Source organism: Ambystoma mexicanum, chromosome 1p, assembly GCF_040938575.1.
Source record: "Ambystoma mexicanum isolate Mex_15411 chromosome 1p, UKY_AmexF1_1, whole genome shotgun sequence".
Classification (NCBI taxonomy): Eukaryota; Metazoa; Chordata; class Amphibia; order Caudata; family Ambystomatidae; genus Ambystoma; species Ambystoma mexicanum.
Genome location: NC_090921.1, coordinates 42,101,354 through 42,245,532, shown reverse-complemented (window position 1 = coordinate 42,245,532; position 144,179 = coordinate 42,101,354). Strand labels below are relative to the sequence as shown.

Here is a 144,179-nt window from a genome sequence, read left to right as displayed (position 1 = left end):
ATCAACAAACTTCTTAAGCCTCTCCTGAAACCCCTGCAGGGCGTCTCGGACCGATTTATGGCCTTGTTCGATGTTATCAATCAGCATGTCAACATCGGGAAATGATGTAGCCGGGGGAACCAAAGTAGGGAAGGATGTTGGATGGTAACCAAAGGTACAGAAGAATGAACTGGTCTTGATGGAAGAATGGTATGAGTTGTAAGCATACTCAGCTATTGGCAAAAGGTCTTTTTAGTCCTCCTGAGCAGCTGAAACATAATAGCAGAGGTAACCTTCCAGCGTCTGGTTCAGTTGCTGAATCTGCCCATTAGACTGCGGGTGGTACCCGGTGCTGAAGGCGCGTGAGATGCCAAGAAGGGAGCAAACTAGTTTCCGGTAGCGCATGGTGGATTGTGATCCGCGGTCCGATATGATGACTTCCCGCAGACCATGAAGAGAGAAAATTTGTTCTATAAAAATCTGTGCCATACGTGCTGCGAGAGAGTGCCGGCAATGGTATGAAATGAGCCATATTGGAAAAAGATTCTATGGTAACCATGGTCATAGAGCAACTCCCTGACGGCGGTAGTTCCACAATAAAATTGGTGGAGATGATCTGCCAGGGGTTGGTCAGAATCGGCATCTTGACTAGTTCTCTGAGATGAGATGTACGTGGTGTCTTGGACTGAAGGCAAATGGCACATGAGGCTATATAGTCTTACATCCTTGCTCAAAGAAGGCCACCAGAAATGCCTCTGAGCCAACTCCCTGGTATTGGCAAAAACCCTGTGTCCTGCGGTGTGAGAGTCTTTTTGTAAAGTCCTCATAGGGACGTACACTATTTGGCCCTGAAAGAAACATCCTCCTCCTTTTGTAAGCTGGTGATGCTTGAGGAAGGAGGCTTGTTGGGTTTCCAAGTCACCTGAGTGTTTCTTGATCTGGGACCACTTGAACTAAGATGGTCATTGGGTAAATGGTGAGGGGGTCCTTCCGAGACAATGCGTCCACCCGTAGGTTAGTTCTTCCTGGAATAAATGAGAAAGTGATCCTATAAGGAGAGAAGAAATGGGCCCAGTGGGCCTGTCTGCTGTTGTGTGTCTGGGCGTATTGCAGGGCTCGAAGATTATGATGGTCGGTTCTCACCTCGAATGGACATTTGGCTCCAAGTAACAGGTGAAGCCACTCCTCAAAGGCTTTGTTAATAGCTAAAAGTTCCTTTTCTAGAACAGTGTAATTCAATTTCGCTGGTGATAATGTCTTGGAGAGATATGCCTCTGGACGTTCCTGACCATGCGCATCTATTTGTAGGAGAACTGCCCCTAAGGCGTGTTGGGAGGCGTCTGATTCCACAATGATTTTGTGGTTCTGGTCAGGAGTAATGAGAATCAGAGCACTTGTAAATAATTTCTTTAGCCTTTCAAAGGCCTGCTGAGTATTCACTGACCAAATGGAAGGGAACCCCTTTCTTCAGTAGAGTCGTCATGGGCTGGGTAAGGGTGGAGAATTGTGGAATGAAACGTCTATAGAAGTTGGTGATTCCCATGAAACGCTGAATGTCCTTGACCGAAGAAGGCGTAGGCCAATTCAGAATGGCTGAAATCTTTTCTGGATCCATTGCAATGCTCTCTGTGGACAAGACATAACCTAAATAGACAACATGAGGTTGATCAAACACACACTTCTCCAGTTTACAGAACAGGTGATTTTGCTGTAACTGACGAAGAACTTCTCTCACATGCCGCACATGCTTTTGGACGAGTAGGAATAAACCAGGATGTCATCAAGGTAAATTATTATATAGTGTAACAAGATATCTGCAAATAGATGGTCCATAAAATGCTGAAAGACAGCAGAGGCGTTTGATAAACCAAAAGGCATGACTTGATACTGGTAATGCCCAAAAGGGAGGCGGAAAGCCGTTTTCCATTCATCCCCCTACTTAATCCGTATTAAATGGTAGGCCCCAGAGAGATCCAGTTTGGTGTATATTTTAGCCCCGTTCACTGCCTCTAAGATGTCCGGGATGAGAGGCATAGGATACCGTTCGGGAACCGTGATCTTATTCAACCCACGGAAATCTATGCACGGACGGTGCTCTGAGGTGTTTTTCTTAGGTATGAAAAACAGTGAGGACGCTGCTGGGGATGTTGACTCCGAGATCAGGCCATTCTTAAGATTTATCTGAAGGTAGTCCTTAAGAACCTCCTTTTCCTTCGCTGACAGAATATACATTCGCCCAAAAGGCAATGAATGGTCTGGGATTCGATCGATTGCACAGTCGTCCTGTCTATGGGGTGGCAACTCAGAATATTCGGTGGTGGAGAAGACTTCCTGAAGCTGCTGGTAGGGCTCGGGAAGCCCAGCTATCAGATTAAGGGCCTCATCACGAGTTGGGCGGTAACCCTTAAAATCAGCGTTAATGCTATCAGCGCCGATTTTAAGGGTCCGTCGGATCACGAGTCCAAATACCGCCGGCGCCATTACTGCCGGCGCAAGTACAGCCGGCTGTACAAGCGTCGGCTGTAAAAGCGCCAGTAACCATTCGCGCTAAAACATTGCAATCACAAGTCTGGCGTAGGCGCAATTAGTGCCAGAAAAGCGGTGGACAATCCGCCGAAAATCCCCCCAGCAAAAAGCTGGAGGTAAAAGAACACAGGCCACAGCAATAAGGGCCCAGGTGAAACCTATGCAAATCAGAGGCCTACAAAGGACCCACACATGCACAACACACCCTCCCCAACACCATGCTGCCATTTGGAGCAGGGAGCCTTGATGTGGATTTCTACCTGCTGTGCCTGGAGCTACAGAGGCCAGCCAACCAGGCTAGGGCCCTGGGAGCGCAGGGAGTGATGAGGATGAGGAGAAGGAGGAGGAGAGCAGCACCAGCAAGGCGGCCAGCCATCCCTAGGGTCAGGCCAACACCCTGGGCCCTGACTGATGGCCAGTTGGTGACTGAATATCGGCTGGACAGGGCAACCATCACCCAGTTGCTGGACACAATCCAGGCTGAAATCGGCAGCCGTATGGCCATCAGCACAGCAGTACCTCCGCTAGTGAAGCTCGTGTCTGTGCTACAATTCCTTGGGACTGGAAGCTACCAACACACTGTTGCCATGATGCAAGGCATGGCCCAGTCCACATTCACTGCCATGCTGGGACAGGTGCTGGATGCACTGTTGAATCATGTCATTGAGCACATTGCATTGCCAGCCACACAGGCACAGGTGAACCATCTGAAGGGTCAATTCCATGCCATTGCCCAAGTTCTGAACGTAATAGCAACCCTGGACTGCCACATATGCAGCACTCGTACCACCCCAGGCACAGGAGGCAGCCTACAGAAACAGGAAACAGTACCATTCCCTGAATGTGCAGATGACATGTGGCCCTGACCTCACCTTCAGCCACTGCTGTGCCCGCTACCCAGGATCCACCCACGACTCCATGGTCCTGCGCAACAGTACCCTGCTAGCGTACATGGAAAGGCACCGAGGGCAAAACACATGGCTGCTGGGTGAGTACAAATGTAGTCCTTAATGCATGTTAATCCACAACTGATGTGCCTGGTCACACACAATGAAATCCCTGAATGTCAATAGGCAGCACCATTACTGCAGCATTCCCAATCAAGCATCTTGCACGAGAAACCTTGGACGTGTCTAACACAGTAGAACACACCCATTCAGGATGTAAAAGACATGTGGCAGCACAGTGACATATGGAAGGCCCACCACCATAAAGCCTCCTGTGTGAGTAGCACTATGGCTCCCAACACTGACACAGTACAGACATCCCACCCTGCTCACCCGACAGTCATGCAAATGTAACACAAAAGTCTCCACATCCACAAATGCACCACACACAAGCAGACTGAGTAATGGCAATGTACATCCCACAAACCCTGTCCCCTGAATGGACAATGAAATGCCTGGAGAACAGTACACACTAGTGACAACCAGCAAATGCAACAGCAGCCAAAGGAAATGGCATTGACAGATGAAGTAGCCACTTCTCGCATGCACAATCAGATTGAAGGCCCCCCTTCCCCAGTGACAAGTGAATGAGTATCTGTTACATACTGAAACAGAGGCGTACCAAGTTGTGAGTGCCTCATGGAATCATTGCTGCTCGTAGCACAGCACACTCCACAATGTTAGTGACCAATGACAAGTATGGCAAAATGACACTGATGACTGAGCCCTGTAGACCCACTGAACTTACCTTGTCCCCAAACCTGCTTTCTCTCCCCTGCAGGTGATTCTGGATATCTCCAGTACACGTGGCTCATGACCCCTGTGCGTCATCCACACACGGCAGCGGAGCGGGCATACAACATTGGCCATGCAGGTATACAGATCTGCGTGGAGAGGGCATTTGGACTACTGAAGGCACGCTTCCGGTGCCTAGACCGTACGGGGGGGGCATTGATGTATGCACCCGAAAAAGTTGGCAAAATTGTACTGACATGTGCCATGCTGCACAACATCTCCTGTCGGAGGAATGTGCCACTGCCCCCTGATGCTCATGTGCAGCCACCTGAGGATGGAAGTGAAGATGATGACGTGCCTGAAGGTGTTGCACGTGCACAAAGGGTTGGGCTGAGGGAGGGGAGGTTGGCCAGACAGGGATTGATTGATGTTTTTTTTGGTACGGGTGAAGGCTACATTTAACACTTGTCACTTCAACATTAAAGAACACTTTATCACAATCACTGCTGTCCATGCTTCGTGATTTTTGAAACGTGATTTATTCTCAGTTTAACAATCCCCCTCCCCACAGTGAACACCCATCACACAATCCCCCCTCTCCCCAGTGAACACCCAGCACACAATTCCCCCTCCCCCCAGTGAACACCCAGCACACAATCCCCCCTCCCACCAGTGAACTCCCCACAACAGTGCAGGTAGGTGCATGTTTGTTATTAGGGCACCCACAACGATGCCATGTCCGACTAAGATGTTTGTGGGCGCTTTCCTTGTCCAGGCCCCTCTGGTGTGTGTGACCTCAGGTGGCGCATAGAATGGTGCCTAGGAGACGTCTCAAGGGATCCCTCCGTGGGTGTAGTGGAGGTTGATTGGACTGAGCCGGCTGCTTGCATGTGCTGTCGGAGAAGGTTGTTCCCCTCCCTTGTCTGCTCAGCAAGTGCTGATACTGCCTCGCATAACTCCCTCACCCTTTGTCCAAACCCTGTCAGGGCTGCGGTGCATTGCTCCACCACTCTGCGTGTGCGCACATTGTCACGCGCTATGTACTTGCATCCATGGCGTATGGATGCACTGATGGCCTTGATGTGCCGGCTGTGCACCTTGGCCATGGATTCAACTTTGGCCTGTTTGACCTCGATCACGTCCAGTCGGCCCATCACTGCTGCCCCCGTAATGAAGGTTACCCATGGTGTGGCATGTGCCGGCCTGCCACTTGTGCGCTGTTGGGGGGGGGGTGCTGCATGGGGACATGTTGCTGGGTGGGATTGGACTGCCGGGCTCTGAGTGCCGGTCTTCAGAGATGCCATAAAATGGCGTGTATTCGTCTGGCTGTGGTGTGCAGACACAACGCACATGCACAGGTGGGGTTTGTGCTAGCTGTGTGCCTGGCCCTGGGGTCCCCTGTGGTGTCAACATCCCTTCAGCGTCACTGCTTCCGGGTGAATGCAGACGTCTTGTCTGATGCACACGTGGAGGAGTCACTCCCACGTCGGGCTCCGATCCACAGGTGGGTCCCTCTGCATCGGGGCTATGCCTGGTGGATTGGGGCGAGCTGGCCGTGTACTCCCTGCGGGCATGTGTGTGATACAGCGGTCTGGTAGGGCTGCGTTGTGGTTAAGTGGGAGGTGGCTTGCGTCGGTTCCCTTCCGTGCAGCCCCTTTGTTGGGTGGTGGTGCTGGTGGAGGCTTGCTGCCTCAGGCGCTGTGATGGTGTGGCCTCCTCCCCATCATCTTCATCCCGTGGGGTTTGCCGTGTGCCTGTGGGGTACATAGGGTGTGGTTTGATTTCAGGACAACCTACATTAGTATCAAGCAGTTCATGCCATCAAGTGGGATTGAAGACAGTATCAATCATGCAGTCAACTTGCATTTTGTTCAGTCGCCATGTGGTGCTTGATGTGAGTGTGGAGGTACACTGCATGGGAATTTTTGTGTGACAAGATTACATGCGGGGTTGTGGTGCACTGTGCTCAGGGTCCTGGGGGTATATTCTTGCACACTCACACTCTACGGAGCTGTCCCATGGCTATGGATGTCTGTCCCCTGCCCCTTCTATTGATGCACTGCACGTGCAGGGTAGTCTAGGCAGCACTACGGTTCAATGGATCAAGGGGTCACTTATGGGTGTCTGCAGTGCCTCACACGCATTTCTTCACATTCATTCACTCAGGGTCTGCATGTGTGATACTTTCAGTTGTATGCATTTGGGGTGGGACTCACCTGTAGTCGGATCAATGGCAGAGCCTGCCTCCGCTCCACCAATTCTCTCGATGGTGCCGATGTCAATCAGGGAACTCATCTTTTCCTCCCAAGGTCGGAGTTCGGGTGGGGGTGGTGGTGGCCCTCCTCCAGGGCCCCTGCTTGCACTCCTGTGCTGTGAGAGGATGCCGCGGACTCTCACACGCAGGTCGCTGAGGCGCTTGCGGCAATCCTCCCCATCCCGGGGCACGCGCCCCACTGCAGTGACCCTTTGGCTGATGTTGCGCCAAATCTGTGTTCTGCGCTGGCCACTGGTTTTGCGCTGCTGCAGCTCTTCATGATGGATCTCAGCCTCCTCCACCAGCACAGCCAACTCCTGGTCACTAAATTTGGGCTTTCTCACCCTGTCCAGGGCAGACTTGCCCCTAATGCGCTCCTGTGACATGATTCGGTGTTAAATGGGGTGGATGGCTTCCAGGGGCTGTGATATCCGTCGGATTGTGATTTCCAAGATGGCCGCCGCTTTGTTTCCCATTCTGGCGGTGACGCGTTTCCCAGGCGCTAATAGCGCGCGCTCATGGCACGCGCTATTAGCGCATTATGGCGGTAGCGCACGGTGCGCCAGATTTACGGGTTAAACCCGTTGCTCGCTATTTGTGCTACCGCCATGTCCCTGTGCGCGTGTACGAAAACACGTGATCTGGCGGATTATCCACCGGGGGCTTGACGTTAGCGCTATTTACGTTCGACGGGAAAACCGCCGCATTACCTCCGAACTCGTGATGAGGCTCTAAGTGTGGTAATCCCTTTGGAGTTGGAGTCCTTGTTAGACAAAGGTACTTGTTCACCGGTCCCTGCTCCTATGCAGTGCTTTAGACAGTGCTCAGAACCTAGAAAGAATTACCCTGCGGACCAGTTGATGTAAGGATTATGTTCCCTCAAACAGGGTAGGCCTAGAATGACTGGATAGGGAGCGGCCTTGATAATGGTCAATATCAGGGGGGGTCATTCCGAGGTTGGAGGTAAGGGAAAAACGATACCGGTAAAGGATTACCGGCATCGCTTACCGCTCCAGGCTATTCCGACCTGCCAAACTGCTATTAGCGGCACCGTAAATAACGGTGCTTCGAATAGCGGCATGGGTGTGGGCACGCATCCCATCAAACCGGCAATAACAGCATGCCGCTAAAAGGAGTAAATCACAAGTCAGGCGGAAAAGCAAATACCGGTATCATGAAGGCGCAAATAGTGGATACCGGCATGCCGTTAATACCGACATCACAGACCAACCGTAAAATGCTATGTACAGTGTTCCCAACTGCCACAGGTGCACACTATCAGCACAGGTGGAGGCAATGGAGTCTGGGCCTGTACAAAAGGAGCACACCCACACACCACACCCCTTCCCACACCAAGATAATTCTAATAGTAGTATCAATACTTGAGCTGGAGGACATGCTTGCATTGCAACACCAGCAACAACAACAGCAACAGCGGGCACCACAGAGGAGACACAGCAGGAGAAGGAGGGTGAGACAGGCCCAGCATGCCCCACCAATGCAGCCAGCGTAACCACGCAGCCATCCCCCAATTCCAAACATCAGAGCCAGTCCTTTCAACCCAACCCCGGAGCAGAACCACACCCTGTACCGTCTGGACCGGGACACCATCAACACCATCATGGACATGATACACAACGACATTGTCAGCCTCATTGAAATACGAATCGCCATCCCCCCTCTGCTGAGGCAGTGTCTGTGCTCCACTTCCTTTCCACAGGCACCTATCAGCACACAGTGGGGCTCATGCATAGCATATCTCCACCCTTATTTTCTCGCATTCTGAAGCAAGTGCTGGATGCCCTCCTCAAGCACACAACATAATACATATCCCTACCATGGACTCCCCAGGAGAATCCTGAAACAAAGGTTGGCCTCCATGCACTGGCAGGCATGCCAAATTGTATAGGTGTCCTTGACTGCACCCACGAGGAGTTGGTGGCCCTGCATGCCATGGAGGTGGTGTACCGCAACTGCAAGCAATACCACTCCATCAAGGTGCAGATGGTATTCAGCGCCAGCAAGATCATCACACATTGTTGTGCCCGATATCCCGGATCAACCACGGGAATGCTGCATGTCACCATTGTAAAAATCAATGCTGAATGCCTAACATTGCAGAGCTTACTGCTAACGCTCCCCATCAGAAAATCCTACAGAACGCTACACATCACTAAATGGATCCGGACACAGCTGTATGCATACACAATGCATGAGCAACAAGACGGCAGAGCACACTGTGTATCATCTTGAAGATGCAACCCACACCATTATTCCATGGCACAGGACACATTGAAATGGCTTACATACAACCAGGGACATGTGCATTTGACCAATGATAATCTGCTGGCATGTGTGACTAGTACAGTTGTCCATCATGAATCGACTGACATATACCTTTTTTTTGCCTCTCATGCAGGTGACAGTGGCTATCCCTTGATGACGTGGCTCCTCACCCCTGCCCGATAACCCACAGAACAGGCACGAGGAGGACTACTATCGATCCCACACCCGTACCCATGTGGTTATTGGGCAGACCTTTGGCCTGTTGAGTGCATGGTTTCGCTGCCTTAGCCCGTAGGGTGGGGCACTCCTCTACAGACATGAGAAGGTGGCCAAAATGATCATGGCATGTGTCATGCTGCACGACATGTGTATCCGACGCAACATACCCCTGCTCCCTGACATTGAACTGCAACCACCTGGTGATGATGAAGGGGATGAAAAAGAAGTGGCTGCACATCACTGCGGTGCCGGTGCACAGTAGGGACGTGCTGTGGGTCAGTCAGTGATTGCACAATATTACGGACTCACATGGCTGCAGAGGGTGACATGATAGTTGGACAGAGGGCACTGGGTGTGGGGGTACATGCACACTATGCACTGTATATGAATAAATTAAACATGTGCAATGATAAACACTCCCACCACAACTCCCCCACACACCCCCGCCCCCCTTCTCCTCAACTCCCCCACACACCCTCACCCCCCCTCTCCTGCCACAACTCCCCCACACATGTCCCAACAAGTGTCTAATGCCTTCATCAGGCTGGCCAGTCTATTTTATTGCACTCCCTGGACCTGGTGGTGGCATGTCCGGCCAGCGCAGGGTGTGCGACGACCTGTGGAGTGGGCTGGTCTGGGTTGAGCTTGATGACGATGGTGTGCCGCCTGCTCAAACTGGGGTGCCAGACGTTCTGACTCCATGGCATCGGCGATGCGGCTGAGTACCTGCCACAGGGCGGATACCTGCTCACACAGCCGGCTAGTATTGGCTGCAAATATCTTGCCCATGGAGGTGGTGTTGTCAGTAATTGTCTTGCCTAGAGAGGCAATGTTTTCCCACCACTCCGGCCTTGCCTGCTCATTGTCATCCACGAACTGCTGCACAAGGGTAGTCAGCTCCTCATAACACTGCGGCCCTGCCGTTGCACCTGTGGAGGTGGACGGTGCTTGGGTCTCATGTTCGGCCTCTCTGTACTCCACTATGGGACTCATGGCCCCTTGATTTAACTCTCCCCCCAGACTGCTCCGGGGTTGTGGTGCCGTGGTCTGACTCCAAAGATGTGATTTGGGGGGATGGCAGTAGACTGGGTGTGCGGGGCAGTTCGCAGGAATCGTCCACCACGGGGACCCACACCTCTTCCTGTGCCTCCTCCTCAGCCTGGGATGCTGTGGCTGCCACCTCCCCAACCGAACTGGACTCTGCAGAGTGTGGAGCCTCAGCTGTTTCCTGTGGCAGTGCGACAGATGTTGGTGCTTCCGCCTCAACGGCCCTTGGCAACACCAGTGCCCTGGCAACTTGAGGTGGTTTCAATGGTGGTGCACGGCGGGCCTTGGGTTGGCCCTTAGAGGTGGAAGGCCTGTTGGCCTCATCCCGGGCCCTCTTCCGAGGTGTGGTTTGCTCTGGGGGTGAGCCCTGCGCATCGCTGTCATGGTCTGAGCCTTTGGGGGTCAAAGAGAGGGACGGCATGAGTGATGGTTTGATAGGCATCATACTTACATTTGTACAATTGATTATCTACACAATTGAGGGTAATAGGCATTTGGCTTTGGATGATCACGTTGTTTGCTACATGGGTGGGTGATGCAGGCATACGTCGGGGTCACTCATGTTGGGGAAGACGTATGGTATGTGACATGCATATTTGTTGGGACCTGCATGCAGTGTGACTTATGCCATTTACATCTTTGTGTGGTATGTGTCAGGTACGGCATTGCCTTGCTGCAGGCAACTGCATGTGTCTGTGATGCGTCCGACAACTTTGCTGGGAATGTGTGTGTGTTTGGCCATGGCTTGCCTCATTGGACAGACATATTGGTGGACTTTCATCAGACTCTGCATTACAGTGTTTTCTTAGGACACTCACCTCCATCAGCCGATGTTGTGGTGCCACACTCCATGTCTCTGACTCCTTCTCTGCCCTCCATGTCGATCAGGCTAGCACAGATATCCTCCCATCGGACCAACTTAATGGGGGTGCTTGCTCCTCCGCCAGTTGCCATTGCCTGGCTCCTGTTGGCAGAGAGTATGTTGCGGACTCGCAGCCGCAAGTCGTTCCACCGCTTCCTGCAGTCCTTGATAGTGCGTGGGTGTTACCCACCGCGCTTACTTTCTGCACCACAAGTGCCCAGATCTCCTTTTTGCATATGATGGCCTCCCTCTTCATGCTCTGGGCGAAAACGATGTCAGCATGTTCTTGCAGGGTCTCAGCTAGCATGGCCAACCCATCTTCATTGAAGTGCTCCTTGCCCTGCCGGGAGGCCCCCTTCTTAACAGCCTTGGGCACTGTGGTATGGTAGAGTATGATATTTCACCAACAGCAGTATCATACAGGTCTTGGCTGCTGAGGATGGCAATGGATTGTGTTTTTAAAGATGGCCGCCGTGCTCCTTCCCATTCCTGTGCGATGACGCTACTTCCGGTTCCGCTTATTTACGGTGGCCACTAATGCCGCATTGGTTCATGCCGGTAGTGTAATCTGTGCGATACATGATGCCGCTAAGGCCCTTTTTCGGGCCTTTTATGGCATGGCAGCAATGCCCTTACTGACATGGTGCAAAGCTCGTGCCCGAAAGTCGTAATAGCCCTCTATTAGCGGGCTCATGACTACACGGACACGCTATTTGCTCCATGCCGGTAAGGACTGTTACTTAACTCCAACCTCGGAATGACCCCCAGGGTCTCTTGGTGTGAGGCTATCCTCATCTCCAATTAGCAAGTTTGGTCACTTATGGAGCCAGACATCAGTGAGCTTCCATCAACACTTGCGACTGGGATAGAAATAGACTTCACGGACCGGGAAATCCCGTGTGAGCAGGCCCATTGATCATCAATGAAGTTCCCAGCCGCTCCGCTATCGAGCGGCTGGGATGTTTTGTATATGGGTGTGACCAACAACAAACGATACGTGGAGTACCAACATAGTCGTGTCTGAAGGACCAGTGCTCTGAAAAGATTGTGAAATTGTTGGGGAACCATTGACCTGGATGCAGACCCGAACCAGGGTTCTCCCTACGGTCGGGCACTAGCGTTTCCTGACCTCCGTGGGGGAGCGATGGGACATTCCCTTACAGTATGAGTGTTCGCACCACAATACATACAAAGCCCTAATGTCCTTCTTCTTGTACGCTCTTCCGGGGACAAAGGGCCTCAGGTGGATCCCAACTGCATAGGCTCTTCTGTTGTTGCGGCTCAACCCACAGCAGGTGTTGTTTCAGGAGGAGGTCTAGGTTTTCTACTTTTCTTTCTTTCCACTTCTCTGGCCCGCAATCTATAGTCCAATTGCCTCACAAAGGCAATGAATTCAGCCAGATTATGGGGGTGAGGCACCCGAGAGACCTCGTCCTGAAGGTCTTCGGATAATCCTCTCCTGAAGATCGTGGTTCAGGCATCATCAGGGCAAGCAGTGTCGCTAGCCATCTGTTTGAATCGGGTTACATAAGTAAGGATATCTTGGTTTCCTTGTTTTAGATCCAAGAGATGCTCCTGGGAGGATACCGTGAGCTCCTGTCTACCAAACATAGTCCTTATACTATTACAAAAGGCTGGATGTGAATCAAGGATGGGATTGTTGGCCGTGACTAGGGGTGTAGCCCATGCAAGGGCTGGTCCCATCATTTGTGAGATCATATATCCTACCCGGTCTCTATCCGTATGAAAATATGACCCCTTAAATGCAAATTGTATCGTGCAGGAATCCAAGCATTTCCTTACTTTGTGGGAATTTCCATTGAAGCGACCCCCGGGTAAGGGCCCCGGAGAGACTTCTGAACATTGAGGCGAACGTCCCACCTGCTGTCTCAGTGCAGCATTCTCCTGTTTGAGATGCTGCACCTCCACAGTCAGAGACTGCACCACTGAGACTAGCTGATGTACCCGACGATCCATCCCAGTGACCGCCAACACCCGAAAGATGTTACACAGGCGTTGCTAACTGTTATGCGTGGATTGGATTTATCCAATCTTTCAAGCAGGATATCAAAATAAACAGCAATCTGGATGATGGATGCCACTAACCTGGTCCAGATGGTACGGCTACAAGAAATGGGAATTCACTTGGTCACCTCTCTGCACTCCTGTATGTGACTGGAACAGAGAGAGGTTTCCAGGGAAACCCTTGTGGGGAAGAAAACCATTGGCTGGGCTGCGAGGGAACGAAGGATCTGGGCATCTGGTGAAGCCTCTGAGTTCTGAAACAGAGTTTCCTTTCCAGCGTTACCCAATAGCCAGCTACAAGTTAAGACAGGTTTTATAGGCAACTCCCACTTAGAAACCTTGATTCTTCTAGTCACGCACAGGAAGGAGTATCTTACCGAGACTACAAAGCTCTTGCCGGTTTCTCTGGAGAAGGAGCAGGAGTTGAAGCCTTGTTCCGCACAGAACGAACAAAGAGTGCCCTTAAATGTTAAGGATAGATCATCCTAGAGGTAAGACAGAGATAGAGTAGTGGGTGGTGTGAAAAGACTTTCAACCGGCCACCCACCCCCCTGTGTTCGGTCTACGTACCGTGTTTGAGGCAAGTAAGCAAGTTGAGGAACGTCGGGATAGCACTGCTGAAGCTTTCTGGGAGATGCATACCAGAGAGAGAGAGAGGCGTTTTTTTTGTGCACAACGCCCACTGGCTTGGGCGCACTGCCTGCAGGTGAGAGCGGGACATCCTCGATAGCATGTTCCGTACTGTCAGCAGTGTTGTGAGAAACAGCAAGGATGCACGGGCAAACTCAGAGAGTAGCAACGCAAAGCTGCATTGTTGTTCAGGACAGAAATACCCTCTCCAGTGTTGGGGCATGGCCTGACGAATAGGTACCGGCTGCACAGCTGGAATGTTACAAGGAAAACGTGGCACCATTTTGGGAGAACTTCTGACCAGCCCAGCACACTGATGACGCCGCAGGCATCCTGGTACCTGGTGACGGCGTTGAAGCTGACACTGAAGCTGTTGCACCATCAAAGAGGTGAAGGAAGATGCAGGTACACACTGAATGCAAAGCACACTGACGCAGCCAGCAAAGCAGAGGAGGCTGTTGGGAGTGGGAGAGTGTAATAAGGTAGGTCCATGGCTAGGTAAGTTGCTTTATAAGTCTTTATTGTCTCCACGTGCAAGTTTGTTCATAGGAGATAGGACACTGGCTTCTCTAATCCGGCAGGTATTCACCAACTGACAACTGCCGAACACACACGTATGTCACTAAATCACATCAATACATTCCAACACGCGTGTGCATTCCATTCATCTGCCAGCACTGAATACAACACTTCTCCCTCAGAATAATCAAGAATCCAAGAAGGACAAAAGCAAAAACCCCAGAATGCACAACATGTGGCCACCATGCCATGCATCCCGTCGCCATCCCTGCTAATTGCATGCCACCACAAACTGAAAGCTGCAAGCAGAAATACTCACTATGTGAAAAGAAGAAGAAACCCTGTGCCACGACATGTATGACCATTAGAAGATCGTAACTCATACATAACCCATACCAGATCATCAGCTTCCAGCTATCACCAATCCAATACCCAGCTAAGACACCAACACAAACCCTACCTCATGAACACCCGTTCAACACCACCCATTGTTCCTACTACTCCAACTAAGGACCAACCCACGAGGACACCAACCCTAACACCAAGTCCACCCCGAGCTGCCCCTCGGAGCACAGGCCTGCCACACCTGACACCCTAAAACCGAACTCACACATACCACCAACAGTGCACTAATCACCTTCCGCCCCGGGCTACCACCCCAGGGCCTCCAGCCTGCCACACCAGAGCACCACCCAACGGATTAGGATCCAACCGGCCATCCAAAACCCAACAACAAGCACTACACCCAGTCCCGTCAGCCACAAGGAAAAAACAACAACCAAAGAGCCCACAGGACAACAAACCAGCTGCATCACACATTACCCTCCAGCAGAAGAACATAAAAGTGCAACCAGCACCAAGCAACTGCTCGCTCTCAGCCCATACGACCTACACCTTACTCTGTTGTTGCCAAACAACGCCCGTAACTGAAACATGCATAAATAATAAGCATAAATTCCAACTCCATTGTATAGCATCCAGGGCCCGGCCGGTACCCCAGAGGCATGGAGAACCGCCATCACCACCACAATCAAATAGACCCACCCGGCATCTATAAGATAAACAACATAAGGTGGAATTGCTGGAAACCCAGCAGAAATCACAACACACCAAGGTGAACTTACTACTACACGCCACCTACTAGATCCACCCGGCCATATATGGCATAAATTAACATCAGTCAAAAATGTTGCTAATCCTACAGTTGAAACACATACTGCAGAATACTCTAATATGAACAACAATCCCGTGCGGCAAACACAGACGCAACCTGCACTGACCCAAAATTTGAATTTGATGCCCACTACACTCTGAACACCAAGAACCATGAACCCGGCCGGCGCTCATGTGAGCGGCGCCCCGATCAGAAACATACACAAACCGCACAAATCACGAAGGGGACACATCCGTCCACACACTTGGAAACTAGGCCACTCAGCATACCACACTGACATGACCCATATGACCCATCATTCTGCAAATAGTCCAAGCCTCAGTCCACGGGCCTGACGGAACCGTTACCGAAAAAAAACAACGGTAACACATTGAAAAGGGTCTAAACCAAAAATCCTTGTTGCCCCGGACTCCCTGTTGCCCACGAGTCCGGCCCTTCTCAAAACTTTGAGGAAAATCACATTTACAACTACCTGTAAAAAAACATTTTCCTTATTTACTAGTTTCGTTTCTGCAGGTTCATGTAATCCTAACCACAGTTCCATAGAGGGAAGGACAACCAATTTCGAAAACAACAACGGCATCCCCCCCTGCAAAGAAAACACTTCAATTACATTAGCATTTCGTTTAATAAACGATATCCACAAACAGGGCCACTACACCTAACAACACGCACACACATACATCCATTGCATGCACACCAAAAGGCCCATACAAAGACAAACGGAGGCCAAGAACGCTTCCACACTTACCCAATCACACTGGCCTCTACATCACAAATAACTCAATGTTCAGTCAAAGTGAGATCCTTCAATCTCACGTAAAAATCGTGCAGATCGGGATCAAAACTTTCCAGGATGTTGAGAAAAGAACAACATCTGTCACGACACGCCCCATCGGCGCACTCTTCCGATCCACACAAAACACATCCATGCTCACAAGTCTTCTTCGGAGGCACAAGGAATTCGTCGCCACTGTCCCGCTCGGTGCGCCTCTTACAAGAGGCGTGGTGGAAAATCAGGGCCTCCTCCACAACGATACCAAATGGAGGGTCCACCCGATCATTAAAAAACCCCGAACGCTCCATATCCTCTCCTTCGCAAACTCCAGAGGAAAGTGACGCACCAACAACACTGTGCTCCTTCGACGAGGCTATAACTTCCAAGTGTTTCCTCATCCCCTCAGCCACGAAACTCCCAGGAAGAGAGAACACACTCAGCGCCAGGAAACGAAAGTCCTTGAAACAAACAGGAGGATTACTAGCACTGCTCAGCTCCTCCTGAGAGACGCGCACGACAGCGCCCCCACAGGCTGCAGGGGGCAACCAAAATTCTAACAGAAAGTTCCACTGCTGGCAACTCCGTGAGTGGACGCTGGAACAGGGGTGCCACAGCGGAATGCGTAGGGGCCGGAATTCACCAAACAGCCGCCGCAGATGAAACCTTGTGGTCACCAGCACACTGTACTCTCCAGCCACACCAGCTCGCCGGCTTCGGACCCAGGGGCACCGGACACTCCTGCTACGAAACACCGGGATAAACTGGACCAATCGGACATCCAGCTGCGGACCCCGGGGCACCCACACTCTCCCCGCTATGGAACACCAGACCCTGCAACTTCACCCAAAGGCGTCACGCCTGGCACTCTGGCGCACCTCGGCCTCGCAAGTGTAATAAGGTAGGTCCATGGCCAGGTAAATTGCTTTATAAGTCTTTATTGTCTCCACATACAAGTTTGTTCATAGGAGATAAGATACCGGCTTCTCCCACCAGGCAGGTATTCACCAACTGACAACTGCATGTCACTAAATCACATCAATACATTACAACACGCGTGTGCATTCCATTCATCTGCGAGCACTGAATACAACAGAGAGCCATGCTGCGAGTGAGCCAGAAGGGTCGTGGAGAAGTCAGGAGGTGTACAGAAGCGCCTGGAGGTTCAGTCACTTGATGAGGCAGCAGACTTCACCCTGGGCTGAGAAGAAGAGCTGGTGTGTGATCCACACTCCTACCTGGAAGACTGAGAAAGAAGCCACATAGCACAGGTGTGAGCAGCGTCAGGGACACTGGAAAAGACTGGTGAGTCTGCCTAGAGCAGCTGGGGACACCGGGGCATTCCGAAAACCATGCAAAGAAGTGATTGATTGGTACAAGTTTGCTAATGCAGGAAATAATCAAAGGCAAAGTGGAGTTTAATGAAGTCAAGGCAAAGTATAAATTCCACACTCAATGAGACAAATGTTTGATGTAGAAAATATAAAAAGGCAACGTTTATTTGAATGCAGCCTAGGCCAAGTGCTAAGACAAGATTCAATGGGAAGAATGGCAACATTTGTTTAAATGCTGGCAAGGAAAAGCGCTAAGGCATAAATTAGTCTTGCAACATTGATTAGTCGAGACTGCTAAGTAAAAATATTTTGATTAGCCATTCAACTTATATGATTAGCAAATATGTATATCCTTACTATCAATCAATTACTTGCCAAATAAAGTCCTCTCTTCGGAAGGGCGACTGGCTCAGTATCATGGACCTTCAGGACCCATACATGCACATCTGATATGGAGGCCGCATCAGAAATATCTGCGGTTCTCCCTGGGAGAGGAACATTTCCAGTTCTGTGTGTCTCAGCTCGGTGCTGCATGTCTTACGAAGATGATGTCGGTCATTGCAGCTTTCCTCAGGCTGCAGGGCGTTCATGTATACCCATATTTGGACGATAGGCTCCTACGCAGTCCTTGCCCACAGACCGCAATGATCAATTTCCAGTCTCTCCTCCAGCCCCTGTTCCACCTTGGGCTGTCTGTGAACTGGCGGAAATCTTCCATGACGGTCTCTCAAGACATGATTTTCCTTGTTTCCATTGGAATACGGTCAGTACCAAGGTGTTCCTAATGGGGGACAGGATTGCAGACCTATCAGCCACGTGTCAGCTCTTCCTCCAGTCTTCGCACATGTCAGCTTGGTGGTTCCATAGACTTCTGGGCTTCATGGCTTCTTGCGTGCTAGCCCTTCCTCTTGCACGTCTGAATATGAGGTGTACTCAGCTGGCTCTTCGGAGCTCTTGGTCTCAGGCTTCGGACCCGGATTCCAAGATAATCCCTGTTCCATCCTGCATGACGGTGGATCTACAAGGATAGTCTTCGATCAACAACCTTTCAGTGGGGGCCTCCATCCAGGAGCCCTGCCCATAAGTGACGGTTACCACGGACGCCTCCATTCTGGGGTGGGGAGCGACGCGGTGTCATCTTGAGGTATTCAACCTTTGGACACTTCAGGACAGGCAGTTTCATATCAATTATCTGGAACTCCTGGCTGTATTTCTGGCGCTCAAAGCCTTTCAACCGTCCATCACGAACAAGGTAGTCCGTATTTGCACTGACAATTCTGTGGCGATATTTTACATCAACAAGCAAGGTGGCACCAAGTCACCTCTCCTCGTGGACCTAGCCATACAGATCTGGGAATGTGCCATCCAGCACAAGGTTTGGCTCCTAGCTGTAGAGATTCTGGGTCACATCATTGTAACTGCAGACTCAGTCAGCCGCCAGTTACGAGTAGGACTTGAACACAGATGATCTCTCCACCATTTTTCACCAATGGGGCACTCCAGAAGTGGACCTCTTTGCGACTTCTACAAACAGGAAACTTCCTCTGTAGGCATCCAGAGACGGTCTCGGGGTGTCCTCTCTGGGAGACACTCTCGAGCTTCCATGGCACAACATGAAGGCTTTTGCCTTTCCTCCATTGCCTCTGATTCATCAGTCACTGATGAATGCATCGAATTGCACTCTCCTCATGGCTCCTTGGTGGCCAGCCAGATTCTGGTTTTCAGAACTTCAGCATCTGTCGATTCTTCCTCCCATCAGATTGCCGTTGATTCCCGACCTGCTTCACCAGTGTGATTACCAGATGTGGCACCCTTCACCACAATCGTTCAGCTTGGCGCCCTGTCTGTGTATAGAACGGACTTGAAAGACTCCCCAAGGGTAAACTTGAAGGGCAGGGCTCGATGGGAGGAAGATGCTGGTTCCTCATTTACAGACAGTGGGCGAGGCTCTGTGAGAGCACCCATAGTGGGGCAATGAATACTAGACAAACTGATTCAGCTTAAGACTCTTCATTGGGTGTATTTGGCCCCCTTCCATATTTGCCTTTTTGATCTCATTAAGGACGATAGATGCCAGAGATGCCGTGGGGAGGCTGCTGGCTCTCTCGATATGCTGTGGTCCTGCCCTGGAGTGCAGGACTTCTGAAAAGGGGGGGGGGGGTTGAGATCTTTTCAGGAGGTCCCCTGTGAGGTGCTATGTTGTATGTTTGGGTGGCTACCGGAGGTACTAAAACCCTCTCTGAAACGGTTGGCTATGGGCATGACTGTGACATGCAGGTGCATCTTGATGCGTTGGACTAGTTCTGCTCCTCCTGTTGTCACGGTTTGGTTGGAGGACTAGATTCGGTTAAGTGATATTTATAGGGTATATGGTGGATTTTGTAGGGGGCAAAGGGAAACTTTGGGCATCCTGGTGGCATACCTTGCAGGCCAACGACCAGTTGATGACGGGGAGGGGGATTCCACTGATTGAGGTGCATCGAATTCTGGTTGAAAGTGAAGTATGCAGGGGCCATAATCTGCAGCAAGGGTTTCCTTCCTGTGATCCCCCGTTATGTGCAGCTGAATATTATGATTGCGTGTACTCGTATGAGAGGTGAACCTTTATAAATAAGGTTTAAAAAAAAAATATTCAGCAAAGCCCATTCAACCTGTTCATTTAAACTAGTTAGGTGGACTTGAATTTGATTCATAGCTTTGTTGTCTCTCTTGATCAGTTCTAGAATGATCCATTCTATTTCATCATCTGTATATCCTTGCTCCACAGAGTGTAGAAGCAGTAGTGCCTATACATTGGCCATCCTGATTCTGCCATGACCATGCGATCCAATGTTGCGGACTAGCTGCTGCTGGCTCTATATCCATCTTTATCTCTAGCTTTACATTCCTTCTGGAAGGCTACAGAACGTCCTGCTTACGTTGCATAAAATACATTTCCCATTGGGCACCTTTAGGCAGTTCAGGAAGCCGGGCTCTTCCAATGCGGTTTATGAGAACTACAATCCCCAGAAGCCTTAGAGCCCTGCATGGTTTCCCCTTTCCCAGGTCCAGAGTGCAGGGAGGGGGGATTAACTTCAGGTGTGGTGCTCCAGGTGCTGCTGGTGAGCATGCTTCAGCCCAGTGTGTCTAAGCATTTAAACATATGCCGGCAGGAGCACTTAGTTATTGTATTGCATTGGTCCATAACTCCTTGGTTTTCTGCTGTGTCCTGTTGGCTCAGTTTCCAGAATCCTCTCCCGGTTAAGTGTCTGTGCTCGATGTCCTGTACCGCAGCGACACTGCCTGCTATCATGTGGCTTTTTCCCTGCAGTCCGGCTTCTTCGTCTGCAGCACTGTGCCCACTGCCTTGCAACCCTCAAGCATGTGCTCTCTGCCTGCAGTTCACTTGCTTCTCTGCCTACAGTCCTCAATACTCTGCATGCCATCCCTTGCTTTCTGCCATCAGTTCTCTTGTTCCCTACCAGCAGTTACATGCTCTGTGCCAGCAGTCCGTATATTTCTTGATTGCAGGCCCGAATTTCCTCCTTACCAGTGTTGAGTTCAGTCCCTTTTATTCAAGTCCAGGGTTTCAATTTCCAAGTTTCCATGTTGGCAGTCTGCAGTTCAGTCCTCGTTATTCTAGTCCAGAGTTTCTTTATTCCTAGACTGTAGTACAGTTCCACCATTCCAGCCCATAGTTTCCAGTCTGCATTTCCAGTCCACAGTACCCTGAAACTTACTTTCAAGTTATCCTGCTTATGCTTTTACTCCACATTAGTTGTCTTGAACCTTGTTTACTTCAACTTCCTGTGGAGATTTGCCTGTTTTTTTCCTCACTTGTGCTTACGTCATTATTTTATCCAGAGTTTGGCAGCTTGGTTTTCCAGCAGGCAATCTCTGTCTCTTTCCCTTGTTGTGCCTCTGTAGAGTGCATTTTGCCATTTGATTAACAGTGTGTTGGCTCCCAGACACTGCTCCAGTATTGCTGGACATCTATAAGCTTCGGTCTTGTGAGCAAACATGTTTGTCTTCCTCAGCTAGACTTCCTGCCCTTTTATGTTCACTGTCATTGTTGCTATTCCAGGCTTATAGACAATGATTTCATGTCGCTTGTATATCATTCTTTATTCGACTTTAGGGGTACTGGTTGCCATTCAGGCCCCAGACAAATTCAGAACCTATGTTCTGGAATCTCAGTGCTCCTATTCCTTGCAGTTAAGCCAAAATAATATTTTTGGCACAGGCATTTCATTCCATAAAATACATTTGCTGTTTTGTAGTTTGAAAGGTTTTCATTTTCCATTTGTGTCTGAAATCTGGGCTTTATTGGAGAATTTGCAGGAGGTGCATTGGCCTTTATACCTGGTAGTTCACAGCTTCTAACAATTGAACTAACTAGTGTTTGTTCTGTTTGAGGAGTGTCACATATGGCATCAATAACACACTAACTCCCAGAGACAGTTCAAGGGTCTTTTATATGTAGTAAAGAGCTCCAACAGCCTCCCAACTCTTTTTTTTCACTCTGTCGCTCACTCTGCATCTTTCCACTATCTCCTTCTCTCCTCCCGTCTCTTCTTCTCCCTAAATCTCTTCTGTCCCTCTGCTGTTTCTCTATACCTACCACCACCCACCAACTTTACTCCCTACTGCTTCCTCTTTTTCTCCTATTAGTACTCCCTCTCTACTCTACTACCCCTCTCTCCATTCTACTACTCTCTGACCATCACTTTCAAGGTTACTGGCTTATCGCAGCTGGTAATTGTAGTTTCCTGATGAAAGCAGAGAGAAATTGGCAGGCATCTTGTAATTCGGGTGCTCAAGAGTTACACTCTTCATGCTGGCATATAAGGAAGGGACTGTGGTGCTCCCAACTGGCAAATGGCTCTGGCTTCGACCTTAATAGGCCTTCCACCCCAGGCTGAGAGGGGTTCCCATTCCCTCTTGGTGGGGTCAGCTTACTGGCAGGACAGCTTTGTCCTGCCCTGAGGCAGTCCAGCAACGAAATGCTAGGCAATTCTCCTCTGAACAAGAGTACCAACAGCAACCCCAGACACGTGTTTCGGCCTGGTTGGATCTCATCAGTAGGGTGGAGCTGTGCCTCTGGGGACTGGGGTTGCTGTTGGTACATTTGTTCAGAGGAGAACTGGCTAGCATTTTGGTGCTGGACTGCACCTGGGCAGGACAAAGACTGATATGTTTGGGATATTTCTCCTCTGTGAAAGATAGTGAGCTAAAGAATCTGTGCAAGGCTCTCCGAACCGGCACTAATGTCCGGCAGAGAGACTCCCAGGACCCCCCATGTTTTTTTTGCATATTTAAGTAACTTTGGGTCTCACCCTAAGTTACTAGGGGAATCCAGACGTGGGCCCCTTGCTCACCTATTCTTTGAGAGGCACAGCTCCAACCTACTGATGAGGTCCAACCAGACCGAAATACGTGTCTGGGGTTGCTGTTGGTACTCTTGTTCAGAGGAGAATTGGCTAGCATTTCAGTTCTGGACTGCCCCTGGGCAGGACAAAGACTGATATGTTTGGGATATTTCTCCTCTGTGAAAGATAGTGAGCTAAAGAATCTGGGCAAGGCTCTCGGAACCGGGACTAATGTCTGGCCGAGAGACTCCCAGGACCCCCTTTGTTTTAAGCCATCTATATAATCAACAAACAAAACCAAAAACCAGAAGAAGGGAAATGTCTAATTATTTGTGTGTGAAATGAGGATTTGCAGTGTAAAAACATGTTTTCTTTTACAAAATAGTGAACCCTGCAAAATAAACTCACCTGATACAAGTAGAAGTAAACGGTATATTTCAGAACAATACAATAAAAAGCCATCCAATTAAAATTATGATTTAGCCAAATGCATACATAAACACTTTTTTAAATTAATGTGCTATAGTCGACAGAAAAAATGACTTTCCACCTATAAATACAAAATTAAAAAAATAAATCGACATCACATCCATCAGAATAAAAATGTAGTAAAGTAACAAAGGCAAAAACCTTGAAAAGTACTACAAACAAAAAACAAATTAGTCACACATTATTACATACATTATTTCGAAATTAAATCCCTCAGAACTTTCAAGACTTATTTTGACAAGTGTGCTTCATGTCCTGACAGCCTCTCCCAAAAAGAAGCGGAGGATAACCATTTATCCTGATGCACAAAACGCGACAGATATTTAACTCACAAATCCAATGTCCCCGTACATTTAAGCATTATATGCTCAAGAGTATGAATCTTATGATCTAAGCATAAGGGACACAAATCATCTTTTATAAATATCCTTAAACCTAGTACATTGAATTTGTCTCGTTGGAAGTAAATTGAGACGGAATCGTAAAAGTTCCGAACGCCATCTAGAGCGTGGAACGCGTCTTAGAGAGGCTGGTAGAAACCCTCCAGCTTATCATATTGAGACAGCAGTTTTGCCAACACCTAATCGTGCACAACATAAATCGTGTGAATCCAATCACATCTTTTCATCGATTCTTTGACACTTAATGGATTAAAAATTAAATTATCTTCAGAACGGTAACAAATATGTAAGGTTTTCAAAGCTTCTCTCCTAAATTCCACCAAAAACGGATTGCTTGCCGCAGTCATTATTGACCAAATGTCTTGATACAGAGATTTCCCCTGTGGTACCAGCAAAAGTCTATATAAAGAAGACACTCCAGTCCTTATACGCTCTCACCGATTGCAATCATATCTCATATCTTAGACTTGCAATGGACAGACATTTTGGCAGATTTAATACACCTTGCCACAGCGTTCCTTCCAAACAAGACCACTCTATTAGACTTACTAGGGGATTGCCATCCCGACCATACACTAAAGTCAGGATGGCATTACCCATGTAAAATCTAACTAAAGGCACAATAGAGCATTTACAATATGTATACAGTATCTTCATCTGCGATGGGAGCAGAATCAGTTTCACTTCCAAGTCATGGATTCATTTAGACATTGCTGTGAAAGATCGCAGTTTGAAACCTAAATATAAGACTTTGTTCGCAACTGGAACATCATACTTGTTCATAGACCATCTATAAAATGTTTTCTTTAATGGCCTCCTGAACTTAATTTTAGATTTAGCTGTGGTAATCTGTAGTCTATTTTGTACAGCATAATCCCCCATTGCTCCCAGACAACGCTGCAGGCCCTTGGGTGTGTAATTGAGTAGCACTATGTTGTCAGCGTAGGCTATCCAATTCAGACTTTCCGAGCCTATCCTAGGACTAGCCAACGCTCCCTGATCTAATGATTCTGCAAGATCGAGGTTGAAGAGACAGGGTGCAAGTATGCACTTGTGCGTTTTCAATGTCACTGGGCCTAGTAAGATAGTTTTTTTTGTTCTCCCTTGTTCCCCTCCCTTGCCTTGTCGCGCTCTGGAACACTTGTGTACGAGTGCGATACAAATAAAATTCATATCATATCATGCCTCACTCCTCTATCTACCATGATGGGAGGAGACAGATAGCCCTGCATGTCTAATCTGACCAACATTTGCGAACGGTCAAGTCAATTCGCAATAATTGATAGCAATTCAGGACCAAGCCTCCATTTCAGTAATTTGGACCAAACGCGACCCCCATCCACAGTATCGAATGGCTTTGTGAGATCTACCAAAGCACAGAACAAAGTTGGGCCACCCTTAATAACTGATCTGGCAGTCACTATACTCATGACTATACCATTTAAATAGGTAGACGGACCCCTTCGAAATCCAACCTGATGTTTAGACAAAATTGCTCCAGCCCAAGACTCCAAATCCCTCAATAAAGCACTAGCAAAAATGTTGCTGTCAGTGTCCAGAAGGGCGGTACAACGGTAGTTGGAAGGGTCCGCCTGATCGTCCGTCTTGTAGATTGGAATTACAATTGCCAATCGCCAGGAAACAGGCAGACATTTTTCTTTCAAGATCTCTTGAAACAATGTCAACAGGAGTCTCGCCCAAAGTTCAATATCGGATTTTATAATCTGATTTGTTAAACCATTCGGGCCGGGCACCCTGGAAGAAGATGAATTCATAATCAGATCAATAAATACATCTTCGGATTGATTTAATTGCCAAGGAAGATCGACCAGCAAATCAATCTCCAAACCAGAATATCGTAAAAAAAATTCCTCCGGGAGGCTTCCGTCACTCCTATACTCTGCATAGTACTTTGGGGAGACTGAAGATGATCAACAATAGACCAAAAAGTTCGTGAATTTGACGTGTTCACTGCCCTCAACATCAGTACCCCATCGTTTTGCCGGCACAGGTATCTATTTGATCTAGACCAATTTCTATACTTACTATGCAGGATCCTTACTTCCGTTAACTTGTCAGAGCGACTTAATGAAGTATTTTGCAAAGCTCTAATTGCAAGTTTCAACTCTTTTTTCTGCAACCGTGTTGCATCGTCAAAAGGTATGAGAGTGATTTAACATCGGAAACCACTGTACTCGGCAGATCCAAATTCCAAAGGAAATCCACAAAATTTGTGAGGTTACACAAGGTTCTCAACTCAGAAGTGGACAAAACAGAGGCGTACAGAGAAAGATTTAACCTTCGATGACACCCCCCTCAAACCTCACTTCTCTATTCCTACCATAATTGACATACACAGCCCCAATCTGGCATTCTGATGGATTTAAGGCTGTGCAAAAGATCCAATCAACATATTATGGTCACTGGCATCTGAGACTCTAACATGAAAGTTCGTACAATTCCTAAACCAATCTCTGGATAAAAAGAGATAGTCAATAGTCAAACCCTGAAGACCTCACTTCCACGTGAAGGCGGGAGGCACATCCCACTCTATGTTCCCATTCACCATCAACAACTCCCGCTCTACTAAGAAAGAGTACCATTGGCTGCCAGTTACTGTAGGGTCTTTAATATGGGGAATCGCCCCTCTACAAGATCGAATACATTGAGAATTAAGATCATTAATTAGGGTTATACCCACAGAGCTATACATAGTATTGATTCATATTAGCAAATCAGCCAAGGAGGACGGAAACAATGACAGAGGGAGCTCAAAGTATTGCAATATATGTTTATCGCCAATCTGGGCATCAAAGCGGTGCTGCCTCTTAAATCAAATTTTACTGCTTAGATGCCTTGGACTTCACAGCTAACTAGTTCAATATTCAAAATTCAGATCAGTAAATATACAATAATAGGTAAAAGTGTCTGCTTTATGATTACAAGGTAAGTACAGGTAAAAGGTTTCCTCGCATATGAAGCTTCCTGATTTGCAGGGTTTCCTCGCATATGAAGCTTCCTGATTTGCAGGGTTTCCTTGCATAGGAACCTTCCTGATTAGCAGGGTTCCTCGCATATGAAGCTTCTTGATTTGCAGGGTTTCCTTGCATAGGAAGCTTCCTGATTAGCAGGGATTCCTCGCATATGAAGCTTCTTGATTTGCAGGGTTTCCTTGCATATGAAGCGTCTTGATTTGCAGGGTTTCCTTGCATATGAAGCTTCTTGATTTGCAGGGTTTCCTTGCATATGAAGTTTCTTGATTTGCAGGTTTTCCATGAATATGAAGCATCTTGATTTGCAAGGCTTCCTTGCATATGAAGCTTCTTGATTTGCAGCATTTCCCTGCATATGAAGCGTCTTGATTTGCAGGGTTTCCTTGCACAGGAAGCTTCTTGATGATTTACAGGGCTTCCTTGCATATGAAGCGTCTTGATTTGCAGGGCTTCCTCGCGTATGAAGCTTCTTGATTTGCAGCATTTCCCTGCATATGAAGCGTCTTGATTTGCAGGGTTTCCTTGCATAGGAAGCTTCTTGATTTGCAGGGCTTCCTCGCATATGAACCTTCTTGATTTGCAGGGTTTCCTTGCATATGAAGTTTCTTGATTTGCAGGGTTTCCTTGCATAGGAAGCTTCTTGATTTGCAGGGTTTCCTTGAATATGAAGCGTCTTCATTTGCAAGGTTCCTTGCATAGGAAGCTTCCTGATTTGCAGCGTTTCCCTGAATATGAAGTGTCTTCATTTGCAGGGTTTCCTTGCATATGAAGCGTCTTGATTTGCAGGGTTCCTTGCACATGAAGATTCCTGATTTGCAGCGTTTCCCTGAATATGAAGTGTCTTCATTTGCAGGGCTTCCTCGCATATGAAGCGTCTTGATTTGCAAGGCTTCCTTGCATATGAAGCTTCTTGATTTAAAGGGTTTCCTTGCATATGAAGCTTCTTGATTTGCAGGGTTCCTTGCATACGAAGATCCTGATTTGCAGGGCTTCCTCGCATATGAAGCTTCTTGATTTGCAGGGTTTCCTTGCATATGAAGCGTCTTGATTTGCAGGGTTCCTTGCATATGAAGCTTCTTGATTTGCCAGGCTCCTTGCCTATGAAGCTTCTTGATTTGCAGGGTTTCCTTGCATATGAAGCATCTTGATTTGCATTGTTCCTTGCATATGTAGCTTCTTGATTTGCAGGGCTTCCTCGCATATGAAGCTTCTTGATTTGCAGGGTTTTCTTGCATATGAAGCGTCTTGATTTGCAGGGTTCCTTGCATATGAAGCTTCTTGATTTGCAGGGTTCCTTGCATATGAAGATCCTGATTGGGAGGGCTCCTTGCATATGAAGCTTCTTGATTTGCAGGGTTTCCTCTCATATGAAGCTTCTTGATTTGCAGGGTTTCCTCGCGTATGAAGCTTCTTGATTTGCAGGGCTTCCTCGCATATGAAGCGTCTTGATTTGCAGGTTTCCTTGCATATGAAGCTTCTTCATTTGCAGGGTTTCCTCTCATATGAAGCTTCTTGATTTGCAGGGTTTCCTCTCATATGAAGCTTCTTGATTTGCAGGGTTTCCTCGCGTATGAAGCTTCTTGATTTGCAGGGTTTCCTCGCATATGAAGCTTCCTGATTTCCAGGGCTTCCTCGCATATGAAGCATCTTGATTTGCAGGTTTCCTTGCATATGAAGCATCTTGGATTTGCAGGGTTTTCTTGCATATGAAGCGTCTTGATTTGCAGGGTTCCTTGCATATGAAGCTTCTTGGATTTGCAGGGCTTCCTTGCATATGAAGCTTCTTGATTTGCAGGGTTTCCTCTCATATGAAGCATCTTGGATTTGCAGGGTTTCCTCTCATATGAAGCTTCTTGATTTGCAGGGTTTCCTCGCGTATGAAGCTTCTTGATTTGCAGGTTTCCTCGCATATGAAGCGTCTTGATTTGCAGGTTTCCTTGCATATGAAGCATCTTGGATTTGCAGGGTTTCCTCGCATATGAAGCTTCCTGATTTCCAGGGCTTCCTCGCATATGAAGCGTCTTGATTTGCAGGTTTCCTTGCATATGAAGCATCTTGGATTTGCAGGGTGTCCCCGCATAGGAAGCTTCCTGATTTGCAGGGCTTCCTCGCATATGAAGCTTCCTGATTTCCAGGGCTTCCTCGCATATGAAGCGTCTTGATTTGCAGGTTTCCTTGCATATGAAGCATCTTGGATTTGCAGGGTGTCCCCGCATAGGAAGCTTCCTGATTTTCAGGGCTTCCTCGCATATGAAGCTTCCTGATTTCCAGGGCTTCCTCGCATATGAAGCTTCTTGATTTGCAGGGTTTCCTCACATATGTGGGGGTTATCACTATATTATCTCAGGAAATATTTCTAGGCTTATAGACCACTTTCTGTCAGCCATGCCTCAAGAATCCGTCTTGGGCCACTGTGGGCAGGGAGCATGAATACCTCTGGAGGCTTGCTGTGGTCTAGTAGGCTGTTTTGTGTATCTCAAGGAGTACTGTCCTGTCGGAATAGAGACATAAAAGCGTAGCTCATAAGTTAAGGATTGCATCACCCTGCATGTGCCTCCCTCTGGAACAGCCTACTTGCCTCTCTCCGTCTTGAGCCGGACCTCCTTAAGTTCCAGAAACTCCTCAAGACTTTCCTCTTCTCTACCTCTTTCTCCCTCACTAACCTTCTTTTCTCTCCTGCTCCCCTCCCTTGTTCTCTTCCCCTGACTGGTCCCCTGGTGCACCTCCAGAGCCTCACAGGTCCCAGGCTCCCCACCAGTCCGTACTTGCCTCCAGGCCTACGCACTCTACCTTGCATTACTGCACTCAGAATACTTTCCATGAGAGTGGCACCCACTCTGCACTTTGGCTCCTGCTGGACTGGGCTCCAAGCCCGCCCCCACTTCTGTCTGCGCACTTGCACGACCTTGAATGTCCTAGGGCTTAGCATGTTTGTCTGTCCTGTCCTCCTCCATCGCCCCACCCTAGCTGGTTATGCCTGCATGCAAAGGCGCACTGATGACCAACCTTTTTTGTCTTGCATGTTCCTCTCCCGCCTCCCACTCCCTCTTTGTCACGCACTTATACTAGTAGAAATGCCCTGGCCTAGTATGCTAGTTATTACTGTTAGATCATTCAGAATCTTCAAGGCTGAAGAATGAAGATGATATCCCCTTGTTCCATTCCCACCTTGAAGCGCTTTGAAGAACTTCACTTGTGTACAAGCGCTTTACAAATAAACAATTACAATTACCCTTCTCACACTATAGGCAGAAGGCCCCAGTCAGGATCCCCAAGTAGAGACCCCAATCTTTGGCTGGCTCATTATTAGATGCCCAACAACTCTATTCAGTTTTTATCTTTCTTCTGCAGCCTGGGTTTGCACCTTCAAACCAGTTTGTGGACTACGATTCCCCCACTTGCTCGCCAAGGGCTATGCTAGGTAAGGCTGATGATAGTTCGAATTCAAAACATCTACAGAGCCACAGGTTGCAGACTCCCAGTCTGTAGCTTCTCTGTATCTGCACTCTCAGATGTACACATTTTAACCCTGTGCTCTGGTCTATAAATCCCTCAGGGTAACATATAGTCCCACCTTAAGGCACTGTCTGTGAGTGGATGTCATCAATTGCAGCGCAAGACACACTACAACTCCACTGTGGCTGATGGAATCACAGGACCTCATTGATCACCTTGAGTCAGAAGGCAGATGCCGTTCACAACATGTCTACACAGCAGTTCATATATTAACTTCTGATCAATAGGCTGTCGTCTAGGGTAGATCTATGTACCCCCCCATGTTTCCTCTAGTCATATTTTCCTGTATCCATGCTCTTATATCTTTTTTTGGTTCTGTTGCTTCTACGTACTATGTTTGTTACACGTAATTACTTTAAGTTGGGTAGAGTTATACAATAATTGTGAATGTAAATGGGACATACTCCTCTAGAATAATTTTCTCCACTGTATGCAACAGCACATCTGTTATTTTCCTTATTCCTGTGCCAAATGTGACATTTTTAATATACCAAATTGAACCCCTTCAGTTGTTGAACTCTGAATAGGGTTTACTATGGAACATCAAAACAAAAGGCTGTCGTTTTAAAAAAGCTCTGTGTTTTTGGAACCTCCACTGGCTAACGCCTGCATTTGGGCTCTCTCATGAGTCATTAGAATTGATGGGTCAGTAACGTGCTCATCACATTCTGCTCACATGACCGGCTTCTCCCTCAGATGGGTTCTCTGATGTAGCTTCAGGGTAGACATCCGAATGAAGTGCTCGCCACACTCTGTGCACTTGTAGGGCTTCTCCCCAGAGTGGATCATGAGGTGATTCTTCAGAAGTGATGTCCATCGAAAGTGCCTGCCACACACTGTGCACTTGAAGGGCTTCTCACCAGAATGGATCCTCTGATGGTTGCACAGATCGGACTTCTGAATGAATGTTTTATCACACTCAGTACACTTGTATGGTCTCTCCCGAGTATGGATCATCTGATGTTTGTACAGATTTGCCCTCTGACTGAAGCTTTTCGCACACACAGTACACTGGTATGGTCTCTCCCCTGTATGGACTCTCTGATGTTTTTCCAGTTGCACCCGCTGGGCGAAGCTTTTCTCACACTCTGTGCACTTGAAGCGTCTCTCGCCCTTGTGGGATCTCTTGTGTACAATTAAACTCAGCTGGTTAATAAAGCTCTTTCTACAGATATTGCAAGCAAATGATTTTTCCCCCATGTGGCTCCTCAGATGTTCCTTAAGTTGAGAGTGATGGATAAATGTCATTTCACAATAGATGCATTTCTGGGGTGTATCTTCAACATTACAACTCTGATGCCTTAGGAAGCTGGATGGGTCTGTGAAGCTTTCGCCACATTCAGTACATGTGCAGGGTGTTTGGCTCTCCCGTGAGTGTGTTGATGTCTTTTCAAGGTCCATGGACTGACTTTGTCCATCTTCTGTAATATTGATCTTACTCTTCTGAGTGATACTTCCCGGGTTTAATTGCAGCCACTTGGTTTTAATGATGGATACGTTTCCTGATAAAAAAAAAAGAGATTTATTACAATGCTTCTACATATCCCAGGAGAAGTTCCCAATACTGATTTTAAAATGGCCACAGTTAGCTCTGGACTTCAAACAGATGTTCATACGCTACAACATTGACCTTAGATTAAAGGAGTAAAGAATTCATTTAATTAAACAGCTGAGGTCATAAAAGCCTCATGTATGGTTTATTGTAGAAAAATGAAACGAGAACATGGCGCTGATAAGGTGGACAAGTTAACTTTGAGGTCACTATTCCTGAATGTGGATAGTCAAGCTAGTGATTGTAATTAGATTGTGAATCAGACATGTGTCCCCTTTTTATTTATTTATATTTGTATAGTGCCAAAAACAAGCCTGTAAACATAAGGGCGCACTTAGACTATTGCTATGATGTTAAGGAAACTATAGCTCAACAAGGAACCGCCTAGTGTGGGATATTGGTAGTCTGATTTAGAGGATGCGGAAGTGATTAAACATAAGTCCATCGCACAGTGAAACATTTCTTGAGGCCCACTGATTTAGGTGATACCAGACCACCTAGTCAGTGGGGAAAAAATGAAAGGAGAACATTTCATTAAAGGCAAAATTCTTTCATTTTTCAAACTTATTAGGAAGATTAATGTAAACTAAAGGAACATAGTAAGTTCACAACCTCCCCCACACAATAAGTACAGATTTGGTAACAGAGGTTACTTACAATAGCCAATTTGATTGCACTTGATTGATCGTAGACCCATCGTTGGGCCTTGAAACACTTGTGTATAGGCGCGTTATAAATGCCATATCATATATCATTATCCCCCCCAGTGAGATGTACTGTGCGATCCAGACCAATCCCATTTAAAAAGGAAATGTGGCTTACAAGCGATCTAAAATAAAAATAGACCACATAACATACACACATCTACTATTCATAGTTTATTTACATAAGGAAACAAATACTGACATTAGCTGCATGGTAACTAATGTACACGATAATACACTACAGATCTCAAAATGTACACTGGCTAGCGATAGTTGACTCAGTGCGTAAGACATGGTTTGCTTGTGTATGTGAATAACTGAGGGGGCAAGTTACTTTTTAGTCCTGGCTAGCAGCTTTCAACTTGACATTTGTCTCCCTTATATACAAAACAGGCTTAATAAATGGGTACATAACATACACAGAACTCCCAAATTAAAATAAACGTCAATAGAATAATCTAGTTTTTCTTTAATGTATATTGATCACTGTGTCTGTGTGTCTCTCTAGCACTGTACCTATGTCACTATATCACTCTGCTTGTCTGTTTTTCTTTCTTTTTCTTTCTCTCTCTCTCTGTCTGTCTGTCTCTCTCTCTCTCTCTCCCTCTCTCTCTCTCTCTCTCTCTCTGTCTGTCTGTCTCTCTCTCTCTCCCTCCCTCCCAATCCCCTTGTCCTTGCCTAACACTCCCTTTGTGTCTTAAGTCTCTCTCACTCTCCAGTTCTCATTCCCCCGGTCAATGTTTGTTTCTCTGTCTTCCTCTCTCTATATCTATGTGTCTCTGTCTTGTCTGTGTGTCTGTCTCCATCCCCTTCCTTTTCCTCTTGCCCTCTCTGCTTCAATCAGTAAAAGGTTCTGGAAACAGATTAGGGATGACGAAGGATGAATGAAAAAGCCTAATTTTGGAAAAAATGTGAAGTAATGTCACAAAGACAATATTTAAAGGTAGCTTGAAAGTAGTAACTTGTCTTTGCAATGAGTTGGCCCACATGGTCACAGACTTAGTTTCATGTACACTCATACTATGAACTTTTCAGCTATTGAAAATGGTTTTGAATGGAGCCGTCCAGTTGAGGATGGAAGGATGGTAATTTGATGATGTCAGATCTTTCATTTCTCAGGTATTCCATGAATAGGTTCTACTTCACATACTTGGGATCTTATTACTCCATTCCTAATTGCCAACTACTTAACTAATGTTTTTTTCATGGACCAATTACTAAGATGATCTGCGAGCCCGGCTTGATGTAAGGTAGAACAAATGTATGGAAGATGTTCAGACCAGGCATTGCTCTGGATGGGTGTTAGGCGGAAACCTGTGCAGTTCCCTCTGGGACCACTGCAAAAGATTTAGGACTACAGGTGTTTGGCAGTGAACCCACTTGGGTAGCAGTCTGCCCCACCCAGATTTACCTGGTAGCTGTGGCTGAGCAGTCAGACTTCCCTCAAGAAGAGTTAGGCAGCATACAGAGTATTCACAATAGGTCAAGAGCACACAATAGAACAAGTAAACACTGACCAGGGCTTGGTGTAAAAGAGATATAAATATTTATTTAAAACCACATCTAGAAAAACACACAGGCACTAACAGTAAGCAATTCAAAAACACGGTCACTAAAAGATATACACTCCCTTAAAAGAATATTAGACAAGTCTTAAGTAAAGCCCCACTTATTTTCAGACAGCGGTGAGCGCTTAACGTAGATGGCACTCTAATAGTTCGTTTTTAAAAAGGGAGAGAAAAGCAGAGAACAAATTGAAACAGATCCCAACACTTTTACAAGAACATAGCAAGAGAGGAAGGCAAAGTAAAACCGTGAATTCAGAGTTAGTAGGCCGGATCCGCTTTAAGAGGATCCAAACGAAATGTGTCCACGGTCACACGGTTGCAGTGCACAAAAGTCTTGTAATGGTTCAAAAAGAAGTTGGATCAAAGAAAAGGGACCAGGTAGAGGGTCAAGGCAGCCAACCTAGTCCAGAAGGTTAAGGAGTTATTATTACCTTGTTGCAATCTTTAGAAAGGGAGGCCTGGCGGACACGGTACCTTAAAGTGGTGAGAACGCTCCAGCGGGGGCAGTTGTTCCTGGCAGCGGGTGCAAGTCGGTGCTTCGTCCGGGGGAAGAGAGGATCTCGTCGTGGAGGAAGACAGGGGACAGTTGCACTGCCAGGGAAGAAACCAGCCGCAGAGTTTCTCAGGTACAAGGAGCGGTCCGTTGATTCGCGGTTCAGTGGCGAGTGGCTATCCGGCCCCGGGGTGCTTGGCACGGGCAGTTCGACCACAAACCGGGCTGTGGTGCGAAGAAAGAAAGGTAAACTGGTTGTGCCCACCAGTCAGGGGAAGAAGCCTCTCCAGCCGGGAGATCTTCTCTGTCGTCGGGAAGTGGTGAGTCGGTTCCGCAGGGCTCCACCAGTGGTGTTGTTGTGGTAGGTCGGCTCAGCTTCTCCCTCGTCGGATTCTCAGGTCCTGTGGCGACTTCTGAAGTTCCAGTCCCCAAAGCCCTGCTTTTATGCAGCAAACCCCCATTCACACAGCCTAGCTGTCACTCAAACATGCTAAGTGGTGTTGGGCCAATCACACAAGAGTGCGACTTGAGTTACCACGGTAACTCAGTCCAGGGTGCCTAAACCCCCTCCCGCACCCCCTGTGGAACCCAGACAGAGTGGCACCACTTTTGGAGGCTTCTGTGGAGAAGCCCGCCAAAAAGTGGAACAAAGGGCTCGACTTGGGTTGGAGTCACAGAAGAGAACACAAACGCCATTTTTGAATCGAGTCTTGGCAAAAAATACCAACCGGAGAATTAATATTAATTAAATAAACCGGCGGTATGTTCGAGGCTATAAGAATTAAATAATTAAAGTTGGTAGCCTCGAACAATGGGAAAATCCCGTAGGAAAATATTCGCGGTTGAATATAAAAAGTAGTTTCCACTGCCACCAGCCAAAACTCGATCAGGGGGGACGGAGACGTGCCCCCTCGACTAACAGACCCCGGGCAATCGAATTGCCCCAACCAGTACGTCCACAATATGATGGTTTGTACTGGTTTCTGTTAATAATTTGGGAATAGTAAAGCCAATGGTGACTTTACATGCCCTGGGAGACAGTAGTCAGTCCCAGGATATGGAGTCTATGGTGGGGTGTCGTTATGACACCCCTGTGTTACTGCACGGAGGGTGCTGTGTAACACACATAGGAAAAATGCATGAGACCCTATGAAGTAAAGGACCCCATAGCCCATAAAACACATTACCAGTCAAAGGAATACCATAAATCATGTCCAAGAGTGGGAAAAAAAAGAGTCTCACTCTTGGCAGGAGGATAAAAACAAACTCCAGAAATCCAGCAAAGCTGCTGGGGGACTCACTAGGTTAGGCAATTCAGCCCAAAGAGAGAATTCTCCCTAACAATGGGTCCATCAATCTCTGAAATGTATGGGAGGGGGTAATAAACCTTGTGGGATAGAAAATGCAGTTCTCCCTTTACCACCATATTAAGTGGTCTGTGAATATAATTTTGTTATGTTGACATGTACATGGATTTTCCTACTCATTTAAGTTAATCAATGTAAGCAATTAGAGAACCACCAAACTGACAATGCATTCACCTTCTGGAATACTTGTAGAGCAACCATCGCGCATTATCTGGTTTTAACTAAAATGGGTGAGACTACTCATGAAATGATTTTTCTATCCCTCGGATCTTCAGCATTTTCTAGGATGCTTTTTTGATGATCTTTCTCATTGATTCAGGGGGCAGTAGAACTATGCGGACGGTACCATGCGCGGTCTACATTTGCTGTGTAATCATTTTGACTTGGCAAATTATGGGTTGAAATATAGTCATGGAATTCGGTCAAGAAGTCCTGGATTTCTATAGTTGATTTTCAATAAAAATGCTGGGCATGATATAGAGTCCTGTTTGATGTGATCGTCGGGTCGTGGGTTTTATAATATACGTTTCCAATAATCTTAGTAACTCTGTATGTTCAGCACTTGTATTCACGGTTGGGGAGCAATTAAACTGATCTCCCACTTGAAACATCCTTAGTTTATCTCCGTGTTGTACAATTACATTTGTTTTGCTTGACCCTTCTCTCTTCCTTTAAGATTTTCATGTGTCTTTGGGTATTTGTTAAGAACTTTGCTAGGTTGGCATGGTTGTTCCCTTGCTTTTCCCGCTGCTCTTATTACGTGCAACCCGTTGGGGATTTACACCCATATACCAATTAAAAGGATGAGAATCCAGAATCAGACTTTGGTTGTTTTATCCATGGAAATAAGACCATGGATAGCAAATTGTAAATTATTCCCATCTTTATCAACTACCTTCTGTGCCAGAGATTTCACAATCTTGGAGCGTAAAATATACAAGGTTCATAAGGTTTGTCATGTAATTCCTAATGTTTTGCATGAAAGATGTTCTTGATCAGTAAAGAGTCCCTGATGGAAATCTACTCAGGATGTCTCGAATTGTGACATTTCATAATGGAATATCCTCAGGATATTGAGTGGCTTAATCAAGGATGGTCAGGATGTATCTTATCGACAGCCATTCTGATCTTGGTTCGAGGGGCCGAATAATGTCCATAGCGATCAAAAATAACAAGATCATAAAAAAAGTGACTTGGGGAATATTTTTGCTGCTGGTCTTACATAATTTGGAGAAGTCAGGTAGTATTGTTTGTTTGGTACAAGACATTCCCTCTGTGGCTGGCCACACCTTGATGGGCTGCCATCAGATGACTGTGAGCCAAATGCATATTGGCTTTTTGAAGAGTAGGTACTGTGAGAAACCCACCTACTCCCCCAGGATCTTCCAGTCCGGTGGCTCTGGAATGGCCATCGCTTTTGGATCCCAACCTTGGGAGTGGACAACTGAGGGAGGATCACAGGAGATTGAAAGGAGAATACCTAAGAGCGAACATGGTATTCCCCCTTCCCAAGTATGCAAAAACCCACTCTCCCTCAGCCTTAATGGGGTAATTCCAGTCACATCCCATCTCCCCTCCCCATTTCCAGTAAGTACGGGGACGAGGAAGAGGCGATCAGGAGCAATGACGATTACCCATAGAAACAACATAGGCATTCGAAGTGAGGCTTACCATCTAACACCCTTGAATTGTTCCACTAATAGAGTTGGCAAGGTCAGGCACTTTTCCCCAACTGTGCACACCTGACTTTACTTGACCCATCTGCAGTATAAAAAAGGGTGGTTCTGCCAGAATCATGGAGCGAGCTGGGAATGCTGATAGGACCAGAAGAGCGAAGGAGTAGGGAGCTGCAGGAAAAGAAGCCTAGAGGATCCGGACGAGAATGGCGTGCCCAGACGCTGGCCTGGTGCTCATGGGGGGCTGCAGCGTGGCTAGGGAGCTGTGTCTCCAGGGAGCCGGAGCGAGGCCGCCTGTATCCTGCTGGCGGTGTTCAGGTGTTGGGACGTTTGCCGGTACTAAGGGTGTCTAAGGGGCAGGTGGCGAGATCCTGACCTCGACCCAATGCATCCAGGAAAGACTGCTCGCCCGCAATATGCTACCCCGTGAGTTTCGAACAAGTGAGAAAGAGAAACTTAGGCGCATGCGGTTGGCTGGAGTGGAAAGGGAGAAAGACGAGATTTTGTAACGCGGCACAGAGCGGAAATCAAGAGTGATAAAAAGGACAGAAAGAAAGAAAGGAGGAATGAGGAAAGTGAAAGAAGTGTGCAAGAGGCACGATAAGGAAATGAAAGGTTCTTGTGTGAACGATAGAAAGAAGGAAGTGTGCAAGAGGCATAACAGAGAAAGCTAAGCAAAAGAAGATGCAAGGGTGCACAACAAAGTGAATGAACCAGAGATAAAAGGGGTGCAGGAAGCACCTGAAGATAAAAGGTTAAAAGGAAAATGAGTGGAGACCACCAGGGGGCGCAGGCTACATGGAAGCCTGAGAGTTCAGCTCCTGAGGAACCGATGGTACGGAGCAAATCTTAGAAGTTTGCCCTGCCCGCAAACTACAGTCTACCGACATCTCTGTAGAGGAAGGGATCCTGCATTGCTTGCCGGTGTCCTGAGTAAAATCGGGCAGTTCTTCCCGGAGAACACTGATGGCGAAGTTGACTCTCAAGCCCGCGCGTGGAGGCCCTCTGGTGTGGAGTGTGGTGTGCTCGCTGGGTCGCCTGAGGGCGCCGGACATCGCGGTGACAAGCAGACAATTCAGCCGTGGGCTACCGGGGGCGGGGAAGACTCCTTGCGGCATCTACAGGGAGCCCCAAGACCAAGCTTCGGCCTTGAGGAGACTCCAGCAGCAGCGCACATTGTTGGAGTGCTGGGAGGAGAGCTGGGACGGCTTGCCCATGGCCTTCCCTGGTCCCCCAAGAGTTGAGCGGCACGCTCTGCAAGAGAGTTGAGCACTGCCCCCCCGACCCGGCATGTCTCCGCTTGTGCTCCCCTGCGCCAGACTGGCCCCCTTGGAGTGAAGAGCGGAGCGGGTGCAGCCGGGTGGTGGGGAGCGGCGTGCCTGTAGCCCCAATGCACGCTAGGCGAACCAGCAGAGGAAACCTCTGGGGCGAACATTATTAAGCCCGGCCACGAGGTAAGGAGAGCGGGCGGGCCGGGGAAGCTCCGGACTCCGTAGGCACCGCAGGAGTCCGTGAGGAGGCGGGGTATAGCTGTCCATCCGCCTTCCCCTCCACTTGATCTATATCCCAAGGTCTGGAGGGGCAATGCACGGCAAGGAGACCCAATTAAGAAGAGGCCCTACACTCAGAGGACAGTGGCGGCAGGCTGGGGCTGAGTCCACAACCGGGAGTGGGCAACACAAAGACTTTCAACCATTCACGCAGCACAAAAACTGCACACCGGGGAATTGAGCTCAACTGCAAGATCTGCCTAGAGGAGGACCCTCTTTCTCCCTTCGCAGGGGAGACTAGCTTCATCCCGCAGCTTCCCCTCAGAGTCTTATTGCGTTTTTGTCAGCCGGCAGACAATAGCCATGGGAGTGGATTGTGAGTCCTGTGATATTCGATAAGTGGGGGCCCACTCCGGGCTGCGAGCGTACGGATACGTAGGGAGCAGTAGGTTGTTCCCCGGTGAAGGAGTGCTCTGTATTGGGGCTGGAGGACAACAGCGCAGCTTGGGACGAGTGACGATCGCATAGACCCCTCCCGTGGCGCATGGTGAACAAGAAAGCTGGGGTGCGGAAGGAAAAGGTCGTGTGACAGCCAGGAACAGTTGCAAGACCAAAATCACACTGGCCGCTCCAAAACTCTGCCCGCAATTTCAAAGGCTTATTCCCGTGGGAGAAGCAGCCTACAGGGATACGCCCCCTTTTGTAAGGAGCATCGCAAAGACCCTGCAGCGACACATAACACACACTCTTTATGCAGCAGGACATGGGCCCCTCTACAGTTCAGAAGGTGCAGAAATTCCACAGGGAGTCCACGAACATGGCCTCTTCTGTGCCTCAAGATGACACTGCAATCCCAGGAGGTGACCAGGAACTATCAACTAAAGTTGACATTCGCCTCCTGCTGAGAGAAATGTGTGCGTTTAGGACCAGCACGACCACGACAGTTAGCATGCTACAGGACAAGATTCATAAGACAGAGGATTAGGTTTAGGCCCTGGAGAACTACCAGCAGTCGGCATATATAAGTGAAATGAGGACGGTGGGCCGTTTACAAGAGCTTGAGCAGAAGAACTGGGATCTAGAAGCAAAAGTTGACGATTTGTTGAATTGATAAAAAAGGGTGAATATAAGGGTACAATGCCTCAAGGAAGCCCCAAATGAGACCCCTGCTTCCCTAGAAAGAAGAATCAAAGCTCTCATAACTTCCGTAGTTCCCTCTCCAATCTCCCCACAACTGGAATTTGAGAGAGTCCATCGGGCAGAGGGCCCCCCCCCTGGCAGACCGAGATCAGTTCTGGCGAGGTGTCACCATTACAAGCATAAAGTAGATATCCTCCAGAAGGCGCAAGAGTTGGAAACAATTGACTTTGAGGACTCCAAAATAAGGATTTACCAGGATCTCTCAGCCGGTACCCTGGCGCAGAGAAGATTGTGCCGTCCCCCAACCCTATGGCTGCGAGAAAGGAGAACGAGATATTGGTGGAATCATCCGTTCGCCTTGATATTCTCGTATGGAAATGAAGAATATAGGGTCACCTCAAGGGATGAAGCAGAGAGAGTTCTTTGTAGCCTACAAGCGGGCCAAGCGCAACTGAAAGGGAAGAAGCCCCTTCATCATCGGAGCATGCAAGAACTCTCTCTGGCCCATGGCGACAAAAAAGCAAGTCCAGAGGGGGCAAGAAGTTTCAACGGTTAAACACCCCCTGATGGTATCGAGATGGGCAGATCGTGCAATCTAGATTCAACTCAAACTGAAGCCGGGCTGGGCATCATTGATCGTTGATACAGAGCGACCGCTTAAGACTTGTGTTTCAAAATGAGGGGAAGACGGACGTTCCTGGGGACAACACCCGTTGTGTGGCCCTATATTAACACCCGGGGCGTCTCCGCAGTTGAAGAGAACACAGCTGAATGTTTTCTTTCTTTCTTTTCTACATTTTCATGGGGGGTTGGGGGTGGGGGGCTTGACTGTAGCTGGCAGTCCATGAGAGAATCATTAAGGAAAGTGAAAATGCTGAGGGCACGACCACCAATGAAGCAAGCCAGGAAGCCGGTAACAAGACTGTTTCAGAGAGATGATGGGGGTTAACCGAATTAGAATAGGTTCTCTCAATGTAAAAGGATTAAACTCACGGCAAATAAGGGCCATGCTTAGACACACTTTCAGATTAGCTAACCTCGACATACTATTTGTCCAAGAAACAAAATACAAGCAGTTAGGAGAATTGAAGTTGAAGTGAGAGGGGGATGCATAGGGATGCATAGGGGGATCAATATGGGCATCTGGGCCTCAGAAGAAAGGAGGGGTGGGCATGCTATACCGGGCCTCCCTGCGGCTCCAAATGACATGTGTGCGCAGAGATCCCAAGGGTGCATTTCTCATTGTGCAAGGGTCCACTGGCTCCACAGCAGTCACACTGTGTTCAGTGTATGCCCCCAATCATATGCAGCTATTGTTTTGCAAAGATATTCTGATGACCCTAGATGGAGGGGGGGCCTGTTATCTGTGGCAGAGATTTTAATCAAATCACAAACCCGCACATAGATTGGCAGTCTTATCGTGTGGGAGCTTTACCCATCCAGACAATGGGGCCTTTCAGCAGCTAGTTGCAGCACATCACCTCGTAGATGCATGGAGGATCACACACCCACAGAATAAGGCCTATACATTTTATTCACCACCCCACCAAACCTTCACTCGCATTGATTATATATTCTTAGAAGGGTGCCTAGAACATTAGATCACAGATGCGACAATTGAAGTGTTGGCATGGTCGGACATTGACATGGTCGCTGTTGGCTTAGACCTGGGTCGAACATATAGAGGGATAAAAGATGGATATGCAATGATACATTATTTAAAGATAAGCTCTTCCGGGAGACCCTAGACGTAGAAATACATAGCTTCTTTGAGAGAAATAACACGGGTGAGACCTCCATCCATACTGTTTGGGAGGCTGCGAAAGCCACAATAAGAGGCTTAATTATGGCACAGGGCTCCTCAGTCAAAAGATTGAAACTGCTAAGAGACCCGAGTCAAAAGATTAATTACAGAAAAAGAAATAGCCCTTGCTGGGGAGGAAGGTGACCTTGCTGAGACGAGGGTCGAGATTAGTGCCCTTAGGAAGGAACTAAAAGAGATTTGAGAGAGCAAGGCGTTGTCTAGCCTGCGGTTTGTCAAGCAAAAATATTTTTGAGAAAGTGGATAAGGCACACACACACTCCTAGCAGCTAGGCTCAGAAGGGAGAGAGCAGACAGAGCGGTCCTGAAGGTCAAGACTTCCTCGGGTTCGATACTGACAAACCCGGTAGACATCACAGGCAGATTTTCCCAATTTTATGAGCAGCTTTACACATCTGACACAGTCTCCACCCCTGGAAGCAGTGAGGAATACCTGTCCAAAGTAGTTATCCCCGCACTGATCGATGAGGACCGAGATAAGCTGAATGGTCCAATTACCACAGAAGAAGTTGTAACAGTTATAACTCCGTTGAGGTTAATACCTCTCGGTATTGTGTAACCAAATCCCAAAAAGGATATTTTAGGAGTACAAACACTAACCTGATCGGATGTCAACGTGTTCGGAGCAGCAACAGCAGAGGAGAAGAATCATCCCGGAATCCCTGTTCCCCCTTAGAACCGAACTTAAAAGAATCAGTGAGGGGAAACACGAACCCCAGGGAAACCCTCTGGGGAATAAAACCCTGGAGATCGTGAATCAGCCTTCTTGTAAGGAAGGACTCCGGACGTCAGAACTGGTTGTCTCTCAGGATGGCCCTTGTTAGGGAGAATTTAGGCTGAATTTCCTAACCTAGTGAGTCCCCCAGCAGCTTTGCTGGATTTCTGGAGTTTGTTTTTTTCTCCTGCCAAAAGTGAGACACTTTTTCTCCCACTCTTGGACATGATTTATGGTGTTCCTTTGACTGTTAACGTGTTTTATGGGCTATGGGGTCCTTTACTCCACAGGGTCTCATGTGTTTTTACTATGTGTGTTACACAGCACCCTCCGTGCAGTAACACAGGGGTGTCATAGTGACCCCCCCCACCATAGACTCCATACCCTGGGACTGACTACTGTCTCCCAGGGCATGTAAAGTCACCATTGGCTTTACTAGTCCCAAATTATTAACAGAAACCAGTACAAACCATCATATTGTGGACGTACTGGTCGGGGCAATTCGATTGCCCCGGGGTCTGTTAGTCGAGGGGGCACGTCTCCATACCCCCTGATCGAGTTTTGGCTGGTGGCAGTGGAAACTACTTTTTATATTCGACCGCAAATATTTTCGGATGGGATTTTCCCATTGTTCGAGGCTACCAACTTTAATTATTTAATTCTCATAGCCTCGAACATACCGCCGGTTTATTTAATTAATATTAATTCGCCGGTTGGTATTTTTTGCACGGACTCTATTCTAAAATGGCGTTTGTGTTCTCTTCTGTGACTCCAACCCAAGTCGAGCCCTTTGTTTCACTTTTTGGTGGGCTTCTCCACATAAGCCTCCAAAAGTGGTGCCACTCTGTCTGGGTACCACAGGGGGTGTGGGAGGGGGTTTAGGCACCCTGGACTGAGTTACCTTGGTAACTCAAGAAGCATTCTTGTGTGATTGGCCCAAGTAGTGAGCCGGCCGGCGCACCACTTAGCATGTTTGATTGACAGCTAGGCTGAGTGAATGGGGGTATGCTGCATAAAAGCAGGGCTTTGGGGACTGGAACTTCAGAAGTCACCACAGGACCTGAGAATCCGACGAGGGAGAAGCTGAGCCGACCTACCATGATGACACCACCGGTGGAGCCCTGCGGAACCGACTCACCACTTCCCGACGACAGAGAAGATCTCCCGGCTGGAGAGGCTTCTTCCCCCGACTGGTGGGCACAACCAGTTTAACTTCTTCTCTTCGCACCCCAGACCGGTTTGTGGTCGAATTGCCCGTGCCAAGCACCCCGGCAGCCGGATAGCCACTTACCACTGGACCACAAATCCACAGACCGCTCCTTGTACCCGAGAAACTCCGCAGCTGGTTTCTTCCCTGGCAGTGCAACGGACTCCTGTCTTCCTCACCGACGAGATCTTCTCTTCCCCCGGACGAAGCACTGACTTGCATCCGCTTCCAGGAACAACTGCCCCCGCTGCAGTATTCTCACCACTTTAAGGTACTGTGTCCGCTAGGCCTCCCTTTCTAAAGATTGCTACAAGGTAATAATAACCCCTTAACCTTCTGGACTGGGCTGGCCGCCTTGACCCTCTAACTCGTCCCTTTCTTTGGTCCAACTCCTTTTTGAACTGTTACAAGACTTTTGTGCACTGCAACAGTGTGACCTTGGACACATTTCGTTTTGATCCTCTTAAAGCGGATCCGGCCTACTGACTCTGAATTCACAGTGTTACTTTGCCTTCCTCTCTTGCGCTCGTGAAAAAGTGTTGGGATCTGTTTCAATTTATTCTCTGCTTTTCTCTCCCTTTTTAAAACAAATTATTAGAGTGTCATCTACGTTAAGCGCTCACCGCTGTCTGAAAATAAGTGGGGCTTTACTTAAGACTTGTCTAATATTCTTTTAAGGGAGTGTATATCTTTTAGTGACCGTGTTTTTGAATTGCTTACTATTAGTGCCTGTGTGTTTTTCTAGATGTGGTTTTAAATAAATAATTATATCTCTTTTACACCAAGCACTGGTCAGTGTTTACTTGTTCTATTGTGTTCTCTTGACCTATTGTGAACAATCTGTATACTGCCTAACTCTTCTTGAGGGAAGTCCGACTGCTCAACCACAGCTACAAAGTGAATCTGTGTGGTACAGATTGCTACCAAGTGGGTTTACTGCCAAACACCTGTAGTCCTAAATCTTTTGCAGTGGTCCCAGAGGGAACTGCACAGGTTTCTGCCTAACAGCCCTTCTCTATGTGGCGAAGTGGAAAGAGATCTACAGAACGAGAATAACAGGCAAGTATAAGAAGAGCAGAATGAAGGGGTAATAGATGAGGAAAGAGTGAAACTAACTTTGGATATGGCTGGAGTTACATCCTTCGAATGGGTCTTCCCGGGCAGTTGAAGGAGCGGTAGCCCAAAGAGGAGGGTAACAACTGACAAAAGAAGAATTGTAAGTGTGGTTCTAAGCAAAGAAAAGATAGACCAACTGTAGGAATTGGACTTACTTCAGCTAGGCGGACCTGCTGACTAGAACGGAATATCAAATGGAGGGCCACGCTTCAAGAGACAAGGGAATTCCCTGGACTGATCGAAGGAGAGGAAGAGAGCAGGCCGAGACAAGATACAATTCTATAACAAAAAGGAATGTTAGTGAGAAAAAAGAGAGTTGAATAGCTGTCAATAGAATAGGGTTTGGGGTTCTGAATCTTAGCGAACTTAAGGAGCATCACATTCAGCAGAAGCGATGCGTTGGAGCAGAGTTCCGGGTTCCTTAAGAGGGATCAGATGACTGATCACGTGTTCCTGACGGCAACGTGAAACAACTAGACTGCTGGCATAGGATTCTCTTGCTGTATCAGAGTTTCCTCGAATCATAGCTCCATACAGGGACCAATGACGCCTACGCTGCCATCGGCGAAATGGTGTAACAGAAGTTGAACATGCCATCTCTGCCCTTAAGGCAGGTTCGGCACAGGGATCAGATGGATTTACCCCAGCCTATTATAAGAGATTTAAGGGCACTCTGACACTGTTTCTCGCCTTGCTCTTTAACAGCATCTTAGAGTCCGGCCTAGCCCCCCCCCTTCCTTCACAGAGGCTAGAATTATTGTGATACCCAAGGAGGGGAAAGACAGGATGGACTGTAGGTCCTATAGGCCTATCTACCTGTTAAATGTGGATGCAAAGGTCTACGCTAGCATCCTGGCTAAAAGGTTAGGCACTGTTCTCCCCGGCTGATACACAACGATCAGGCTGGCTATGTCGCCGGTAGGCAAGGCTCAGACAATGGGCCTCATTACAAGTACATCGGTCCGGACTTTACGCTGCCGGTATAACCATACCGGCACCGTTTCCGCGTCCGCCCAATCATGACCTGCGGCCCCGGAAATAGCACCACCCCCAACCGCCACCGCGGAGTTAAGGGTCCCGTAAAGTCCGCCTGCACGGAAACCCCTCAGTTACCGGCTATACGAAACACCGCGAGCATCACAACTAGCGCGGACAGTGAAACACCGCCTGAAAAATGGCATTAAAACCGTGATCATGGTGGCGGTACCGCCGCCACCGAGAACATGACGTTAAACAGTGCCTGCTGAACTGAATCAGGGCACAGGTGCACAAAATCAGCCCAGCTGGACCCAGCAGCCAACTGGGAGCCTACAAAAGGGCCACACCCAGCCCAACACAATACAGAACCATGCAGGCAGCAGTTCTAGTAGCATTGGGACTGGGCCTACTCAACCAACAGGCAGCACTGCACATGATGGCAATAATGGTGCAGAGGAGAAGGCGTAGGAGGTGCAGGCGGCAACCAGCCAACCCTGCACCAGTGGCAAACCCCATTGACCAGCCGGCACAACCCTGCAGGCAGCCTGCAATACCACGCATCAGGGCCTCACCCTGGAACCTTACCCCAGGACAGATCCACACACTATACCGGCTGGACCGTCCAACAATCCTGCACATCACCGCCATGATTGAGGACGACATTAGCAGCCACATAGACACCCCCACCGCCACCCCCCCTCCTGAAGGTTGTGTCTGTACTGCATTTCCTTGTCACTGGCACCTATCAACACACAGTTGGTGAGCTGCATGGCATAGCACAACCCTGTTTCTCAAAAATCCTGGTACAGGTACTGGATGCCCTGTTGCACCATGTGTCGGAACAGATAGCCCTACCCCGTACCCTCCCCGAGGTCATTGCCACCAAGTTGGCCTTCCATGCCAAAGCAGGCATGCCAAATTGCATAGGTGCAGTTGATTGCAACCACATTGAGCTGACAGTACCACGTGCAATTGAGATGGTGTTTCGCAATAGGAAACAGTATCACTTGCTGAATGTACAGATGGTATGTGATGCCACGTAACTGATAACACACTGCTGCGCACGTTTCCCAGGCTCAACCCATGACTCTATGGTACTGCGGAATTCCACGTTGCCATGGTACATGGAACGCTATGCCGGACAAAGCACATGGCTATTGGCTGAGTACAGCTGCCAATGCACCGGCCCTGTGGAAGGGGGGTGTGTGTGTCCAGGGCAATGAGCAACGTGAGTGTGCCGCTGTGACTGCACATGCATCACCCCCCCGGTCATCACCTGTTAGACTGCGGAACCCAAACATCACAAAGCAACACATGACAGGTAACCACAGTGTACCCGTACACACCCTGCCACATGACACACACAGCCGATACTATCACTGTCCCATACACCTTGTGCCACTGCAAACACCCACCCACAATATGCAACACTGCCCTCCCAATGCACATGATGCCTGTACATGAGATGTCCTGCATCGACTACTTCATCACAGTGGAGTGACTCTGCCATGTGTGCACATCACTGCACAATGCCATACTCACAATCAAATGTCACCCGCAGGGCAGAGTACACATGCACGTCAATGCGTAGGTCAATGTGCAGTTGGCAACATCCTCTGTGATGGCCAAAGAACACAACCAACCACTGCATGGCACATATGCATGAATGAACAATGACACAAGGTAGTACAGCATCAGATGAAGACACGATACCACAAACACTGACATGCCCCCCCCCCATCTACATCCCATGTAGGTGATGCTGGATATGCACTCACGCCATTGATGATGACACATGTACGGAGGCCAAGGAACGGGCATGAAGAGGCGTACAATAGGGCACACGTCCGCACACGTAGCATGATTGAGAGGACATTTGGACTGCTGAAGGCCCGGTTCCACTGTTTGAGCAGATCTGGCGGATCACTGCTGTACAGCCCAGTGAAGACGGGTAAAATCACGCTTGTATGTGCCATGCTGCACAATCTCTGCCTGCGCAGGAACATCCCAATGCCCCCAGATGCAGATGAAGAAGATGGGGATCGAGATGGGGACGGGGATGGAGATGGGGATGGGATTGCACCACCTCCTCCTGGGGGTCCACTAGATGGACAAAGAGCACGGGATGAGCTGATTCGCATTTACTTTTGAGACACAGCACATTCACAGCAATGCATGGATATGGTGATGCCAATAAATTAATTGTTGTACTGCAAATGAAATGATAGATGTCCACTCATGTATGTTTTTTTTAAATGATGATATATTGATAAATTAACAACAGGGAAGGAGGTGCAATGGTTAGGGTAGCTGTACACCCGTGCCCACCCACCACCCAAACGTACCCACCCCCAACCAGGCCCCAATGTTCAAACCCCCCAAACGACCTCCCCCACCACCCAAACGTACCCACCCTCAACCAGGCCCCAATGTTCAAAGCCCCCAAACAACCACCCCCACTACCCAAACGTACCCACCCCCAACCAGGCCCCAATGTTCAAACCCCCCAAACGACCTCCCCCACACCCTTCAAGTCCACGTGTGTCCTGCAGTGCCCCACACACATGCCATCACTTCCGTGTGCGCTTCTGTGCTTGTGCATCCTTGCCCGAGAGCCCTGTTAGCCGAGTCGAGCGCCTCCTTGGACTGGCAGTAGTGGAGCTGGATGGGGTGGTGGTATTGGATGGCACAGAATCAGGTATAGATGGCATACGTGCAATATCTGCCTGTTGCCCAATCAACATGGACTCTATGAGCCTGGAGGTGTGGTCATTACCCTCCCACACATGGCGTGCCAGGGTGACTATAGTGCTGGCAAAGTGTCCAATGGACCTTGAGAGGCGACGTACTGACGTGCTGTAGCACTCCCTCTGCAGCCTAGATTCATCGAGCTGCCTCTCCACCAGCTGGGTGAGGGTAGCCTGCTGCTCCTCCATCCGCTGCATGCAGGAATTTAGCTCTGACATTGATGGGGTGGGTGACCTCATGGGACTTCGCAGTGATGTGGGGCTGAACTCCAGCTGATGGAAGGATTCAAAGTCATCCAATGTGGGCATCTCCCCCTGTGGCCCAGTATCAGACTGCTCTGCCGGGGCACTGTTGTCACTACATGCCGCCTCCTCTGCAGTGCAGCTGCTTTCTGTGGTGGGTTGGGTGGGCATGATGGGTGCCCGCGGCACCTGTATTGCGCCAGGCAGCGTGGAGACGGTGGGGATGTCGGTGATGGTGCCCGGCACATCTGTTGCAGTTGCTACTGGGGGCAGAGATGCCAAACTACTGACAGCATCCTCCTGTGCAGGGGCGGTGGCTTGGACACGTGCCGATTGCCTGGGCTGTTGTGCAGGATCACTGTCACTTGATACGGCTGTGGGGACACAGAGGACATGCAATTAGTTATGTGGTGGTGCCTGATGGGTGCATCACATGCATCATACAGGTTGATCATTTAATAGTAGCAGCTACATGCATCTGCTTGTTGGGGGTATGCATTTTAGTGATATTGGTTGCTATATGGATCATGATGGGTCCTTTGGCCCAGTCATGCACTGCCTCAGGGGTGGGGGGTTGTTAATGGGTCCTTTGACCCAGTCATGCACTGCCTGGGGGGAGGGGTTCTTAATGGGTCCTTTGGCCTAGTCATGCACTGCCGGGGGGTGGGGGTTGTTAATGGGTCCTTTGGCCCTGTCATGCACTGCCTGGGGGGTTGTTAATGGGTCCTTTGGCCCAGTCATGCACTGCCTGGGGGGGGGGGTTGTTAATAGGTCCTTTGGCCCAGTCATGCACTGCCTGGGGGAGGTTGTTAATGGGTCCTTTGGCCCAGTCATGCACTGCTTGGGGGGGGGGGGGGGGTTGTTAATGGGTCCTTTGGCCCAGTCATGCCATCAACATATACTCATATGGCATTCATGTTTGACCACTTACCAGCATCTGCAGGTGGGCTCACTCCTGCCTCAGCCTCCCCGATCCCATGGATGCCCTCAAGGTGGAGGACACTGCTGCAACGCTCCTCCCATGCTTGCAGCCTCAGTGGGGAAGGGGGTCCTTCACCTGTCCCACTGCTGCGTTGGCGCTGTGTGGAGATCAGGTTCCGAACCCTCAGCCTGAGGTCATCCCACCGCTTGTGGCAGTCCTTTACACTCCTCACAGTCACGCCCACAGCGGTGCACTTGCGTGCTGCTTCCGCCCACACTTACTTCCTCCGCTGCTGTGTGGCACGCCGTTGATCGGCACTGAACAGCATCTCTGCATGCTCCACTATGTGCTCCACGAGAACGGTTAGCTCCGCCTCACTAAAGCGCTGTTTGCGCTACCTCTGGGCTGGAATCCTGGCAGCCATGCTGGTGGTCCCTTTTGGCTTCTCACAGTGTGGATTCTGCTTGTGCTGACTCTGGATGCCAATGGATTGTGCTTTATATGATGGCCACCTCTGTTTCCTGTTTTGGCGATCATGGTATTTCTGGTTCTGTGTGCGTGGCGACGGTGGCGGACTCGGGTTTTGCGCTACTTGTGGCAGCGCTATGTCCATTTCCGTGGTTTTTTCCGTGATGGCGGTAACAACGTTTCCGCGTCCGTGTGGTGCGCGCGACCGACAGCACGTAATTGGACGGTCTTTCCGCAACCTTGCGGACGCGGTAACTTTGTTACCGCCGTCACGGAATCACTGCGGTCCAGACCTGAAAGGTTGTAATGAGGCCCAATGACTGCAAAACTCTAGACCTCATGTCTTCCATCCCAGAGGCGGAAGAAGGACCCACATTAATATCAATCGATGCCGAAAAAGCCTTCGACTGAGTGCAGTGGAGGTTCATATCGGAGGTCCTTTGCAGAGCTGGTCTGGGCCCAAACTGGGTCAGGGGAGCACAGGCTTTATATCAGAATACTAGGTAGTGGTAAATGGAATCGATCAAAACAGTTTATGTTAACCAGGGGTACTAGGCAGGGGTGTTCCCTTTTCCTGCTTGTATACATTCTAATCATGGAGCCGCTGGCTCAAAACATTAGGCGAAACAGTTAGAGGGCACCTCAGATATGACGTAGAATACATACTGGCGTTTGCGGACGACGTTCTGGCCTATGTCGCTCATCCCGAACACTTGATTCCAGCACTCCTGCAGGACATAGAGGAATATGGGGCGCAATCAGGGTTCCACATAAACAGGAATAAAACAATGATCCTCCCTCTCAGAGATCCTGACCCATCACGTGCGCAACACCCACAGACATGAGGCCTCCGAGCTGCGCAAAAAAGCATCAGATACTTAGGTACACTGATTACGAGGAACCCCCAAGAGTTATATCAGTCTAACTATAAAACACTGGGGTCAGTGATGCAACAAGACCTGGACAGATGGGGTAAACTCAACCTCACCTGGGCAGGTAAACTCGCAGCAATTAAAATTAACATCTTGCCACAACGATTTTCCTTTTCCAATCTCTTCCTATTGTACTCCACAGGGCCTTCCTGAGCATGGTTAAAAAAACTGCTGGCTTTTCTTTGGGATAATAAAAGACCGCGTATTGCATGTAACGCTCTGATCCTAACAAAGGAAAAGGGAGGCCTCGCATACCCGGGCATCACACATACTATGCAGCCACTCAGCTTCATGTACTTGTAGACCACATTTCGCGAATCCAAAAGCAAACAATGGGTCTCTTTGTAAAATGGTCTCTTTGCCCCAGTCACTCTTGGGGAATGGTTATGGGCTCCTTGGGATGCCATTCCACGCAGGGCAAGGGAGCATCCCGTCCTACGGGCACTCTGGGCACTATGGGATAGAAGAAACCCGGGTATGGAGGGGGTAACAACGTGGCCGTCCCCACTTAGCTGCATCTGGGCCCCACCAATTAGGGGTGTTATTCAGGAGCCTCTCCGGTTTCAGCCCCAATATGAACAGGGATTGGTCAGGGCAGGGCAAATGTGGAGGGAAGGCTCATTCCTGTTTAAGGGAGAGCTCGAAGAGGCGCAACAGGGCCTGACTAGTAACCCTCTGCCATACCTGCAATTGAAGGGAGTCCTCACGGACCGTAAGTGGATAGGCATGCTAAAGCACCCCCTAACGGCATTCGAAAACATATTAAACACGCACTCTGGTTCCAAAGGGGTCATAGCCTCCATGTACAGGGCGCTCATGGACAAGGGTCACCTCTCTCCTCCAAACACTAAAGCCAAGTGGGATCAAGAATTGGGCTGGAAAGAGAATCAAGCAGGCTTGGATGCTATATACAAGGCGGTCTGGAAGTCCTCGATCTCGGTGCAATATTAGATGCACAAATGCAGAATCCTGACTCAATGGCACCTAACCCTGCAACGCTTAGCAGAAATGTACATGGGCATCTCCCCTTACTGCTGGAGAGAGTGTACTCAGGTGTGCACATATTGGCATCAATGGTGGAGATGTCCACAGATTCGGCTGTTCTGGAAGGAGATACTGGAGTGGATCTATGAGATCGAAGGAATGCATAGAGCCTTAACTCCTCTATTGGTCCTCTTCGGAATTGAAAAGATTGAAGACAGATATCTGCTTCTCCCACACATGCCAAGATACTTGCTATTGGCTGCCCGTGCCCGTGTTACGATCAAGTGGAAAGCACCCCCCCTTCCTACAAAATCAGACTGGCTGAACAAAGCGAAAGAAATATATGGCATGGAAAGCCTAACAGCCCTCATGATGGAGTCTCACACACATATAGACCAGCAATGGCTATCATTCTTGGAGTATCACAATGAGGGTCAAGCAGCCCAGACCTAATGTGGCACCACTGTCGGGGGAATGGTGAAGCAAATGTTTTAGTCCAGGTGCCTAAAGCACTTTTGAAGCTCAACACAGGCATGTTCACAGGGAATTTGCTACCTTGATGGATCCTTATCTATCCCGTAACCCAGCCATTGAGCTTGGACTCTGCTACAAAGCTAGCTGTAAGCCCCTGGTGGACAATATGTGCTCTTGAGACACACTGGATAATAGTCTGCTATGGCGGTCTAACCCGTAGGGGGGATGGACGATGGTGGGTGGGGGAGACGTGGGCTGATCTCTATCCTGTTGTTCTTCTCTTCTTTCGTACTCTAAAGTTATAAAATTGGTGATCAGATTGTCATATTTGTTGCTTGTTCTCCAAGCCGTTTGGCGGATGCTTTTTGTGATCACAATAAAGATATATTTTTTTTTAAAAAAAAGGTAATTGAATACACAAAATAAAGAGAGGGGCGAAAGATCAGAGTCGTCGCGTTAAGGAGCAGCAAAGGAACCTGGCGTTTTTTCGAAAGTCTCCGATTCTACCCCATGAAAGGCTTGTATGTGAAATGAACGGTATATAAAGGAAAAGGTACATCCTGACAAGCTGAACTTGTGTTGGACACTAAAGGGTCCTAAAGCTTGGGGAAGGGAACCCTGAGAGGCCTAACAGGAACTGTTTCTTTTTGTTTGGAACAGGGAAGATCGAAGCTTGGGGAAAGGAACCCCAAGAGACCCAGATACATTGTAAACTCCATTGACTTACTGCAAGAGCCCTACGTGGACGGTTCCAAGGGCAACCCTTGTGAGTTGAACTATTTTGAACGGGCAGAACGACACCTATTGGTAAAACTACCTGAAACCAGCTGTGGGTTACATTTCCTTTTGTTGTTGAACCACTATTTTTCTTTAAGAAGACTTCCTTTCACATTTTGTCAAAAAGTGAGGTTTAGACACAGACAAATTTTGGTTTTGGACTTCGGACATCGACGCCCTGAGAAACATCAGTTGAGGGAACAATCTCTTTAGAGTTAGGGCCATTTAGGTATTACACCAACCCCGGAACTTTATCAAATAAAGGTGTTGAAACTGTTACCTTTTAGACTGTCTCTCTGGATGCCATGCCTGTCTCACAGTACTAAGACTTTGAACGGGCTGTGTGGTCTCCTTTATATACCGTTCATTTCAATCCACTCAATACAACAAACCACCTTTTTCACTCTCATGTGTCCCTTTTTCATCCATATATAACAAGTTGGTGTCTGATGAAATGCATTTTCAAGAGACGCTCTTCTTGGGGAATGACCATTTGTTTATCAGACGGTCTAAATGAGGATACCGTCTCTGGGCGGAATCTGGCTGCTGTACAGTACAAAGCTTTCCCGGCTGATCCTTCAGTTTCTAAGGAGGGCTGAAGGCCTGGGTTCGCATTTTCCCTAAACAAAAAGGGGGCTTGATTCTCGCTGAGATTTTGGATGGCATATTTATGGCACTTTATGCAAGTAGGACATCCAATTCTGACACTGTTTGGTAAGAGATTATAATGTCACAAATCAAACTAGTGAACTAAAAAGAGAAGGAGCATTTGCCATTTATTTCGTTCTCTCTTTAGGTCAAATAATCCTCTGGATTTCTTAGTCTGGTCTGTATCAGGGATTAAGCAATCTATTATTACAAATCAGGCAGTGTTGTTTTATTGCAAATGCACCAAATGATGCGACCCTGGTTCTCTGCCGGACTTGTTGGCTCCTGCACTCTGGCTCGGTGGAGGTTTGAGAACTGCAACACCCATTAATCAGTGCACTTGGGTCATCGGTCCAGCACACATTGTTCTCTTGGTTCTGGTTTGGGCTTTGTAACCCCTTCAATCATTGGATAGTGATAGGACCACAACCCAGCACACTGGATTCTTTGTTCTTGGCATCTTGGTTCTCATTGCGTCCATTTCACACATTGTGGAATGGTAGAATCACAACTCCCAGTTCAGTAGTCAGCATCAACACTCCACACTCGAGTCTCTTGGTTTCTCTTGGACTCAGCAAATACTATGCTGAGGAGTGACAAATGACAACTTGATTCTAGTTGTGACTTCATCCTTGTACGATCCATCTTGTTAGATATTACTCACTAGAGTCCCATGCTTTGTACATTTCTTAGCCACTGTCTCAGGCTTAGGGGCCTCAGCTGTTGGGAGTACTCCTACCTCGCTGGTTTCTATCTCTGCTCATTAGTGATGGTTTCTCTGTCCTCATTCAGTGATTCACTTTATCCGCAGCTTCAGGTGACTGAACTAAGAGGCTTCCTGTTTGCATGAACACTCCGTCGGCACCACCAGCCTCTCTCACCTTCGTTTTACACTTCCTATTGGCTCATGACTTTCTCTCTTCTTTGGGTTGGTCATCGCTTCAATCCCTACAGAGGTAAATCTTTTCCCATGTGACTGGTCAAAGAGTAAAAGGATTCAGCCATTTGGGCCCCATTGCAACACTGACCGCCACATACCATATGCCTCCTGGAGAAGATGATGTTCTGTACTCAATGGGTTCCCCACATTTTTAATAGCAATTGTTTAGCTTTGTCCAAGAATAGACACACTTAGTCCAAAGGCCTCTATCAGAGACCAGGAAGAGAATCGCCCTTAGCAGAAAAATTGACAATTGGTACTGACAGACACCCTATTGGAGTCCACAGACAATAGGATATGCTGTGAATAATAGAAAACTCTCTTTAAGCAGCAGCGATTAAAATCACTTCCTGGAGAACGAGGCGCTAAGATGAAGTGGAAGAAATACCAGTTAAGAACATGTATCCAACTCTCTAGAGAAACACAGGTGCCAGAACACAAATAGAAAAGGATCTTAAGATTCCTAGAAAATGACAACTTTGGACGGTCCTGATGCGTCTGAATAGGAATGGGTGCGCGTATGTAGGGGATTTCACCTAGCTAGAAAGCAAAGAGGAAAACCTGGAAATATAAAAAATGAAACATGGCTAGAGGGCTGTGGAGAAAAAATACGCCTGTGCTCAATATATAGGACTTAGAAGACTGGGCGAACATGCACGTTGTTGCTCAGTACTCAGTTTCAATTACTGTGAGAAGTACACAAGGAGTTGAAATGCAGGGATGAATTTGCAAGGAGTTGGACTTGTGCAAAAGACCCTAAAGGCATACAAGCCATGTATTAGGGACAAAATGTTACAGTTTGCATCTCATTTGAAAGTTAGATTTGTAGCACACTATGTACTAACTCCTTGCCCCAAGAGGTGTCTGTTGCTTACTGGGCAGGGTGCAAAATGTCAAGATGCACGCTGCTAGCCAGCCATAAATAGTAACTTGCACCCCAATTCTACACATAGGGAAATCCAACCTCCCCATTCCCATTCAACCCTATGAGGCCGAATGGGAATGGGGAGCATCTTTTTTCCGGCGCCTGCAAATGTGCAATTACCGGATCCGGCAAGGCCATAATGACCTGGTAATTGCCCATTAGCGGGCGCCAGAAAAAAAAAATGACACCGGCGGCAGCCGTGCCTGTATTACAGGCACGGCTACCACCGATGTCGTAATGAGGCCCAATGACTCTAGAAGCCAGAGTGGGTTCTGCTTGGGGTATACTGATTAGCCTAGGGGAAAAGTATATGTTTGCACATAAAACATTAATTATATTTGTGACCGGGGGCATTGGGCAAAGACATTAATCCCTCTTGCATACTGTGCAGAATGCAAGCGTTATTTATTTTATTTATTCATGCATTTGTTATACGCCCACACCCTGGGGGGTCATGGCGTAGTTACTGATAGCTTATTTATATTGAGTGAGATTCAAATTACATCAATTGTTCACATTACAGTGAGATCCACACTGCAATTAAATTTGTACATGGCAGAGGTTGGCATTACATTGTACACGTCACAGGGTACCAGTACATTTCATCCTTTCAGTGGTAGATGTATGGGAGGTGAGAGGTAGCGGACTAGAATTGGTTGAATAACCAAGTTTTTAGTGACTTCTTAAAGCACTGGTGTGAGGCCTCATTTTAGATTTGTAGTGGCAGTGTGTTCCATAGCTTTGGTGCCACGAATGAGACGCTACTTACCCCGGCTCTGGAGTTTTTGTAGCGTGGGACAAATAAGAGTGCATGCGTTTGCTTTTAGTGCTCTAGTGGTCTTGTTCAGGGAGAGCGTGTGATTAATATTTGTGGGTGCCTTCTTGGCGAGATACGTGTGGGTAACGCAAAGTGTTCTGACTAGGATTCCGGCTTGATGAGTAGCCAGTGGGTATCCCTCCTGATATTTGAAATGTGGTCTGATTTGTTTAGTCCAAAGGCTGCTCGTAATGCTTTGGAGCAGTTGCAGTTTGGCTAAGTTAGCGTCAGAGGTGCTTAGCAAAAGTACATTACAATAATCTAACTTTTAGAAGATCAGGGCCCTGGCTAAAGTGGTGCAATTATTTGGTGTGAGGAATTGCGACTTAAGGCAACCAATTTAGATGTGTAGGATGTGGCTGATGATAGTGCGTCCACGTTTTTCGTCATGGTTAGGTTAGCATCTAGGTGAACACCTAGGGTTTTAACCTATTTGAGGACTAGAATGGGAGTTCCATCAATGGTGATTGATGAGTAGTCAGAGTGGAGGGCATCGATTTTGGCCGGGGAACCCACGATGAGTATCTCCGTTTTCTCATCATTGAGGCAGAGGCTATTAATAGCCATCCAATTTTGGATTAATGCATACATTTTATTAATCCTGCTTGTGTTCTGGTCATAATTCACAGTGATTGGTATGAGGATCTGGGTGTCGTCTGTGAAGTTGGTGTAGATGACACCCATGGCATCCAGGGCAGCGAATAGTAGCTTTGTGTAAGCGTTATAGAGGGTAGGCAACAAACAGGATCCTTGCGGTACTCCAAGGGGTAATGGAATGGTGTCTGCAGCTTCCTTACCAATGGTAACTCAGGCAGTGCGATCAAAGAGGAAAGATTAGACCCAGAGAGTGGCTTCTTGCAAGAAATTGAAATCATTAGCTAGTGTAGCGCAAAGTTTGTCGTGATCCACTAGATCGAATGCGGCGGACATATCAAGTAACAATAGAATGCAGAGTTTGCCGGCGTCTCTTATGGTGTCCATCTGGATTTTAAGGTCCAGAAGTGCCTTTTCGGTACTGTGATTGGGCCGAAACCCGGATTGTCTAGCTCCTAGGAGATGGTTTTGTTTGAGGTGAGATTGTATTTAAAAATAGGGGATTTTATCAATTATTGTAAGTAAGAAAGGGACCGTGGTTATTGGGCGGTAGATAGTGGGGACTGTCGAATCCAGGGAAGGTATTTTTTCTTTTTTTTTTTAGAAGAGGAGTCACCCAGGCTTCCTTTATGCTGGCCGGATACAGTGTTCGAACGGAAGGAGGCATTAACAAATTTAGTGATGATGGGTGTAAGCGTGGGGGCACATAATTTAACTAGGTGAGCTGGGAAATTATCTCCTTTACAGAGAGTTTTAATTTAGAGATGGTGTCTAGCACTTGGTCTTGGGTTACTGGAGTGAATTGGAATTGGGTGTTTACGTTATCATTGATTGTGCCTATGGTTGGTGGAGGTGTTTTTGTTGGCCAGGAGCTTTCTTTTGGCGGTGATTTTGCTTTGAATCATTTTTATTTTGTAAGATAATGCATTCTGTATAGTGGTACACCATGCTTTGCTGGAATTAACCGGCGTGGAGGATGGGATGGGATTTTCCATTTCTCTGAGTATTGTGAAGAGCTCTTTGGAATTTGAGGAGGCATTGCTACTGCGGGTGTTCAGTGCTTTCGCTTTGTTTGCTATAATGGCTGCTTTGTATGTTTCGTTTGCTGCTAGGAATGCTTTGGCAGAGTCGCTGGTGAGTTTTATTTGTGAGTGGGTTCCAGGGATCTTTTATTACGCCTGAGTAGCACAAGTTCTTCATTAAACCAAAAACTTGTACGTTTGTCTGGGCGTCGTATTTTAGTTGTGATGTCTGCTGGTCTCAAAGATTAACTCATTGTGTGCCTCAGTGGAAACTGAACAAGGTGCGAGATGCCACATGTGGAATTTTTCCACTATTGCACAGTCTCGCTGCCCTCTTCTCCGTATGGAGCTATGATGAGACATACCTGGGGAAGCTCGAAACTCTGGCTGTGCCTTTATTCGCAGAAACAGGTCTCTGGAGGCAGCTTCATCTGCAGGTAGAGTATCTGATGCCAATGAGGGTGGGGTATCGGGTAGACCCTGCCCATCGGGACACACCTCTGTTAGACTGCAATCCTGGTCTGCATTATTCCCATCTGAAAACACTGCTTCTCGCTTCAAGTTCTGTCCATCCATGCACAATGGTTCTAGGCTGTAGTGCTGTTCTCTACGCTGGTCGTCAAAGGACATGTGTTGCAGTAATGGCCCCCCTTCTTGCACCATTTCATCAGGACAGAGTGCTTCTATCTTTAGGCTCTGGACTAGATGTTGTTTAACCGTTAGCTTGGTGCTCTGGTTGGGCTCTGTACCTTCTCCACCAGATACGACTGGCTGTAGATGCTGGCTCTGCAGTCGGTCCTGCCGACCAGTAAACACTGGTTGTACGATTTGCCCCGGTCCATTAATAAACAATGGTTGTACACACTGGTTCTCGTGACGCTGGCCATCAGTAAGCAACGCTTGTGGAGAGTAGTTCTGTTGTTGATCTGGTTCATGAGAAAACAAAGGTTTCAAACGCATGTTAGACTTGCCAGGAAAGTCACAGACCATACAGTCTCTGCGTGTGGATGGGCTGATCGCCACAGATGTTTCATCCTTTTTAAAGTACTCCGGAGCCATTGCTAGCCAGATTTGCTTCATAATCTCAGCAGCCTTAATGGGCATGTCTTCCATGGTATGCTGCAAGTGATCCATTTTTGCCTCAAGGCACTGCAGTGTGGCCAGGATTACCATGGTGGGGACTTCCTCTGCAGCAGTCCTGGGCAAAGGCTTATGGATGCGCTGAGCACAAGAGCTGCTTTCTGCACTGATACGGATCCCACTCTGGCAAGTACTGTCTGTCTCATGCTCCTGATCGTTTTCGGGAGGATGTCCTAGATAAGACTTTTCAAACATGATGTGTGACATTGTTAGATTTCCAGCCTCTTCACCTATTGATCCTGTCCTGGGAGAGCTGCCCGGGCTTCCAGGGGCTCCAAGCTGAGAGCGCCGCTCAGACTTCCAGAGGTTCCAGGCTGGAAGAGCTGCTCAGCATTCCAGAGGCTGCAGGATGGGTGTGTGGCACAGGCTTCCAGAGGTTCCAGGTTTGGCGCACTGCACAGTTTCCAGCGGTTGTAGGCTGGGTGCACTGCACAGGCTTCTTAGAAGCTCCAGGCTTCCAGGAAGTCAACAAGCACAGAATTGTATCACAGAACTCTCAGAGATGGCCGTTATCTCAAACCTAAGGTCAAAGGAAAGCACTTTGGTTTTCTCCCTCTACATTTATTTCTTCCAATTTAGATGTTTGCTCGGTCCCAATCACAGGCCTCTGGGGAGAAAAAAAGATAACACAATTACAATACATTTGGCATGGAACAAAGGTCAATATTAGAAAGCAGCCCTTTTCTCAGTATGCAACCTTTATCTGGAACAAGTTACTCATACAAGTAAAACTCACCACCTCCACCCTCTTTAGGAAGGACCCTACTCTTCAAAAAACATACTCAACCATACATCTCCCCTAGCCCATTGCAACTACCTCTGCTACAATCTCATCCCACCTGTAATTCACACGGGTGCGCCCCCAATGTACAATGCTCCATTGCTTCGCAGGTATATGTGCCATAGATTACTTACATAACACTGATCTCTTTTTCAATATACTTCTTCACACCTAATTTTAAGTAATTTCAAAGATCAGGAAGAAATGACAGGAGCAGCCAAGAGGTGATGGAAATACTTCGGGTGGAAGGCCAAGCAGGGAGCAATCCAGAACCATTCTGTCCCCTCAAGACGATGGCAGTTGACAAGGTCCCAGCAGCCTGACAGACCGCAGTAGCAATAAACACTCAAGATGCTGCAGCAACTGTCCAGTGCGCAACAAGCGAGGTGAGCCTCCCAGAGTAGCGTAGAGAGAAAAGGAGAGGAGCAGAAGAAAGAAACGAAGAAAAGAGCTAAAAGAGAGTGAAAAGAGCGAGCGAGGAGAGAAAAGAGAAAGGAAATCGAGAAAGAGAGAAAGAGGAAACAGATGCGCTGGGGAGCCAGAGCTCAATCAACTATGGAGAAAGGACCAGTCTGCGCAGAAACACCGGTGAGTGCAGGGCTGGCAGAGGACCAAACCCTAGACTACCATGGAATTGGGAAAGGTTCAGAGACCCTAAGTGTTAGGAAAGATTTCATTTTATATGTAATTTTCCCTCCAGTTGTACACCCCCAAAATGCTTGCTGCTGTTTAAACACCATAGTCTGACTTTGCCTGGGGAGCACAGCCTTCTGCTGCACTCCTCTGGTCTTTCGCTCACTTTTTATGGGGAAGCCGACATGCCCTTAAGACAGTCAGTACTGGGAGACTTTCTTTCCCTTAGTCCTTTTCCAATGTGGCAACTTTTCTGCAACATGTCACAAGTGCCAAAAGTACTTTACAGTACAGTGCACTTGGGTCTCATAGTCTTTTCCAAAGACCCTAGATACTCTCGTAGGACTTTTTGGGAGATGTGCAGATGTGTCATAGGCAGGGCTGGTGGCAGCTCATCTTGTCATATAATTTTAACCCTTTCCTGCCATTTAAACCGCGTTTGGCATGAATAGGTGGCCTGGCTCCAAAATGGCCATGCCACAACGTTCATTGTCCTGTCCTTTGGCCATCTTGCCCCTTTGCCTTCCCCAGGTAGAGCCGACCCAGGTCAGTCCTTATTTGGTCATGCAGTTTCCCGTGAAAAAGCCAAGCTTTCGTGGGCTTCTGCATGCCTTGTGTGTGTGCCTCCAGGATGGGGGCTGAGGTGTCTGTCCCCAATCCACATCCAGGGTGCCAGAGAGTCTGGAGTGCTGTGAATGCCTGGGACCAGCGTGGTCCGTGATTGGTCCACGTATGGAGTGTGTGTTTGTGAGCAGATCTCCCATTGGGTCCTCTCCATTTTGGCGCAAAGGGCACTGTGGATAGGAGGAGGCCGAAAACACCCATAACATGTCGATCTCTGGAGTTCTCACTGAACAAAGGATAGGATCCAAGTATCCGGATATCCTGAAACTAAGAAGCCGAGTCGGGGAACCGCTGGTGAACCGCTGGAAGGTTTGGCACCCTGAGCCGGCTGTCGTCCCGTGGGACCCCTCTGCATCTGGTCTCCCTAGAAGGTCTGCGAAGACGCTTCGACCCATTAGAATAGTGGGACCAACTATTCTCGGCCCTTCAACAAAACCTGCAAGTAAGCCTTCTCGGAAGTGTCCCTGGGCCAACCAGTGGGCTGACCAGCTTACCCAGGACCTTTGCTCTGTCTCTGCCATCGTTTTGAGGAGGCCCTCGAAACCTGGTGTACTGCGAGCTCCGTGTCCCCGGCATCCTCACACCGAATTCCGAACACTTGGCATTCCGAGTTCTGAATTGAGACGAGTGCGCCAGGACGGAGTAAACACAGTTACCCTGTGGCCCAGCCGCGGCAACCATCTTTGCAGGTGCGCTGCCTTTGTGACCCTCTTGCCCCTGAAGCCTGCTGCAGTGACACTGGCCTGATCCATCCATCAGGAGTGGAGAAATTGCCACTGTCCCTTTTGGAAAGCATCACTGTATCACCGGAACTGAAAGCCGCAGAGATTACCTTTTTGTCGCATTTGAACCTGCAGCCGCAGTGTACTCAACTGGCGAAGCTTGGTCCAGAGTGCGCCTGGGGCCAGTGAGAAACCCTAACCTTAACCGGTGGCCCCTAACGCATCCATCTGTTTTTACGCACGAGTGGCCCCTTGGGGTCCCTCTCCTTTCCACTGCGAACTAGCGACCTATTCCTGAACCTTGGCATCACCTCTGCCTTCAAGTGGAGGCCCTCCTCGAATAGTGGGAATCTATTCTTCATTGCCTCACCCACCTTCCTGAGCTGCTAGAGACCCCTGAAGAGACCCCGTTTTCCCACTGGAACAACCGCTTGCGCCTGCACTACATGTACTATTGAGCATAAGGCTCCTCTCTTCGTAGGGTTTGGACTGCCTCTTAGTTTGGTGTGTGTTTGATGTTGAAGGTGACTAAAGACTATCTGCACTTCCTATTTTCCTTCTCCCCCTAGGTTGTGAACATATTTCGTGCCTTTAACCCTTTAGACCCCAATGGTCTTGTATATATCTTGTATTGATTGTGTTGGTTTAGTAAGATTGCTGTGATTCTTTTACTGCGTGTTGAGTTAAAAAGGCCTTGTAATAAATGTGTTTATATTTTTGATATATAGACCTCTCTGGGAGTAACTTGTAAGTGTCCTTGCTATGTGTGCTCATTGAGGTCCTTCAGTCACCCTCACCCCTCCTGAGACTTAGTCTTGACCGCCTGCCAAGCTTTCTTGATTGGTCTGGTTTGTCCAGAGGTTACCCTGTTCCAAGAAACTATGCTGGCCGTCTGAACCTCTTCCCACCAGGTCAAAGTTCAGAAATCCGTCTTAACACTAAGCAGAGACTTACCAACATGGGGGATCCCTAACACAAAGATGGGAAAAAATGGCTGCCATTGCTGAGTCAAACTGCAGACCCTCATGGAGAAAAGGGGTGAGGCTAAAACCATAATTTATCAAGGTTTCTCTGTATAACACCTCTGGAGAGAGGAAAGCAGGGATAGATTGGCGAGGGCTAGACACTCAATGGGAACAGGAAGGGAAGTATAAAAAGGGCAACAGGAAGAAGGATGTTGTGGGTTGCTCAGGTTATGTCAGAGGAGATGGAGTTGGCAGACCAAAAAGATCAGCATGACAAAGGGCATGGATGCAATTTCTAAATCAGGTGACATATTGGTTAGTGAGTGCAAATGGCACTGCAGTGTGAGTGAGCATGATAGAATAATAATAGGTGAGGAAGTGTTGGGAGTGGTTGTGAATCGTGTGCGAGTGAGGGTATAAGTAGAAGGTAAGGCAGAGTAGTAGTGAGGTGGAGTAGCAGTGTGCAGGAGGGTAACAGTGTGGAGGAGGGAGGAGTAGTGGAGAAGATGGGGTGGTAACAGCAAAAGGTGGAGGCGGTGTGTCCAAGGATTGAGAAGTATCAGAGGAACAGAACAGGACAAACAAGGGAGTAGAAAAGAGTTCGGTGGGTAATCCTGAGATAGAGTAGTGCGGAAAGACCATCATAAAGTATGAGGGAAAGGAAAAGGTGGGAGGGAAAGGACAGAGATTGAGTCGAGCAGATGGTCTGCTCGGTATATCCCAGTCATTCCTTTAGAGGACTAACTCTTGGATAGAGGAGTAGTGAGAGAGCTGGGAAGTCCCTGAGTGTGTGTGCTGTTAGAGAAGGCAAACAGCCTTTAGGTCTCCACAATAGGATGGGCCGTGCTATCTAGAAGAGAGGGTGGGACTGCAAAAGGTCCTTTCAAGAATTACATTTAAAAAACCGTGGCCCATCTCAGAACGCTGGACCATTATTTAAGCCATCAATGACATGTGCCACTGCTCTGTTGGTACTACTGATCTGAACATATCTAGAGATCTCTTGGGGTGGATGCAGGAGGGGTGTGGGGAGCACCCATTTGCAGATTGTTTCCTTTTCTGCTTTGGGAGTATTTTTATGACCTGTTTAATTTATTTGGGGTGGGGGATTTGCTTGTTACAGGGATTTAAAGTGACTGATACGCCACTTATCGGTAGGGCTGTTTAAGTCAATGTTAGCCATCCTCAGCCCTAAAACTAAGTTGTGTACCAGCCATTTAATGTGGAATAAAAACGCTCCCAACGAAATACAAGAAACAGACACAAAGGATCCGGCTACCTGCTTCCACCCACATAGATCCAGGTACATATTTATAACATTGACACCAGCAACGTACAGTGGCCTATGATCATCCCAGCTATTGGTAATGCCTGATCTTAGGAGGGACATGCCTCTCTTAGGAGCATTTTAAAGAGTATGATACAAAAATGTCCCTGCACATGCTGGAACTGAAAGAAATTACATTATTTCATGATTAGGCAGAATGCAATGCTTTCTTATATAAGACAACACTTGCTGGCACTGATTTACTATTCTTTTATTTATTTATTTATTTTTACGTTTTCAATTTAAAACCTTTCACAAACTCAAACTTAAACACACCCAAACATATTAAAGTATCACACACGGAAATTGTTATTATTGCAAACCACAATGAAACAGATGCAACAGCGCTCACCTACTTATAAATTCACACAAATTCATAATGAATAACATCAGAAAGATGCCCAGCTGATGATTTAACCGCTTGCTCAGTCCTGTAAACTCAGCACAAGATTAGCTAATGCAGAAATATTTCCTAACAACTTAAAAGTCTCCTTTAAAAACGCAAGTAAGGCAATTATAAGGGATAATTGATCTCTTCTCATTAGACGCCCCCACAAGATATTAACTATCACTACTGAGGGCAAATGAACAAATCTTTCTAGGTGAAACAATCTTCTCTGTGAGGGAGCCGGACAGTCCGAGATTAGGGGTCAGAGACTAATTTACATAAGACTGCATGTCCAGCTATCTCGGGCAGGCCTATTCTAGGGTCCACTACATCCAAACTCTCCAAGCAATTACACTGAAATCTAAAGAACAACATTGTAAAAACTCAAGATGGGGACTTAATGTACATCACAGGATTTTTTGGAGCTGGGAGAATTAATATATTCTTTATAGCATTTTAAATCAGTTAGACTCTTTAGTTTGAGCATCATCCCACTCCCTTAACTTTTTCTTTATTCTAATCCTACAGGAGACCACTTCAATTCCTTACTTTTCCACAAAGCTTTCACATGTCTGCATAAACTCCTTTATGGGTGGGTCAGAGTTTGTCCACTCAACTAGTGCCAGACTCGCAAAGAGAGAATTCCCACTGGCTTCTTTAATCTTAAAATATAATCCCATTTATACAAAAACCACAAAGAATTTAAACACAACTGTAAACGCATAATCGCCAATGGCACAGAAAGAGGAAGCTACAGAACCAACCACCAGATGCTTCCTTTGCTTTGTTTAAACATCTGCAAATCTTAACAGGTAGCAGTTCCAAACCATAGAGGACAGATGGAATAACTTGCTCTATAAAATTCTATTACTGGCTTTAAATAATACAACAAGATTTCTTTAGGATAACCTTCATTTGAAGTTTAAAAGCAACAATACTAATAGCCAATTTGTCTTTTATTAAAGATGGATGGTTTTTATTAGCAAAAATAAAACCAAGATATACCAAGTTATCCACTTCTTCGATCTTATCACCATTAATGCACCCATTTAAAATGTTTGTGCTTTTTGTTCTTATTATAAGTCGTGACTTTGTTGGATTTATTATTAAGTGGTTGGCGCATGAAGAACTTACATCCAGGTCAAGACTTTGTCGTAGGCCGATAGGGTTGTGTAAAGACTGGAGGGGGGGAGTCTGTACTTCCGCTCTCTATATGGTAGAGGAGAGGCACAGAGGACCCCAGCCAAGATTCTCTATTACGGTAGCAATGGACGAGCAATCAAGGCCTAGCTTCTCAGGAGGTGATGCAGGCTGGTTCTTAAGTACAGTGTAGTCCCCGAACCCCCACAAAGGAATGTCCACACACTGTATTACTGAAAACACAGTCTTTATATAATTAATATTCAAGGTTATGTACACTATCACAATAACTCACGTTGTGCTCAGAAAATCAACAATGGTAAATATATACAGTTTTAAAGTGGTACCACAATTATTATCAGATCTCATTAAAATGCATCAACTATACTCTGATCAAATGTCACACAAATCAATTAATAGAGGTAACCAACAATAGACATAGGAGGAAAGCAGTTGGTTAGAACAATTGGCAGAATACTGACCCCATTACCTAGACACAGTTCTGTGTGGAGATCCCCCCCCCCCACCTGGGAAACCTGTAAAGTAAAGATAGAGTACAAGCCCAGTCCATATATTGTTCTAGAAGTCTTATTTCATTCCAAGATAGTTCTACAACCCCAATGTGCCTGGAATAACAGAGTTCGTCATCGGGTCGTCGACGGATCCTTCTTTAGCGGCTCCCTTTAAGGCAGGCGCCACGGATCGCCGAGATCCCACGAGCAAAAAGGGTTGAACGACAACGGTGAGGTGGCAGCTTTGTTCCTAGCGGTGCTCGTCGACGACAGAGCGTTGGCGTCCTGCAAGGAAGAGACGTGCGGGGCACCTCAGCGACGATAGCTCAGGACCACAAAGAGAGTGTGAAGAACTGTGGCCCAGCAAGGGTGTAGCGTTGTCCGCCGTCTCTACGGTCGTCAGGTGGTGGGAAACCTCATGGCGGAAGCTCCTCAGCGCTTTGGCGGCCTTGACTTTCTCCGGCGAGGCAAAGCGGTCGATGGTGCAGGCGAGTGCATCCTTGGATCAAATGTTGCTTAGGCAAATGGAGCATGGCGGCTCAGGTCGGCAACGGCGGTCGTCAACGGTGATGGACAACAGTGTTCGGGCGCTTCTCCTTGTGATTCCGCAGAAGTCCCTGTCTCCGGTCGGCAGCCTGTCCTAGGTCTGTCTACCACGGTGCGCTGGCAAAGATTAGCAGTGCACGATGGTCCCTCGTAGCTCGGGAAGAGGGTGCCTAAACAGGCCCTCTCTGGGTCAGTCCTTGGAGACACAGCAGCTTTCAGATTGGTGAAGTAGAGCAGCAGCAAGACTTCTCTTCCAGCAGGGCTTCAAGGTTAAGTTTCAGTTTCAACTCCAGTTTCTCTTCAGCTTCTGAACATGAATTCTAGCAGAGAGGCCCCCAGATATACTAGTCGATATCCCATTCATTCTTCTGGGTCACACTCAGGCAACCAATCGGTCAGAAGGGCATTCATGCAGGCAGGCAGCCAATCAGGTGCATAGTGCATTCAGGCCATTATGAACTTCTCTCCAGACACTCACAACAAGTTATGTGTATTGGGACAAGTACCCTGCCATTCAACACTAGGGCTGTCTCAGTCATTGTGTCAAACACCAGAAACTAGACATCCACAACAAAAAGTGCATATTCGTCACACACTCCATTCACCCAGGTCCCACCCACAGGGCATAACCACAACATACAGTCACTGGGAAGGTTCCAGCCAGTCTGGCCTGGACTTCACAACAACACCATGGGCCTCATTACGAGTCAGGCGGAATGTGTTAACGGGGTCCGCTAATGGATGCAGACCCGTTATTCCCATTCCACCTGATTACGAGGTCCCCTCGCGGGACCCGGGAAGGACGCCTGGTAAAACCAGGCGTTGTTACCGGGTCCCGCGAGGGGACCAAGGAGCTAACAACGGGCCGGTCGTAATCGGCCCTTTGTTAGCTCCCTCTCCCATTCCCATTGAGCCCTATGGGGGCTCGAATGGGAATGGGGAAGGTCTGGGCCCGGGTTCCCTAAGGGAGGAATTACCGGGCCCTCCGAACTCGGAATGGCCCGGTAATTCCCCATTCAGGGAACCCAGACCCGGTTTTGGAGGCAGCCATGCCGCCAATTGCGGCATGGCTATCGCCAAACCCGTAATGAGGCCCCATATATGGAACTTCCACCCAAAAGCCATTCAGAGTGTAACGGACAGAGTCAGGGTTTCCCAGGACTTTGGGAAAACAAGGTAACAGGCGATAGAAAGCAAGAGGCCTCAGGGGCCATCTTGTTTCCTATCAGGAATCAACTGATTCCAATGCCAGGGCCTGGATATACCAAATGGAGGATACTGTCAAATTCAGCATGGAGCTGCCACCAGCCAGTACCCTGCTCTGTGGGCCACACACAGGTGCCCAAAAACATACACTAGGGGCACAGGGTTGTAGCCCCATCCATGGGTGCCATAAGGGTATCCCATGGGTCTGTACACCAAACCAAGAGAAGGCTGCACCGCCAGGAGTCCCACATGAACTCCTGCGCGGAAAACACGACAGAAAACATGATAAAAAAACAGTAAATGACAAGGATACAGAGGCCCTGTCCCTCCGATGCATTTCCAGCATCACAGTCGCCCCCCCCCCAGACTGAGGTTAGGGTGCCTAATCTCCCACGAGATAGACACCCTCATCCAGACGGTCAACATACCTTCTGGAAAGGCAATCTGCATTATCGTGACTCTTCCCTGGTCTGTGCTCTATGGTGAAGTCTAGCCCTTGCAGGCTTACGGGCCACCTGAGCAGTTTCAGGTTTTCACCCTTCATCTGCATAAGACACTTCAGGGGCTTATGATCTGTTTGGACCTTGAAGGTAGACCCCGTAAGGTAGGGCCTAAAACGCCTAAGGCTCCAAACTATACTGAAACATTCTGTTTCAACAGTAGCCCACCTACGTTCTCTACCATTGAGTTGTCTACTGTTGAATATCATAGGATGTTCCCTCCCGTTTTCATCTAACTGGGACAATGCAGCTCCAATTCCGGTGTCGCAGGCATCCGCCTGGAAGGTAAAGGGTCGGCTGTAGTCAGGTGCACACAAAACAGGTGACCTACACAGACTTTCTTTGAAGCCATCAAAGGCCCTCTGACAGTCTTCAGTCCAATTAACCTTCCTAGGCTGTTTGGGTGAAGTCAGAGCTCTCAGGAGGTGCAGCTATGGTTCCATAGTCCACCATGAAATTGCGATAGTACCGAGTGAGGCCCCAAAAAGGCTCTCACCTGGGTTTGAGTAGTGGGAGTCTCCCAGTCATGTACATCCTTTACTTTACTGGGGAGAGGCTAGATTTGACCCCCTCCTACCTCATGACCAAGATACCTGACTTTCCCCTGAGCTATCTGGCACTTTTGTGGCCTTGATAGTGAGGTTAGCCCTTTTCAAGGCCTGCAATACCTTGTCCAGATGTGTCAAATGCTCTTCCCAGGTGTAACTGTGGATGGCAATGTCGTCTAAGTAGGCCACACAAAAGGCCTCCAGCCCACTGAGTGCATGATTGAGCAATCTGTGGAAGGTGGCAGGGACATTCTTCAACCCAAAAGGCATGACCCTAAACTGGTAGGTTCCCTCGGGTGTTGAGAACGCCGTCTTTTCCTTGGCATGGTCCGTCAGAGGTATTTGCCAATAGCCTGAGGTAAGGTCAAAGGTGCTCACAAATTTGGCAGCACCTATGGTGTCCACGAGCTCATCAGCCTTGGCCATGGGTGCGTGTCAGCTTTGGTGACGACATTGACTCCTCTGTAGTCCACACAGAACCTCCAATCCTTGGTACCAGCCTGGGAACTTGCCTTGGGGACAAGGACCACTGGACTGGACCAGGGACTGGTTGAGGGTTCAATAACACCCAGATCCAAAATCTTGGCGACCTCAGCCTGGATGTGGTTCTTAACTGTATCCGACATACGGTAGCACCTGCTTTTGACAGGCACACTGTCACCAGTGTCAATTTCGTGCCTACACCACGGTGTAAGGCCTGGTGTCAGTGAAAACATACTGCTGGAGCAAAGCCCTGCAGGCCCTCTACTGCTCTGTCGTCAGATCTGGAGAGAGATGTACTCCCACCACTGAGCCATCCTGAGGGTTGCTATGCAGAAAATCAGGAAGGGGCTCACTCTCATCCTCTTCTTGCTCTGAAGCCAGCAAGAGACATGAGACTTCAACTCGCCTGTGGAAAGGCTTCAGCCTGTTAACTTGGAATACCTGAGGGGCTACTCCAGGAACTCCCATGTCAACCAGATAATGGACTTCCCCCATCTTGTAGATGATCCTGAAGGGTCCAGTCCACTTGTCTGCCAAAGCTCTAGGCTTGGTAGGCTCCATCACAAGGATTTCCTGTCAAGGAGTCCAATCCACTTGCAGGGCTTTAAGGCAGAGGTCTTCTAACTGTGGGGCCTCCTAAGAGGGGGTGGGGGGCAGAGCCCAGCATGAAATGTAAAAAAAAAAAAAAAGAAATTTCAAAAAAACTTTTTATTTTTTTTTAAAGATTAGAGGACATGAGAAGGGGCAGCTCACATGGTCAGACTGGACCATAAAACGGTCTTAGGCACCAGTGAAAAAAATGCCCAGCAGTTGCAAATGGATATGCAGTCCTTTATTCACAGACTGTTTGAATAGTACCCAAGGGGTTGGTTTTTGTTCAAATGTAAACAAATTGTGATATTTAAAGAATATTTATTCAGCAACAATGTTCAAAACTACTAGCTGCATATTGAATTAACTCTTCAAACTGGCCCACATTTGCCAAAATAGTGGCCCATTTTGACTGGCCTACACTAGCATTTTGCATTTTTGGTACAGTCATCGCCCTACTGCCCTATAGGCCAGTCCAAGCCTGCCGGCTCATCCATAATGGGTGCGGGGGCGTCCACCCACTGGCCACCTCACCCATTATGGAGAAGCCGAGGAGCCAGCCCAGTGAAACACTGAGCACTCCCTCAGCTGCTTTTTCCAGCTGAGGGAGTGGTCCTGGGCCGGCTGAACTGTCAAAGGGAAACACTGTTTGCCTTTGACAGTTCAGTTCCCCAGCCACACATGATCACTGAGCCATGCAACACTGGGGGTGTTTTGCTTCGCCAGCCTTGCATAGCTCATTGGAAATGCTGGCTGGGGCACTGCATGTATGTATGTGCGAGGGGGCCAAGCAACCTGGAGCGTGGCATTTTAGCAACCACGCGCAGGCCCCTGCAGAAGGTACGTTTAATGGCGATTTATTTTTTATTTAATTGTGTATGGATGTGTATATGCTTGTGTTATGGGACTGTGGTGGGAGCAGGATGGGCGGGAGCACTGGGATAGTGGTGGGAGTAGGGTGGGGAGAGCCCAGGGTCTGTACTGGGAGTAGGGTGTGGTGACGGCACACATGTTCATAGCGATTTCTACATACTGTCCATCTGGCACTTTTGGGGGGCCCGGCCTGCCCAAACTTTGCTCAGGGGGGCCCAGGCCAAAAAAGTTTGAAGACCACTACTTTAAGGTATGCCAGTACTTGTTCAATTCCTGGCTGGCCTTGAGATTTGCTGTCACTTGACCAACATCTGTGTCATCCTCCGTCTGAGGCCTAACACGTAGTCCCCCACTTGCTTGGCAGGACATGGAGGGGTGGCCTCCAAACCTTCTCTGATCAAGGCAAGGGGCCCCCTCACGGGATGTCCAAAGAGTAACTCAAAGGGCCTGAAACCGACACCCTCTTGAGGTACCTCTCCGTAAGCGAACAGCAGGCATGGCAGGAGGAGATCCCATTTCCTCCTTAGGGGCTCTTCCAAAGCACCTAGCATGCCCTTGAGAGTTTTATTAAATCTCTCAACCAGACCATTGGTCTGGGGATGGTAAGAGGTGGAGAACTTGTAGTTTACCCCACACTCTTTCCACATGGTTTTCATGTAACTAGACATGAAGTTGGATCCTCTGTCAGAGACAACCTCTTTAGGGAATCCAACACGGGTAAAAATGCCCAGGAGAGCCCTGGCAACCACCTTGGCCGTAACGGTCCGAAGGGGTATAGCTTCAGGGTAGCTGGTGGCATGATCAACCAAGCCCATGATGAACCGATGTCCACCTTAAATGGGAGGGTCAAGGGGACCGACAATGTCGATGCTCACCCTCTCAAATGGTGTGCCAACCACTGGCGATGGTTGCAGTGGGGCAATGACACTGCCTCCAGTCTTGCCAGATAACTGTCAAGTTGGGTAGGTCCTGCAGTGGAACTCCACTTCTACTCCCATCCGAGGCCAGTAGAAATGGGCAGAGAGCCTCTGCTTAGTCTTCTTGGTACCAAGATGACCAGCTAAGGGCACCTCATGCGCCAACTGCAGCAGGAAGGGCCTGTAAACCTGGGGTACCGCCAACCTCTTGAGGGCACCAGGTTCAGGCTTAGTGGGCTCACTAACAAGGAGCTCACCCTCGCAATAGATCCGGAATGTCCTAGGCACTTCTCCTTGTGCCTGGGACAGGTCCTGTTTCCTCAGACTCTCGAGAGAGTGACACTCTACCCGTCCCTTACAGAAGTCTGCCCGGGAGGGTCCCCCTTCAGCCAACAGGCATTGAAGGTCGGGGTGGTCCTCTGGGTTGAGAACCTCTCCCACAGAAGAGTCTTCTGCCTCTTCCCCCTCGGGAATCGAGTTTGGTTTTTCCACTGGACCCAGCCCATCCAGAGTATGGATCCCAATGGGTGGTGTAGGAACAGCAGGAAGAGAAGGAGCCCCATTCATAGAGGTGGCCTTCTTGTTCTTCCGTCTTCTTGTCTTAGGCCTCGCCTTTGGCTCGGGTACCTGACTCACAGCCAGTCCCTGTGTCACCTGTGACCTAGTGACTGCAGCAGCAGTTAGGGGGAGACCATCCGAGATCAACCCCAACTCTACTAGATCATTACCTAACAGAATGTTAGCAGGGACATTGTCCTGAACCAGGACGTGAAGCTTTGCGGTTTTGTCTACAATCATGAGTGTGACTAAGGCTACAGGCGATAATTTGGGAGGCGCATCAGCTAACCTGCTGGTTCTCAGAGGAGCACCTACATAGTCCTCTAGCTTGAGCAGGGTCCGGTCCACCAATGTCATGCTTGCCCCAGTGTCTCCCAAGCCAGTAAAAGGCTGCCCATTCAAGAGGACACTTCTCAAAGACCTACGGGTGTTCTGTGGGATAGTCGCCAGTACTTCTGCGTACTGGTCCCAGGCCCCAAGGGACACTAAGGAAATCTATACAAGAGCACCGAAGGTGATCCCTGTAGAGGAGGGGAGGACAGTGGCCTCCACCTCAGACATGGGGGTAAGGGTAGCTCAGGCTGACAGCCTGTACTCCAAGTGCCTTACCTTTACACTTGGAGTCACCCTTCTTGTGATCCAGAGCCCCACATTCCCAACAGGTGCCAGGAATGCGGGGTACGGTACTGGAACCACTGAGAGCCTGCTTTGCAGCAGGTGGACCACTACTCTTATTCCCACCCACAGATGACCTATCCCCACTAGATTTTTGGGTCTTAGGAGAGGAAGGTTTTGGTTTACCCGACTCCTCAGCTTTCTGAGGTCCCCTTTTCTTTGTCCTTGTCCTTCCCACTGGAGTCCTTAGGGGACACCTGGTGGGAGACCCACTTGTCAGCCAACCTAGCCAGCTTAAAGGGATCCAAAATGTTCTGGTCAGCAACATTCTGACGAAGCTCTGGTCAACAGGCTTCAGAAAAATGCTCAAAAATCAATAGGTGGGACAATTCAACAAACGTTTTCACTTTGTAACCATCAATCCACCCCATCATGTTCATGTGCGCAGCACTCACCCAGTCAACCCAAGAAACATTCTCTCTTTTCTTAAAAATCCCTGAACCTTTTAAGGTATTGGGTAGGTGTCTTGCCAAACTTGGCAATCAAAGCAGACTTCATGCATTCATACTGACCCCTTTCTTCCACACTCAGTTTCAGAATACAGTCATATCAAGTCTGAGGCACTCGGCTTAACAAACACTTAGCCCAATCTCTCTTATCAATATCATGAATGGCACAAGCCATTTCAAACACGTCAATCCACTCCACAAACACACCAACCAAATCTTTCATAAACTTGGTGGCTGGGGACCTGCCACTCTCAACTGGTTTAGCTGAAGTCTCCACTCTAGCTTTCTCTAGCTGGAGTCGCTGGTGCTCAGTGTCCCTATCTTTGAGTATCACTTGCTGTGTCAACTCCTCTTCAACTCAGCTTCTGTTGCCAACTTTTTGTATTGAAAGGCTAACTGTTCCTGTTGTAGCTCCAATTTTAAAAGTTCAATTTTCAGGGCTTTCCCCTGAGGAGCAGTGCTGGGGTTTGGAACAGGTGGCATTCCCAGAATCAGATTCAGCAACAACCCCAGGGCCAGAGTCCTCATTGGTTGCATCCCCCCTTTAAGAGTTTCACATCGGTCTGGTAGTCCACCAGGGCAGCTAACAGCTCGGCCCTAGACTTATCCACAAAGTCTAACTCCCTGGCTTCACAAGCACTCTGGAGAGCCTCTAAGCTCATCCGAGTCAATTTACCATTTGCAATAGACTCCATTGCTTGTAATGCCGTTATCATGTACACAACTAAACCTCAATTTAACAAAGTGCAGATATTTTGTAAGTGGCACGGTTATACACCGATTCTTAAAACCATAAACATCCCACCGTTGCCACCAGTGTAAAGACTGGAGGGGGGTGTCTGTAGTTCTGCTCTCTATATTGTAGAGGAGAGGCACAGAGGACCCCAGCCAAGATTCTCTATTGTGGTAGCAATGGTAGAGCAATCAGGGCCTAGCTTCTAAGGAGGTGATGCAGGCTGGTTCTTACGTACAGTACAGTGTAGTCCCCAAGCACCCACAAAGGAATGTCCACACACTTTATTAATTAAAACACAGTCTTTATATAATTAATGTTCACGGTTATGTACACGATCACAATAACTTACTTCGTACTCGGTTATCTACAATGGCAAATGGTACCACAATCACTACTCGATCTCTTTAAAGTGCATCAACTGGACGGTTAGATGTCACACAAATCAGCTTGTAAAGGAAACCAACAATAGATAAGAGGAAAGCAGTTGGTTAGAACAATTGGCAGAATACTGGCCCCTACCACTAGACACAGTTCTGTATGGAGATCTCCCCCACCTGGGCAACCTGTGCCCAGTCCATATATTGTTCACAAGAGTCTTTCCAATAGTTCAGCAACCCCAAAAGTACCTGGTGTTGTAGAGTTCCTCATCGGGAAATCGACGGCCCTTCTTATGATATGATATGATATGGTATTTGTAACGCGCCTATACACAAGTGTTTCAAGGCGCGACGAGGCAGGGAGGGAGGGAAACAAGGGGAAGACAGACAAACGATCCTACTAGGCCAGGTGTCATTCAGATCGCGCAAGTGCAGAGGTAAGGGGAAAAGGAGAAAGTGCAGGGGGAGGAGGTGGGGGGGAAGTGCAGTACAAGGTAAGTAGCGTAATAAAATAATAAATAATAAATAAAAGGGCCAGCTGGTGGCAAGTGCGAGGTAAGTGCAGAGCAAGTGCTGGGAAGGGGGCTGTAGGGATACAGTGACAGTCCCACAGTGCAGGGGGAGCCAGGGAGGCAGTGCAAGTGGAGAGTGGCTGGGCCCTGGACCGAGGTCACTGAGAGTGGCCCAGATGCAGGTTTAGTGCAGAATTCAGTGGGGAGTTAAGCAGGTTTAGCAGGGGAGAGGGAGAGAGAAGGCAGAAGCGAAGAGGAAGGTTTTGAGGTGCTTCCGGAACCGGAGATGGTTCTCCTCGAGTTTCAGGGAGGCAGGAAGGCTGTTCCAGAGGGAGGACCCTGCTGCGGAGAGAGATCTACCCCCAGCTTGTTGCTTAGAGAAGCGGCTGACCATGAGGGAGTTGGAGACGGATGAGCGAAGGGCTCGTGAAGGAAGATATTTAGGAAGAGAGAGTTGAAGGTATTTAGGCCCCAAGCCCCAGAAGGCCTTGTGGACAATGCAGAGGGTTTTGAACTTAATCCTCGCAGCCACTGGGAGCCAGTGAAGAGATTTCAGTCCTGGCGAGATACGGTCCCTGGGCTTGAGGCCAAGGACAAGTCTCGCAGTTCTGTTCTTGAGTGCGCTCCCTTTAAGGCAGGAGCCACGGGTCAAACGTCCGGCGATTAACAGGTTGAACTACGGCGGTCAAGTGGCAGCTTCATTCCTAGCGGTGCTAGTCGACGACAGAGTGAAGACATCCTGCAAGGAAGAGGCGTGGGGGCACCTCGATGTCGATAGTTCAGGACTGCAAAGAGTTTGAAGAACTGTGGCCCAGCAAGGGCGTCGAGTCGTCGGCGTCTCTGTGGTCTTTAGGTGGCGGGAAACCCACCGGTGGATGCTCCTCAGCGCGTCGGCGGTCTGGCCTTCTCTGGCGGGATAAGGCGGTCGGGGGTGCAGATGAGAGCGTCCTTGGATCAAATGTTCTTAGGCAGCGGAAGCACTGCGGCTCTGGTCGGCGACGGCGGTCATCGCTGGTGACGGACAACAGTCCGGGTGCTTCTCCTTGGGATTCCGTGGCAGTCCCCATCTCTGGTCGGCAGCCTTTCGTAGGTCGGTCTACCAGGGAGCTTTGGCAAAGATCAGCTGGTGCACGATGGTCCCTCGTAGCTTGGGAAGCGGGCGCCTTACCAGGTCCTCTCTAGGTCAGTCCGTGGAGACACAGCAGCTTTCAGATCGATGAAGTAGCACAACAGCACTACTACTCTTCGAGCAGGGCTTCAAGGTCAAGCTTCAGTTTCAACTCCAGTTTCTCCTCAGCTTCTGAACGATTTCTAGCAGTGAGAGGCCCCCAGATATACTAGTTGATCTGCCATTCATTCTTCTGGGTCACACTCAGGCAACCAATCACTCCGAAGGGCATTCAGCAGTCAGTCAGCCAATCAGGTGCACGGTGCATTCCGGCTATTCTTCTCCATCCAGACACTCACAACACAGAATGTGGATTCGTACAAGTACCAAGCCATTCAACACTACAGACTGCATTCATACCACTTTCGGGCAGGGCTGTCTCAGTCATTGTGTCAAACACCAGATAACAGACATCCACAACAAGAAGTATATATTCGTCACACACTCCATTCACACAGGTCCCACCCACAGGTGTACCCATAACATACAGTCCTTGGGAAGGCTCCAGCCAGTCTGGTCCGCACTTCGTCAAACTACCATATATGGAACTTCCACCCAACAGCCATTCAGGGAGAAGGGACAGAGTCGGGGCTTCCCAGGACTTCGGGAAGATCAAGGTAACAGGCGATGGAAGGCAAGAGGCCATGGGAGCCATCTTGTTTCCATCAGGAATCTACTGATTCCAGTGACAGGGCCTGGGCATCCCAAAATGGAGGACGCTCAGGGCACCGGTCATTTCAGCTCAGAGCTGCCACCAGCCCATACCCTGCTCTGTGGGCCACACACAGGTGCCCAAAAACATACACTAGGGGCACATGGTTGTACCCTTATGACACCCATGGGTGGGGGTATCTCATGGGTCTGTACACCAAACCAAAAGAGAGAGCTGCACCGCCTGGAGTCCCACACAAACTCCTGCACGGTGAACACAACAGAACACACAATAAAAAGCAGTAAAGAACAAGGATACGGAGGCCCTGTCCCTCCGATGCATTTCCGGCATCACAGGCAGCCTTGACTTTCTCCAGCAGATGGTCGGCGGTGATGAGCAAGGGAGTCTTTGGATCAAATGTCTTAGGCAAAGGAGCACTGAGACTCCGGTCGGCGGCAACGGTCGTCGACAGTGATGGACTTCAATGTCCAGGTGCTTTGCTTCGCGATTCCACGGCGGGTCCCTTCTCCGGTCGGCAGCCTTTCGAGGATCTGACGTCCAGGGAGCTTTGGCAAAGATCAGCTGGTGCACAATGGTCTCTCGTAGCTGGGGAAGAGGTCTCCTAGCTAGGTCCTCTCTTGGATCAGTTCCTTGACAGTCACGCAGCTTTCAGATTAGCGAAGGACAGCAGCAGCAATTCCTCTTCTTCCAGCGGACTTCAAGGTTAAGCATCAAGTATCAACTTCGGCTTCTGAACGATTTCCATCAGTGTGAGGCCGCCAGATATACTGTTGATCTCCCATTCACTCTGCTGGGTCACACTCAGGCAACCAATCCTTCAGAAGGGCATTCAGGCAGTCAGGCAGCCCATCAGGCTCACAGTGCATTCAGGCCATTCTTCTCCATCGAGACACTCACAACACAGAATATGGATTTGGACAAGCACTCTGCCATTCAGCACTCCACACTGCATTCATACCAGTTTTGGGCAGGGCTGTCTCAGTCATTGTGTCAACCACCAGATACTAGACACCCATAACACAAAATGTGTATTCGTCACACACTCCATTCACCCAGGTCCCACCCCACGGGCGTACCCACAACATACTGTCATTGGGAAAGCTCCAGCTGGTCTGGCCTGGACTTCCCCACACTACCATATATGGAACTTCCACCCAACAGCTAGTCAGGTGGAAGGGACAGAGTCAGGGCTTCCCAGGACTTCAGGAATACACGGTAACAGGCGATGGAAGGCAAGAGGCCATGGGGGTCATCTTGTTTGCTATCAGGAATCACTGATTCCAATGGCAGGGCCTGGGTATCCGAAAATGGAGGATACTCAGAGCACCCGTCAAATTCAGCATGGAGCTGCCACCAGCCCATACCCTGCTCTGTGTGCCACACACAGGTGCCCAAAAGCATACACTAGGAGTACAGGGTCATACTCCCACACATGGGTGCCATAAGGTTATCCCAAGGGTCTGTTCACCAAAACAAAAAGAGAAAGAGCCGCACCACCAGGAGTCCCATGTGAACTCCTTCGCGGAAAACAAGACAGAACATGCATGTTAAGGCAATAAAGGACAAGGATACGAAGACTCTGACCCTCCAATACATTTCCAGCATCACAATGGTTCCCTTTCCCTTCCTAAAACCAGTATTGATAGATACTCAGTCTCTTCATGGATCCCATCCGTTTCCCTAAACCCGTAATCACAAAACCTACTAATACTTGCTCAAGGTGCGTGACTTGTTTTTGCGTCTAAGGTTAAATCTGTTACCAACGAGAAAGGTGCTGGTACTTGCAAAACAACGCACAGACTTGCCTAATACCTGCCGCTTCTGTAAAAATAGTCTACATCAAGAATCTATAATCCAGACTTAGGTATAGGAAAAAATGAAGATAGGCAGGAAGTTGGTTTAATGCACGTGCCTCCATCGGGCAATTTATACTGTGCTTTCAAGTCCTGAGTCTATCCAGTCATTCCACTGGATTTTCTTTTTGATTGCAAGTGGATTGGACTTCAAGATTTCAGTCGAAGCATCCAAAGCCTCTATACCATCAATGTACTTTGCCATCCATTTATTCAAGAGTACTGTTGGTCGTTCTTATTCTCAGGATGTCAACTGGAGGCACGGTGTCGTCGACAATCATTTTTCGATAGAAATCATGGGATTTCCACAATACTAAGGAGTGCATAGATTGTAGAGCAATATCATATCTTGTTTAGACCGGGAATGAGTGCGGCAGAGAAAGCACTTTCCTCCAAAAGAGTCCTTCCTGCCGGTCCCAAAGATGCCATGATAGGTTTAATGTAGCTTCCGCCCCATAGGTTAGGATGGGTACCACTTTGTCGGTAGAAGGTTTGGATTGGACGCAGCAAGAATTTATCATACTTTTTATGCAGAACGAGGCCTTGACGCGCTAAGAATTCAGCTTTCGCTCTCAACACTATCTCCCATTCAGACTCACTAATACTCTAGTTCAACCACACTCCTGGGTATTTAAGTGAGTAGACCTAAGCAAATTTGCTTGAATTTAGGAATGGGGAGAAAGTTTGCTTTTTAGCTCCTTGCCGACAGGCAAAGGTCATGGTTTGGTTCTTTGCTGCAAATTTTGGAAGGCCATTTCTTTCAACATAAGATGCTATTCCATCCAGTCTTCACTGTAGACCAATCTGTGTTTTATCTAGAAGCACCAGATCATCTGCGTAGATCAACCATGGCACCACTGTCCCATTCAATATTGGCGGATAAGCTCCGATTCCTTCCTGAGATGTCGCCATGTCTGAAATATAAAGATTAAATAACGTTGCCGCAAAGGTGCAACCTTGTTTCAAACCACTCCAGGTGTCGATTTTCTTAGTAGTGGCCCCCCTGGTAAATAATCTCACTTGTTTTGAGGTATTAGAGTACAGAGCTCGAATGGCCTCTAGTACGTCAGAAGGGCAATTCCACATCTGTAATTTTTCCCACAAGTTTTCCTGGTCCACACTGTCGAACGCCTGCTTAAGATCAATGAACACAACTTAAAGCTTGGTCTGAGCCCTCTTTGCCTCAAGCTTTAATATGTTTAATATCATCAAGTTGAAATTCATGCTGACAAGACAAATCCTGTCTGTCATGGATCCATTCTGTTGTTCAGTTTCGAACAGATGGTTAGACGTTGCAGCAATATTTTAGCCAACAGTTTCCCCAATGGGTCCAATAATGCTATTGGACGATAGTTCGTGGGCATCGACCTGTCTTCTTGCTTGTAAATTGTAATCAATGTCGCATTTTTCCACATATCGTGGATCTGTTTGGTTTCCAAGATCACTTTAAAGAGAGACTGCCAGAGATCCGGCCAGGCCTACGGATTGGTTTTAAGGATCATATTGGACAAACCATTTGGGCCTGGGGCAAGTGAAGAGTTTAGTTGTTTGATTTGCGTCAAGATCTCATCACAGTCCCACTTGAGTTCTAATTCGGATTGAGCAGGGTTTTCAAGCTGAACTTCGCACTTGGTTCTCTTTGCAAAAAGTGTTGTAAAATGGGTGATCCACATAGATTCCGAGACATCCAGAATTAGGAGAGCCACCTGGTTGTCCTGGCCATTAAGAAGGGACCAAGGAGCTCGGGTGTTACGGTTTGCTAATACTTTAAGCATGCATTCAGCATCCCATTGGCTTAGGCAGGCTCTTGACATGAGGAGCCAGTTCATATATCTTTGTTTCATTTTCTTCAATCGAGTCAGACGTTCCTCTGGTGGAAAAACTTCACTTTCCTTAATTACAAACGCTACTGTTTTCTTTTATCGACGAGCTCTAGATAATAGGCATGGTTGTATTTAGAAGCAGTGGTTCTATATGGGGATACTAGGCAATCGTAGTCAACTCTCTGAGTGCCGATTCTTGAACCGTTAAGGAATTTTCTAGTTAGAATTGTGACATCTTCTGAGTTAATACGAAGCCTGTTATTTCCATTGTTCAAGAGTAGGACTGCCACGATGGTATGATATGGCATTTATAACAAGCCTATACACAAGTGTTTCAAGGTGTGAAACTTGGGGGGGGGGGGGGGGCTTTCCACGCCAGTATCAGCATCCTATGATCGATCTTGTTGGAGCAGACGATCTTCAAGGAGTCGAGTTCAGAGATCAAAGGAAAGCGAGATGAAGATGTAATCCAGATATGCTAGGGACTTCCTTTTGCCAGGTCGGATCCTGGGGGGATATCACCCTTCATCTGGCCATTGATTAACAGACTAGATCTTGCCTTCAATTCCTGTATCCATAATTTGGCCTTTAATGGAAGATTTCCCTCAGGAACAAGGTACCTGGAATCTTGAATAAGTGAATATTCAGATCCCCACACGCGATGAAATTCAGAGTAGTAGAACGTAATTGTAACTCATCAATGGCCCGGAGTACAGTATCGATAAAAATATTATCGTTCCTACCCGCTGGGTTCCAATACAGGTTACATATGGCTAAGGACTTTGAAGCTTCCTAACAGTCGGAGAGTACTCTAATGATGGTAATCTGGATGAATTGATTTGGAGTTCGTTTCTCTTCAACTCTTGAGTTGAAACCAGACTTCACTTGGTTCAGCAGCCCAGAGGAAGGTCGACTTGAGGATCTCGCAATCGCCGGATTCAGAAACGTAAGATAGCCATCACAAAGTGGTTGCTGTTGTAACCACATTTCCTGGAGGCAGATTTCTAAGTTTCCACGAGCAAAGCTTACACGAAGATAAATCGACGGATTGTGGTTGCTAGTTATTTTGTGTCGCTTGTGAGGTATTGTGCGTAGTAATGATTGGATTCCTCCGATGAATAAGGCCAATGGTAACAATGTAAATATAAAAGTCCCCGTCTCCTGGTACTCATAAGGTGAGGAAGGATTCTGGCCAGGCGACCTGTAGACAAGCAACCCTGCAGCTGGAAAAACATCAAGTGTTAGTAGAAACCAGACAAGCAAGAGAAAAGTTATGTATGACTGTCTGCTTTTTCCATGTAACTAAGCTGTGTATCACTCGTAACAAGTGCCACGATGCTTTCGGGCTGCTGCTCGCACTACAAATGTAAATAAAATACATAAATAAGATGTAGGTTATAACACGGAGAGCAAAAATCCAGTAGCAGGTGGCTTGTTCTCCCGCAAGACAATGAAAGTGAAGAGGAGGTCCATGGAAAAAGAAAACAAGGGATTATTTTCTAGATGCATCTCTTGGCAAATGTTCTTAAATTCACCATGCAGTATCCCAAAAGGAGTTGCCAGAAACTGAGTCTCAACAACAGGTCTCACTCCAAGGTCAGGATACTGGACTTGACACACACCACATTGCAGCTCATGACCAGAACAACGATTGAATATAGCAGACTCTTTACCAGGATAAAGGGTACATATCTCATGTTCTTTACTGTATACCAACTGTGAGCAAAAGGTAGTGGGACTGTGGGAGAGAAGAGGCAGCCACTGGGGAACATGCAAAACTACAGTGATGCAACTCCTGGAACTGGTAGATCAGAGACCCCCCCATACTCTACCTAATCTCCCTAAACCACGCCAAAAAAGGGTCTCAAACTCTCTCTATTGGGAACATCACTTTCGGATCACCACAAATATGCTATGAAGGTGAAGATGCAAACCACCAGGCTTACAGCAACCAATCACTAAGCACGCTTGGAGAGCAGGAAAAACTCTCACCAAGCAACTTCAAGGCTGGAGAGCAATCAAAGACAGAGAGTCAGATGTGAGTGTCAGTTCACATACACTAGGGAGTGAGCAGGCTGCTTGCGGTCAACACATAAGACACAGAAGCAGGAGCCAGAATTCACCCTGAGGTAGCCAGTCTGTGAAGCTGCCAAACTACAGTAACTGATCTACCATTCTCATGGAGTGAGGAACGGGTAGCACTGACAAATCAAGTGACCTGTAAGTCAAAAGAGGCCATGTTAATCCTAGACAATACTGGGGCGAGAGAGGAAGAGAGAATACGTTTGTTGAACTGACCGGTTGCATCAATCTGCTAGGGCCATATGGCAAGACCCTGGGGAGAATCCAGACCCTAAGGATGAGTAACCACAGGCCTTGTCTGGGCTACAGCTGTAGAGAGAGGACCAATACCCCACAGTGTGCTTATGCTCAGGAGGGTGACCATTGGCGGATGGATGAAAAGCACCTGAACAGGAGGGCAGAAGCTCCTGCTGGCAATTGCTGTAGATATAATCCCTAAATCAAGGGGAGAATGCGAGAATCAGAGGTTCCGGCTGGTAGGTGTGTGCTGTGCCCAATTCTACAATGCACAAGAGGGGGACCCAAAATCCAGGGAAAAGTAATCCTGTAACAGGAGAAATCATCAATGCCAAGAAAGAAGCATCCTAGGATGCAAGCCTACAGGATGTGCAACCTAGGGTTCCTGTGATTTATAATACACACACAAACTTGTACTAAAAACACTGAGTCCTCTTACTGAAGAACCTTACACTTGTTGACTCTCCATCTTTCCGCTGTTAACCATAATCACTTCCTTTTGTTTTAGGTATCTTTCCCATGTACCCTGCGGGAGTACCACCAACCCACATCCCAGAAGCCCACGATCTGGGATTGAGGTTTAATCCAGGAAGAGACCTTGGAGATCTTTGCCAGAGAGGGCGATGGTACATATAACCTTAGAAACAGACCCTCACATCACTGCTTGGTTTATTCCCTACCTAGGCACGATTCACAGTGTCCAGCCAGGTAGGACATCCTCACTTGTAGCTTGCCTGTGTTTTTAGACAAATATCCAGCCTGCCTTTACTGTAAGAACAGCCATCTAACTCCAACTTTCTATGTGTGTTTGGTGTTCCGTTCATCCTGCACCATGACACAGTCAAAGTGTAAAAAGTGCACATTATGTACCATTTGCCAGGACCCCATTGAGGCCGCCATGTGAGTGTCTTAGATGGGAGCTAGTCAGCAGTAATAATTGATAATAATTGATAAAGAAATAGTGCAGTTTAATAACTACTATTCCAAGATAATTGGTAAATAGCACATACACTCTGCTATTTACCAGGACAAGGGATAAATAGTGCAGATGTTCTACCATTTTTTGCATGAAAAGCAAACAGTACACGTTCATTAGTATTTACTAGGATGCCATAAAAACACACAAGAGAGAATGTCTTACAGGGGAGTTAGTCAGCAGCACACATTGTCCTGTAAACAGTGCACTTTTGCTACAATTTAGAAGGACAAAGGCTAAATAGTGCAGAATCACTACTGTTTACCAGTATAAAGTGTAAGTAACGTACACTCTATAATTTACCAGGAGGCAGTGAAAGCAGACCAGGGAGTATCTTAGAGGGACCTAGTCGGCAGTAACAAGTGCAGTTTTGGTACAATCTATCAGTACGACTTCTAAACAGTGAAGAAAATCTATTGTTAACAGGGTGAAGGCTACCAGGAAAAGGAGTACATAGTGAAATCTCTCTACAAAGCTCACAGAAGATACTCGCCCACTCGCATTGCTGGTGAGATTTTATGAAGGGCGAGTACCATTTCAATGGTACTCGACCTTTCTCCTAAGTGTGGAGAATGTTTTCAACTTTTTTTTACATTTATTGTAATCAAACTTTGTTTTCAGTAAATGGAAAATAAACAGTTCACTGTGGATGGCTGGCTTCACTTATGGTGAGCTGAACCAGTTTACAGAAAGCACTGGTAAATATTTTGTCACCTGTTACCAAGGGGCAAGTGAATTTCTCGGTTGAGTATGTAAACTACGGATCTCTCCCTGCAGGTCCAGTGGGATTTTTAAGAATTTGCAAGACTTGATTTACCAGGACACCGATGCAACGGGCCCAAATGGGATCTGAACCACCCTAGACCCCCCCTAAAGTTTTTCTGGCATTTGAATTTGCTGGCTCAACCACTGAAGAGCACTCAGTCCTGTTTGGACTTGATTGGCGCAGAGGGGCCGGAGCTTGCAGGATGAATCTCCATTCCAGTGTTTGTCACTGTCCGCGCATTGAAGAGGAGCTTCACGTGGGATACGTGACCTCAGCTGTGTGCAGGCCGCAGAGCGGGATCCCCCACCACACAACAGCGTCCCCCGGCACTGGAGATGCCCCAGGCGGGGATCGGACCCAAGCAGTCGCCATAGATCGTGTTCAGGGTAGCCGCAGGTTCCTGAAGAGACTTGCTGGCGTTAATGAAAGCAAGCCTTGCTGCTCTAGCCCATGGCGCAACACTGACCTGCAGCTTCGGTTTGGCAGGGGGAGAGATGGACCCCCTTTTGGAGTGGAGCTAGGTGGGGCCGAGTCAGGTGCAGCACCAGATGAGCAGTGGGGAGCAAGCTGCAGTCATCTTGCACCCATGGAATGAGTGTTAGGGGCAGCTGCCGCTGGGTGACTGGTGCAGTGTTCGGGCGACAGAGCGGTTGTCTCACCAAAGGACTTGCCGGGATGTGAAGTGCCACCTTACCGTGGCTGGTGAGGTGAGAGCTGTGACCCGGGATGTCTCTGGGCAGTGTTGTGTCTGGTGGCCCCACTCCCTTCGTGCCAATAGCACCCTGTTCACCGTGGTCTCTGCCTGGGAGCCTGGAACCAGCTTTCTCACCCTCATTGGCTGTTCCTGGATGGCCGGGTACCCGCTGTCTGCAGAGCTTGTCTTTTTTTCTTGAGTCCCTCTTTGCTGGTTCGAGATAACGCTTGCTGTGGGCACCATGGAGTGGAAAATTGTCATGCATTCACTCCTCTGGGTTCACAAACGTCCAAGTTGATTCTGTAGGAACGTGGGATATCCTGCATAGTGGAAGGGGCTAACCGGGTAACCCCCCCCATTTCGGATTAAGAGAGACAATTTTGGGGTCCGGTGGATTACAGTAGTCTTCATGTAGAGATCTGCAACCAAGTGAAAATTATAACACAGTGTTGGAAGGGGAAGGTACAAAGAGACGAGGGAGAGGAAAGCCCCCCTTCACCTGCTCCTGGGAGAGCCTGGAGGTTTCCCTTGAGCCCTTTGCTATCCCTTTCCAAGGCCTTGCTCTGATTGACTTTGGCCTGGGTCAAGGCCATTATTCTGACTGAAAGCACTTGCCAAATGCAACTGATTCAAGTGCACTTGTCCCTGCTGCTAGATTACCTGGATCAGCCTGAAGTCCCTGCAGCCTCGGACACTGGACAACTCACATCTCCTTCACCATCAAGAGTCACCGTGGATCACTCCACCCTCGTGCTTGGACCTGGGCCTCCCCCCCTCTGGCTGATGGAGCAGCGCAATTACGTGTTTTCCGCTACCTGGGACGTCTAGTGCACCTGACCCATCTGCACCCGTCTTGCTGCTAGGCCGCCTGGTAAGTTTGTTGCGCATTGTGCAGTTTCTCCATCTCTGTATCTCCCCCTTTCCATCTCTCCGCTCTCTCCTTCCATGGTGCTCTTCATCAGCTCTATTTACTCTAACTACTTTATCACCTATCCTACCTTTCTTTCGAAGCCTGGAAGGAAGAAAAGTTCAAAAAACATCTCCTGGTTTCCAATCCAGGCCTGCCCATCACTGACACCTACGTTAACGCTTCTTCCAGGTAGACTGTCACTGACAACCTCTGTGTCGTTCCCTATCAAGATCTATGGACTCCCCACTTGTTCTCAGTCCTCATCCCTTTCTCTTTGAAACCCATTAATGGTGGAACCCAATGGAAAGTACTCTTAGCATACTTTCTATCCTCTAGGTTCGTCATTAATGTCTACCAGAATAGCACTGTCATGGTCCAGGGCTCTCAGCCCAACCTCCTCCTTCTTGATAGGCGTCTTCCATCTCATTAACTGCCTTCCCTCTCTGGCCACTCCTGTGTCTGCCACCCCTCTTGCCACTTCTCCACCACTGACTGGTGTACCACATCCCTGTGCCCCTCCTGGGTAGACCTCCAAAAGGTGGCAACCAGCTTCATCTAGCTACCCTTAACTCTTGCTCGGCCCCGTTAAACACACCTCTAAGATCTGTCTCCTTCTTGAAGACTTTGACCATGACATTCTCGCTTTCACTTAGACGTTATTCACTGCCAGCTTTGTCAATGCTTTTGACACTTCTCCCAGAGGGCTATATGTTCCTATCTACGCCCAGGCCTAACCAGTCTGGAGGCAGTGTCCTTGATCTTCCCTGAATGGGTCCCTGCTACTATCATTCCCACTCAGACCTACTCTTCCTTTGAATGCCAGGTCTGCAGGTTTGGTGTCTCTTCAACCCTCTCATTGATTCTCGCCACCATCTACAGGACCCCTGGTTCTGGTTTCCTTCCTTCCTCTCGGAGTGGTCTGACCTGCCATCTTCTCTTCTTGCCTCCACCTCCAAGCTTTGCTTCCTCAGAGACTTCAATATTCACTTCACTTTCCTGACTAAGCTTCTGCCTGCACTGTAAGTCTCCTCCTCCATCATTCAACCAATGAAGCAGATGTCAGTCGCTGCTTTCGCCACCACTTTCATTCCCCCTGCCACTCCGGCCATTGACTCCCACACGGACTCTTCCCTTGCTAATCTTCACCTCTCGATCACCAACACCCTGGACATCCTTGCCCCCGTCATGAGGATCTGTATGAAGCCTGCCTAAAAGCACAACATCTGGTATGACTCCGACCTAGCCCCTCCGAAATGCAAATGCAGAGTTGCTGAACGGAAGTGGCAGGTTTTAGGGGTATCCCTACATATTATCCCCACCAAAAATATTGCAGTACATATGGTCGTTTGCCTCCGCATAGGCGATATTTTTTGGGGGGATAATTTGTGGGAGCACGGGTTCCGGGGGGTGTCCCCCGCACTTTTTAAAATAATGCAGGAGTTGCGGGGGGTGTCTCTGGGGCCACTAAAACAGGCAAACTGTTTAAAATCTGCAAGGAACTCAACAATCTTACTGTAGCCTCCACTTCTCCCTGCAATCCCTTACTCTCTGTACTTCACTGGCCTACCACTTCTTAACCAAAACTCAAGACATCCTGTCATCAGTCTCCTCTATACCCCTCTCTCCTCCTCCCACAGCTCTCAGGTTTCCCTTGGCCCCCTTCCCCTCCTACTCTCCTCTTTCTCATCCATAGCACTGGATGAGGTCTCTGAACAAGTCCTCTCTATGAAAGTCTCCTTCAAACAGGTGCTCCCCTGCTCTTTCAGAACTACCAAGGGCAAAATTGCCTCACTTGCGCCAGCCTTTGAAGATTTCTGTAATCACTCCTTTGCTATATTTCCCGGTGGCCCTCAAGTACTCCCTTGTACATCCTCTCCTCAAAAAGCCTTCTGACGACCCCTCCTGCCCAGCTAACTACCACCCTATCTCTATTACCTCTTTCCTGGGCAAGCTCCTGGAGAAACTGGTCATCTTCCAACTGATTCAACACAGTGAATCTGTTGGTTGTCTCCATGACCACCAGTCTGGCTTCAGAGCAACCAGAGGCACAGATCCTTTTGGAACTTTCCTCTGCCTTCGACACGGTCAATCATGCCACCCTGACAAATTGGCTCTGCAACACCCTTGGCATCACAGGCCTGGCACTGGACTGGATGATCTCATTTCTCTCCGACCAACCTTCCCGGGTCCAATTGGGCCCTTTTCTCTCCCCCATCACACTCCCCACGTGCGGCATCCCCACGTGCGGCATCCCTCAGGGCTCTAGCCCCTCGCTGTAGCTCTTCACCATCTACCTTGCCCCTCTTGCTCACTTGATCTCCTCCTTCTCTCTACACTTAAAGTGTTATGCAGATGGCACACGGCTCTCCAAGCTTCTCTCCACTACCCCCTCTTCCTCCTCCTCACTGATCCCAGACTGTCTGGCTGCTATCCAGGCATGGTGTGCTGCCTCATCTACCTCCTCTCTGCTATCCAGGCATGGTGTGCTGCCTCATCTACCTCCTCTCTGCTATCCAGGCATGGTGTGCTGCCTCATCTACCCTCTCTCTCATCCCAGACTGTCTGACTGCAATTCAGGCATGGTGTGCTGCCTCACCTACCTCCTCTCTCATCCCAGACTGTCTGACTGCTATTCAGGCATGGTGTGCTGCCTCCGCTACCTCCTCCCTCATGTCAGACTGTCTGGCTGCTATCCAGGCATGGTGTGCTGCCTCCTCTACCTCCTCTCTCATCCCAGACTGTCTGCTATTCAGGAGTGGTGTGCTGCCTCTTCTACCTCCTCTCTCATGCCAGACTGTCTGACTGCTATCCAGGCATGGTGTGCTGCCTCCTCTCTCCTTCCTGTCTGGCTGCTATCCAGGCATGGTGTGCTGCCTCATATACCTCCTCTCTCATGCCAGACTGTCTGGCTGCTATCCAGGCATGGTGTGCTGCCTCATCTACCTCCTCTCTCATGCCAGACTGTCTGGCTGCTATCCAGGCATGGTGTGCTGCCTCATCTACCTCCTCTCTCATCCCAGACTGTCTGGCTGCTATCCAGGCATGGTGTGCTGCCTCATCTACCTCCTCTCTCATCCCAGACTGTCTGGCTGCTATTCAGGTATGGCATGCTGCCTCATCTACCTCCTCTCTCATCCCAGACTGTCTGGCTGCTATTCAGGCATGGCGTGCTGCCTCATCTACCTCCTCTCTCATGCCAGACTGTCTGACTGCTATTCAGGCATGGTGTGCTGCTTCATCTACCTCCTCTCTCATGCCAGACTGGCTGTCTGCTATCCAGGCATGGTGTGCTGCCTCCCCTACCTCCTCTCACATCCCTGGCTGTCTGACTGCTATTCAGGCATGGTGTGCTGCCTTATCTACATCCTCTCTCATCCCAGACTGTCTGACTGCTATCCAGGCATGGTGTGCTGTCTCCCCTACCTCCTCTCTCCTTCCTGTCTGACTGCTATCCTGGCATGGTGTGCTGCCTCATCTACCTCATCTCTCATGCCAGACTGTCTGACTGCTATCCAGGCATGGTGTGCTGCCTCCCCTACCTCCTCTCTCCTTCCTGTCTGACTGCTATCCGGGCATGGTGTGCTGCCTCATCTACCTCCTCTCTCATCCCAGACTGTCTGGCTGCTATCCAGGCCTGGTGTGCTGCCTCATCTACCTCCTCTCTCATCCCAGACTGTCTGTCTGCTATTCAGGAGTGGTGTGCTGTCTCCCCTACCTCCTCTCTCCTTCCTGTCTGACTGCTATCCAGGCATGGTGTTGTGTCTCCCCTACCTCCTCTCTCCTTCCTGTCTGACTGCTATCCAGGCATGGTGTGCTGCCTCATCTGCCTCCTCTCTCATGCCAGACTGTCTGACTGCTATCCAGGCATGGTGTGCTGTCTCCCCTACCTCCTCTCTCCTTCCTGTCTGACTGCTATCCAGGCATGGTGTGCTGCCTCATCTACCTCCTCTCTCATGCCAGACTGTCTGACTGCTATCCAGGCATGGTGTGCTGTCTCCCCTACCTCCTCTCTCCTTCCTGTCTGTCTGCTATCCAGGCATGGTGTGCTGCCTCATCTACCTCCTCTCTCATGCCAGACTGTCTGACTGCTATCCAGGCACGTTGTGCTGCCTCATCTACCTCCTCTCTCGTGCCAGACTGTCTGACTGCTATCCAGGCATGGTGTGCTGTCTCCCCTACCTCCTCTCTCCTTCCTGTATGACTGCTATCCAGGCATGGTGTGCTGCCTCATCTACCTCATCTCTCATGCCCGACTGTCTGACTGCTATCCAGGCATGGTGTGCTGCCTCATCTACCTCCTCTCTCATGCCAGACTGTCTGTCTGCTATCCAGGCATGGTGTGCTGCCTCCCCTTCCTCCTCTCTTTTTCCTGTCTGACTGCTATCCAGGCATGGTGTGCTGCCTCATCTACCTCCTCTCTCACCCCAGACTGTCTGTCTGCTATTCAGGAGTGGTGTGCTGCCTCTTCTACCTCCTCTCTCATGCCGGACTGTCTGACTGCTATCCAGGCATGGTGTGCTGCCTCCTCTACCTCCTCTCTCCTTCCTGTCTGGCTGCTATCCAGGCATGGTGTGCTGCCTCCTCTATCCTACCTGTCTGGCTGCTACCCAGGCATGGTGTGCTGCCTCATCTACCTCCTCTCTCATGCCAGACTGTCTGGCTGCTATTCAGGAGTGGTGTGCTGCCTCATCTACCTCCCCTCTCATGCCAGACTGCCTGACTGCTATCCAGGCATGGCGTGCTGCCTCATCTACCTCCGCTCTCATCCCAGACTGTCTGACTGCTATTCAGGCATGGTGTGCTGCCTCATCTACCTCCTCTCTCATCCCAGACTGTCTGTCTGCTATTCAGGAGTGGTGTGCTGCCACTTCTACCTCCTCTCTCATGCCAAACTGTCTGACTGCTATCCAGGCATGGTGTGCTGCCTCCTCTACCTCCTCTCTCCTTCCTGTCTGGCTGCTATCCAGGCATGGTGTGCTGCCTCATCTACCTCCTCTCTCATCCCAGACTGTCTGGCTGCTATTCAGGCGTGGTGTGCTGCCTCATCTACCTCCTCTCTCATCCCAGACTGTCTGGCTGCTATTCAGGAGTGGTGTGCTGCCTCATCTACCTCCTCTCTCATGCCAGACTGCCTGACTGCTATTCAGGCATGGTTTGCTGCATCCTCTACCTCCTCTCTCATCCCAGACTGTCTGGCTGCTATTCAGGCATGGTGTGCTGCCTCCTCTACCTCCTCTCTCATCCCAGACTGTCTGACTGCTATCCAGGCATGGTGTGCTGTCTCCCCTACCTCCTCTCTCCTTCCTGTCTGACTGCTATCCAGGCATGGTGTGCTGCCTCATCTACCTCCTCTCTCATGCCAGACTGTCTGACTGCTATCCAGGCATGGTGTGCTGCCTTCTCTACCTCCTCTCTCATCCCAGACTATCTGACTGCTACCCAGGCATGGTGTGCTGTCTCCCCTACCTCCTCTCTCCTTCCTGTCTAACTGCTATTCAGGCATGGTGTGCTGCCTCATCTACCTCCTCTCTCATCCCAGAATGTCTGACTGCTATTCAGGCATGGCGTGCTGCCTCATCTACCTCCTCTCTCATCCCTGGCTGTCTGGCTGCTATTCAGGCATGGTGTGCTGCCTCATCTACCTCTTCTCTCATGCCAGACTGTCTGACTGTTATTCAGGAGTGGTGTGCTGCCTCTTCTACCTCCTCTCTCATGCCAGACTGTCTGACTGTTATCCAGGCATGGTGTGCTGCCTCATCTACCTCCTCTCTCGTGCCAGACTGTCTGACTGCTATCCAGGCATGGTGTGCTGTCTCCCCTACCTCCTCTCTCCTTCCTGTCTGACTGCTATCCAGGCATGGTGTGCTGCCTCATCTACATCCTCTCTCATCCCAGACTGTCTGGCTGCTAACCAGACATGGTATGCTGCCTCATCTACCTCCTCTCTCGTGCCAGACTGTCTGACTACTATTCAGGCATGGCGTGCTGCCTGCCCTACCTCCTCTCTCATGCCAGACTGTCCGACTGCTATCCAGGCATGGTGTGCTGCCTCATCTACCTCCTCTCTCATCCCAGACTGTCTGCTATTCAGGAGTGGTGTGCTGCCTCTTCTACCTCCTCTCTCATGCCAGACTGTCCGACTGCTATCCAGGCATGGTGTGCTGCCTCATCTACCTCCTCTCTCATCCCAGACTGTCCTGCTGCTATCCAGGCATGGTGTGCTGCCTCATCTACCTCCTCTCTCATTCCAGACTGTCTGACTGCTATCCAGGCATGGTGTGCTGCCTCGTCTACCTCCTCTCTCATGCCAGACTGTCTGCTATTCAGGAGTGGTGTGCTGCCTCTTCTACCTCCTCTCTCATCCCTGACTGTCCGGCTGCTATCCAGCCATGGTGTGCTGCCTCATCTACCTCCTCTCTCATTCCAGACTGTCTGACTGCTATACAGGCATGGTGTGCTGCCTCCCCTATCTCCTCTCTCATGCCAGACTGTCTGACTGCTATTCAGGCATGATGTGCTGCCTCATCTACCTCCTCTCTCATGCCAGACTGTCTGACTGCTATACAGGCATGGTGTGCTGCCTCCTCTACCTCCTCTCTCATGCCAGACTTTCTGCTATTCAGGAGTGGTGGGCCGCCTCTTCTACCTCCTCTCTCATGCCAGACTGTCTGACTGCAATCCAGGCATGGTGTGCTGCCTCCTCTACCTCCTCTCTCCTTCCTGTCTGGCTGCTATCCAGGCATGGTGTGCTGCCTCATCTACCTCCTCTCTCATGCCAGACTGTCTGGCTGCTATCCTGGCATGGTGTGCTGCCTCATCTACCTCCTCTCTCATCCCAGACTGACTGGCTGCTATCCAGGCATGGTGTGCTGCCTCATCTACCTCCTCTCTCACCCCAGACTGTCTGACTGCTATCCAGGCATGGTGTGCTGTCTCCCCTACCTCCTCTCTCCTTCCTGTCTGACTGTTATCCAGGCATGGTGTGCTGCCTCATCTACCTCCTCGCTCATGCCAGACTTTCTGACTGCTATCCAGGCATGGTGTGCTGCCTCATCTACCTCCTCTCTCGTGCCAGACTGTCTGACTGCTATTCAGGCATGGTGTGCTGCCTCCTCTACCTCCTCTCTCATCCCAGACTGTCTGACTGCTATCCAGGCATGGTGTGCTGTCTCCCCTACCTCCTCTCTCCTTCCTGTCTGACTGCTATCCAGGCATGGTGTGCTGCCTCATCTACCTCCTCTCTCATGCCAGACTGTCTGACTGCTATTCAGGCATGGTGTGCTGCCTTCTCTACCTCCTCTCTCATCCCAGACTATCTGACTGCTACCCAGGCATGGTGTGCTGTCTCTCCTACCTCCTCTCTCCTTCCTGTCTAACTGCTATTCAGGCATGGTGTGCTGCCTCATCTACCTCCTCTCTCATCCCAGAATGTCTGACTGCTATTCAGGCATGGCGTGCTGCCTCATCTACCTCCTCTCTCATCCCTGGCTGTCTGGCTGCTATTCAGGCATGGTGTGCTGCCTCATCTACCTCCTCTCTCATCCCAGACTGTCTGTCTGCTATTCAGGAGTGGTGTGCTGCCTCTTCTACCTCCTCTCTCATGCCAGACTGTCTGACTGTTATCCAGGCATGGTGTGCTGCCTCATCTACCTCCTCTCTCGTGCCAGACTGTCTGACTGCTATCCAGGCATGGTGTGCTGCCTCATCTACCTCCTCTCTCATGCCAGACTGTTTGACTGCTATCCAGGCATGGTGTGCTGTCTCCCCTACCTCCTCTCTCCTTCCTGTCTGACTGCTATCCAGGCATGGTGTGCTGCCTCCTCTACCTACTCTCTCCTTCCTGTCCGACTGATATCCAGGCATGGTGTGCTGCCTCATCTACCTCCTCTCTCATCCCAGACTGTCTGGCTGCTAACCAGACATGGTATGCTGCCTCATCTACCTCCTCTCTCGTGCCAGACTGTCTGACTACTATTCAGGCATGGCGTGCTGCCTGCCCTACCTCCTCTCTCATGCCAGACTGTCCGACTGCTATCCAGGCATGGTGTGCTGCCTCATCTACCTCCTCTCTCATCCCAGACTGTCTGCTATTCAGGAGTGGTGTGCTGCCTCTTCTACCTCCTCTCTCATGCCAGACTGTCCGACTGCTATCCAGGCATGGTGTGCTGCCTCATCTACCTCCTCTACCATGCCAGACTGTCTGACTGCTATCCAGGCATGGTGTGCTGCCACATCTACCTCCTCTCTCATTCCAGACTGTCTGACTGCTATCCAGGCATGGTGTGCTGCCTCGTCTACCTCCTCTCTCATGCCAGACTGTCTGCTATTCAGGAGTGGTGTGCTGCCTCTTCTACCTCCTCTCTCATCCCTGACTGTCCGGCTGCTATCCAGCCATGGTGTGTTGCCTCATCTACCTCCTCTCTCATGCCAGACTGTCTGACTGCTATTCAGGCATGGTGTGCTGCCTCATCTACCTCCTCTCTCATTCCAGACTATCTGACTGCTATACAGGCATGGTGTGCTGCCTCCCCTATCTCCTCTCTCATGCCAGACTGTCTGACTGCTATTTAGGCATGATGTGCTGCCTCATCTACCTCCTCTCTCATGCCAGACTGTCTGACTGCTATACAGGCATGGTGTGCTGCCTCCTCTACCTCCTCTCTCATGCCAGACTGTCTGCTATTCAGGAGTGATGTGCCGCCTCTTCTACCTCCTCTCTCATGCCAGACTGTCTGACTGCAATCCAGGCATGGTGTGCTGCCTCCTCTACCTCCTCTCTCCTTCCTGTCTGGCTGCTATCCAGGCATGGTGTGCTGCCTCATCTACCTCCTCTCTCATGCCAGACTGTCTGGCTGCTATCCTGGCATGGTGTGCTGCCTCATCTACCTCCTCTCTCATCCCAGACTGACTGGCTGCTATCCAGGCATGGTGTGCTGCCTCATCTACCTCCTCTCTCACCCCAGACTGTCTGACTGCTATTCAGGCATGGCGTGCTGCCTCATCTACCTCCTCTCTCATCCCTGGCTGTCTGGCTGCTATTCAGGCATGGTGTGCTGCCTCATCTACCTCCTCTCTCATCCCAGACTGTCCGGCTGCTATCCAGGCATGGTGTGCTGCCTCATCTACCTCCTCTCTCATCCCAGACTGTCTGGCTGCTATTCAGGAGTGGTGTGCTGCCTCATCTACCTCCCCTCTCATGCCAGACTGCCTGACTGCTATTCAGGCATGGTGTGCTGCCTCATCTACCTCCTCTCTCATCCCAGACTGTCTGTCTGCTATTCAGGAGTGGTGTGCTGCCTCTTCTACCTCCTCTCTCATGCCAAACGGTCTGACTGCTATCCAGGCATGGTGTGCTGCCTCCTCTACCTCCTCTCTCCTTCCTGTCTGGCTGCTATCCAGGCATGGTGTGCTGCCTCATCTACCTCCTCTCTCATCCCAGACTGTCTGGCTGCTATTCAGGCGTGGTGTGCTGCCTCATCTACCTCCTCTCTCATCCCAGACTGTCTGGCTGCTATTCAGGAGTGGTGTGCTGCCTCATCTACCTCCTCTCTCATGCCAGACTGCCTGACTGCTATTCAGGCATGGCGTGTTGCCTCTTCTACCTCCTCTCTCATGCCAGACTGTCTGTCTGCTATTCAGGCATGGTTTGCTGCCTCATCTACCTCCTCTCTCATCCCAGACTGTCCGACTGCTATCCAGGCATGGTGTGCTGTCTCCCCTACCTCCTCTCTCCTTCCTGTCTGACTGCTATCCAGGCATGGTGTGCTGCCTCCGCTACCTCCTCCCTCATGCCAGACTGTCTGGCTGCTATCCAGGCATGGTGTGCTGCCTCATCTACCTCCTCTCTCATGCCAGACTGTCTGACTGCTATTCAGGCATGGTGTGCTGCCTCCTCTACCTCCTCTCTCATCCCAGACTGTCTGGCTGCTATTCGGGCATGGTGTGCTGCCTCATCTACCTCCTCTCTCATCCCAGACTGTCTGGCTGCTATCCAGGCATGGTGGGCTGCCTCTTCTACCTCCTCTCTCATGCCAGACTGTCTGGCTGCTATCCAGGCAGGGTGTGCTGCCTCATCTACCTCCTCTCTCATCCCAGACTGTCTGGCTGCTATCCAGGCATGGTGTGCTGCCTCATCTACCTCCTCTCTAATGCCAGACTGTCTGACTGCTATTCAGGCATGGTGTGCTGCCTCATCTACCTCCTCTCTCATGCCAGAACTGTCTGGCTGCTATCCAGGCATGGTGTGCTGCCTCATCTACCTCCTCTCTCATCCCAGACTGTCTGGCTTCTATCCAGGCATGGTGTGCTGCCTCATCTACCTCCTCTCTCATCACAGACTGTCTGACTGCTATTCAGGCATGGCGTGCTGCCTCATCTACCTCCTCTCTCATCCCTGGCTGTCTGGCTGCTATTCGGGCATGGTGTGCTGCCTCATCTACCTCCTCTCTCATCCCAGACTGTCTGTCTGCTATTCAGGAGTGGTGTGCTGCCTCTTCTACCTCCTCTCTCATGCCAGACTGTCCGGCTGCTATCCAGGCATGGTGTGCTGCCTCATATACCTCCTCTCTCATCCCAGACTGTCCGGCTGCTATCCAGGCATGGTGTGCTGCCTCATCTACCTCCTCTCTCATGCCAGACTATCTGACTGCTATTCAGGCATGGTGTGCTGCCTCATCTACCTCCTCTCTCATTCCAGACTGTCTGACTGCTATTCTTGCATGGTGTGCTGCCCCCTCTATCTCCTCTCTCATGCCAGACTGTCTGACTGCTATACAGGCATGGTATGCTGCCTCCCCTACCTCCTCTCTCATGCCAGACTGTCTGACTGCTATCCAGGCATGGTGTGCTGCCTCGTCTACCTCCTCTCTCATCCCAGACTGTCTGCTATTCAGGAGTGGTGTGCTGCCTCTTCTACCTCCTCTCTCATGCCAGACTGTCTGACTGCTATCCAGGCATGGTGTGCTGCCTCCTCTCTCCTTCCTGTCTGGCTGCTATCCAGGCATGGTGTGCTGCCTCATCTACCTCCTCTCTCATGCCAGACTGTCTGGCTGCTATCCAGGCATGGTGTGCTGCCTCATCTACCTCCTCTCTCATGCCAGACTGTCTGGCTGCTATCCAGGCATGGTGTGCTGCCTCATCTACCTCCTCTCTCATCCCAGACTGTCTGGCTGCTATCCAGGCATGGTGTGCTGCCTCATCTACCTCCTCTCTCATCCCAGACTGTCTGGCTGCTATTCAGGTATGGCGTGCTGCCTCATCTACCTCCTCTCTCATCCCAGACTGTCTGGCTGCTATTCAGGCATGGCGTGCTGCCTCATCTACCTCCTCTCTCATGCCAGACTGTCTGACTGCTATTCAGGCATGGTGTGCTGCTTCATCTACCTCCTCTCTCATGCCAGACTGGCTGTCTGCTATCCAGGCATGGTGTGCTGCCTCCCCTACCTCCTCTCACATCCCTGGCTGTCTGACTGCTATTCAGGCATGGTGTGCTGCCTTATCTACCTCCTCTCTCATGCCAGACTGTCTGACTGCTATTCAGGCATGGTGTGCTGCTTCATCTACCTCCTCTCTCATGCCAGACTGGCTGTCTGCTATCCAGGCATGGTGTGCTGCCTCCCCTACCTCCTCTCACATCCCTGGCTGTCTGACTGCTATCCAGGCATGGTGTGCTGTCTCCCCTACCTCCTCTCTCCTTCCTGTCTGACTGCTATCCTGGCATGGTGTGCTGCCTCATCTACCTCATCTCTCATGCCAGACTGTCTGACTGCTATCCAGGCATGGTGTGCTGCCTCATCTACCTCCTCTCTCATGCCAGACTGTCTGTCTGCTATCCAGGCATGGTGTGCTGCCTCCCCTACCTCCTCTCTCCTTCCTGTCTGACTGCTATCCAGGCATGGTGTGCTGCCTCATCTACCTCCTCTCTCATGCCAGACTGTCTGACTGCTATCCAGGCATGGTGTGCTGTCTCCCCTACCTCCTCTCTCCTTCCTGTCTGTCTGCTATCCAGGCATGGTGTGCTGCCTCATCTACCTCCTCTCTCATGCCAGACTGTCTGACTGCTATCCAGGCACGTTGTGCTGCCTCATCTACCTCCTCTCTCGTGCCAGACTGTCTGACTGCTATCCAGGCATGGTGTGCTGTCTCCCCTACCTCCTCTCTCCTTCCTGTATGACTGCTATCCAGGCATGGTGTGCTGCCTCATCTACCTCATCTCTCATGCCCGACTGTCTGCTATCCAGGCATGGTGTGCTGCCTCATCTACCTCCTCTCTCATCCCAGACTGTCTGCTATTCAGGAGTGGTGTGCTGCCTCTTCTACCTCCTCTCTCATGCCAGACTGTACGACTGCTATCCAGGCATGGTGTGCTGCCTCATCTACCTCCTCTATCATGCCAGACTGTCTGACTGCTATCCAGGCATGGTGTGCTACCTAATCTACCTCCTCTCTCATCCCAGACTGTCCGGCTGCTATCCAGGCATGGTGTGCTGCCTCATCTACCTCCTCTCTCATTCCAGACTGTCTGACTGCTATCCAGGCATGGTGTGCTGCCTCGTCTACCTCCTCTCTCATGCCAGACTGTCTGCTATTCAGGAGTGGTGTGCTGCCTCTTCTACCTCCTCTCTCATCCCTGACTGTCCGGCTGCTATCCAGCCATGGTGTGCTGCCTCATCTACCTCCTCTCTCATGCCAGACTGTCTGACTGCTATTCAGGCATGGTGTGCTGCCTCATCTACCTCCTCTCTCATTCCAGACTGTCTGACTGCTATACAGGCATGGTGTGCTGCCTCCCCTATCTCCTCTCTCATGCCAGACTGTCTGACTGCTATTCAGGCATGATGTGCTGCCTCATCTACCTCCTCTCTCATGCCAGACTGTCTGACTGCTATACAGGCATGGTGTGCTGCCTCCTCTACCTCCTCTCTCATGCCAGACTGTCTGCTATTCAGGAGTGGTGTGCCGCCTCTTCTACCTCCTCTCTCATGCCAGACTGTCTGACTGCAATCCAGGCATGGTGTGCTGCCTCCTCTACCTCCTCTCTCCTTCCTGTCTGGCTGCTATCCAGGCATGGTGTGCTGCCTCATCTACCTCCTCTCTCATGCCAGACTGTCTGGCTGCTATCCTGGCATGGTGTGCTGCCTCATCTACCTCCTCTCTCATCCCAGACTGACTGGCTGCTATCCAGGCATGGTGTGCTGCCTCATCTACCTCCTCTCTCACCCCAGACTGTCTGACTGCTATTCAGGCATGGCGTGCTGCCTCATCTACCTCCTCTCTCATCCCTGGCTGTCTGGCTGCTATTCAGGCATGGTGTGCTGCCTCATCTACCTCCTCTCTCATCCCAGACTGTCCGGCTGCTATCCAGGCATGGTGTGCTGCCTCATCTACCTCCTCTCTCATCCCAGACTGTCTGGCTGCTATTCAGGCATGGTGTGCTGCCTCATCTACCTCCTCTCTCATGCCAGACTGTCTGACTGCTATTCAGGCATGGTGCGCTGCCTCATCTACCTCCTCTCTCATGCCAGACTGTCTGCTATTCAGGAGTGGTGTGCTGCCTCTTCTACCTCCTCTCTCATCCCTGACTGTCCGGCTGCTATCCAGCCATGGTGTGCTGCCTCATCTACCTCCTCTCTCATGCCAGACTGTCTGACTGCTATTCAGGCATGATGTGCTGCCTCATCTACCTCCTCTCTCATGCCAGACTGTCTGAATGCTATACAGGCATGGTGTGCTGCCTCCTCTACCTCCTCTCTCATGCCAGACTGTCTGCTATTCAGGAGTGGTGTGCCGCCTCTTCTACCTCCTCTCTCATGCCAGACTGTCTGACTGCAATCCAGGCATGGTGTGCTGCCTCCTCTACCTCCTCTCTCCTTCCCGTCTGGCTGCTATCCAGGCATGGTGTGCTGCCTCATCTACCTCCTCTCTCATGCCAGACTGTCTAGCTGCTATCCTGGCATGGTGTGCTGCCTCATCTACCTCCTCTCTCATCCCAGACTGACTGGCTGCTATCCAGGCATGGTGTGCTGCCTCATCTACCTCCTCTCTCACCCCAGACTGTCTGACTGCTATTCAGGCATGGCGTGCTGCCTCACCTACCTCCTCTCTCCTTCCTGTCTGACTGCTATCCAGGCATGGTGTGCTGCCTCATCTACCTCCTCTCTCATGCCAGACTGTCTGACTGCTATCCAGGCATGGTGTGCTGTCTCCCCTACCTCCTCTCTCCTTCCTGTCTGACTGCTATCCAGGCATGGTGTGCTGCCTCATCTACCTCCTCTCTCATGCCAGACTGTCTGACTGCTATTCAGGCATGGTGTGCTGCCTTCTCTACCTCCTCTCTCATCCCAGACTATCTGACTGCTACCCAGGCATGGTGTGCTGTCTCTCCTACCTCCTCTCTCCTTCCTGTCTAACTGCTATTCAGGCATGGTGTGCTGCCTCATCTACCTCCTCTCTCATCCCAGAATGTCTGACTGCTATTCAGGCATGGCGTGCTGCCTCATCTACCTCCTCTCTCATCCCTGGCTGTCTGGCTGCTATTCAGGCATGGTGTGCTGCCTCATCTACCTCCTCTCTCATCCCAGACTGTCTGTCTGCTATTCAGGAGTGGTGTGCTGCCTCTTCTACCTCCTCTCTCATGCCAGACTGTCTGACTGTTATCCAGGCATGGTGTGCTGCCTCATCTACCTCCTCTCTCGTGCCAGACTGTCTGACTGCTATCCAGGCATGGTGTGCTGCCTCATCTATCTCCTCTCTCGTGCCAGACTGTCTGACTGCTATTCAGGCCTGGTGTGCTGCCTCCTCTACCTCCTCCCTCATCCCAGACTGTCTGACTGCTATTCAGGCATGGTGTGCTGCCTCATCTACCTCCTCTCTCATGCCAGACTGTCTGACTGCTATCCAGGCATGGTGTGCTGTCTCCCCTACCTCCTCTCTCCTTCCTGTCTGACTGCTATCCAGGCATGGTGTGCTGCCTAATCTACCTCCTCTCTCATCCCAGACTGTCTGGCTGCTAACCAGACATGGTATGCTGCCTCATCTACCTCCTCTCTCGTGCCAGACTGTCTGACTACTATTCAGGCATGGCGTGCTGCCTGCCCTACCTCCTCTCTCATGCCAGACTGTCCGACTGCTATCCAGGCATGGTGTGCTGCCTCATCTACCTCCTCTCTCATCCCAGACTGTCTGCTATTCAGGAGTGGTGTGCTGCCTCTTCTACCTCCTCTCTCATGCCAGACTGTCCGACTGCTATCCAGGCATGGTGTGCTGCCTCATCTACCTCCTCTATCATGCCAGACTGTCTGACTGCTATCCAGGCATGGTGTGCTACCTAATCTACCTCCTCTCTCATCCCAGACTGTCCGGCTGCTATCCAGGCATGGTGTGCTGCCTCATCTACCTCCTCTCTCATTCCAGACTGTCTGACTGCTATCCAGGCATGGTGTGCTGCCTCGTCTACCTCCTCTCTCATGCCAGACTGTCTGCTATTCAGGAGTGGTGTGCTGCCTCTTCTACCTCCTCTCTCATCCCTGACTGTCCGGCTGCTATCCAGCCATGGTGTGCTGCCTCATCTACCTCCTCTCTCATGCCAGACTGTCTGACTGCTATTCAGGCATGGTGTGCTGCCTCATCTACCTCCTCTCTCATTCCAGACTGTCTGACTGCTATACAGGCATGGTGTGCTGCCTCCCCTATCTCCTCTCTCATGCCAGACTGTCTGACTGCTATTCAGGCATGATGTGCTGCCTCATCTACCTCCTCTCTCATGCCAGACTGTCTGACTGGTATGCAGGCATGGTGTGCTGCCTCCTCTACCTCCTCTCTCATGCCAGACTGTCTGCTATTCAGGAGTGGTGTGCCGCCTCTTCTACCTCCTCTCTCATGCCAGACTGTCTGACTGCAATCCAGGCATGGTGTGCTGCCTCCTCTACCTCCTCTCTCCTTCCTGTCTGGCTGCTATCCAGGCATGGTGTGCTGCCTCATCTACCTCCTCTCTCATGCCAGACTGTCTGGCTGCTATCCTGGCATGGTGTGCTGCCTCATCTACCTCCTCTCTCATCCCAGACTGACTGGCTGCTATCCAGGCATGGTGTGCTGCCTCATCTACCTCCTCTCTCACCCCAGACTGTCTGACTGCTATCCAGGCATGGTGTGCTGTCTCCCCTACCTCCTCTCTCCTTCCTGTCTGACTGTTATCCAGGCATGGTGTGCTGCCTCATCTACCTCCTCGCTCATGCCAGACTTTCTGACTGCTATCCAGGCATGGTGTGCTGCCTCATCTACCTCCTCTCTCGTGCCAGACTGTCTGACTGCTATTCAGGCATGGTGTGCTGCCTCCTCTACCTCCTCTCTCATCCCAGACTGTCTGACTGCTATCCAGGCATGGTGTGCTGTCTCCCCTACCTCCTCTCTCCTTCCTGTCTGACTGCTATCCAGGCATGGTGTGCTGCCTCATCTACCTCCTCTCTCATGCCAGACTGTCTGACTGCTATTCAGGCATGGTGTGCTGCCTTCTCTACCTCCTCTCTCATCCCAGACTATCTGACTGCTACCCAGGCATGGTGTGCTGTCTCTCCTACCTCCTCTCTCCTTCCTGTCTAACTGCTATTCAGGCATGGTGTGCTGCCTCATCTACCTCCTCTCTCATCCCAGAATGTCTGACTGCTATTCAGGCATGGCGTGCTGCCTCATCTACCTCCTCTCTCATCCCTGGCTGTCTGGCTGCTATTCAGGCATGGTGTGCTGCCTCATCTACCTCCTCTCTCATCCCAGACTGTCTGTCTGCTATTCAGGAGTGGTGTGCTGCCTCTTCTACCTCCTCTCTCATGCCAGACTGTCTGACTGTTATCCAGGCATGGTGTGCTGCCTCATCTACCTCCTCTCTCGTGCCAGACTGTCTGACTGCTATCCAGGCATGGTGTGCTGCCTCATCTATCTCCTCTCTCGTGCCAGACTGTCTGACTGCTATTCAGGCATGGTGTGCTGCCTCATCTACCTCCTCTCTCATGCCAGACTGTCTGACTGCTATCCAGGCATGGTGTGCTGTCTCCCCTACCTCCTCTCTCCTTCCTGTCTGACTGCTATCCAGGCATGGTGTGCTGCCTCCTCTACCTCCTCTCTCCTTCCTGTCCGACTGATATCCAGGCATGGTGTGCTGCCTCATCTACCTCCTCTCTCATCCCAGACTGTCTGGCTGCTAACCAGACATGGTATGCTGCCTCATCTACCTCCTCTCTCGTGCCAGACTGTCTGACTACTATTCAGGCATGGCGTGCTGCCTGCCCTACCTCCTCTCTCATGCCAGACTGTCCGACTGCTATCCAGGCATGGTGTGCTGCCTCATCTACCTCCTCTCTCATCCCAGACTGTCTGCTATTCAGGAGTGGTGTGCTGCCTCTTCTACCTCCTCTCTCATGCCAGACTGTCCGACTGCTATCCAGGCATGGTGTGCTGCCTCATCTACCTCCTCTACCATGCCAGACTGTCTGACTGCTATCCAGGCATGGTGTGCTGCCACATCTACCTCCTCTCTCATTCCAGACTGTCTGACTGCTATCCAGGCATGGTGTGCTGCCTCGTCTACCTCCTCTCTCATGCCAGACTGTCTGCTATTCAGGAGTGGTGTGCTGCCTCTTCTACCTCCTCTCTCATCCCTGACTGTCCGGCTGCTATCCAGCCATGGTGTGCTGCCTCATCTACCTCCTCTCTCATCCCTGGCTGTCTGGCTGCTATTCAGGCATGGTGTGCTGCCTCATCTACCTCCTCTCTCATCCCAGACTGTCTGTCTGCTATTCAGGAGTGGTGTGCTGCCTCTTCTACCTCCTCTCTCATGCCAGACTGTCTGACTGTTATCCAGGCATGGTGTGCTGCCTCATCTACCTCCTCTCTCGTGCCAGACTGTCTGACTGCTATCCAGGCATGGTGTGCTGCCTCATCTATCTCCTCTCTCGTGCCAGACTGTCTGACTGCTATTCAGGCATGGTGTGCTGCCTCATCTACCTCCTCTCTCATGCCAGACTGTCTGACTGCTATCCAGGCATGGTGTGCTGTCTCCCCTACCTCCTCTCTCCTTCCTGTCTGACTGCTATCCAGGCATGGTGTGCTGCCTCCTCTACCTCCTCTCTCCTTCCTGTCCGACTGATATCCAGGCATGGTGTGCTGCCTCATCTACCTCCTCTCTCATCCCAGACTGTCTGGCTGCTAACCAGACATGGTATGCTGCCTCATCTACCTCCTCTCTCGTGCCAGACTGTCTGACTACTATTCAGGCATGGCGTGCTGCCTGCCCTACCTCCTCTCTCATGCCAGACTGTCCGACTGCTATCCAGGCATGGTGTGCTGCCTCATCTACCTCCTCTCTCATCCCAGACTGTCTGCTATTCAGGAGTGGTGTGCTGCCTCTTCTACCTCCTCTCTCATGCCAGACTGTCCGACTGCTATCCAGGCATGGTGTGCTGCCTCATCTACCTCCTCTACCATGCCAGACTGTCTGACTGCTATCCAGGCATGGTGTGCTGCCACATCTACCTCCTCTCTCATTCCAGACTGTCTGACTGCTATCCAGGCATGGTGTGCTGCCTCGTCTACCTCCTCTCTCATGCCAGACTGTCTGCTATTCAGGAGTGGTGTGCTGCCTCTTCTACCTCCTCTCTCATCCCTGACTGTCCGGCTGCTATCCAGCCATGGTGTGTTGCCTCATCTACCTCCTCTCTCATGCCAGACTGTCTGACTGCTATTCAGGCATGGTGTGCTGCCTCATCTACCTCCTCTCTCATTCCAGACTATCTGACTGCTATACAGGCATGGTGTGCTGCCTCCCCTATCTCCTCTCTCATGCCAGACTGTCTGACTGCTATACAGGCACGGTGTGCTGCCTCCTCTACCTCCTCTCTCATGCCAGACTGTCTGCTATTCAGGAGTGGTGTGCCGCCTCTTCTACCTCCTCTCTCATGCCAGACTGTCTGACTGCAATCCAGGCATGGTGTGCTGCCTCCTCTACCTCCTCTCTCCTTCCTGTCTGGCTGCTATCCAGGCATGGTGTGCTGCCTCATCTACCTCCTCTCTCATGCCAGACTGTCTGGCTGCTATCCTGGCATGGTGTGCTGCCTCATCTACCTCCTCTCTCATCCCAGACTGACTGGCTGTTATCCAGGCATGGTGTGCTGCCTCATCTACCTCCTCTCTCACCCCAGACTGTCTGACTGCTATTCAGGCATGGCGTGCTGCCTCATCTACCTCCTCTCTCATCCCTGGCTGTCTGGCTGCTATTCAGGCATGGTGTGCTGCCTCATCTACCTCCTCTCTCATCCCAGACTGTCCGGCTGCTATCCAGGCATGGTGTGCTGCCTCATCTACCTCCTCTCTCATCCCAGACTGTCTGGCTGCTATTCAGGAGTGGTGTGCTGCCTCATCTACCTCCCCTCTCATGCCAGACTGCCTGACTGCTATTCAGGCATGGTGTGCTGCCTCATCTACCTCCTCTCTCATCCCAGACTGTCTGTCTGCTATTCAGGAGTGGTGTGCTGCCTCTTCTACCTCCTCTCTCATGCCAAACGGTCTGACTGCTATCCAGGCATGGTGTGCTGCCTCCTCTACCTCCTCTCTCCTTCCTGTCTGGCTGCTATCCAGGCATGGTGTGCTGCCTCATCTACCTCCTCTCTCATCCCAGACTGTCTGGCTGCTATTCAGGCGTGGTGTGCTGCCTCTTCTACCTCCTCTCTCATGCCAGACTGTCTGTCTGCTATTCAGGCATGGTTTGCTGCCTCATCTACCTCCTCTCTCATCCCAGACTGTCCGACTGCTATCCAGGCATGGTGTGCTGTCTCCCCTACCTCCTCTCTCCTTCCTGTCTGACTGCTATCCAGGCATGGTGTGCTGCCTCCGCTACCTCCTCCCTCATGCCAGACTGTCTGGCTGCTATCCAGGCATGGTGTGCTGCCTCATCTACCTCCTCTCTCATGCCAGACTGTCTGACTGCTATTCAGGCATGGTGTGCTGCCTCCTCTACCTCCTCTCTCATCCCAGACTGTCTGGCTGCTATTCGGGCATGGTGTGCTGCCTCATCTACCTCCTCTCTCATCCCAGACTGTCTGGCTGCTATCCAGGCATGGTGGGCTGCCTCTTCTACCTCCTCTCTCATGCCAGACTGTCTGGCTGCTATCCAGGCAGGGTGTGCTGCCTCATCTACCTCCTCTCTCATCCCAGACTGTCTGGCTGCTATCCAGGCATGGTGTGCTGCCTCATCTACCTCCTCTCTAATGCCAGACTGTCTGACTGCTATTCAGGCATGGTGTGCTGCCTCATCTACCTCCTCTCTCATGCCAGACTGTCTGGCTGCTATCCAGGCATGGTGTGCTGCCTCATCTACCTCCTCTCTCATCCCAGACTGTCTGGCTTCTATCCAGGCATGGTGTGCTGCCTCATCTACCTCCTCTCTCATCACAGACTGTCTGACTGCTATTCAGGCATGGCGTGCTGCCTCATCTACCTCCTCTCTCATCCCTGGCTGTCTGGCTGCTATTCGGGCATGGTGTGCTGCCTCATCTACCTCCTCTCTCATCCCAGACTGTCTGTCTGCTATTCAGGAGGGGTGTGCTGCCTCTTCTACCTCCTCTCTCATGCCAGACTGTCCGGCTGCTATCCAGGCATGGTGTGCTGCCTCATATACCTCCTCTCTCATCCCAGACTGTCCGGCTGCTATCCAGGCATGGTGTGCTGCCTCATCTACCTCCTCTCTCATGCCAGACTATCTGACTGCTATTCAGGCATGGTGTGCTGCCTCATCTACCTCCTCTCTCATTCCAGACTGTCTGACTGCTATTCTTGCATGGTGTGCTGCCCCCTCTATCTCCTCTCTCATGCCAGACTGTCTGACTGCTATACAGGCATGGTATGCTGCCTCCCCTACCTCCTCTCTCATCCCAGACTGTCTGCTATCCAGGCATGGTGTGCTGCCTCCTCTCTCCTTCCTGTCTGGCTGCTATCCAGGCATGGTGTGCTGCCTCATCTACCTCCTCTCTCATGCCAGACTGTCTGGCTGCTATCCAGGCATGGTGTGCTGCCTCATCTACCTCCTCTCTCATGCCAGACTGTCTGGCTGCTATCCAGGCATGGTGTGCTGCCTCATCTACCTCCTCTCTCATCCCAGACTGTCTGGCTGCTATCCAGGCATGGTGTGCTGCCTCATCTACCTCCTCTCTCATCCCAGACTGTCTGGCTGCTATTCAGGTATGGCGTGCTGCCTCATCTACCTCCTCTCTCATCCCAGACTGTCTGGCTGCTATTCAGGCATGGCGTGCTGCCTCATCTACCTCCTCTCTCATGCCAGACTGTCTGACTGCTATTCAGGCATGGTGTGCTGCTTCATCTACCTCCTCTCTCATGCCAGACTGGCTGTCTGCTATCCAGGCATGGTGTGCTGCCTCCCCTACCTCCTCTCACATCCCTGGCTGTCTGACTGCTATTCAGGCATGGTGTGCTGCCTTATCTACCTCCTCTCTCATGCCAGACTGTCTGACTGCTATTCAGGCATGGTGTGCTGCTTCATCTACCTCCTCTCTCATGCCAGACTGGCTGTCTGCTATCCAGGCATGGTGTGCTGCCTCCCCTACCTCCTCTCACATCCCTGGCTGTCTGACTGCTATCCAGGCATGGTGTGCTGTCTCCCCTACCTCCTCTCTCCTTCCTGTCTGACTGCTATCCTGGCATGGTGTGCTGCCTCATCTACCTCATCTCTCATGCCAGACTGTCTGACTGCTATCCAGGCATGGTGTGCTGCCTCATCTACCTCCTCTCTCATGCCAGACTGTCTGTCTGCTATCCAGGCATGGTGTGCTGCCTCCCCTACCTCCTCTCTCCTTCCTGTCTGACTGCTATCCAGGCATGGTGTGCTGCCTCATCTACCTCCTCTCTCATGCCAGACTGTCTGACTGCTATCCAGGCATGGTGTGCTGTCTCCCCTACCTCCTCTCTCCTTCCTGTCTGTCTGCTATCCAGGCATGGTGTGCTGCCTCATCTACCTCCTCTCTCATGCCAGACTGTCTGACTGCTATCCAGGCACGTTGTGCTGCCTCATCTACCTCCTCTCTCGTGCCAGACTGTCTGACTGCTATCCAGGCATGGTGTGCTGTCTCCCCTACCTCCTCTCTCCTTCCTGTATGACTGCTATCCAGGCATGGTGTGCTGCCTCATCTACCTCATCTCTCATGCCCGACTGTCTGCTATCCAGGCATGGTGTGCTGCCTCATCTACCTCCTCTCTCATCCCAGACTGTCTGCTATTCAGGAGTGGTGTGCTGCCTCTTCTACCTCCTCTCTCATGCCAGACTGTACGACTGCTATCCAGGCATGGTGTGCTGCCTCATCTACCTCCTCTATCATGCCAGACTGTCTGACTGCTATCCAGGCATGGTGTGCTACCTAATCTACCTCCTCTCTCATCCCAGACTGTCCGGCTGCTATCCAGGCATGGTGTGCTGCCTCATCTACCTCCTCTCTCATTCCAGACTGTCTGACTGCTATCCAGGCATGGTGTGCTGCCTCGTCTACCTCCTCTCTCATGCCAGACTGTCTGCTATTCAGGAGTGGTGTGCTGCCTCTTCTACCTCCTCTCTCATCCCTGACTGTCCGGCTGCTATCCAGCCATGGTGTGCTGCCTCATCTACCTCCTCTCTCATGCCAGACTGTCTGACTGCTATTCAGGCATGGTGTGCTGCCTCATCTACCTCCTCTCTCATTCCAGACTGTCTGACTGCTATACAGGCATGGTGTGCTGCCTCCCCTATCTCCTCTCTCATGCCAGACTGTCTGACTGCTATTCAGGCATGATGTGCTGCCTCATCTACCTCCTCTCTCATGCCAGACTGTCTGACTGCTATACAGGCATGGTGTGCTGCCTCCTCTACCTCCTCTCTCATGCCAGACTGTCTGCTATTCAGGAGTGGTGTGCCGCCTCTTCTACCTCCTCTCTCATGCCAGACTGTCTGACTGCAATCCAGGCATGGTGTGCTGCCTCCTCTACCTCCTCTCTCCTTCCTGTCTGGTTGCTATCCAGGCATGGTGTGCTGCCTCATCTACCTCCTCTCTCATGCCAGACTGTCTGGCTGCTATCCTGGCATGGTGTGCTGCCTCATCTACCTCCTCTCTCATCCCAGACTGACTGGCTGCTATCCAGGCATGGTGTGCTGCCTCATCTACCTCCTCTCTCACCCCAGACTGTCTGACTGCTATTCAGGCATGGCGTGCTGCCTCATCTACCTCCTCTCTCATCCCTGGCTGTCTGGCTGCTATTCAGGCATGGTGTGCTGCCTCATCTACCTCCTCTCTCATCCCAGACTGTCCGGCTGCTATCCAGGCATGGTGTGCTGCCTCATCTACCTCCTCTCTCATCCCAGACTGTCTGGCTGCTATTCAGGCATGGTGTGCTGCCTCATCTACCTCCTCTCTCATGCCAGACTGTCTGACTGCTATTCAGGCATGGTGCGCTGCCTCATCTACCTCCTCTCTCATGCCAGACTGGCTGTCTGCTATTCAGGCATGGTGTGCTGCCTCATCTACCTCCTGTCTCATCCCAGACTGTCTGGCTGCTATTCAGGAGTGGTGTGCTGCCACATCCACCTCCTCTCTCATGCCAGACTGTCTGACTGCTATTCAGGCATGGTGTGCTGCCTCCCCTACCTCCTCTCTCCTTCCTGTCTGACTGCTATCCAGGCATGGTGTTCTGCCTCATCTACCTCCTCTCTCATCCCAGACTGTCTGCTATTCACGAGTGGTGTGCTGCCTCCTCTACCTCCTCTCTCCTTCCTGTCTGACTGATATCCAGGCATGATGTGCTGCCTCATCTACCTCCTCTCTCATGCCAGACTGTCTGCTATTCAGGAGTGGTGTGCTGCCTCTTCTACCTCCTCTCTCATGCCAGACTGTCTGACTGCAATCCAGGCATGGTGTGCTGCCTCCTCTACCTCCTCTCTCCTTCCTGTCTGGCTGCTATCCAGGCATGGTGTGCTGCCTCATCTACCTCCTCTCTCATCCCAGACTGACTGGCTGCTATCCACGCATGGTGTGCTGCCTCATCTACCTCCTCTCTCACCCCAGACTGTCTGACTGCTATTCGGGCATGGCGTGCTGCCTCATCTACCTCCTCCCTCATCCCTGGCTGTCTGGCTGCTATTCAGGCATGGTGTGCTGCCTCATCTACCTCCTCTCTCATCCCAGACTGTCTGACTGCTATCCAGGCATGGTGTGCTGCCTCATCTACCTCCTCTCTCATCCCAGACTGTCCGGCTGCTATCCAGGCATGGTGTGCTGCCTCATCTACCTCCTCTCTCATCCCAGACTGTCCGGCTGTTATTCAGGCATGGTGCGCTGCCTCATCTACCTCCTCTCTCATGCCAGACTGACTGTCTGCTATTCAGGCATGGTGTGCTGCCTCATCTACCTCCTCTCTCATCCCAGACTGTCTGACTGCTATCCAGGCATGGTGTGCTGCCTCCCCTACCTCCTCTGTCCTTCATGTCTGACTGCTATCCAGGCATGGTGTGCTGCCTCATCTACCTCCTCTCTCATGCCAGACTGTCTGACTGCTATTCACGAGTGGTGTGCTGCCTCCTCTACCTCCTCTCTCCTTCCTGTCTGACTGATATCCAGGCATGGTGTGCTGCCTCATCTACCTCCTCTCTCATTCCAGACTGTCTGGCTGCTATCCAGGCATGGTGTGCTGCCTCATCTACCTCCTCTCTCATGCCAGACTGTCTGACTGCTATCCAAGCATGGTGTGCTACCTAATCTACGTCCTCTCTCATCCCAGACTGTCCGGCTGCTATCCAGGCATGGTGTGCTGCCTCATATACCTCCTCTCTCATCCCAGACTGTCTGTCTGCTATTCAGGAGTGGCGTGCTGCCTCTTCTACCTCCTCTCTCATCCCAGACTGTCTGTCTGCTATTCAGGAGTGGCGTGCTGCCTCTTCTACCTCCTCTCTCATGCCAGACTGTCTGACTGCTATCCAGGCATGGTGTGCTGCCTCCTCTACCTCCTCTCTCCTTCCTGTCTGGCTGCTATCCAGGCATGGTGTGCTGCCTCATCTACCTCCTCTCTCATGCCAGACTGTCTGGCTGCTATCCTGGCATGGTGCGCTGCCTCATCTACCTCCTCTCTCATCCCAGACTGACTGGCTGCTATCCAGACATGGTGTGCTGCCTCATCTACCTCCTCTCTCATCCCACACTGTCTGACTGCTATTCAGGCATGGCGTGCTGCCTCATCTACCTCCTCTCTCATCCCTGGCTGTCTAGCTGCTATTCAGGCATGGTGTGCTGCCTCATCTACCTCCTCTCTCATCCCAGACTGTCTGTCTGCTATTCAGGAGTGGCGTGCTGCCTCTTCTACCTCCTCTCTCATGCCAGACTGTCTGACTGCTATCCAGGCATGGTGTGCTGCCTCATCTACCTCCTCTCTCATCCCAGACTGTCCGGCTGCTATCCAGGCATGGTGTGCTGCCTCATCTACCTCCTCTCTCATCCCAGACTGTCTGGCTGCTATTCAGGCATGGTGTGCTGCCTCATCTACCTCCTCTCTCATGCCAGACTGTCTGACTGCTATTCAGGCATGGTGCGCTGCCTCATCTACCTCCTCTCTCATCTCTCATGCCAGACTGTCTGACTGCTATCCAGGCATGGTGTGCTGCCTCCCCTACCTCCTCTCTCCTTCCTGTCTGACTGCTATCCAGGCATGGTGTGCTGCCTCATCTACCCCCTCTCTCATCCCAGACTGTCTGCTATTCACGAGTGGTGTGCTGCCTCCTCTACCTCCTCTCTCCTTCCTGTCTGACTGATATCCAGGCATGGTGTGCTGCCTCATCTACCTCCTCTCTCATCCCAGACTGTCTGGCTGCTATCCAGGCATGGTGTGCTGCCTCATCTACCTCCTCTCTCATGCCAGACTGTCTGACTGCTGTTCAGGCATGGCGTGCTGCCTCATCTACCTCCTCTCTTGTGCCAGACTGTCCGTCTGCTATTCAGGCATGGTTTGCTGTCTCATCTACCTCCTCTCTCCTTCCTGTCTAACTGCTATCCAGGCATGGTGTGCTGCCTCATCTACCTCCTCTCTCATGCCAGACTGTCTGACTGCTATTCAGGCATGGTGTGCTGCCTCCTCTACCTCCTCTCTCATCCCAGACTGTCTGACTGCTACCCAGGCATGGTGTGCTGTCTCTCCTACCTCCTCTCTCCTTCCTGTCTAACTGCTATTCAGGCATGGTGTGCTGCCTCATCTACCTCCTCTCTCATCCCAGAATGTCTGACTGCTATTCAGGCATGGCGTGCTGCCTCATCTACCTCCTCTCTCATCCCTGGCTGTCTGGCTGCTATTCAGGCATGGTGTGCTGCCTCATCTACCTCCTCTCTCATCCCAGACTGTCTGTCTGCTATTCAGGAGTGGTGTGCTGCCTCTTCTACCTCCTCTCTCATGCCAGACTGTCTGACTGTTATCCAGGCATGGTGTGCTGCCTCATCTACCTCCTCTCTCGTGCCAGACTGTCTGACTGCTATCCAGGCATGGTGTGCTGCCTCATCTATCTCCTCTCTCGTGCCAGACTGTCTGACTGCTATTCAGGCCTGGTGTGCTGCCTCCTCTACCTCCTCCCTCATCCCAGACTGTCTGACTGCTATTCAGGCATGGTGTGCTGCCTCATCTACCTCCTCTCTCATGCCAGACTGTCTGACTGCTATCCAGGCATGGTGTGCTGTCTCCCCTACCGCCTCTCTCCTTCCTGTCTGACTGCTATCCAGGCATGGTGTTCTGCCTCCTCTACCTCCTCTCTCCTTCCTGTCTGACTGATATCCAGGCATGGTGTGCTGCCTAATCTACCTCCTCTCTCATCCCAGACTGTCTGGCTGCTAACCAGACATGGTATGCTGCCTCATCTACCTCCTCTCTCGTGCCAGACTGTCTGACTACTATTCAGGCATGGCGTGCTGCCTGCCCTACCTCCTCTCTCATGCCAGACTGTCCGACTGCTATCCAGGCATGGTGTGCTGCCTCATCTACCTCCTCTCTCATCCCAGACTGTCTGCTATTCAGGAGTGGTGTGCTGCCTCTTCTACCTCCTCTCTCATGCCAGACTGTCCGACTGCTATCCAGGCATGGTGTGCTGCCTCATCTACCTCCTCTATCATGCCAGACTGTCTGACTGCTATCCAGGCATGGTGTGCTACCTAATCTACCTCCTCTCTCATCCCAGACTGTCCGGCTGCTATCCAGGCATGGTGTGCTGCCTCATCTACCTCCTCTCTCATTCCAGACTGCCTGACTGCTATCCAGGCATGGTGTGCTGCCTCGTCTACCTCCTCTCTCATGCCAGACTGTCTGACTGCTATCCAGGCATGGTGTGCTGCCTCCTCTACCTCCTCTCTCCTTCCTGTCTGGCTGCTATCCAGGCATGGTGTGCTGCCTCATCTACCTCCTCTCTCATGCCAGACTGTCTGGCTGCTATCCTGGCATGGTGCGCTGCCTCATCTACCTCCTCTCTCATCCCAGACTGACTGGCTGCTATCCAGACATGGTGTGCTGCCTCATCTACCTCCTCTCTCATCCCACACTGTCTGACTGCTATTCAGGCATGGCGTGCTGCCTCATCTACCTCCTCTCTCATCCCTGGCTGTCTAGCTGCTATTCAGGCATGGTGTGCTGCCTCATCTACCTCCTCTCTCATCCCAGACTGTCTGTCTGCTATTCAGGAGTGGCGTGCTGCCTCTTCTACCTCCTCTCTCATGCCAGACTGTCTGACTGCTATCCAGGCATGGTGTGCTGCCTCATCTACCTCCTCTCTCATCCCAGACTGTCCGGCTGCTATCCAGGCATGGTGTGCTGCCTCATCTACCTCCTCTCTCATCCCAGACTGTCTGGCTGCTATTCAGGCATGGTGTGCTGCCTCATCTACCTCCTCTCTCATGCCAGACTGTCTGACTGCTATTCAGGCATGGTGCGCTGCCTCATCTACCTCCTCTCTCATCTCTCATGCCAGACTGTCTGACTGCTATCCAGGCATGGTGTGCTGCCTCCCCTACCTCCTCTCTCCTTCCTGTCTGACTGCTATCCAGGCATGGTGTGCTGCCTCATCTACCTCCTCTCTCATCCCAGACTGTCTGCTATTCACGAGTGGTGTGCTGCCTCCTCTACCTCCTCTCTCCTTCCTGTCTGACTGATATCCAGGCATGGTGTGCTGCCTCATCTACCTCCTCTCTCATCCCAGACTGTCTGGCTGCTATCCAGGCATGGTGTGCTGCCTCATCTACCTCCTCTCTCATGCCAGACTGTCTGACTGCTGTTCAGGCATGGCGTGCTGCCTCATCTACCTCCTCTCTTGTGCCAGACTGTCCGTCTGCTATTCAGGCATGGTTTGCTGTCTCATCTACCTCCTCTCTCCTTCCTGTCTAACTGCTATCCAGGCATGGTGTGCTGCCTCATCTACCTCCTCTCTCATGCCAGACTGTCTGACTGCTATTCAGGCATGGTGTGCTGCCTCCTCTACCTCCTCTCTCATCCCAGACTGTCTGACTGCTACCCAGGCATGGTGTGCTGTCTCTCCTACCTCCTCTCTCCTTCCTGTCTAACTGCTATTCAGGCATGGTGTGCTGCCTCATCTACCTCCTCTCTCATCCCAGAATGTCTGACTGCTATTCAGGCATGGCGTGCTGCCTCATCTACCTCCTCTCTCATCCCTGGCTGTCTGGCTGCTATTCAGGCATGGTGTGCTGCCTCATCTACCTCCTCTCTCATCCCAGACTGTCTGTCTGCTATTCAGGAGTGGTGTGCTGCCTCTTCTACCTCCTCTCTCATGCCAGACTGTCTGACTGTTATCCAGGCATGGTGTGCTGCCTCATCTACCTCCTCTCTCGTGCCAGACTGTCTGACTGCTATCCAGGCATGGTGTGCTGCCTCATCTATCTCCTCTCTCGTGCCAGACTGTCTGACTGCTATTCAGGCCTGGTGTGCTGCCTCCTCTACCTCCTCCCTCATCCCAGACTGTCTGACTGCTATTCAGGCATGGTGTGCTGCCTCATCTACCTCCTCTCTCATGCCAGACTGTCTGACTGCTATCCAGGCATGGTGTGCTGTCTCCCCTACCGCCTCTCTCCTTCCTGTCTGACTGCTATCCAGGCATGGTGTTCTGCCTCCTCTACCTCCTCTCTCCTTCCTGTCTGACTGATATCCAGGCATGGTGTGCTGCCTAATCTACCTCCTCTCTCATCCCAGACTGTCTGGCTGCTAACCAGACATGGTATGCTGCCTCATCTACCTCCTCTCTCGTGCCAGACTGTCTGACTACTATTCAGGCATGGCGTGCTGCCTGCCCTACCTCCTCTCTCATGCCAGACTGTCCGACTGCTATCCAGGCATGGTGTGCTGCCTCATCTACCTCCTCTCTCATCCCAGACTGTCTGCTATTCAGGAGTGGTGTGCTGCCTCTTCTACCTCCTCTCTCATGCCAGACTGTCCGACTGCTATCCAGGCATGGTGTGCTGCCTCATCTACCTCCTCTATCATGCCAGACTGTCTGACTGCTATCCAGGCATGGTGTGCTACCTAATCTACCTCCTCTCTCATCCCAGACTGTCCGGCTGCTATCCAGGCATGGTGTGCTGCCTCATCTACCTCCTCTCTCATTCCAGACTGCCTGACTGCTATCCAGGCATGGTGTGCTGCCTCGTCTACCTCCTCTCTCATGCCAGACTGTCTGCTATTCAGGAGTGGTGTGCTGCCTCTTCTACCTCCTCTCTCATCCCTGACTGTCCGGCTGCTATCCAGCCATGGTGTGCTGCCTCATCTACCTCCTCTCTCATGCCAGACTGTCTGACTGCTATTCAGGCATGGTGTGCTGCCTCATCTACCTCCTCTCTCATTCCAGACTGTCTGACTGCTATACAGGCATGGTGTGCTGCCTCCCCTATCTCCTCTCTCATGCCAGACTGTCTGACTGCTATTCAGGCATGATGTGCTGCCTCATCTACCTCCTCTCTCATGCCAGACTGTCTGACTGCTATACAGGCATGGTGTGCTGCCTCCTCTACCTCCTCTCTCATGCCAGACTGTCTGCTATTCAGGAGTGGTGTGCCGCCTCTTCTACCTCCTCTCTCATGCCAGACTGTCTGACTGCAATCCAGGCATGGTGTGCTGCCTCCTCTACCTCCTCTCTCCTTCCTGTCTGGCTGCTATCCAGGCATGGTGTGCTGCCTCATCTACCTCCTCTCTCATGCCAGACTGTCTGGCTGCTATCCTGGCATGGTGTGCTGCCTCATCTACCTCCTCTCTCATCCCAGACTGACGGGCTGCTATCCAGGCATGGTGTGCTGCCTCATCTACCTCCTCTCTCACCCCAGACTGTCTGACTGCTATTCAGGCATGGCGTGCTGCCTCACCTACCTCCTCTCTCCTTCCTGTCTGACTGCTATCCAGGCATGGTGTGCTGCCTCATCTACCTCCTCTCTCATGCCAGACTGTCTGACTGCTATCCAGGCATGGTGTGCTGTCTCCCCTACCTCCTCTCTCCTTCCTGTCTGACTGCTATCCAGGCATGGTGTGCTGCCTCATCTACCTCCTCTCTCATGCCAGACTGTCTGACTGCTATTCAGGCATGGTGTGCTGCCTTCTCTACCTCCTCTCTCATCCCAGACTATCTGACTGCTACCCAGGCATGGTGTGCTGTCTCTCCTACCTCCTCTCTCCTTCCTGTCTAACTGCTATTCAGGCATGGTGTGCTACCTCATCTACCTCCTCTCTCATCCCAGAATGTCTGACTGCTATTCAGGCATGGCGTGCTGCCTCATCTACCTCCTCTCTCATCCCAGACTGTCTGGCTGCTATTCAGGCGTGGTGTGCTGCCTCATCTACCTCCTCTCTCATCCCAGACTGTCTGGCTGCTATTCAGGAGTGGTGTGCTGCCTCATCTACCTCCTCTCTCATGCCAGACTGTCCGACTGCTATCCAGGCATGGTGTGCTGTCTCCCCTACCTCCTCTCTCCTTCCTGTCTGACTGTTATCCAGGCATGGTGTGCTGCCTCATCTACCTCCTCGCTCATGCCAGACTTTCTGACTGCTATCCAGGCATGGTGTGCTGCCTCATCTACCTCCTCTCTCGTGCCAGACTGTCTGACTGCTATTCAGGCATGGTGTGCTGCCTCCTCTACCTCCTCTCTCATCCCAGACTGTCTGACTGCTATCCAGGCATGGTGTGCTGTCTCCCCTACCTCCTCTCTCCTTCCTGTCTGACTGCTATCCAGGCATGGTGTGCTGCCTCCGCTACCTCCTCCCTCATGCCAGACTGTCTGGCTGCTATCCAGGCATGGTGTGCTGCCTCATCTACCTCCTCTCTCATGCCAGTCTGTCTGACTGCTATTCAGGCATGGTGTGCTGCCTCATCTACCTCCTCTATCATGCCAGACTGTCTGACTGCTATCCAGGCATGGTGTGCTACCTAATCTACCTCCTCTCTCATCCCAGACTGTCCGGCTGCTATCCAGGCATGGTGTGCTGCCTCATCTACCTCCTCTCTCATTCCAGACTGTCTGACTGCTATCCAGGCATGGTGTGCTGCCTCGTCTACCTCCTCTCTCATGCCAGACTGTCTGCTATTCAGGAGTGGTGTGCTGCCTCTTCTACCTCCTCTCTCATCCCTGACTGTCCGGCTGCTATCCAGCCATGGTGTGCTGCCTCATCTACCTCCTCTCTCATGCCAGACTGTCTGACTGCTATTCAGGCATGGTGTGCTGCCTCATCTACCTCCTCTCTCATTCCAGACTGTCTGACTGCTATACAGGCATGGTGTGCTGCCTCCCCTATCTCCTCTCTCATGCCAGACTGTCTGACTGCTATTCAGGCATGATGTGCTGCCTCATCTACCTCCTCTCTCATGCCAGACTGTCTGAATGCTATACAGGCATGGTGTGCTGCCTCCTCTACCTCCTCTCTCATGCCAGACTGTCTGCTATTCAGGAGTGGTGTGCCGCCTCTTCTACCTCCTCTCTCATGCCAGACTGTCTGACTGCAATCCAGGCATGGTGTGCTGCCTCCTCTACCTCCTCTCTCCTTCCTGTCTGGCTGCTATCCAGGCATGGTGTGCTGCCTCATTTACCTCCTCTCTCATGCCAGACTGTCTGCCTGCTATCCTGGCATGGTGTGCTGCCTCATCTACCTCCTCTCTCATCCCAGACTGACTGGCTGCTATCCAGGCATGGTGTGCTGCCTCATCTACCTCCTCTCTCACCCCAGACTGTCTGACTGCTATTCAGGCATGGCGTGCTGCCTCATCTACCTCCTCTCTCATCCCTGGCTGTCTGGCTGCTATTCAGGCATGGTGTGCTGCCTCATCTACCTCCTCTCTCATCCCAGACTGTCCGGCTGCTATCCAGGCATGGTGTGCTGCCTCATCTACCTCCTCTCTCATCCCAGACTGTCTGGCTGCTATTCAGGAGTGGTGTGCTGCCTCATCTACCTCCCCTCTCATGCCAGACTGCCTGACTGCTATCCAGGCATGGCGTGCTGCCTCATCTACCTCCGCTCTCATCCCAGACTGTCTGACTGCTATTCAGGAATGGTGTGCTGCCTCATCTACCTCCTCTCTCATCCCAGACTGTCTGACTGCTATCCAGGCATGGTGTGCTGCCTCCTCTACCTCCTCTCTCCTTCCTGTCTGGCTGCTATCCAGGCATGGTGTGCTGCCTCATCTACCTCCTCTCTCATCCCAGACTGTCTGGCTGCTATTCAGGCGTGGTGTGCTGCCTCATCTACCTCCTCTCTCATCCCAGACTGTCTGGCTGCTATTCAGGAGTGGTGTGCTGCCTCATCTACCTCCTCTCTCATGCCAGACTGCCTGACTGCTATTCAGGCATGGTTTGCTGCCTCATCTACCTCCTCTCTCATCCCAGACTGTCCGACTGCTATCCAGGCATGGTGTGCTGTCTCCCCTACCTCCTCTCTCCTTCCTGTCTGACTGTTATCCAGGCATGGTGTGCTGCCTCATCTACCTCCTCGCTCATGCCAGACTTTCTGACTGCTATCCAGGCATGGTGTGCTGCCTCATCTACCTCCTCTCTCGTGCCAGACTGTCTGACTGCTATTCAGGCATGGTGTGCTGCCTCCTCTACCTCCTCTCTCATCCCAGACTGTCTGACTGCTATCCAGGCATGGTGTGCTGTCTCCCCTACCTCCTCTCTCCTTCCTGTCTGACTGCTATCCAGGCATGGTGTGCTGCCTCCGCTACCTCCTCCCTCATGCCAGACTGTCTGGCTGCTATCCAGGCATGGTGTGCTGCCTCATCTACCTCCTCTCTCATGCCAGTCTGTCTGACTGCTATCCAGGCATGGTGTGCTGCCTCCTCTACCTCCTCTCTCATCCCAGACTGTCTGGCTGCTATTCGGGCATGGTGTGCTGCCTCATCTACCTCCTCTCTCATCCCAGACTGTCTGGCTGCTATCCAGGCATGGTGGGCTGCCTCTTCTACCTCCTCTCTCATGCCAGACTGTCTGGCTGCTATCCAGGCAGGGTGTGCTGCCTCATCTACCTCCTCTCTCATCCCAGACTGTCTGGCTTCTATCCAGGCATGGTGTGCTGCCTCATCTACCTCCTCTCTAATGCCAGACTGTCTGACTGCTATTCAGGCATGGTGTGCTGCCTCATCTACCTCCTCTCTCATGCCAGACTGTCTGGCTGCTATCCAGGCATGGTGTGCTGCCTCATCTACCTCCTCTCTCATCCCAGACTGTCTGGCTTCTATCCAGGCATGGTGTGCTGCCTCATCTACCTCCTCTCTCATCACAGACTGTCTGACTGCTATTCAGGCATGGCGTGCTGCCTCATCTACCTCCTCTCTCATCCCTGGCTGTCTGGCTGCTATTCGGGCATGGTGTGCTGCCTCATCTACCTCCTCTCTCATCCCAGACTGTCTGCTATTCAGGAGTGGTGTGCTGCCTCTTCTAACTCCTCTCTCATGCCAGACTGTCCGGCTGCTATCCAGGCATGGTGTGCTGCCTCATATACCTCCTCTCTCATCCCAGACTGTCCGGCTGCTATCCAGGCAAGGTGTGCTGCCTCATCTACCTCCTCTCTCATGCCAGACTATCTGACTGCTATTCAGGCATGGTGTGCTGCCTCATCTACCTCCTCTCTCATTCCAGACTGTCTGACTGCTATTCTTGCATGGTGTGCTGCCCCCTCTATCTCCTCTCTCATGCCAGACTGTCTGACTGCTATACAGGCATGGTATGCTGCCTCCCCTACCTCCTCTCTCATGCCAGACTGTCTGACTGCTATCCAGGCATGGTGTGCTGCCTCGTCTACCTCCTCTCTCATCCCAGACTGTCTGCTATTCAGGAGTGGTGTGCTGCCTCTTCTACCTCCTCTCTCATGCCAGACTGTCTGACTGCTATCCAGGCATGGTGTGCTGCCTCCTCTCTCCTTCCTGTCTGGCTGCTATCCAGGCATGGTGTGCTGCCTCATCTACCTCCTCTCTCATGCCAGACTGTCTGGCTGCTATCCAGGCATGGTGTGCTGCCTCATCTACCTCCTCTCTCATCCCAGACTGTCTGGCTGCTATCCAGGCATGGTGTGCTGCCTCATCTACCTCCTCTCTCATCCCAGACTGTCTGGCTGCTATTCAGGTATGGCGTGCTGCCTCATCTACCTCCTCTCTCATCCCAGACTGTCTGGCTGCTATTCAGGCATGGCGTGCTGCCTCATCTACCTCCTCTCTCATGCCAGACTGTCTGACTGCTATTCAGGCATGGTGTGCTGCTTCATCTACCTCCTCTCTCATGCCAGACTGGCTGTCTGCTATCCAGGCATGGTGTGCTGCCTCCCCTACCTCCTCTCACATCCCTGGCTGTCTGACTGCTATTCAGGCATGGTGTGCTGCCTTATCTACATCCTCTCTCATCCCAGACTGTCTGACTGCTATCCAGGCATGGTGTGCTGTCTCCCCTACCTCCTCTCTCCTTCCTGTCTGACTGCTATCCTGGCATGGTGTGCTGCCTCATCTACCTCATCTCTCATGCCAGACTGTCTGACTGCTATCCAGGCATGGTGTGCTGCCTCATCTACCTCCTCTCTCATGCCAGACTGTCTGTCTGCTATCCAGGCATGGTGTGCTGCCTCCCCTACCTCCTCTCTCCTTCCTGTCAGACTGCTATCCGGGCATGGTGTGCTGCCTCATCTACCTCCTCTCTCATCCCAGCCTGTCTGGCTGCTATCCAGGCCTGGTGTGCTGCCTCATCTACCTCCTCTCTCATCCCAGACTGTCTGTCTGCTATTCAGGAGTGGTGTGCTGTCTCCCCTACCTCCTCTCTCCTTCCTGTCTGACTGCTATCCAGGCATGGTGTGCTGTCTCCCCTACCTCCTCTCTCCTTCCTGTCTGACTGCTATCCAGGCATGGTGTGCTGCCTCATCTGCCTCCTCTCTCATGCCAGACTGTCTGACTGCTATCCAGGCATGGTGTGCTGTCTCCCCTACCTCCTCTCTCCTTCCTGTCTGACTGCTATCCAGGCATGGTGTGCTGCCTCATCTACCTCCTCTCTCATGCCAGACTGTCTGACTGCTATCCAGGCATGGTGTGCTGTCTCCCCTACCGCCTCTCTCCTTCCTGTCTGTCTGCTATCCAGGCATGGTGTGCTGCCTCATCTACCTCCTCTCTCATGCCAGACTGTCTGACTGCTATCCAGGCACGTTGTGCTGCCTCATCTACCTCCTCTCTCGTGCCAGACTGTCTGACTGCTATCCAGGCATGGTGTGCTGTCTCCCCTACCTCCTCTCTCCTTCCTGTATGACTGCTATCCAGGCATGGTGTGCTGCCTCATCTACCTCATCTCTCATGCCCGACTGTCTGACTGCTATCCAGGCATGGTGTGCTGCCTCATCTACCGCCTCTCTCATGCCAGACTGTCTGTCTGCTATCCAGGCATGGTGTGCTGCCTCCCCTTCCTCCTCTCTCTTTCCTGTCTGACTGCTATCCAGGCATGGTGTGCTGCCTCATCTACCTCCTCTCTCACCCCAGACTGTCTGTCTGCTATTCAGGAGTGGTGTGCTGCCTCTTCTACCTCCTCTCTCATGCCGGACTGTCTGACTGCTATCCAGGCATGGTGTGCTGCCTCATCTACCTCCTCTCTCATGCCAGACTGACTGCTATTCAGGCATGGCGTGTTGCCTCATCTACCTCCTCTCTCATGCCAGACTGTCTGGCTGCTATTCAGGAGTGGTGTGCTGCCTCATCTACCTCCCCTCTCATGACAGACCGCCTGACTGCTATCCAGGCATGGCGTGCTGCCTCATCTACCTCCGCTCTCATCCCAGACTGTCTGACTGCTATTCAGGCATGGTGTGCTGCCTCATCTACCTCCTCTCTCATCCCAGACTGTCTGTCTGCTATTCAGGAGTGGTGTGCTGCCTCTTCTACCTCCTCTCTCATGCCAAACTGTCTGACTGCTATCCAGGCATGGTGTGCTGCCTCCTCTACCTCCTCTCTCCTTCCTGTCTGGCTGCTATCCAGGCATGGTGTGCTGCCTCATCTACCTCCTCTCTCATCCCAGACTGTCTGGCTGCTATTCAGGCGTGGTGTGCTGCCTCATCTACCTCCTCTCTCATCCCAGACTGTCTGGCTGCTATTCAGGAGTGGTGTGCTGCCTCATCTACCTCCTCTCTCATGCCAGACTGCCTGACTGCTATTCAGGCATGGCGTGTTGCCTCTTCTACCTCCTCTCTCATCCCAGACTGTCTGTCTGCTATTCAGGAGTGGTGTGCTGCCTCTTCTACCTCCTCTCTCATGCCAAACTGTCTGACTGCTATCCAGGCATGGTGTGCTGCCTCCTCTACCTCCTCTCTCCTTCCTGTCTGACTGATATCCAGGCATGGTGTGCTGCCTCATCTACCTCCTCTCTCATCCCAGACTGTCTGGCTGCTAACCAGACATGGTATGCTGCCTCATCTACCTCCTCTCTCGTGCCAGACTGTCTGACTACTATTCAGGCATGGCGTGCTGCCTGCCCTACCTCCTCTCTCATTCCAGACTGTCCGACTGCTATCCAGGCATGGTGTGCTGCCTCATCTACCTCCTCTCTCATCCCAGACTGTCTGCTATTCAGGAGTGGTGTGCTGCCTCTTCTACCTCCTCTCTCATGCCAGACTGTCCGACTGCTATCCAGGCATGGTGTGCTGCCTCATCTACCTCCTCTATCATGCCAGACTGTCTGACTGCTATCCAGGCATGGTGTGCTACCTAATCTACCTCCTCTCTCATCCCAGACTGTCCGGCTGCTATCCAGGCATGGTGTGCTGCCTCATCTACCTCCTCTCTCATTCCAGACTGTCTGACTGCTATCCAGGCATGGTGTGCTGCCTCGTCTACCTCCTCTCTCATGCCAGACTGTCTGCTATTCAGGAGTGGTGTGCTGCCTCTTCTACCTCCTCTCTCATCCCTGACTGTCCGGCTGCTATCCAGCCATGGTGTGCTGCCTCATCTACCTCCTCTCTCATGCCAGACTGTCTGACTGCTATTCAGGCATGGTGTGCTGCCTCATCTACCTCCTCTCTCATTCCAGACTGTCTGACTGCTATACAGGCATGGTGTGCTGCCTCCCCTATCTCCTCTCTCATGCCAGACTGTCTGACTGCTATTCAGGCATGATGTGCTGCCTCATCTACCTCCTCTCTCATGCCAGACTGTCTGACTGCTATACAGGCATGGTGTGCTGCCTCCTCTACCTCCTCTCTCATGCCAGACTGTCTGCTATTCAGGAGTGGTGTGCCGCCTCTTCTACCTCCTCTCTCATGCCAGACTGTCTGACTGCAATCCAGGCATGGTGTGCTGCCTCCTCTACCTCCTCTCTCCTTCCTGTCTGGCTGCTATCCAGGCATGGTGTGCTGCCTCATCTACCTCCTCTCTCATGCCAGACTGTCTGGCTGCTATCCTGGCATGGTGTGCTGCCTCATCTACCTCCTCTCTCATCCCAGACTGACTGGCTGCTATCCAGGCATGGTGTGCTGCCTCATCTACCTCCTCTCTCACACCAGACTGTCTGACTGCTATTCAGGCATGGCGTGCTGCCTCATCTACCTCCTCTCTCATCCCTGGCTGTCTGGCTGCTATTCAGGCATGGTGTGCTGCCTCATCTACCTCCTCTCTCATCCCAGACTGTCCGGCTGCTATCCAGGCATGGTGTGCTGCCTCATCTACCTCCTCTCTCATCCCACACTGTCTGGCTGCTATTCAGGCATGGTGTGCTGCCTCATCTACCTCCTCTCTCATGCCAGACTGTCTGACTGCTATTCAGGCATGGTGCGCTGCCTCATCTACCTCCTCTCTCATGCCAGACTGGCTGTCTGCTATTCAGGCATGGTGTGCTGCCTCATCTACCTCCTGTCTCATCCCAGACTGTCTGGCTGCTATTCAGGAGTGGTGTGCTGCCACATCCACCTCCTCTCTCATGCCAGACTGTCTGACTGCTATTCAGGCATGGTGTGCTGCCTCCCCTACCTCCTCTCTCCTTCCTGTCTGACTGCTATCCAGGCATGGTGTTCTGCCTCATCTACCTCCTCTCTCATCCCAGACTGTCTGCTATTCACGAGTGGTGTGCTGCCTCCTCTACCTCCTCTCTCCTTCCTGTCTGACTGCTATTCAGGCATGATGTGCTGCCTCATCTACCTCCTCTCTCATGCCAGACTGTCTGCTATTCAGGAGTGGTGTGCTGCCTCTTCTACCTCCTCTCTCATGCCAGACTGTCTGACTGCAATCCAGGCATGGTGTGCTGCCTCCTCTACCTCCTCTCTCCTTCCTGTCTGGCTGCTATCCAGGCATGGTGTGCTGCCTCATCTACCTCCTCTCTCATCCCAGACTGACTGGCTGCTATCCACGCATGGTGTGCTGCCTCATCTACCTCCTCTCTCACCCCAGACTGTCTGACTGCTATTCGGGCATGGCGTGCTGCCTCATCTACCTCCTCTCTCATCCCTGGCTGTCTGGCTGCTATTCAGGCATGGTGTGCTGCCTCATCTACCTCCTCTCTCATCCCAGACTGTCTGACTGCTATCCAGGCATGGTGTGCTGCCTCATCTACCTCCTCTCTCATCCCAGACTGTCCGGCTGCTATCCAGGCATGGTGTGCTGCCTCATCTACCTCCTCTCTCATCCCAGACTGTCTGGCTGTTATTCAGGCATGGTGCGCTGCCTCATCTACCTCCTCTCTCATGCCAGACTGGCTGTCTGCTATTCAGGCATGGTGTGCTGCCTCATCTACCTCCTCTCTCATCCCAGACTGTCTGACTGCTATCCAGGCATGGTGTGCTGCCTCCCCTACCTCCTCTGTCCTTCATGTCTGACTGCTATCCAGGCATGGTGTTCTGCCTCATCTACCTCCTCTCTCATCCCAGACTGTATGCTATTCACGAGTGGTGTGCTGCCTCCTCTACCTCCTCTCTCCTTCCTGTCTGACTGATATCCAGGCATGGCGTGCTGCCTCATCTACCTCCTCTCTCATGCCAGACTGTCTGACTACTATTCAGGCATGGTGTGCTGCCTCATCTACCTCCTCTCTCATCCCAGACTGTCCGGCTGCTATCCAGGCATGGTGTGCTGCCTCATATACCTCCTCTCTCATCCCAGACTGTCCGGCTGCTATCCAGGCATGGTGTGCTGCCTCATCTACCTCCTCTCTCATCCCAGACTGTCTGTCTGCTATTCAGGAGTGGCGTGCTGCCTCTTCAACCTCCTCTCTCATCCCAGACTGTCTGTCTGCTATTCAGGAGTGGCGTGCTGCCTCTTCTACCTCCTCTCTCATGCCAGACTGTCTCACTGCTATCCAGGCATGGTGTGCTGCCTCCTCTACCTCCTCTCTCCTTCCTGTCTGGCTGCTATCCAGGCATGGTGTGCTGCCTCATCTACCTCCTCTCTCATGCCAGACTGTCTGGCTGGTATCCTGGCTTGGTGCGCTGCCTCATCTACCTCCTCTCTCACCCCAGACTGACTGGCTGCTATCCAGACATGGTGTGCTGCCTCATCTACCTCCTCTCTCATCCCACACTGTCTGACTGCTATTCAGGCATGGCGTGCTGCCTCATCTACCTCCTCTCTCATCCCAGACTGACTGTCTGCTATTCAGGAGTGGCGTGCTGCCTCTTCTACCTCCTCTCTCATGCCAGACTGTCTGACTGCTATCCAGGCATGGTGTGCTGCCTCATCTACCTCCTCTCTCATCCCAGACTGTCCGGCTGCTATCCAGGCATGGTGTGCTGCCTCATCTACCTCCTCTCTCATCCCAGACTGTCTGGCTGCTATTCAGGCATGGTGTGCTGCCTCATCTACCTCCTCTCTCATGCCAGACTGTCTGACTGCTATTCAGGCATGGTGCGCTGCCTCATCTACCTCCTCTCTCATCTCTCATGCCAGACTGTCTGACTGCTATCCAGGCATGGTGTGCTGCCTCCCCTACCTCCTCTCTCCTTCCTGTCTGACTGCTATCCAGGCATGGTGTGCTGCCTCATCTACCTCCTCTCTCATCCCAGACTGTCTGCTATTCACGAGTGGTGTGCTGCCTCCTCTACCTCCTCTCTCATCCCAGACTGTCTGGCTGCTATCCAGGCATGGTGTGCTGCCTCATCTACCTCCTCTCTCATGCCAGACTGTCTGACTGCTGTTCAGGCATGGCGTGCTGCCTCATCTACCTCCTCTCTTGTGCCAGACTGTCTGTCTGCTATTCAGGCATGGTTTGCTGTCTCATCTACCTCCTCTCTCATCCCAGACGGTCTGTCTGCTATTCAGGCATGGTGTGCTGCCTCATCTACCTCCGCTCTCATCCCAGACTGTCTGGCTGCTATCCAGGCATGGTGTGCTGCCTCATCTACCTCCTCTCTCATCCCAGACTGTCTGTCTGCTATTCAGGAGTGGTGTGCTGCCTCTTCTACCTCCTCTTTCATGCCAGACTGTCTGACTGCTATCCAGGCATGGTGTGCTGTCTCCCCTACCTCCTCTCTCCTTCCTGTCTGACTGTTATCCAGGCATGATGTGCTGCCTCATCTACCTCCTCTCTCATGCCAGACTGTCTGACTGCTATTCAGGCATGGTGTGCTGCCTCATCTACCTCCTCTCTCATGCCAGACTGTCTGACTGCTATTCAGGCATGGTGTGCTGCCTCATCTACCTCCTCTCTAATGCCAGACTGTCTGACTGCTATCCAGGCATGCTGTGCTGTCTCCCCTACCTCCTCTCTCCTTCCTGTCTGACTGCTATCTAGGCATGGTGTGCTGCCTCATCTACCTCCTCTCTCATGCCAGACTGTCTGACTGCTATCCAGGCATTGTGTGCTGCCTCCTCTACCTCCTCTCTCCTTCCTGTCTGACTGATATCCAGGCATGGTGTGCTGCCTCATCTACCTCCTCTCTCATCCCAGACTGTCTGGCTGCTATCCAGGCCTGGTGTGCTGCCTCATCTACCTCCTCTCTCATGCCAGACTGTCTGACTGCTATTCAGGAGTAGTGTGCTGCCTCTTCTACCTCCTCTCTCATGCCAGACTGTCTGGCTGCTATCCAGGAGTGGTGTGCTGCCTCCCCTACCTCCTCTCTCCTTCCTGTCTGACTGCTATCCAGGCATGGTGTGCTGCCTCATCTACTTCCTCTCTCATCCCAGACTGTCTGGCTGCAATCCAGGCATGGTGTGCTGCCTCATCTACCTCATCTCTCATCCCTGGCTGTCTGACTGCTATTCAGGCATGGTGTACTTCCTTATCTACCTCCTCTCTCATCCCAGACTGCGTGTCTGCTATTCAGGAGTGGTGTGCTGCCTCTTCTACCTCCTCTCTCATGCCAAACTGTCTGACTGCTATCCAGGCATGGTGTGCTGCCTCATCTACCTCCTCTCTCATGCCAGACTGTCTGACTGCTATCCAGGCATGGTGTGCTGCCTCCTCTACCTCCTCTCTCATCCCAGACTGTCTGACTGCTATTCAGGCATGGTGTGCTGCCTCCTCTGCCTCCTCTCTCCTTCCTGTCTGACTAATATCCAGGCATGGTGTGCTGCCTCATCTACCTCCTCTCTCATGCCAGACTGTCTGACTGTTATCCAGGCATGGTGTGCTGCCTCCTCTACCTCCTCTCTCATCCCAGACTGTCTGACTGCTATCCAGGCATGGTGTGCTGCCTCTTCTACCTCCTCTCTCATGCCGGACTGTCTGACTGCTATCCAGGCATGGTGTGCTGCCTCATCTACCTCCTCTCTCATGCCGGACTGTCTGACTGCTATCCAGGCATGGTGTGCTGCCTCCTCTGCCTCCTCTCTCCTTCCTGTCTGACTGATATCCAGGCATGGTGTGCTGCCTCATCTACCTCCTCTCTCATGCCAGACTGTCTGACTGTTATCCAGGCATGGTGTGCTGCCTCCTCTACCTCCTCTCTCATCCCAGACTGTCTGACTGCTATCCAGGCATGGTGTGCTGCCTCTTCTACCTCCTCTCTCATGCCGGACTGTCTGACTGCTATCCAGGCATGGTGTGCTGCCTTCTCTACCTCCTCTCTCCTTCCTGTCTGACTGATATCCAGGCATGGTGTGCTGCCTCATCTACCTCCTCTCTCATCTCAGACTGTCTGGCTGCTATCCAGGCCTGGTGTGCTGCCTCATCTACCTCCTCTCCCATGCCAGACTGTCTGACTGCTATTCAGGCATGGCGTGCTGCCTCATCTACCTCCTCTCTCGTGCCAGATTGTCTTACTGCTATTCAGGCATGGTGTGCTGCCTCCTCTACCTCCTCTCTCATCCCAGACTGTCTGACTGCTATTCAGGCATGGTGTGCTGCCTCATCTACCTCCTCTTTATGCCAGACTGTCTGACTGCTATTCAGGAGTGGTGTGCTGCCTCCCCTACCTCCTCTCTCTTTCCTGTCTGACTGCTATCCAGGCATGGTGTGCTGCCTCATCTACCTTCTCTCTCATCCAAGACTGTATGGCTGCTATCCAGGAGTGGTGTGCTGCCTCTTCTACCTCCTCTCTCATGCCAGACTGTCTGACTGCTATCCAGGCATGGTGTGCTGCCTCATCTACCTCCTCTCTCACACCAGACTGTCTGACTGCTATTCAGGCATGGCGTGCTGCCTCATCTACCTCCTCTCTCATCCCTGGCTGTCTGGCTGCTATTCAGGCATGGTGTGCTGCCTCATCTACCTCCTCTCTCATCCCAGACTGTCCGGCTGCTATCCAGGCATGGTGTGCTGCCTCATCTACCTCCTCTCTCATCCCACACTGTCTGGCTGCTATTCAGGCATGGTGTGCTGCCTCATCTACCTCCTCTCTCATGCCAGACTGTCTGACTGCTATTCAGGCATGGTGCGCTGCCTCATCTACCTCCTCTCTCATGCCAGACTGGCTGTCTGCTATTCAGGCATGGTGTGCTGCCTCATCTACCTCCTGTCTCATCCCAGACTGTCTGGCTGCTATTCAGGAGTGGTGTGCTGCCACATCCACCTCCTCTCTCATGCCAGACTGTCTGACTGCTATTCAGGCATGGTGTGCTGCCTCCCCTACCTCCTCTCTCCTTCCTGTCTGACTGCTATCCAGGCATGGTGTTCTGCCTCATCTACCTCCTCTCTCATCCCAGACTGTCTGCTATTCACGAGTGGTGTGCTGCCTCCTCTACCTCCTCTCTCCTTCCTGTCTGACTGCTATTCAGGCATGATGTGCTGCCTCATCTACCTCCTCTCTCATGCCAGACTGTCTGCTATTCAGGAGTGGTGTGCTGCCTCTTCTACCTCCTCTCTCATGCCAGACTGTCTGACTGCAATCCAGGCATGGTGTGCTGCCTCCTCTACCTCCTCTCTCCTTCCTGTCTGGCTGCTATCCAGGCATGGTGTGCTGCCTCATCTACCTCCTCTCTCATCCCAGACTGACTGGCTGCTATCCACGCATGGTGTGCTGCCTCATCTACCTCCTCTCTCACCCCAGACTGTCTGACTGCTATTCGGGCATGGCGTGCTGCCTCATCTACCTCCTCTCTCATCCCTGGCTGTCTGGCTGCTATTCAGGCATGGTGTGCTGCCTCATCTACCTCCTCTCTCATCCCAGACTGTCTGACTGCTATCCAGGCATGGTGTGCTGCCTCATCTACCTCCTCTCTCATCCCAGACTGTCCGGCTGCTATCCAGGCATGGTGTGCTGCCTCATCTACCTCCTCTCTCATCCCAGACTGTCTGGCTGTTATTCAGGCATGGTGCGCTGCCTCATCTACCTCCTCTCTCATGCCAGACTGGCTGTCTGCTATTCAGGCATGGTGTGCTGCCTCATCTACCTCCTCTCTCATCCCAGACTGTCTGACTGCTATCCAGGCATGGTGTGCTGCCTCCCCTACCTCCTCTGTCCTTCATGTCTGACTGCTATCCAGGCATGGTGTTCTGCCTCATCTACCTCCTCTCTCATCCCAGACTGTATGCTATTCACGAGTGGTGTGCTGCCTCCTCTACCTCCTCTCTCCTTCCTGTCTGACTGATATCCAGGCATGGCGTGCTGCCTCATCTACCTCCTCTCTCATGCCAGACTGTCTGACTACTATTCAGGCATGGTGTGCTGCCTCATCTACCTCCTCTCTCATCCCAGACTGTCCGGCTGCTATCCAGGCATGGTGTGCTGCCTCATCTACCTCCTCTCTCATCCCAGACTGTCTGGCTGTTATTCAGGCATGGTGCGCTGCCTCATCTACCTCCTCTCTCATGCCAGACTGGCTGTCTGCTATTCAGGCATGGTGTGCTGCCTCATCTACCTCCTCTCTCATCCCAGACTGTCTGACTGCTATCCAGGCATGGTGTGCTGCCTCCCCTACCTCCTCTGTCCTTCATGTCTGACTGCTATCCAGGCATGGTGTTCTGCCTCATCTACCTCCTCTCTCATCCCAGACTGTATGCTATTCACGAGTGGTGTGCTGCCTCCTCTACCTCCTCTCTCCTTCCTGTCTGACTGATATCCAGGCATGGCGTGCTGCCTCATCTACCTCCTCTCTCATGCCAGACTGTCTGACTACTATTCAGGCATGGTGTGCTGCCTCATCTACCTCCTCTCTCATCCCAGACTGTCCGGCTGCTATCCAGGCATGGTGTGCTGCCTCATATACCTCCTCTCTCATCCCAGACTGTCCGGCTGCTATCCAGGCATGGTGTGCTGCCTCATCTACCTCCTCTCTCATCCCAGACTGTCTGTCTGCTATTCAGGAGTGGCGTGCTGCCTCTTCTACCTCCTCTCTCATCCCAGACTGTCTGTCTGCTATTCAGGAGTGGCGTGCTGCCTCTTCTACCTCCTCTCTCATGCCAGACTGTCTCACTGCTATCCAGGCATGGTGTGCTGCCTCCTCTACCTCCTCTCTCCTTCCTGTCTGGCTGCTATCCAGGCATGGTGTGCTGCCTCATCTACCTCCTCTCTCATGCCAGACTGTCTGGCTGCTATCCTGGCTTGGTGCGCTGCCTCATCTACCTCCTCTCTCACCCCAGACTGACTGGCTGCTATCCAGACATGGTGTGCTGCCTCATCTACCTCCTCTCTCATCCCACACTGTCTGACTGCTATTCAGGCATGGCGTGCTGCCTCATCTACCTCCTCTCTCATCCCAGACTGTCTGTCTGCTATTCAGGAGTGGCGTGCTGCCTCTTCTACCTCCTCTCTCATGCCAGACTGTCTGACTGCTATCCAGGCATGGTGTGCTGCCTCATCTACCTCCTCTCTCATCCCAGACTGTCCGGCTGCTATCCAGGCATGGTGTGCTGCCTCATCTACCTCCTCTCTCATCCCAGACTGTCTGGCTGCTATTCAGGCATGGTGTGCTGCCTCATCTACCTCCTCTCTCATGCCAGACTGTCTGACTGCTATTCAGGCATGGTGCGCTGCCTCATCTACCTCCTCTCTCATCTCTCATGCCAGACTGTCTGACTGCTATCCAGGCATGGTGTGCTGCCTCCCCTACCTCCTCTCTCCTTCCTGTCTGACTGCTATCCAGGCATGGTGTGCTGCCTCATCTACCTCCTCTCTCATCCCAGACTGTCTGCTATTCACGAGTGGTGTGCTGCCTCCTCTACCTCCTCTCTCATCCCAGACTGTCTGGCTGCTATACAGGCATGGTGTGCTGCCTCATCTACCTCCTCTCTCATGCCAGACTGTCTGACTGCTGTTCAGGCATGGCGTGCTGCCTCATCTACCTCCTCTCTTGTGCCAGACTGTCTGTCTGCTATTCAGGCATGGTTTGCTGTCTCATCTACCTCCTCTCTCATCCCAGACGGTCTGTCTGCTATTCAGGCATGGTGTGCTGCCTCATCTACCTCCGCTCTCATCCCAGACTGTCTGGCTGCTATCCAGGCATGGTGTGCTGCCTCATCTACCTCCTCTCTCATCCCAGACTGTCTGTCTGCTATTCAGGAGTGGTGTGCTGCCTCTTCTACCTCCTCTTTCATGCCAGACTGTCTGACTGCTATCCAGGCATGGTGTGCTGTCTCCCCTACCTCCTCTCTCCTTCCTGTCTGACTGTTATCCAGGCATGATGTGCTGCCTCATCTACCTCCTCTCTCATGCCAGACTGTCTGACTGCTATTCAGGCATGGTGTGCTGCCTCATCTACCTCCTCTCTCATGCCAGACTGTCTGACTGCTATTCAGGCATGGTGTGCTGCCTCATCTACCTCCTCTCTAATGCCAGACTGTCTGACTGCTATCCAGGCATGCTGTGCGGTCTCCCCTACCTCCTCTCTCCTTCCTGTCTGACTGCTATCTAGGCATGGTGTGCTGCCTCATCTACCTCCTCTCTCATGCCAGACTGTCTGACTGCTATCCAGGCATTGTGTGCTGCCTCCTCTACCTCCTCTCTCCTTCCTGTCTGACTGATATCCAGGCATGGTGTGCTGCCTCATCTACCTCCTCTCTCATCCCAGACTGTCTGGCTGCTATCCAGGCCTGGTGTGCTGCCTCATCTACCTCCTCTCTCATGCCAGACTGTCTGACTGCTATTCAGGAGTAGTGTGCTGCCTCTTCTACCTCCTCTCTCATGCCAGACTGTCTGGCTGCTATCCAGGAGTGGTGTGCTGCCTCCCCTACCTCCTCTCTCCTTCCTGTCTGACTGCTATCCAGGCATGGTGTGCTGCCTCATCTACTTCCTCTCTCATCCCAGACTGTCTGGCTGCAATCCAGGCATGGTGTGCTGCCTCATCTACCTCATCTCTCATCCCTGGCTGTCTGACTGCTATTCAGGCATGGTGTACTTCCTTATCTACCTCCTCTCTCATCCCAGACTGCGTGTCTGCTATTCAGGAGTGGTGTGCTGCCTCTTCTACCTCCTCTCTCATGCCAAACTGTCTGACTGCTATCCAGGCATGGTGTGCTGCCTCCTCTACCTCCTCTCTCATCCCAGACTGTCTGACTGCTATTCAGGCATGGTGTGCTGCCTCCTCTGCCTCCTCTCTCCTTCCTGTCTGACTGATATCCAGGCATGGTGTGCTGCCTCATCTACCTCCTCTCTCATGCCAGACTGTCTGACTGTTATCCAGGCATGGTGTGCTGCCTCCTCTACCTCCTCTCTCATCCCAGACTGTCTGACTGCTATCCAGGCATGGTGTGCTGCCTCTTCTACCTCCTCTCTCATGCCGGACTGTCTGACTGCTATCCAGGCATGGTGTGCTGCCTCATCTACCTCCTCTCTCATGCCGGACTGTCTGACTGCTATCCAGGCATGGTGTGCTGCCTCCTCTGCCTCCTCTCTCCTTCCTGTCTGACTGATATCCAGGCATGGTGTGCTGCCTCATCTACCTCCTCTCTCATGCCAGACTGTCTGACTGTTATCCAGGCATGGTGTGCTGCCTCCTCTACCTCCTCTCTCATCCCAGACTGTCTGACTGCTATCCAGGCATGGTGTGCTGCCTCTTCTACCTCCTCTCTCATGCCGGACTGTCTGACTGCTATCCAGGCATGGTGTGCTGCCTTCTCTACCTCCTCTCTCCTTCCTGTCTGACTGATATCCAGGCATGGTGTGCTGCCTCATCTACCTCCTCTCTCATCTCAGACTGTCTGGCTGCTATCCAGGCCTGGTGTGCTGCCTCATCTACCTCCTCTCCCATGCCAGACTGTCTGACTGCTATTCAGGCATGGCGTGCTGCCTCATCTACCTCCTCTCTCGTGCCAGACTGTCTTACTGCTATTCAGGCATGGTGTGCTGCCTCCTCTACCTCCTCTCTCATCCCAGACTGTCTGACGGCTATTCAGGCATGGTGTGCTGCCTCATCTACCTCCTCTCTCATCCCAGACTGTCTGACTGCTATTCAGGCATGGTGTGCTGCCTCATCTACCTCCTCTTTATGCCAGACTGTCTGACTGCTATTCAGGAGTGGTGTGCTGCCTCCCCTACCTCCTCTCTCTTTCCTGTCTGACTGCTATCCAGGCATGGTGTGCTGCCTCATCTACCTTCTCTCTCATCCAAGACTGTATGGCTGCTATCCAGGCATGGTTTGCTGCCTCATCTACCTCCTCTCTCATCCCTGGTTGTCTGACTGCTATTCAGGCATGGTGTGCTGCCTTATCTACCTCCTCTATCATCCCAGACTGTCTGTCTGCTATTCAGGAGTGGTGTGCTGCCTCTTCTACCTCCTCTCTCATGCCAGACTGTCTGACTGCTATCCAGGCATGCTGTGCTGTCTCCCCTACCTCCTCTCTCCTTCCTGTCTGACTGCTATCCAGGCATGGTGTGCTGCCTCCCCTACCTCCTCTCTCCTTCCTGTCTGACTGCTATTCAGGAGTGGTGTGCTGCCTCTTCTACCTCCTCTCTCATGCCAGACTGTCTGACTGCTATCCAGGCATGGTGTGCTGCCTCATCTACCTCCTCTCTCATCCCAGACTGTCTGGCTGCTATCCAGGCATGGTGTGCTGCCTCATCTACCTCCTCTCTCATCCCAGACTGTCTGGCTGCTATCCAGGCATGGTTTGCTGCCTCATCTACCTCCTCTCTCATCCCTGGTTGTCTGACTGCTATTCAGGCATGGTGTGCTGCCTTATCTACCTCCTCTATCATCCCAGACTGTCTGTCTGCTATTCAGGAGTGGTGTGCTGCCTCTTCTACCTCCTCTCTCATGCCAGACTGTCTGACTGCTATCCAAGCATGCTGTGCTGTCTCCCCTACCTCCTCTCTCCTTCCTGTCTGACTGCTATCCAGGCATGGTGTGCTGCCTCCCCTACCTCCTCTCTCCTTCCTGTCTGACTGCTATTCAGGAGTGGTGTGCTGCCTCTTCTACCTCCTCTCTCATGCCAGACTGTCTGACTGCTATCCAGGCATGGTGTGCTGCCTCATCTACCTCCTCTCTCATCCCAGACTGTCTGGCTGCTATCCAGGCATGGTGTGCTGCCTCATCTACCTCCTCTCTCATCCCAGACTGTCTGGCTGCTATCCAGGCATGGTGTGCTGCCTCATCTACCTCCTCTCTCATGCCAGACTGTCTGACTGCTATTCAGGCATGGTGTGCTGCCTCATCTACCTCTTCTCTCATGCCAGACTGTCTGACTGCTCTTCGGGAGTGGTGTGCTGCCTCATCTACCTCCTCTCTCATCCCAGACTGTCTGACTGGTATTCAGGCATGGTGTGCTGCCAATGATCTCTGCCTTAATGCCAGTAAGACTGATAATCTTCTCATAGGGACCCCGGCTCCCTCCTTACCTCTGGCCGCCCTCTATGGGTCCCCTCCCCTCCCCTATTGTCAGGTAAAAATCCTTGGTGTCATCTTTGACTCCTCCCTCTCCTTCTCTCCGCACATCGCAGGCATTGCCAAGAAGGCCCACTATCCGCTGTACCTCCTCAGAGGCATTCTCCCTTTCCCACCTTCCCCCAGAACCTCAATATCTCCAGAGCTCCTGTCCTCTATAGGATGGGCTAATTCAACAGCCTCTTCCTCAATCTTCCTTTATCCTCCCTTCGCCCCCTTCAACTAATCCAGAACACTAATCCAGAACAGGACAGCAAGACTTATCCTTTGCCTCAAGCCCAGGGACCGCATCTCTTCAGCCCTAAAATATTTCCACTATCTCCCGGTTGCTGCTAGTATCAAGTTCAAGACCCTCTGCATTATCCACAAGGCTTTCCTGAGCCGGATCTCCTTAAGTTCCTGAAGCTTCTCAAGACCCTTCTTTTCACCATCTTGATTCCCTCTCCCCTGCTAACGCCCGTCTGCCTCAGTGACTGGCTGTCTGCTTTCCCTCTGAGTTCTACAGGTCATCACCCCCCTCCCACCCAGTCCACCCCCTTCCTCGCACTTAGCATGTGGACTGTCACCCTGGTAATCCTTGGCACTTGCCCACCTGGCCTGCCCTTAGTACTCAGCTAGTCCCTGTAGCCTTCTTCCCCCTACCCTTTCACTTCACCTCTCGCCACCTTGCCCTGCACTCCCCTTCACACGTACCATAAACTGGCACACCCCTTGCACTTCTTGATACTGCACTTGCACGGTCAAATGTCACAAGTCCTAGTGGGACCATTATTGTTATCTTTCTCCCTTGCCCCGCTCTTCCCTTTATTTGTCTTGTGGCGCCTTGAAACACCATTTGCTGTATAGGCGCCTTACAAATTTCCAATCGATAAATACACAATCGTGGAGTTTTGCTACATTTGATCAGGTAGACGGGTACATTGGGCATAATCTATACTGTATGCCCAGCTGTGATCGAAGCATGTGCTGGGTTCATTCCGATAACTACAGTTTACCATAAAGAAGTGCAAGTTGTGCACATTACCTGCTGTTAATGTGGATAGCAATGACTTGGCCATGAGGGACTCCAGGGGAGGGTTAAGGTTCATAGCGTTGGCAAGTCTGACAGGTTCTCTTGGTGAAAAGCATATTAGTGCATGCGTTTCTTAAGTGCAGTCTGTCTTACGTTACTTTAATGGTACTGCACCAGCACTACATAGGTCTTCATGACTTTTAAAGGGAGAATGATTCCGCGGCAAGACCCCCTTTCGATGGGCGTCTTCCACATCGCCCAGATGAATAGCAGACATTGTGCACTAATTGTTATTCCTCCTGTTAAACAACAGAAAGCTGAACTACATGCCTTCCGCTCTGGTGAATAGTAGGGATTCTGCAAGCTTGATCGCTGAGGGTTTGTCCTATTTAGCCTTCATACAGATAGATCGCAGGGACTCTGTAGTGCCAGGGAGGGAGTATATCAGTGACACTCTATATACCCTTGCACCTGCATCCTAGTGCCAGGGAGGGAGTATTGTACATGCACCCTAGTGCCAGGGTGGGAGTATATCAGTGTGATTCTCTATATACCCTTGCACGTGCACCCTAGTGCCAGGGAGGGAGTATATCAGTGTGATTCTCTATATACCCTTACATGTGCACCCTAGTGCCAGGGATGGAGTATAGCAGTGTGACTCTATATACCCTTGTGCGTGCACCCTAGTGCTAGGCAGGGAGTATATCAGTGCGACTCTCTATATATCCTTGCGCATGCACCCTAGTGCCAGGGAGGGAGTATAGCAGTGTGACTCTTTATATACTCTAGCACATGCACCCTAGTGCCAGGGAGGGAGTATAGCAGTGTGACTCTCTATATACTCTTGCACATGCACCCTAGTGCCAGGGAGGGAGTATTGCATATCCTAGTGCCAGGGAGGGGGTATAGCAGGGTGACTCTCTATATATCATTGCACATGCATCCTATTGCCAGAGAGGGAGTATAGCAGTGTGACTCTTTATATACTCTTGCACATGCACCCTAGTGCCAGGGAGGGAGTATAGCAGCGTGACTCTCTATATACTCTTGCACATGGACCCTAGTGCCACGGAGGGAGTATGTCAGTATGAGTCTCTATATACTCTTGCACATGCATCCTAGTGCCAGGGAGGGGGTATAGCAGTGTGACTTTCTATATATCATTGCACGTGCACCCTAGTGCCAGGGAGGGAGTATATCAGTGTGACTCTATATATCCTTGCACATGCACCCTAGTGCCAGGGAGGGAGTATAGCAGTACGACTCTCTATATACCCTTGCACATGCATCCTAGTGCCAGGGAGGGAGTATAGCAGTGTGACTCACACATGCACCCTAGTGCCAGGGAGGGCGTATAGAAGCGTGACTCTCTATATACCCTTGCACGTGCACCCTAGTGCCAGGGAGGGAGTATAGCAGTGACTCTCTATATACCCTTGCACATGCATCCTAGTGCCAGGGAAGGAGTATAGCAGTGTGTCTTGCATGTGCAACCCAGTGCCAGGGAGGGTGTATAGGAGTGTGACTCTCTATATACCCTTGCACATGCATCCTAGTGCCAGGGAGGGAGTACTGCACATGCATCTTAGTGCCAGGGAGGGAGTATAGCAGCGTGACTCTCTATATACCCTTGCACATGCACCCTAGTGCCAGGGAGGGAGTATAGCAGTGTGACTCACACATGCACCCTAGTGCCAGGGAGGGAGTATAGAAGCGTGACTCTCTATATACCCTTGCACGTGCATCCTAGTGCCAGGGAGGGAGTATAGCAGTGACTCTCTATATACCCTTGCACATGCATCCTAGTGCCAGGGAGGGAGTATAGCAGTGTGACTTGCACGTGCAACCCAATGCCAGGGAGGGAGTATAGCAGTGTGACTCTCTATATACCCTTGCACATGCATCCTAGTGCCAGGGAGGGAGTACTGCACATGCATCCTAGTGCCAGGGAGGGAGTATAGCAGTGTGACTCTCTATATACTCTTGCGCATGCACCCTAGTGCCAGGGAAAAGTATAGCAGTGTGACTTGCACGTGCAACACAGTGCCAGGGAGGGAGTATAGCAGTGTGACTCTCTATATACCCTTGCATAAGGACGCTAGTGCCAGGGAGGGAGTACTGCACATGCACCCTAGTGCCAGGGAGGGAGTATTGCACATCCTAGTGCCAGGGAGGGGGTATAGCAGTGTGACTCTCTATATATCATTGCACATGCATCCTAGTGCCAGAGAGGGAGTATAGCAGTGTGACTCTTTATATACTCTTGCACATGCACACTAGTGCCAGGGAGGGAGTATAGCAGCGTGACTCTATATACTCTTGCACATGGACCCTAGTGCCAGGGAGGGAGTATGTCAGTATGAGTCTCTATATACTCTTGCACATGCATCCTAGTGCCAGGGAGGGGGTATAGCAGTGTGACTTTCTATATATCATTGCACGTGCACCCCAGTGCCAGGGAGGGAGTATTGCACGTGCACCCCAGTGCCAGGGAGGGAGTATAGCACGTGCACCCCAGTGCCAGGGAGGGAGTATAGCACGTGCAGCCCAGTACCAGGGAGGGAGTAATGCACGTGCACCCCAGTGCCAGGGAGGGAGTATTGCACGTGCACCCCAGTGCCAGGGAGGGAGTATTGCACGTGCACCCCAGTGCCAGGGAGGGAGTATAGCACGTGCAGCCCAGTGCCAGGGAGGGAGTAATGCACGTGCAGCCCAGTGCCAGGGAGGGAGTATTGCACGAGCAGCCCAGTGCCAGGGAGGGAGTATTGCACGTGCAGCCCAGTGCCAGGGAGGGAGTATAGCACGTGCAGCCCAGTGCCAGGGAGGGAGTATAGCACGTGCAGCCCAGTGCCAGGGAGGGAGTATAGCACGTGCAGCCCAGTGCCAGGGAGGGAGTATTGCACGTGCACCCCAGTGCCAGGGAGGGAGTATAGCACGTGCACCCCAGTGCCAGGGAGGGAGTATAGCACGTGCACCCCAGTGCCAGGGAGGGAGTATAGCACGTGCAGCCCAGTGCCAGGGAGGGAGTATAGCACGTGCAGCCCAGTGCCAGGGAGGGAGTAATGCACGTGCAGCCCAGTGCCAGGGAGGGAGTAATGCACGTGTACCCCAGTGCCCGGGAGGGAGTATTGCACGTGCAGCCCAGTGCCAGGGAGGGAGTATTGCACGTGCAGCCCAGTGCCAGGGAGGGAGTATAGCACGTGCAGCCCAGTGCCAGGGAGGGAGTATAGCACGTGCAGCCCAGTGCCAGGGAGGGAGTATTGCACGTGCACCCCAGTGCCAGGGAGGGAGTATAGCACGTGCACCCCAGTGCCAGGGAGGGAGTATAGCACGTGCAGCCCAGTGCCAGGGAGGGAGTATAGCACGTGCAGCCCAGTGCCAGGGAGGGAGTATAGCACGTGCAGCCCAGTGCCAGGGATGGATGCTCAGGAGCCCACTTTACTGATGAGACCCTCTCGCAAGAGAGCAGACACCAGCCTTGTGTGTACCCCACCTTCTTCCCTGTGTGCACGAGCTTCGTCAGGCTGGGGGCCCCCAGGGTGTAAACGGCAGAGGAGAGACCGAGAAGGAGACCCTTCCACATCAGCCTCATCACCTGCACCCCCTCCTCCCCCAGCGATGCAGCGCGCTCTCACCTATTCCTGTGTGGAACCTGAATGCAAACAAACGGCAGCATGTAAGGGCAGCGCTATCGAGGGCCGAGCGTTCACACGGGTGGGTACTTGCCGCGTGCCCCTCTCCGGCTCCCCCTGTGGATCAGCGTCTCGGGAGCAGGCCGAAGCAGCGGCACGCCGAGCAGCCGAGGAGCTGAGTAACAGGCAGAAGCAGCCGCACGCCGAGCAGCCGAGGAGCTGAGTAACAGGCAGAAGCAGCGGCACGCCGAGCAGCCGAGGAGCAGGCAGAAGCAGCCGCACGCCGAGCAGCCGAGGAGCTGAGTAACAGGCAGAAGCAGCGGCACGCCGAGCAGCCAAGGAGCAGGCAGAAGCAGCCGCACGCCGAGCAGCCGAGGAGCCGAGTAACAGGCAGAAGCAGCCGCACGCCGAGCAGCCGAGGAGCCGAGTAACAGGCAGAAGCACGCCGAGCAAGAGGGGCAGGCAGAAGCAGCCGCATGCCGAGCAAGAGGGGCAGGCAGAAGCAGCCGCACGCCGAGCAGCCGAGTAACAGGCAGAAGCAGCCGCACGCCGAGCAGCCGAGGAGCCGAGTAACAGGCAGAAGCAGCGGCACGCCGAGCAAGAGGAGCAGGCAGAAGCAGCCGCACGCCAAGCAAGAGGAGCAGGCAGAAGCAGCCGCACACCGAGCAAGAGGAGCAGCCGAGTAACAGTCAGAAGCAGCCGCACACCGAGCAGCCGAGGAGCCGAGTAACAGACAGAAGCAGCCGCACGCCGAGCAGCCGAGGAGCCGAGTAACAGGCAGAAGCAGCCGCACGCCGAGCAGCCGAGGAGCCGAGTAACAGGCAGAAGCAGCCGCACGCCGAGGAGCCGAGTAACAGGCAGAAGCACGCTGAGCAAGAGGGGCAGGCAGAAGCAGCCGCATGCCGAGCAAGAGGGGCAGGCAGAAGCAGCCGCACGCCGAGCAGCCGAGGAGCCGAGTAACAGGCAGAAGCAGCCGCACGCCGAGCAGCCGAGGAGCCAAGTAACAGGCAGAAGCAGCGGCACGCCGAGCAAGAGGAGCAGGCAGAAGCAGCCGCACGCCAAGCAAGAGGAGCAGGCAGAAGCAGCCGCACGCCGAGCAAGAGGAGCAGCCGAGTAACAGTCAGAAGCAGCCGCACACCGAGCAGCCGAGGAGCCGAGTAACAGACAGAAGCAGCCGCACGCCGAGCAGCCGAGGAGCCGAGTAACAGGCAGAAGCAGCCGCACGCCGAGCAGCCGAGGAGCCGAGTAACAGGCAGAAGCAGCCGCACACCGAGCAAGAGGAGCAGGCAGAAGCAGCCGCACGCCGAGCAGCCGAGGAGCCGAGTAACAGGCAGAAGCAGCCGCACGCCGAGCAAGAGGAGCAGCCGAGTAACAGACAGAAGCAGCAGCACGCAGAGCCGAGGAGCCGAAGACCAGGCAGAAGCAGTAACACGCCGAGCAAGAGGAGCAGGCAGAAGCAGCCGCACGCCGAGCAGCCGAGGAGCCGAGTAACAGGCAGAAGCAGCCGCACACCGAGCAAGAGGAGCAGGCAGAAGCAGCCACACGCCGAGCAGCCGAGGAGCCGAGCAACAGGCAGAAGCAGCCGCACACCGAGCAAGAGGAGCAGCCGAGTAACAGACAGAAGCAGCAGCACGCAGAGCCGAGGAGCCGAAGACCAGGCAGAAGCAGCAACACGCAGAGCCGAGGAGCAGGCCGAAGCAGCGGCACGCCGAGCACGAGTAACAGGCAGAAGCAGCCGCACGCCGAGCAAGAGGAGCAGGCAGAAGCAGCCGCACACCGAGCAGCCGAGGAGCCGAGTAACAGGCAGAAGCAGCCGCACGCCGAGCAAGAGGAGCAGCCGAGTAACAGACAGAAGCAGCAGCACGCAGAGCCGAGGAGCCGAAGACCAGGCAGAAGCAGCAACACGCAGAGCCGAGGAGCAGGCCGAAGCAGCGGCACGCCGAGCACGAGTAACAGGCAGAAGCAGCCGCACGCAGAGCCGAGGAGCCGAGGACCAGGCAGAAGCAGCGGCACGCAGAGCCGAGAAGCCGAGTAACAGGCAGAAGCAGCCGCACGCCGAGCAGAAGCAGCCGTGGACCAGGCAGAAGCAGCCGCATGCAGAGCAGAGCCGTCCGAGGAGCATCAGAAGCAGTAGCAGGACGATCAAGCCGAGAAAGGAGCAGAACCCAGTCAATCTATCACCAGTGCCTCTTATCAGCCAATTAACTCAATAAAAGCATGCATCACATTTTACTGCTGAGGTTCTTAGTTACATGACAAACTTCCACGGGGAATCTACATTTCATTTTCTGGGGAGGATGTACACATTTGTATTTGACTGTAATTGCACGATTCTGTTACAAACAGCAACTCTGTCCCATAATAAAAGGTACAGTTTTATGCAATATGACCCGAGGAGGGGCGGCATTACCGGTCGGCTAATACCCGTGGGTCCATAGTTAGAAGCCAGAGCAAGGCGAGCACAAAAAAAGGAGTCCCGGGGGCATTATCCAACCGGTAATGACCCCCCCTCCTTGGTTCATATTGCCATTTGTACGCCGGCATGTTGTACCAGGGTACTAATTGCACTTTTTCTGGAGTCGAGAAACAGCACAGCAGCCGTTTCTCGACTACAAAAAAAGCAAACAAAATGGCTGCTGCTCATTCTCCCTTTCCATGGCGGCCAGTGGTGAAGGAACCCGGAGCTGCAGCGGTGATTCAGAGCCTTGTCGTTCTGTTAAGGCCTGAGCGAGGGCCAATGAGCTTGCTTTTTTCAAGCTCATTGTCCCTCGCTGGGTACTAATATCATATATGGCATCATTATACTTTCCATTCAGGAGACTCCAGTTCTAGCTTTAACATTGCAATCTAGGACTCGCAGTCCTGGATTTATAATGGAGAACACCAGGGCTACAAGTCCCAGCTGCAAAGTTAAAATCAGGACTCCACTATCAACTCCCGAAAGGAATAGCTAATACTGGCCAATGGTTTAATAGTGCAGATTTCTTTGCACACCACCACCATACAAGGTGCACCTTCAGTAGTGGATTCATGATCTGATTACTTAC

The 144,179-nt window shown here is 51.0% G+C and overlaps 1 protein-coding gene across 1 annotated transcript; it reads right to left on the bottom strand.

Moving 5' to 3' along the window:
• Positions 1-26,157: 26,157 nt before the first annotated feature.
• On the bottom strand, positions 26,158-141,273 carry LOC138565812 (zinc finger protein 629-like). Its single transcript, XM_069643006.1, has 3 exons — positions 141,136-141,273; positions 58,746-60,127; positions 26,158-31,561 (listed from the first exon to the last, which is right to left on the bottom strand). The coding sequence occupies exons 2-3, from the start codon at positions 59,725-59,727 to the stop codon at positions 30,732-30,734; spliced, it is 1,812 nt and encodes a 603-aa protein (XP_069499107.1). The 5' UTR covers positions 59,728-60,127; positions 141,136-141,273; the 3' UTR covers positions 26,158-30,731.
• Between the last annotated feature and the right edge of the window lie 2,906 nt (positions 141,274-144,179).

What these genes read in the sequence shown, in the direction of transcription:
- LOC138565812 (XM_069643006.1), bottom strand. Translation starts at nt 59,727, where the DNA reads ATGTCACACATCATGTTTGAAAAGTCTTATCTAGGACATCCTCCCGAA. An exon ending in AGAGTTTCGAGCTTCCCCAG is followed by an intron (nt 31,562 to 58,745) that starts GTATGTCTCATC and finishes TTTTTTTATCAG; the next exon opens with GAAACGTATCCATCATTAAA.